The sequence below is a fragment of the Chlorocebus sabaeus genome, chromosome 11 (genome assembly GCF_047675955.1).
Source record: "Chlorocebus sabaeus isolate Y175 chromosome 11, mChlSab1.0.hap1, whole genome shotgun sequence".
Classification (NCBI taxonomy): Eukaryota; Metazoa; Chordata; class Mammalia; order Primates; family Cercopithecidae; genus Chlorocebus; species Chlorocebus sabaeus.
In genome coordinates, this window is record NC_132914.1 from 9544225 (window position 1) to 9667141 (window position 122917).

General features: G+C 36.9%; 3 protein-coding genes across 6 annotated transcripts; 1 reads left to right on the forward strand and 2 right to left on the reverse strand.

Moving 5' to 3' along the window:
- Positions 1-9820: 9820 nt before the first annotated feature.
- On the reverse strand, positions 9821-22628 carry KLRF2 (killer cell lectin like receptor F2). The gene is made up of 6 exons (XM_007967571.3): positions 22455-22628; positions 18924-19022; positions 14878-14925; positions 13206-13354; positions 12835-12947; positions 9821-10588 (listed from the first exon to the last, which is right to left on the reverse strand). The coding sequence occupies exons 1-6, from the start codon at positions 22519-22521 to the stop codon at positions 10444-10446; spliced, it is 621 nt and encodes a 206-aa protein (XP_007965762.3). The 5' UTR covers positions 22522-22628; the 3' UTR covers positions 9821-10443.
- A 10263-nt stretch (positions 22629-32891) lies between these two features.
- Positions 32892-49280, forward strand: CLEC2B (C-type lectin domain family 2 member B). 2 transcript variants are annotated; one of them, XM_073020468.1, is made up of 7 exons: positions 32892-33627; positions 33796-33987; positions 39612-39697; positions 39901-39981; positions 44847-45010; positions 47998-48101; positions 49079-49280. In XM_073020468.1, the coding sequence occupies exons 3-7, from the start codon at positions 39619-39621 to the stop codon at positions 49185-49187; spliced, it is 537 nt and encodes a 178-aa protein (XP_072876569.1). In that variant the 5' UTR covers positions 32892-33627; positions 33796-33987; positions 39612-39618; the 3' UTR covers positions 49188-49280. The 2 variants fall into 2 exon arrangements, with proteins under 2 accessions (XP_072876569.1, XP_007965768.1); XM_007967577.3 differs by lacking the exons at positions 32892-33627; positions 39612-39697 and having other exon boundaries at positions 33714-33987.
- Positions 49281-53599: 4319 nt separating this feature from the next.
- Positions 53600-73646, reverse strand: KLRF1 (killer cell lectin like receptor F1). 3 transcript variants are annotated; one of them, XM_007967570.3, is made up of 6 exons: positions 73241-73646; positions 68158-68256; positions 67158-67307; positions 61250-61389; positions 60769-60881; positions 53600-58796 (listed from the first exon to the last, which is right to left on the reverse strand). In XM_007967570.3, the coding sequence occupies exons 1-6, from the start codon at positions 73323-73325 to the stop codon at positions 58688-58690; spliced, it is 696 nt and encodes a 231-aa protein (XP_007965761.2). In that variant the 5' UTR covers positions 73326-73646; the 3' UTR covers positions 53600-58687. The 3 variants fall into 3 exon arrangements, with proteins under 3 accessions (XP_007965761.2, XP_072876570.1, XP_037851042.2); XM_073020469.1 differs by lacking the exon at positions 60769-60881; XM_037995114.2 differs by lacking the exons at positions 60769-60881; positions 61250-61389 and having other exon boundaries at positions 73241-73644.
- Between the last annotated feature and the right edge of the window lie 49271 nt (positions 73647-122917).

Below are 122917 nucleotides of genomic sequence, written 5' to 3' on the forward strand. Positions count from 1 at the left end.
TTGCCTAGGTTTTTTTCTAGGGGTTTTATGGTTTTGGGTTTTACATTTAAGTCTTTAATCCATCTTGAGTTAATTTTTGTATAAGGTGTAAGGAAGGGGTCCAGTTTTAGTTTTCTGTGTATGGATAGCCAGTTTTCCCAGCACCCTTTATTAAATAGGGAATCCTTTCCCCATTGCTTGTTTTTGTCAGGTTTGTCAAAGTACAGATGGCTGTAGATGTGTGGTGTTATTTCTGAGGTCTCTGTTCCGTTCCATTGGTCTATATGTCTGTTTTGGTATCAGTATCATGTTGTTTTGGTTACTATAGCCTTGCAGCATGGTTTGAAGTCAGGTAGCATGATGCCTCCAGTTTTGTTCTTTTTGTTGAGGATTGTCTTGGCTATACAGGCTCTTTTTTGGTCTCATATAAAATTTAAAGTAGTTTTTTTCTAATTCTGTGGAGAATGTCACAGGTAGTTTGATGGGAATTGCATTGAATCTATAAATTACTTTGGGCAGTATGGCCATTTTCACAATATTGATTCTTTCTATCCATGAGGATGAAATGTAAAAAACAATATTGTCAGCAGTCTCTTAGGTTTCTATTGCAGTATGTTTCAAAAGTACCAAGCAAATATAAATCTTATTTTTACTCTTTGAAAAAGTACATTTACTAAAATTATGCCAGAAAACTGATATCTTAAATTTCAGGAATCTTTGAATTTGGCAAACGCTCTCTTTCTTTGCATATAGATAGAAAGAAGAAAGGAAGAAAGGAAGGAAGAACAGAAGCAAGCAAGGAAGGAAGAATAGAAGGAAAGAAGGGTCTTACCCCGTCTTTGTGTATCTATATGTGTCTATCTGCCTGTCGACAAGTTGTTCTAAGTAGGGTTACAGATTTTAACTCCAACAAACACTTATGTTCAGTCTTATTTCCCTTAATATGCCAGATATTTTAATGTAGCATATGGTGATGGGTGGGTATATTTTCTGGGAGCTCAGTATTTGGTATAATATATTTAAAATCACTCTATTCTTAATTGTCTTTTTGATTACAACTGTAAGTGGTTCCCAGACTGATTTAGAGTGTTCTTTTTCAGGTTTGAAATCATAGGGAACGGCTCCTTTGCTTTCTTGAGTGCTGATGGAGTCCACAGTTCCAGAGGATTTATTGATATCAAGTGGATTTGCAGCAAACCTCGATATTCTTTATAGAGCGGAAAAAACTTGAAAATGACTATCACACTTCAAGATTGAAAGAAGAGCTAACTATGCAAAAGTGGTTTTCTCACTCACTGTATTATAGAATACAGAACCTTGTGAGTAATAAAGAACCAAACGTGACTGAATACATGAAGGATTATAGACAGAACTTTATAAATTCAAGATACATATCTGCTCCAATATGTGCAAAAATCACAAAAATCCTGATTCTACGAAGAATTCAGAGCAAATAAAATAACAATAAACAATTAGGTGACCTGTGGCTACAATGATGGTTTTAATAAGTCAGATTAAAGGGATCTATATTGATAGTCCAGCCAAGAAGTATAGCTTAGAAGTTAAAAGAAGTATGTGTTCTATACATGTAAATATTAAAAAAATACTAACTACCGTGACTTTGACGTAAAGAAATGTTGCAAGAGAATCACATACAAATGAACATTTACTTCAACAGTATCTTTAAGACAAGGAAATACCCCCCTCAAAAAGAACATTGATTTTATTGTCCTAGACCATTTAGCCTGCTATAACAAAATGCCTTAGACTGGGTGACTTATAAACAAGAGAAATTTATTTCTTACAGTGTTACCGAAATGACAGAGGTCTGGTCTAGGTCCCATAGCTTGCTACACAGAAAGCCAATCATTTTGGCTTCTGTGAGACAAGTGTTGGCAGGGAAGAAAGCTTAATTAGGGTCCTCCAGCTGAGGAGAACAGATCAGTCTCAAATCTGGATTCCCAGATGACTAAAATTGGGGGTTTATATACTGGGGAAAGAATAACTACATGCAGGAAAACAGGAATTAGGGAGGAGTAAAGAAGAGGAATTGGCCATAGGAAGTAAGAGGTTGGTTAGGAAAACAGGAATTAAGAGGTAAGGAGGAGAAGTTTCAATTCCTTGACACTATATGGTAAGCCTGAGGGTCAATTTCCTGAGGAAGGACCTCAACCTTTAAGATAAGATAAATACAGTTTCAACCTTTAAGACGGGGAGGGTCAATTTCTATATTTATCAAAAACATATTACATGGGGCAGTTAAGCCAGTTTCAACAATTCTGGAGGCTGGAAGTCCAGGCATCAATGGATTTAGTGTCTGGTGAGGGCCCATTTTCTAGTTTATAAATGGAAGCTTCTTGCTGTGGGCTCCCATGGATGAAGAGACAAGGCAGTTCTCTGGAGCCTTTTATAAGGGCACAATCCCATTCACTATGGCTCCATCCTCATGAACTAATCACCTCCTCATGAATGGCTCCATCCCATAATACCTTCAAGTTGGTGATTAGCTTTCAACTTACGAGTTTTAGGAGGACCCAAATACTCAGAACATAGCATCTACAAATAATAAACACTGATAAATTATAAGAGTTATACATAAAAATTATAACATACTATATAGACTAGGGTAATAAATATAAAAGTGAACAAATAATAGGTTAGTGGAAAAAAATGCAATCTCCCAAGTAAGAAAAAGGAAAGAAAATGAATTTGGGGCACATCTTTGGATGCTTCATAAAATTGAAATTCTGTAGGGCATTCAAAAGGTTGTATCAAAGCTGCCTTGTTGCATTAGTGCAGATTTAATTACCTGCCTGGGTAACTGTGATCTTTCAGAACAAGTACAAATGTGAGTATAGATGAATAGATAGTAAGAAAAGCGAGACAAAAAAAAAAGTATCTTGATTACAGTGTGAAAATGAGACAGGCAGGTGGGAAGTAGTTCCCTGGAGAAACTCCCACCAGTCTGCCCACTGAGGTGGAGCCTTGGGAAGTTCACAACTTTTGCATCAAAGAGGAGCCTGGACCTTCCTCTTCCTGTGTGGAACCTGAGATTCGAATGGTCGGCGGGAAGTGCTCTAGCAGAGGACTCTGACTTTGTGGAGGATCTTGTTTTCCCTTTTTTTTTTTTTTTGCTTTTCACCCAATAAAACCCTGATTTCACCCAATAAAACTCATCCTCTAAACCATCCGTGAGCCTAAATTTTTATGGACATGGGTGGGATAAGAACACGATCTTTAGCTGAACTAACGAAGAGTCCTGCAACAATTTTGGCACACAATACGGGGGCTCAAGAAGAGGTGAATAAAATGGGGACTCAAAACCTCTCACTGTTGCTCCTAAGGATTTTCATCCTCCAACTTCTAAGGGTGGGGAAAACATGCCTCCAAACCCTGTCACTCTAAGGGTCAGGGAAAAGGGCCTTTTCCTCCTATTTTAAGAGGGACAGGCAAATGGAGTCTCCTCACTCTGCCTCCCCTCCGTGCAGGGGTGGGACTCATGGCTTAAGGGTCCTGCACAGCCAGCTAGCTGGCTGGCTCCTAGCCACAAGCCACCGCGGCCTTCCCCTTTCCCACCCAAGGGCTTCAGCTTTATTGGATGAAAATTAAGCTTTTCACCTGGTGGAGCATCCACTTTCATAAGAATAAAAGGTTTTTTTCCCCAGGCATTTTAAACCGATTTTTTTTAACCCCTTCTCTACCCCATCGGCAGTTAACCTTTAAATTTTTTTTTTTCCTTTTAGAGGACACTTTTACAAGGTCAGGCCCCCCAACTATAACTGTACTCTCTAAAGTTTTTGTTGTGAAAAAGGATTTGTGGGGCTAGTCTTGGACTATAGCCAATCTGGTGTGCTTTGCATGTCTGTATGGTTTGTGCTGCAGGCCTCCATCTTGCTTTATATACTGGGGGCATGGCCAGTAATTGCATTACAAGGCTGTTAGGCAGGAATCTAGACCCAACATGGCGGTATCACCGGGCATGGCAGGCCCTTTTTTAGGACTTCCTGCCCTTCACTTCCTAAGACTCTCAGCGCGTGAAAAAAGCCCGGCCCCCCCACCCCCCCACCAAAAACACCCCGCTCTGCGCAAACTCCTGGACACGTTATTCCTCAGAAATGGAAACCTAACTCAGGAAAACCGAAACCTACAAATCCCGCCTACCTCGCCCTACAAAAGGCCCCTTGATACCTGCCCCAAGCCCGACTTCCTTGGCCTTCGTCCTCGGGGGCCGGTGAACCTCTCCGGCGAGCCCAATAAAGGCTACCTCTGTTCTCATCTGCCTCCTGTCTTCCTGCTCGGCTCCCCATTACATTACAAAGGCTTTGTTTAGAAGCCCTGCCTTAGGTGATGAGCCCTATTATGTTAGATATCTACATGCTCTCCTAGCCCTGTCTCTTAAAAGAACCCACCCAGGGACTGGGTGTCCTTCTACCTGTCTGTGTGTATACTGTGTGTGATGTCTGTAAAAAGAGCTTTAATTAATTTATCCTAAAGATAAGTGCTTGGATCAAGTAATTTTTTAAGGGAAAGATAAAAGCTGTGGTACTTTCAGTTCACAGGACTTTAAACTTTGTGAAATAAAAACAGCCTTAAAAATTACCAGTAAAATGCAGGTGTCACTAAGAAGTAAATAGGTGAGCTAAATTATGCAGGTTGGAGTTAAGATTTGCTAAAAGTTTTAAGGTTATAAACTACTTTTGGGGTTTTGAGAATTCTTGGACTTGCTGGCTTCACAATTGGTAAGGTCTGGCAATATATGGAACTAACCACACCATTAATTAATGCCAGAGATTATAAATTCCTCTTCAAAAGGTTTAATTGTGTAATGTCCTTGTTCTTTGTTCAGAGGCCCAACCTTCTTGTACTCCCTTGTTTCTAGCCTGCAAACAGCAGCCCTCCTGCTATTGCTGTGCCCTGACATGCCTAGACATGTCTTAGCCTCATTCTACATTCTTTTCCTTATTCGGAAAAAGGTTAGCTTTCTCCTATCCACAGGCAGCCCTCTTCCCTTCCCTCCTTCTCCCCCATCACACATCTACCTGACATAGAAGGTTTAAGTGTTTAGCCAACCGGGACTAGTTTGGGTTGTGTAGTCTGACTCCAGCCAATAGGGAATGACACAGAAGCAGGGACTGTGTTAGGAATAAACACCCTTACTCTCCTTTGTTCAGTACAGAAACCGCAGGCAGCCTGTAGCCTTCCTGTCAAAGGTTTTAGACCCAGTATGTGTGGGTGGCCCGAATGCATTCAATCTATCATGGCAACCATGTTATTGACTGAAGAAAGCAGGAAGTTAACCTTTGGGGGAAAATTAGTGGTAAGCATGCCCCATCAAGTTACAACTATCTTAAACCAAAAGGCAGGGAGGTAGCTCACTGACTCAAGCATCTTAAAATACGAAGCTGTTCTATTACAAAGAAATGATTTAACACTAACCACTGATAACTCACTCAACCCAGCAGGTTTCTTAACAGGGTATCCAAACCTAAAAAGAGATCACACATGTTTAGAGTTAATTAACTACCACACAAAAGTCAGACCAGATTTAGGAAACACCCCTTTCAAAACGGGGTGGCATTTATTTATAGATGGCTCCTCCCAGGTAATTGAGGGGAAAAGACATAATGGATATTCAATAATAGATTGAGAAGCTTTAGTAGAAATAGGGTCAGGAAGACTGGCTAATAATTGGTCTGCCCAAACTTGTGAACTGTTTGCATTAAACCAAGCTTTAAAATGCTTGCAAAACCAGGAAGGGACAATTTATACCGACTCTAAGTATACCTTTGAGGTAGCTTATACCTTCGAGAAGACTTGGACTGAACAAGGTCTTATTAACAGCAAAGGCCAAGATCTCATCCGCAAAGAGTTAATCACCGAAGTGTTAAATACTCTCTAGTTACCCAAAGAGATAGCGATTTTCCATGTTCCAGGACACCAAAAAGGCTTTTCCTTTGAAAGTCAGAAAAATAACCTTGCAGATCAGGTAGCCAAACAGGCTGTATTTCCTCTGAAGCGCTTGTTTTTCATTTAACTCCTTGTCTTCCTCCCCTGTGGCTTCTGTGTTCCTGGGTAAGTACCCCTAAAGCCACCCCATTATTAATGTTAACAAAAAGGTGGAATGGTTTTTCTAGGGATGGTAAGGCTAGAACAGGGGCAGTTATAAGCATATGTTTTAATTCTTCAATTTGATGAATTTCTTCAGAAGTCCACAGAATATGATCAGGTTTCCACTGGGTAAATTTTCTGTATAGAAGTTTAGTTTTTAGAGCATATGAGTGAATCCATAAGCGGCAATATCCAACTAATCTTAAAAATTTTCTGCTTCTGCTTAGTTTGAGGCAAAGGTAAGGATCTGATTCCTTTTACTTGTTCAGGTCCCATCCTTCATTTGCCTTTACTTATTAAGTGTCCTTACTATGTAACTTCAAGCTCTACAAACTTGAGTTTTCCTTTTGAAACTCATAATCCTTCCCCTTGTAAATGGTTAAGAAAGTGTGTAGAGAAGGCAGCTACTTTCTCTGCATTTTCACCAGATATGAGAAGATCATCTACATATTGGAGCAGACATATTTGTTTTGGGGTATGAATTTATTCTGAAACCTGTTCTAAAATTTGGTCATAAAGGTTAGGGGAATCTGTGAACCCTTGGGGCAAAACTGTCCATCAGTACTGTTGTTTCTATCCAGAATAAGGATCTTCCCATTCGAAAGCAAATATGTGCCGACTGTCCTCAGCCAAGGGACAGGCCCAAAAGGCAGCTTTTAAGTCTATGACTGTAAACCACTGATGGTCATAGGGGATTTTGCTGAGGATGGTGTAAGGGTTAGGGACAACAGGATAAGTAGTTTGGACTCACTGGTTGATAGCTACGAGGTCTTGTGCTAGTTCGTATGACCTGTCTAATTTCTTTACAGGCAGTATTTGGGTGTTAAAAGGGGACATGCAGGGTTCAAGAAGCCCATCTTGAATGACATTTTAAATTATGGGCTTCAAGCCTATTCTGCCTTCTAGGGGAATGGGATATTGTTTTCTTCTTACTACTTCCCCAGCCGTTTTTAGCTTTTTGTGTTTTGGAAGGACTTGAGGTCTTCCTTGATTTTCTTCTCTTGACCAGACATCAGGGTGGATGTATCTTTCATCCACAGTGGTGAATAGGTTTAGTGAGGTGAGGAATCCCTCCGGGCCAACATGTAAGCTGGTGGCCTACATGTTGGCCCAGAGTTCTAGAACATGATGCCTAGTTCTAGCATTAAGTCCCTTCCTAATAGGTTAATTTCTGCTTCAGGTATTAAAAGAAGCTTTATGTGAGTTGATCAGTTTTTATACTGACTTCTGTTTCTTCTAAGATTTTTACTTTAAATCCTTCTCCCTTTACCCTGAGACAGAAAGTTCTGAGGAGCAAGTGATATCAGATGGAGGGAAACACACAGAGGAACCAGGTGCTCCTGAATCTACTAAAAAGGTTGTGAGTCCATATTTGGGTCCCACCTCTAAGTTTATCAAAGATTTTTGGTGGGACTTGAGATAAAAGAGACAGAGCCTTCTATTGATGGTCATAGGGGATTTTGCTGAGGATGGTGTAAATTTGTAAAGGGTTATAAAACGTTTTTGCTTCTTTAAAATTTCTGAGTCATCATTTTTGCAAAATAAATAGTGGACGTAGCTGTTGCATTTATTATGAAATCTTTTAAATAAGTTCTTACCAACATGCTAGGGGTTTGGTCTAGGTGCTGCTGCTCACCACACAGAAAGCCAATCACTGACATGAGTTTTGCCAGGAAAGAAGGCAATTGGGTGCTGTAGTCAAGGAGAATGGGAGGTAAAGTTTCAAACCTGTCTCCTTAACAAACTAAAATTGGGGTTTACATACCAGGGAAGGCAGGAAAAAAATAGTAGGAAGAAGTAAGAAAGCAATGGATGAGGGGTCTGGCATATGATTAGATGTGGTGATCTGATGATTTTCTGTTCCTCACTTGAGGGTCAGTTTCCCGAGGAAGGATTTCAGGTAAGACAAGTGTGAGTTTCACTTTTGAGGACCAGGAGGGTCAATTTCTATGTTTATTCCAAAAAGTCATAAATATCAATTCTATGAGGAAATTGAGCGGGTTTCCAAATGAGAGGAAAAGTAAACTTTATATAGAATTTCATTTAGAAAACTAAAGTAGTTAGATTAAATATGTTTGATAAAAGGGGAATAAACTATGGCATCATACTAAAAACAAGCCACATGGCATATTCCTTCAAATAGTCATTTTATGCTTACAGAATTTTAGTACTTTATTGCCAGCTGTAAGTTTGATTTCTTTTTAATGAAACTTGAGAACACTTAACTTGGAGGAAATGCCAGTGACAGAAATGGCATAACTATAGTCATGTGCCTGATCTATTTTCCCCCAAATACTTAGAAGGAGTTAAAATCCAAGGAATAGAAAACACATATGATAGATGCAGTAGGTTGATAAGGGCGGATTCCCAGAGAATCTCTGATCCACCCCAAAAGTGTTTACATCAGATGCTTTTGTGCAGATGAGGGAACCTACCCAGGTCCTTGTCCGGTCATGCCCACAATGGACTGGGGACCTGCTTGCACACTGGGAGAATGTGGTAGAGCCCCTGAGAATTCAAAGCTTATGCAGGCAGGAGGAGCCTGGACTCTTCAGCTTGTGTGTGTGATCGCGTGGTATTCAATCTGTGAGGTGGCACTGTTGGCAGGATGCCTCCCCCTGCTTTTATTATTATTTTTTTTAACACTGAGTGCTTTCTTTTGATAAATTCTGCTCTCCTCGCTTTTCAACGTGTCCACGTGCCTAATTTTTCCTGGTCGTGTGACAAGAACTTGGATTTTAACTGAACTAAGGAGCAAAAGATCCTGCATCACATACACAGAAAAAGAGGCAGAATTAGATTAAATTTAATTTTTTAATATACTGAAAAAATAAGGCTTTGTGTTTTCCTGTTAAAAATAAAACCCAGAGAAACAGAGAATAGCATGCTAGTTTCCAGGGGATAGATGGAAAGGGAAATGGGAAATTGCTGCTCGAAGCACAGAAAGTTTCACTTATGCACGATGAGTAAGTTCTAGAGATTTCCTCTACAACATAGTACCTACTATTAACAATTTAGTAATGTGCACTTTAAAATAATCGAGAGGCTGGACGTGGTGGCTCATGCCTGTAATCCCAGCACTTTGGGAAGCCGAGGCGGGCAGATCATTTGAGGTCAGGAGTTGGAGACCAGCCTGGCCAACATGGTGAAATATAGTCTTTACTAAAAATACAAAATTTAGCTGGGCATCGTGGTGCATGCCCGTAATCCCAGCTACTCAGGAGGCTGAGGCACAAGTATCGCTTAAAGCTGCGACGCAGAGGTTGCAGTGAGCCAAGATTGCGCCACTGCACTCCAGCCTGGGCAACAAAGCGAGACTCCATCGCGAAAAAAAAAAAAAATTAAGAGACTATATCTCATGTTGTGTTCTTATAAAAATAAAAGCAGATAGACAGAAAAGAACATAAGGACGTATTTGGAGGTGATGGATACGTTTAGTACCTTAGCTGTGGTGATGGCATCTCAGGTATATACAAACTCACCAGAAAGTATACATTAAGTATGTGCAATATTTTGTATATCAATTTGACCTCAATAAAGCTTTAAAGAATAAAGAAGTGTATTAAAAATAAAAACAAGTTATTGTAGTTTTTTCATTTAGAAGCATTACATTAAAATTTTATATTTGGATAGAAAAAGAAATAAATTTGTATTTCACTAAAGAAAAAGAATAGACACTGTTAACATCCATACACATTTCTTTCAATTCTTAATTTACATGCACGGATTTGCTTTTATTCTTTTTGTTTTGAATATTTGGCCACATGACTTTTTTTTTATTTGTATACATTTAAACGGTACAAGTATAATTTTGTTACATGAATTAGAGTGGAGAAGTCTGAGCTTTTAGTTTATCTATCACCTAAATATTGTATATTATACCCATTAGGTAATTTCTCATTACCCACTCCCCACCAAACACTTCAGGCTATGATACACAAATGAAAAATTCAGAATTCCATGCTTCAAATATTATATTTGTACATATACTGCTTCTTTCCTTCCAATCTACCACATAGTACATAAAGCTAAATAACATTCCTTTAAAGTTGTTTTATTCTATGCTATCTTAAATGCAAAAAATATCAAACTATTAAATAACTATTAAAAGAATTACTAACTTTTTATTTAGCTTTTATTGTCAATGCCATGGAAAAGACAAACTGGAAATCCAAGTATGGAGTGAAAGTTCTGTTCAGAAGTTGTCTTTATGATCAATTTAGGATAAAATACTTTTCTCCTATTTAGATGATGTCTGTTAGAAACTTTCTGTTAGAAACTTTACCTAAAAAACCCAAGTCTTTAAAATCTGGCTCTGCTTTAACATGCAAAGTATTTCTACATTTTGTTGTACATTTACACAACACTGGTTCTATTGCGCGTGAAGATCGCATCTCTCTGGCAAATTCCCTTAAATGTGGAACTACAGTCTTCAGAATACACCCGCTTCCCTGTGATAACGGCACAGCTCCTGTCATCAGTTGGTCCAATCACGGAAAACCTGAGATAAAGGACAGATTTTTGAGCATCTATCTTAAAATGATGGTAGTATCTCTTGAAGTTTTATCCAGCCAAACTTTTATAGATAATTCTTCAGCAGCCAAAGTTTTACAGAGGTTCTAGAATGGAATTTTCATTGTTAATACAGCCTCTTCTCCTCTTTCCTATGTTAGTAACAACACCATGCAAGCTCAAGCTAGACTAGAAGACATCCCAGCTTCTTCCTTACCTCTCAAACCTCTCATTATATATACCTGCAAGACCTGAGTATTCTATTTCCAGATTATCTCTTCTATCCATTCACTTCTCCCAGCATCTCAATTTAGACTCAAGTTACCATTATCTCTCCCTTATCTCTAGCCATAGCCTTCAAACTGACCTCCATAATTTCAATTTTGTTTCCCATCTATTAATTTTCCACATAGCAGCATAAATAATTTTTTATAAGGTAAGTAGATGCCAAAATGAAAGTTTTTAATAGAAACTATGTAGTGATAGGTATGCTATAACAATGTGAGTTGGAAGGCAGTTACCCAGGATTTTGTTTAAGTCAGAGTAAAAACTATTAAATGACTCTTAAATTCCTCATATAACTTCCACAGTATAAGGTTAGGACGATGCACAATGTATAAATGGAATGCCTTTGAAGAGAGCTATTTCATAAACTATTCTTTCTAGTTACTAATGATTATTTAAGAAAATACAGGCTGAACACTGTTATAACCACCTGCATGTGTGTCATTTTCCTTAAATGATAACGTAAAAGCTTTTAAGAGGGATAAGGGATATTTTACCTTTATAGTAATGCTAGTTTCCAAAAAAGTAAAAAATAATTATAATAAAAATTAGTAAGAAATCTTACTTCTTTTTTTTTTTTCAAAGATTGCATTAAAAGCAGGTCCAGGAAATGGACACTACTTCATCCTTTAGTTTTATGTTCATGAAGGATGATAATAAATGTAGAATAGATGTATCCAGGTGTAGATAAATATCTAAACTGAAATGAACTATCACTCCATGGTCTTTGCTCCAAACTTAACCACATCTCCAGTGTTTTCGTAGTATGACTAGTAACTGAAAGCACAGAAGAAAATATCAAATGTGAACTTCAGAATTTTAAAGCACTCTTACATGCAATACCTCATGTTGTTCACATAAGAACAATGTGAAGAAAGTATCATGGATCTTTTTATACAGATAAAGAAGCAGGTGTCAGGCTGGGAGTGGTGGCTCACACCTGTAATCTCAGCACTTTGGGAGGCTGAGGTGGCTGATAGTTTGAGCTCAGGAGTCGGAGACAAGCCTGGGCAACATGGCAAAACTCTGTCTCTACAAAGCATACAAAAAATCAGACACCTGTAGTCCTAGCTAGTCTGAGGCTGAAGTGGGAGAGCTGCTTGAGCCTGGAAGGTAAAATCTGCAGTGAGCCATGATCATGCCACTGCACTCTCGCCTGAGCCACAGAGCAAGGCTCTGCTGAAGAAAAGAAAGAAGAGAGAGAGAGAGAGAGAGAGAGAGAGAGAGAGAGAGAGAGAGAGAAAGAAAGAAAGAGAAAGAAAGAAAGAAAGAAAGAAAGAAAAAAGAAAGAAAGAAAGAAAGAAAGAAAGAAAGAAAGAAAGAAAGAAAGAAAGAAAGAAAGAAAGAAAGAGAGGGAGAAAGGGAGAAAGGGAAAAAGAGGAAGGGAGGGAGGAAGGAAGGAAGGAAGGAAAGGAAGAAAAGGAATGGAGAGAGAAAGAGAGGGAAGGAGGGAGGAATGGAGGGAAACAGATATCAACAAGTTTAGTTGAATTTCTGAAGGGCAAAATTTTTAGAATCATGTTTTCTGATTTCAACTCCAGACCTTTCTACATATTCCAGCTTTTATTTATAGGTGAATTTTGTCTTTGCTTTTACTACATGAAAAGTATTTGCATAAAATTATTTTCAAACGAGATTTAAATCAGATTAGAAATTTAAAAATTATTATGAATTTTGGACAATTAAAATGCCAGGTGACAAAATGAATACTTTCCATCCCATTTTTCAAAATTAGTGAATGTTAAAGAAGAGAGGAAGCAAAGAAAAAAAAGGGAAGGGGAGGAAGGAAAGAAAGAAAAGAGAGAGCTAGAAAGGAAAAAGGAGAAAAAAATTAAAGATAAGGGAAAACAGAGAAAGAAGGAAAAAAAAGAATAGAAAGTGAGGAAGCTTAATATAAAAATAATTCTATAAATAAACATTATCACCCCTTTCTTACAAATAACTACTCACAATTCTGGAACTAAAAAGTGTTCATCTATCCACATCCATAGGTTTCCTGGGAATGTAACATATAGTCCAATCCAACCAAAATGTCCAGGTTTTAAACTGCTCTGTATGAACTCCTGCAGAGGAAATAGTATATTTATTCATTCATTTGTTTAAACAAATTTTGATGCCTTCTATAGTGTAAGTCTCTGTGCTGGCATTAATAAAATATATTTTTTCATATACATTAGCATTTTTTCATGAACAACAGTAACTACATTATGACTAACACATGTTCAAAAGCAAGGACAATAAACCTCCTATGCTTCTTAGGCAGTGAACTTGCACCTAGCCATTTTTCCTTGTGCAGTTAGATCCTGTTTTTGATTTCTCACCAGCTCATCCACATTTTGAATCACCAGTAAATGTGCCTGTAGCTCTGTACAATCACGTTGACTCTCTTTCCACGTTTTAAAAGAAGTTGAAAACCAGTAACATTTCCCTTGGTTCAACAGCCAGTCATTTGGGCACAAATAATTGTGTCCTAAAGGAAAATATAGGGGAAAGTTAATTAAACTTTACAGCCAACAGGGAAGATATAAATATTATCAAATGTGACTACTTGGAAAATAGATTTTTCCAAGTCTTTTTTTGTCATTAAAAAGCAGTTATATAAAATGAGAATAATTTGCTAACCTGTATATTTCCAGGAGTCGGGCAGGGTTTTGGATGATGGAGTAGGGGAGAACAAAGCTTGTGAATTCCAATCCCCATAATCAAAGGAAGCAAATTATAACATTTTTGACAGTTAATTATAAACTGAAAAAGTAAAAGCTTATTATTTAATTTCCTCCACTATCTAGTTTTAATTCCTTTGACATTTCAATATTGTCTTTACATCCTTCACTTCATGTCTGTGAGATTACTTACTGTTACTGATGCATTGGGTACTTATTCTCCTGTGCTTTTCATTCATACTGTTACCTTAGTCTTGAATAGCCTCCTCTTCCTTCTTTACCTGCTAACTTTTTCCTTAATGTACAATTGTATGTCCACCTCAGAAAGGAAGCCTTGAACCAGTCAATTTCTGCTATCTATAGGACTCAACACATAGGTATCGTAATTGATACCTTTGCTAAAGCAAAGGACAAATCGTTTATGTCCTGGTCATTTGTAAACATCTCCGTATCTTCCACCTAATTGGAAGGTTTGTGAGGTGGGACTGTCATATTCATCTTTGACTGTCTTATCATTTAGTACTTTGTATGTAATAAATGCTTATTGTTGAATGTTGACTGGTTGGATTAAATATTTCTAAGTTAAAGCATGTCATATTTTCACTGTTAATATTTTAGTCTGTCAACTATGACCCTAAAATTTTATTTACAAATTATTTTTAGAAATTAAACTATATGTCCAGCTAAGATTAAAAAAGTAACCTGAGCAAGTATAACTTGAAAAAGGTTATTAGGACCTAAATTTAGATTTATGAAACATCATATATAGTCTTAACTCATTAATACATGCTGTCATCTTGCTATCTAATATAATCCTAGTGTGGGCTTGGGATAGACCTGTGTTTGATTAATCTACATGAAATATTCTATGATATAGTTATTATAATATCCTCATTTGAAAGTTTAAAAAATTATGTTTAATTTGCCTAAATTCATGTGAACAGTTGGCTGAAATCTCTTGATTCAAACACAGGTCTATCCCAAACCCACACTCTTCCCACTACAGCCTACATCCATTACATGTTACACCTATCAGTGGACGCTCGATAAATACTTGGCAAGTTAGGTATGGCAGGAAATCTGCTATCATCCTGTTGTTGACTCACTAAAACCCTATTTTTTTCCTCCTAGATATCACTACAAGTGTCCTTCCTTTCAACCATTTGATATGCAGCAGCGGCACTGAGGAAGAGGATGTCCTTTTCAGTCTCATACCTTTCTCCACCAGCGCTGTTGGCTTACTGTGTAACATGGGTGAATGCCAGGAAGAGAGAAGTCAAAACTAAATTTACCCCTAAGAGTAGCACACAACAAACGAAAAGAGTATTACCTGACAGACTGCTGATATTTACATTCTGGGAGAAATCCATTTTTTTATCTGTACTCAGTGCAAAGAAAAGATATGAGAAACATTTAAAAATTAATAGCAATCTGGGTACATGAGAAAAAGTACCAGCAGTAAATGAAGGCATACTAATAAAAATTGTGAGTTTCTTTTCTCCTATGCACCCACTCCTCTTCTTCCCCAGATTTAACTACGTTTCACCATATCTGCTTTTACTTGTTTAAGTGCAAATCACAACTCTATTTTTTTATTTTTATTATTTATTTTTATTATTTATTTATTTATTTTGAAACGGAGTCTCGCGCAGTCTCGACTCACTGCAAGCTCTGCCTCTCAGGTTCACACCATTCTCCTGCCTCAGCCTCCCAAGTAGCTGGGACTACAGGCACGCACCACCACATCCAGCTAATTTTTTGTATTTTTAGTAGAGACAGGGTTTCACCATATTAGCCAGGATGGTCTCAATCTCCTGACCTCGTGAAGCACCCACCTTGGCCTCCCAAAGTGCTGGGATTACAGGCGTGAGCCACTGCATTCGGCCTACAATTCTAAATATTATGTACAATCTTAGACTTCATATATGATGTTATATTTTTGTATATTATTTTATTTTTTTCACTGGACTTTTTAATTGATGTTCTTTTTTCTTTTTTTTATTTTTATTACTCTTAACTTTTTAAAATTTTATATACATACAGAATCTGGCTTTTGTCACCTGAGTTGAAGTGCAGTGGGCCATCACGGCTCACTGCAACATCTGGCTCCGGAGCTCAAGCCATCCTCTTGCCTCAGCTTCCCAAGTAGCTGAGAGTACAGGCGCCCACCGCCACACCCAGCTAATTTTTGTACATTTTTTTTTTATTAGGGACGGGGTTTTTCTATGTTGCCCAAACTGGTCTGTGGAACTCCTGGGCTCAAGCGCTCTGCCGGCCTCGCCTCGGAAAGTGCTGGGATTACAGGCATGAGCTCCAACGCCTAGTCTTGATCTTACTTTCCTTTGTTGCAGACCAAAAAAAAAAAAAAAATCTTTTGACCATATCATCAAGTTCCTTCAGCTTCCTAGTTGCATCGTTTAGAGTTTGTTTTCATGTAGACAGAATTAATTGCTAGCTAGGAAAACAGAACAGTTGTTAATTTGAAAAGTCTTTTAATTATATTCTGGGGCTAGCTTGATTCTATCTTAAGTTAGCCACTCACCTCCCACATTCTTTTTTGCTGTTGTTATTCCAAAAGAATGAATGGAAAAAATATTTACTTCATTACTCTTGTTTTAAATTTAAGTTAAAATCAAGATTGCTTGTACTTTTGAAGACATTGCTCCAGTAGAGTCTTTTTAGGTGCATTTAAAAATCTGATGCTAATTTGCTTTGGGGGGAAAACTATTTATGTAAACCCTTTAGGATTATATTTTTACTCATGGTGTTCTGAAATTATCTATCCATCTGATTTATCGTCTCTTTCTATGTATTATCTATTTTTGTATTCTGTTCTGAACTTAGTGGGTTCTTGTAAGCTGAAAAACTCATACTTTTTGGTTTTGCTTTTACTCTTGAAAAATGGTTTATATTACTTTTTTCATCCTTTTTTTTTTTTTTTTTTTTTTTTTTTTGAGATGGAGTCTCGCTCTGAGGCCCAGGCTGAAGTGCAGTGGCCAGATCTCAGCTCACTGCAAGCTCCGCCAACCGGGTTCACGCCATTCTCCTGCCTCAGCCTCCCGAGTAGCTGGGACTACAGGCGCCCGCCACCTCGCCCAGCTAGTTTTTTTTTTGTATTTTTTAGTAGAGACGGGGTTTCACCGTGTCAGCCAGGATGGTCTCGATCTCCTGACCTCGTGATCCACCCGTCTCGGCCTCCCAAAGTGCTGGGATTACAGGCTTGAGCCACCGCGCCCGGCCTCATCATTTTATATGTACTTTTTTTCACCTATTTTCATCATTTTATATGTACTTTTTTTCACCTATTTTCTTCTTCTGGAAGCTTGTTAAAAGAGCTATTGACCTTCCTGGATAAACAGGTATTTTTTGATTTTTTTTTTGTCTCAGATATCCTCTTATATTTATTTTTTTTTTTCTGACATTTTTCTTTATGCTCTGGGATATTTGGTTAGCTATCATGACTTTTCAGAAGACGGCACAAGAAGCAGCAAGCTATGTGGTAGACCTATACACTACTCCCCTCTCTCACTCCAAAACCAAAAAGAGGGGGTATACACCTTATTGCACGGACCACCAGTCCATAAATCAGGAGCTCTACCTAGCTCTATCTATATATCTCACTGTTTTAGAGAGTTCTTTTTTTTTTTTTTTGCATGCTATGGGGCAAAATCCACTGTGTAAATAGACCAACAGATTGATAAGACACCAATCGAAAAGAGCCTGGCTTAGAAAGTCTTTCACTTAGTTAGTTTTCTTCATTTTTTAGGCTTTCAAAAGTTATTTTATTTTTAAATTTAATGGGTAATAAGCATTGTATGTATTAAAGAATTACCTTGTTTTAGACCTCCATTTACCCTCTGACTCTCCTCTCTGAAGTGGAGCCCTGCCTTAGCTTAGCCGTGATGAACAGCTTTCATCTACATAGAAGCTGTCTTTTACGCTTTCTTCGAACTAAGTTTCTCCCCATTGATTTATCCAATAGCATTATACTGTCCACTTTTCATTTGTTTTTAAATTTTCTCCCCTTTCCATTCTATGTGCTTTGATTAATTTCCTCTATTTTGTTATCTTTTCTTGTTCTACAGATAGATTCTTGGAAAAGAGGAGATATAAATATTTATGGTCAATACTCCATTTTGACTGGAAGCCATGAAGAATATTTTAAAGTGGTCAAAATCCAAGGACAAATTTTATAGAAACACACGTATTGTAATTGTTATTAATTTATTAGAATAAAAATATGGCTAGAAAAAAATATTTTTCCTACTAGTAATTCATCAACATATCAAGTTTTATTGATTTCTTCTTCTCAATAGCGGTTGTCTTTAAAAGAATAATTATTGTATTATTTATGTCATTTTACCATTTATATTTTATTGAAGAGAAAACTGATTTACAAGAGAGCAGACTGGCCTGTAAAAATCATACTCAGTGTCTAACAAGAAATTATCTACTCCTGAATTTTAGGAACATTTTTAAAGCCGTAGTAATTACTACAGTGGATTCAACTTCTTAGAATTACTGGTTAATAGAAAGCAATACCTACTTACATAGATTCATAATAACTAAAAACAGTCGTTTAACATTGAATGTTAAATAAGTGGACCTTTTTGGGTGATTAGTAATTGATTTCAGTATAGCACTGAACACATTTGAGGTATATGATTGATATTTAGAGAAAAAATACATTAAGTAGAATATCTATTTGGTCTGAGAAAAGTCTGACATTTTCCCTTGTTGTATTGGGAAAAACACAAAATCGCCCAGTTGCCCAATACAAAAATAGATCCTTTATTAAGAAGTAAAGGATCTTCTATGCTACAGAAGTTGCTTTAGGACTCACCTATTTTTAGAAATCTTATCTCAAAAGCCCCCAAAATCTATTTCCTGTCATGTTATATGTAAAACACTATTCATTTTAGCTCACAGTCTTAAAAGCAAGACAGAAAAATCAAAGAAACTATGAATTTCTTTGGGTCAAATAGAGTAGCTACAGTATACACATATACCACTTCAGGAAGAAAAAAGTCTGGAGGTCTAAAATGGTTTTCAGAGGGGTCTTAAAAATATATATATACTTAAATAATGATCTCACAAAGTGATACCAATGAGCACATGCTCTTTAGTAAAAATACATTCCTTTTTTATTATAAGATAATACAGTCAACCTCTATTGGGGGTTCTTTATAAGAAAAGATGCAGAATAAATACCAAGTTTGCATTTGAGCATTTAATTTTTTAAATTTAACATAATTTTATAATATGACATATACCAGTTTGGGGCCACAATGTATAGCTTATCTTGGCATTCAGAGGAATGAAGGATCAACATTTATCTTCCGAAAATGTTCAAATAAATAAAAATTTACTACTCACGCCAGAACTTCAGGCCAATCACTGTCATAATGAAAATAAGGATCCCAAGGCATCCAAATATGAGCAGAAGACAATAATATTGTGGATATACGGAGAAATCTGAAATGTTGAATTTTACTTCGTGAATTTTAGAATTCTTGTGATTATTCACTTTATAAATATTTTTGTTTCATTTTTATTACAGAAACAATTCATGTTCATTTTAGATATGTCATTAGAATTTATGATTAAATGAAAATTTAAAATAAAAAGTCTATAATCCCAAACCAAGGAGATACTACTGTTATTAAATGTTTTGGATTGTACTGACATGGATTTGTTAATTATTTGGTGGTGGTTTTGAGGACCTAAAAATGATGTCTTAAATTCCATATATATTATACATACAAATAAATATGTACATTATTTATATAAATTATATATGATATAAATATTTGTTATACATATTATATAAAATATAAAAATATAGAATGTAAACATATATATTTTTCTATACATGTAAATTATATAGAAAGAATAATATATAAAATATATATATCTATGTCAGGCACAATTACGTGTTTTATTCAATTTAGTGAGTCGCTGTTAAGAAATAAAAGAGGGAAAGAAATATTTATTAAAATTCTATTATATACCAGTCACTGTACTGGAAATATCCACATTTTATTTCACCTTATACCTGTAGTATATTATATTTTCTGGGTTTGACTCTTTAGACAGGAATCAGTTTCACCCCAGGTAGAATTAGATCTCCAATTCATGATGCTTATATGGCATCTATGCTATAGTATTTCATCACGTTAGAGTTGGCAAGAACAGTTTCCTTACAGAGGAATAAACAAATAATCTCTAGAGAGTTTAAATAGGGACATGTATATTATAATCCTCTTTCAATTTTATCTACTTTTTTCCACATATTAGCACTTTTGAATACATTGGATTTATACACTTTTTTCACAAAATTGTAACAGGTTCCTTTTATATGCAGACATCATATAATTAATATCTCAATCTAGAATCATTATAGCCAACTTACCAGGCTAGTGGCCAAAGAGAAAGCAAAGTAATTTGAGATACTCTGATAATTATTCCCTAGTTTTTATTATTTTATCTATACACAAGCATTTAATTTCATCACCTTGGTTGTATATTTCACAAATAATTTGCCTTCTACGTCATAATAAAAGTGCTGTTTCTCAAATCTAATTTCCGTGTGGATGCCTTACTTCAGTAAGTTTTATGGGTTTACTGCATCTGATTAGATCTACAGTATATACTTAGAGAATTTACTACATGTAGTATATCTTTTGAAATTTACTACTCAATTGTCCGTATTACTGAGTAAGTCCAAAATAATTTTCTTTCTTTTTCTTCCCTGTAGATATTTCTGCTGTTCAAGCAAACATGGAAAGACTTCTACTTAATTGAAAATCGTCAAAATACATTTCTGCAATTTTATGAGAAAATACCAATCACAGGTATATGGATCTGTAGTTAATTGTTAATAAAGAACAAGTGCTCTTTCCATACATGCCAGGGAGGGAGAGTTTAAATTTCTTGCCAAATAAGATTTATAAAAAACTTAACAATAGATCAAAAATTAATATTTTAATGTAAGCCATGATTTACATACTATATCACGCCAGGTGAACAGAGAGCTGAGTACCTGAAGTGCAGTATGCTGACCTATCTTAGCAATGCTTGACTAGATGCCATTGGCTTACATGGGGCTATATGAAGAAATTACCCTGCAAAATCTGCTAGTGCTACTATTGCAAGAACACTAATTGTATTATTTTATGTGCTTCATGAGAACTCAGGAAAATACTTTTTCTGATTTAGGACCAAGATTATTTATATCTATCTTAAGCAATAGGTGTAACTTTATCTTATACACAAGGTGAATTGAACAACTACCCTTAGGTCAATAATAACAAGGAAGCTTGGAAGCAAATGTATGGCAAGCACAAACATGCCTACAGTAATTTTTCTGGCCCAATTTATTTTCCCAGCCCTATCCCTCTTTCTTTCATAATTTAAATGGATATTATCTTATATTTTATGTATCAATACTCAGATTTTAAGTCTCTGTACACATTTGTATATTAAAAAGTAGTTTATAGATTAAAAAGTAGTAAATTTAATTTAACATTCACGTAAAAGCATCATTAGGTAGATTTTTCTTATTATAAATCAAAGTATTGAGATTTAAGAAGGCTAAAAGCTTCTGCCCAGAACCATACATTTAGTCTATGGGCTTTAGGGTCTAACTAAATTTTTTTTTTTTTTTTTTTTTTGTGGAGTCTTGCTCTGTCACTCAGGCTGGAGTGCAGTGGCACGATCTCAGCTGACTGCAACCTCTGCCTCCCGGGTTCAAGTGATTCTCCTGTCTAAGCCTCCCAAGTAGTTGGGATTACAGGCACATGCCGACATACCCTGCTAATTTTTTTTGTATTTTTAGTAGAGACAGGGTTTCATGGTATTGGCCAGGCTGGTCTCGAATTCCTGACCTCAGGTGACCCACCCACCTCTGCCTCCCAAAGTTCTAGGATTACAGGCATGAGCCATCATGCCTGGCCTGCCTCAGTCAATTTAACACCAAGCGTACTAGTTTTTGCTGCATGGAAGTAAGTTACTATGGAAAAAGTAAACATTTGCTTCATGACATTGAAACACAAAAAAGATCCTGAGTCTTCAGATAATGAGAAAAGTGTCACTTTTGGGGGGGTGAAGGGAAAGTTTGCATTCGCTAGATATAAAATGAGATAGTACACGAGAACGTTCAATATATATGGCAGAACTGCCACTGTGACTGGTAATTCTCAATTTCTGGCCTATGTCATCTTAACTGAGGTCTTGGCTATTTCAACAAGATTCTTTTCAAAATTCCTGAATAAACAAAGCCAACCACAGAGCAGCCCTAAGGAGCAAGGATTACCGTTTTTTTGTTTTTTCCTCTCTTCTCGCATTCCTGGTGGATTGTTCTACCAATCCTATAGAGATGTTATGAAGATTAAAAATATTATATATGTATAAGCATATATAAAAGCATATATCTATATAAGCTTATATATATGCTTTTTAAGCTGTAAAACACTACAGGACCACTGGTACTCCCACAACCACCACTAGATCTTGCCTTCCAACTATAATTGGCAACTTCACGAAACATGTTTTCATACATGTCATACCAACATTAGTGTTTCCATTAACTTTAAGTTTTGTAGGAGGAAGTTTCTGTAAAAACACGATTTTTCAGCCTTTTCTTCGAAACTTATGTTCTTATGCTACAACACACAGGATTACACATCGTCATATTAGCATTTCTCTTACCTCATGACTCTGAAAATGCAGCCTTTTTATCGTTGATGCTTTCATGAATCTAAATAACCTAACAGACAATTTATGACCATTTTTATATTCCTTATTATTATCAATTTTAAGATGTTAAAAATATTCTAAGATAATTCTCTTGCTAGAAGAATAATGAAATTTTAAACTAAATGCGGTGATGGGGAGTAATATTCCTACCTTTAGATTTCTGCTTTGATTTACGATTCTTGAAATTCAACATCATATACCCATCTTCAGTCTCCATCTCTTCAAATGTTTGATGTGTTATTATCCAGAAAATAGTACAAAGAAAATGGAAACTAATCTCAACCTTGGATATGTCTCTTAGGCACAAAGTACCAAAAGAAAACTAAAAGGAAGGCCAAAAATAGTCAAAATTTATTCAGACACAGATGTCTAAAACCACACAGGATGTGTTGGTAAATGAAAATGGATATAAGCTTGTTAATATCTGGCTACAATTCTGTGAATTTCAAGGTAAAAGTAGCTAATGTGTTCTACTGTTTTCAACAAATGGACTTTGTTCCTGCCACTTGTGTGCGGTATATTAGAAACATAATAGAGAACAAGATAGACCTACTTCCTTTCTTCATGTCTTTTATAATAAAGTAAGAGAAAAAATAAAATAAAACAAATAATCTCTAAATAAACAAAACAAATGTCTAGGTAAATGAAAATTCAAATTAAAAAAGTTAAAATAGCCATTTTGCTATTTAGGACATAGATTAAAAAGTAGTAAATTTAATTTAACAGTCACGTAAAAGCATCATTAGGTAGATTTTTCTTTTTATAAATCAAAGTATTGAGATTTAAGAAGGCTAAAAGCTTCTGCCCAGAGCCATACATTAATCTGTGGGCTTTAGGGTCTGACTAATTTTTGACTAGTAGGGTCCAAATAACGATGGTTAGATGGGACAAAATAGGAAAATAGAAGATCAGCAAGTCTCAAGTCAGTGACAATAGGAATCACTTGGAAAGAATTTAACTTTTCAAACTTTTGTGTTTGTTTGTTTGTTTTTCAGAAAATGCCTGACAGATTTTCCTTCAGTAGGTGTGGCCGTTTATTTTCTGTCAACTTGGCTGAGTCACAGAGAGTCCAGATACTTGATCAAACATCACTCTGCTTATTTTTGTGAGGGTGTTTTTGGACGGGATTCATATTTAAATCAGCGACCTTTGAGTAAGACAGATTTGCCTCCTCTGTAATGTGACTGAGCCTTATTGAGTCAGTTGGAGCCTTGAATAGAACAAAAAGACTTATCTTCCCTGAGTGAGAGAGAATTCTCCAGCAATGGCCTTCAGACTTTATCTGTGACACTGGCTCCTCCTGATTCTACAGACAGTGGACTTTGCACTTGAGTTGAGCCTTCCTAGGTACCCAGTCTGTCCATGGCCACTTGCAGAATTTTGACTTACCAGCCTCCATAATCACATTCCTTATTTTATATATATTTTACTTAACACACACACACTCACACACACACATGCTAATGGTTCTGTTTCTGCTACATGGCCACTCAATAGCAATCCATTCATTAAACACCAGAGTATCCGGGGAAAGAGGCTGTTTCCCACGGCACATGTTGTGTTCACCTGATTATTGAGGCTCAACACTGGACGTCACTTGTGAGTATTTACATGGGAATGCATATTTACACACTCCATGTCCATTCTGCGTGATTTCTATATGTACCTCTTAGCTTCTCATTAGTTTTTCTATTTTGTTCTTTTTGAGTTTCTGACAAGCCATCTCACCTATTAGTTTCTGATGAGACAATTTAGATGTATTTCTCTGAGTGCTTATTCCTCCTGTCAGGTGCACAACCAGACATATCGTCCAAACTTCTGTTCAGTAGGAACACTTACCTTCATTTCTGTCTTTCACAGTCTTCTCCTGAATGGGACTGTAGTGTGGCATCTATTCCAGCTGCCGTATTTTACGTATCCACTGATAAACCTACTTTTTTCAACTACTTCAGTGTAAGATTGTACAGAACCCTCTTTTCCATCCCCAACCTGGGCCATAGGTGTGGTTGAGGTGGAGATGGCAAAGGAATGCGAACATGTGCCATTGGAGTCTGAGCCACCTGCTCATGCAGTTTACTGTGCTTCTTTGGAACTGTTCAGGCCTTGCCTCCAAAATGCCACAACTATGTTTGTGATAAAATGCTTCTGTGCACTTCTAAATCTAGGGTTCATTGGGTCAAAGTGGTCAAGTTGGATCAAGTTCATGGTGGTGAACATATATCTTATAAAAATATGTAGTATGTTTACTGCTTACTTTTCACCAGGAACAGTTAGCATGATAGCATCAATGTAAATGAATCTATTGCGTGCAACCAGTTCTGAGGTATAACATGTTGGGAGCTTTATCAAGATGATTTAGTTCCCTCTGGGCCATCTTATAACAGAGATCAGGAGAGCTGACACACACCTGGGCAAGGCAACAAAGAAATACTTGTTATTTCTGTTTGTAAATACAAGCCAGTAACCATCACAGGTTCTCAGCTTTTTCCCAGTATATAGTCATTCAAGAAAATGGCTGAAGTTTCCTCCTGTCTAGGTGTTGGGGAATAAATATCATAATTACACCTGTGGCCACGTTACAGTGGCCTTCACCAAGAGACCCAGGCTATCTCCTCCCCAGCTGAGTGGTTCCTGGTCTGGGAAGAGCTTTGCCTACTAACTACATTGAAGTCTGGGGATTGGGTGAGACACAATGAATCTCCTCTCTGAAAATACGGGTTAAGTTTCTGGCCAACATACATGGAATTTTCCTTAGCATATCAAGCAGCTCCTTAGTGAAATATCCTTTCTTTTTGCTTTGCTTTTCTTCTCTTTTTTCATTTCCCAAAACTTCAAAATCAGCTAATCGTTGTCACAGATTTCTGTGGATGAAAACTCTGATTACTAATCATTCCCTTTGGCTTACTGTGGCAACTGCAACCCCTTGACCTCTAGAATCAAATTATTGCCATTGATATCAGAAAGCCTGATTCCACTGTAGCATCTCTCAATACATCTGTAGTCAACAGAGAACAGTTGCCACAGCAGGTTGTCACCAGGTTCCTTCACAAAAGCATTCTCCATCCCCCCATCCTCCCAAAAAATCAGTTCACAAAACTGACCTTGAAGAGAGGAAATCAAAGTCTAGAGGAGGCTGTAGAAAGGAGAGAGAAGGTGGTCAATGACTGCCCAGCCTCCTCACTGTATAAAAGGTGGCAACCTTAAAACTGTTCCCCCACCCCCATCCAGGGCTCCAGACCCCTCAGTTCTACCCAAGAGCCATCAAGTAGCTTCAGAAACTTCTCTTTCCTTTACCTTCTATGTCTGGGCTAATTCTTTCAGTATGGGTCTAACAGATTTGGTGGGATCGAATGCTGAAATATTTTAGAGTATCAGAACTTGAAGATGTATAAAATTTGTATCTGAATGTTTTTCCCAAACTATAGATTCATTCAGTGTTTTCTATATAATTAGTAATTAAGTTCTGCCAGTTTAACCCTTTGCATATTTCCCTAGTAAATTCATTACTTCCTATTTTAAAGGACATCATCTTGGCTCAACCTCTGTGTAGGCTGACGTTATTCCTTCGTGGCATTTAGTCTCCTTTTGCCCTCTCCCCTTGGCCCATGAACAAAAAAAGAGTATCTTTAAGGGTTGAGATACTCAATAAATGTGATGCTCCACAAATCCAAAATAGATGTAGAAAATGTGCATCTTTTACAAAATTCATATCCTCATGTATGAATTAGTTAATAAAAGGAAGTCTTCATTCTCTCCAGAAACATTACAACTTTACACTTCCGAAATTTAGAATTTCCCACACCCATAGCAGATTATCGTTTTAATCTTAGGTGGGCATTTTTTTTTTTTTTTTTTTTTTTTAAGACAGAGTCTGTTCTGTTACCCAGGCCGGATGTAGAGGTGTGATCATAACTCACTGTAACCTCAAACTCCTGAGTTCAAGTGATTAGAGACACAGTGTTAATCTGATAGGCTGTTGCATTGTTTCACTTTAGATTTCTTGGATTTTCATTGTGTTTAGACAACTTTGGATACACTGACTATACATGCCTTGTCATGGGTTAACTATTTGTGCCTTTGTTCATTTTCTGTTACTAATATATTTATGACTATTCCTCCATGTATGTTCATTCATGTATTGATTCATTCTATAAGACTGTTTGAATATATGTTATGCTATAGCCACAGTTCTAACCACTGAGAATACATCGTCTAGTAAAACAGATAAACGCCTCTGAGTTCATGGCTTCATGGAGCTTTCATTCCAGTGGCAGAGACAGAGACACATGTTACCCACTGCCCAGGAGTTCATATATGTTTTAAATGTGGGTTACTTTTATTGTCTTATGAAGCTCAGTTAGTGGTGCTGTAGCGTAACCATCGTCCAATTAGAGCTTTCATCTACATCCAAAACAGACCTTTCTAAGAACCAACTAAACTTTATTCCTCGTTTATCAGCAGGTACTATGAAATATCTTAAACAGCCATAGACATGAGCCGAGGGAGAGGTGCCAGTGAAACAGCTGGATAGTATCATTAGTATCATTTCTGAAGCTTGCCTGTGCTCTCTGGTTGGCATAGGGGTCTTCAGCTTGCCTTTTCACTGAGAATCTGCCTGTGCTGATTCTGGATATACCAATCTCATCTTATAATGAATTGCTACTGGGAGTGCCTGAGCTTATATTTAGTGAATCTTACCGGTTTCTTTTTCTTTTTCTTTTCTTTTCTTTTTCTTTTTTTCTTTTTTCTTGAGATGGAATCCCGCTCTTTATATTTGGTGAGTCTTACAGGTTTCCTTTTCTTTTCTTTCTTTCTTTTTTTTTTTTCTTGAGATGGAGTCTTGCTCTGTCACCCAGGCTGGAGTGCCATGGCGGGATCCTGGCTCACTGCAACCTCTGCCTCTCAGGTTCAAGTGATTCTCCTGCCTCGGCCTCCTGAGTAGCTGGGATTACATGCATCCGCTACCACGCCTGGCTATTTTTTTGTATTTTTAGTAGAGACGGGGTTTCACCAGGCTGGCCAGGCTGGCCTTGAACTCCTGACCTCAAGTGATCCGTGTGTCTTGGCCTCCCAGAGTGCTGGGATTACAGGCATGAGCCACCATGCCAGGCTGGGTTTCATTTTATTAATGGCAGTTCAGAACGTATGGAGGCCTGATGACTCACATCCGAGTAATCTATTTCTGCAAGGTCCAGGGGCATTCCAGGAGCTATTTCACAAAAGCTCTGTAAATGCTTAGCTATAATTGACCTGGTATTGCTCTAGGACTCAAAGGATCAGTAGAAATTATGTTTCACCTGTTACGACTTGGCCATAAATTCCACACATTTTTTTTCTCACCATTGATACCTTTGGTATTACAGTGTGCCACAGGTTACATGGCTTCAGTGGTAGAGATGCTTCTGCCGCAGCCAGATTTACTGAGGAGTCCATGTTTACCCTCTGGGCCATGATGGGAGCCTTGCAGCCTTTTGTGTCCCCTAATATATATGTCAAAACTCTATTTCCAGGTATGAACACTGGCCCTTCAGTATCCAATGAGACCTACCAGACATTGAGTCCTCTACTTTTTTAAAGAGATGCCCCGGCGTGCACCAAACCCATGTAAACATAAAAGTTTCACTGATGCACTTTGGGAGGCCGAGGTGGGTGGATCACGAGGTCAGGAGATCGAGACCATCCTGGCTAACACTGTGAAACTCCGTCTCTACCAAAAATATAAAAAATTTGGCGGGCGCCTGTAATGCCAGCTACTCGGGAGGCTGAGGCAGGAGAATGGTGTGAACCCGGGGGGCGGAGCTTGCAGTGAGCCGAGATCGCGCCACTGCACTTCAGCCTGGGCGACAGAGTGAGACTCCGTCTTAAAAAACAATTTTATTTTTCTCTGATGTGATGCAGTGGCCATTCAATCTTTGTTGTATTCACAACTCACTGAAGTGTATGCATCTTACCAGAGTTTCCAACGTGCTTGCTCCTTCTTTCTCATCTAGTTCAATTTGTACAATGTCATTAGCATAGTGAACAAGAGTTAAATTTTGTAGGCTGTCCAAGCAGTCCAGGTCTCTTCACTATATTATGATAAAGAGTGGGAGAGTTAACAGACCTGGGGTAAGAATGTAAGTGTTTACTCATGTCAGCCCTAAATAAATACCGAACATTTTTGGTACTCATTTGTTAAAAGAGATAAAAAATAATTCTTTTGCCAAATTAGTGGCCATATTTTCTGTACCTGAGGGTGGGGTAATTTGCTTTAACGAGTATACCACATTTAAATCAGCAGTTACACTTGGAATTATTGTTTGGTTGAGCTTGCAATAATCAATTGTCATCATCCAGAATCCATATAGTTTTTGTCAGAGCAGCACTGGTGAATAAAACAGAGATAAATGGATACTCGCATTCTTGCGTCTTTGAGGTATTTATGGGTGGCAATAACCTTTGTCATTCACTCTATCATGCAAAATTATTTTGGGTTTACTATCGTGTCCAGTGGAGAGGAGGAGAGCAGTTTCAGGAGCCTTGGTCTTTCTCACCACAGTACATACCAAGCTGGCCAAGGAATCAGTGTGAACTTTGTACCAATTCTTAAGTATGTGATGTCCAATTATGTATTCAAAGACCAAAGAATGTCTACTGGGTGAGTCCTTGGGCCTGCTGTGAACCAGACATAAACAAGTACTCTATTACTGGGACTCCATAGGCTTCTACTCTGACAGGAGAGTCATGATCCTTTCCTGGGAATCAATGTCAATTTACACCTGCATTCTGCAACCCTAGAAATGTATGTCCTGGATTTTTTCCCAGTTATTCAAATAAATGGGCATGAATCCTGTTGTGAACTGATTTGTGCTCCCATCCAAACACATATGCTGAAGACCTAACCCCCAGTGGGACTATATTTTAAGAGAGTGTCTTTAGGAGGAACCTAAGGTTAAATAAGTTCATAAGGGTAAGACCTTAATCTCGTAAGACTGGTATACATATAAAAAAAGGGAAAGGTACCATCTCTGCACATACACAGAGAAAATGTCATGTGAGGACACAGTGAGAAGGCAGTAGCCAGCTCCAGGAAGAGAGACCTTATTGAACATTAAGCTGGCTAGCACCTTGATCTTAGGTTTTGAGCCTCCAGAATGATGAAAAATAAATTTCTGTGGTTTAAGCCACCCAGTCTATGTTATTTCATTATGGCAGCTTGAGAATACTAATATAAGTCGCACTGGGTATGGACTGGAGAAATATTTACCATTTACTCTAGTCTTGGTGTTGAAGAAGGCTTCCTTTTAGGGATGAGTTCTCCCATTATTGGGTCCTCTGTCAGAAAACTGGCTTGGGCCAAACTAGATTGGGGTAATAGTTTATACCTTTTGAGTACATGGTTGCCCTTAGCTTACTAGTAATCCACCCTCGATTTCTTTCCTATTGTACATGTGCAGCAAAGTCAGTGGTATACAACTGACTGTTAAATTTTCAAAGGTTCTCAAACCAATTGTTAAACATAGTTAATTGTAAAAATTGTTATCTAAACTTCAAATTAATAATATTAAATTAATAAAATAACATTAAAGCAAAGGTATTCGTTGGTGCAAAAGTAACTTTTGTACCAACTATAAGGTGCATGAATGTGCTTTGGTCAAGTAGGCTGAGACAGACATCCAGGCCATGGTGACTTAGCGCGTTTGGAGCGCAGGCATATAACTCCACTTGTTATCTAACCTATTTGTATAAGATCATACTTGGCTCAAATCCACTATTGTTTGGAAAAGGTATAACTGCCCTGCTGATGCTGTACAGGAGCTCTTGGGCTTGCCTTGGCTCAGCATGGCATGGCTCACACTGGTACCCAGAAAGAGAGTAGCACGATTGACCCTTGTAAGGGAGAGCCAGTCGCCTTGAAGGCAGGCAGAGGGGAACCAGGAACGAGTTTGTGCCCAGAGGGGAAGAGTTAAGCTGCTGATCCTGACAGAGCTGACCTTGCAGGCCAGGGCGTGCTGCTGCAAGCGCGGCGTTGGCAGGAGTCACAGAGCCAGAGCACATCGCAGAGATAAAGGCAGACAGTGTGAGAGCGTCGCTGATGGTAAATAAAACTACATTTCACCTGCCTAGGGCCCCCAAGTGTTCTTTCAGCTATCGCCCATCCACCCACTCCCCTCAGACCTCAGCAGGGGCTGGAACCTAACCCGGGTCATGACATTTGGAGTAGTTGTGGCCTTAATACCAACCTAATAAAATAAATACTTAGAACTCATCAATTCGTGATGGTTTTTAGAACATTTTGCTATTATCAATGCATGAAATTATTAACATCTGTTACACCTATATAGTGAAAATAATATGTAATGCTGTATTACTGCATATTTATTTCCAACTCTGTGTGTTCAGTGATGTCACCTGGGTACCTTGAAATCAGCAATGTTGAGAATAATTACATCGCGGAAATCAGCTGGTGTTACAAACCAGAGCTTGTTGTATGTGAGTTTTTCTGTGTTCCACCAGTTGTTAAAGGACAGCACAGAAGTGGAAGCACCCTTTTTGGCTCTCTGTATTACTTCTGCGAACATTGAGCTCTATCTGACTCTGCTATAGCTGTATATGTCAGTAATCCCGGCTGCTATTGCAATCCAACCCTCATTACCATAATTGGCCCCACCTTGTTCCAGAGTGGCGCTCTGACACTTGGCATTTCGTACGTTAAACTCTGTGCCAATACTCTCTCTGAATTCAGTTCTGTGGGAACATCTCCTACTGTGATCTTTGGCATGCGGAGAAGAGCTATGCTAAGCTTCTCAGCGATGTTTATGTAGGACTTGTTCTTCCACCAGTGCTTTCCTTATTGCTTTGGGAAATAAGGTGCCCATTATACCATCCCATAGAACATAGTCAATTGGTGGATTTCCTGTCCTTATCTAGTTTACCCACTATAGCACGCCCACTTCTCTAAGCCTGCCATGGAAATTCTGGAATGTTACTCTACTTAGTATGAGCCATTGCTTTCTCCAGTCTTCTGTGAGTTATTTCAGCAGTGTGTCAGCACTGTTCACAGCATTTCCCCAAGTTATTAAATTCTATATTGCAACTGAATGCCCCAATGCTGATAAAATCTCCCTTATCCAGTTTTATGTTTCTGTCATGATCCAGCACCCTCAGAATCCAATCCCACTGTGTACACTCCAAGCTGTTGTTATTATATATTGGTTAAGTCCAAATTCATTCTGAGTACAGCCTTTTCTCTCCCTTATAAGCTTAGCACATAACCTTAGTTATTGGCCTTATGACCAATAACTTCTTAGAAAGGGAAGTAAGGGAGGGTTGTAAGGAGGGTGTGAAGGACTCAATATTTTCTTTAAGTAAGGAAAAAGGCATGACCTCAACAAGGGAGAATACGTAACTTTGTTAGGATTAGAGAGTCCAACATTTAGAAGCTTCTAGATTTTTAAAATTTTTGAGAAAAAAATTGTGGAAAGTCACTATATAAAAGATAGAAAGTATTTTTAATACTTTAATACTTTCATAAATGATGAAAGTATTAACATACTTAGAAAATACTTAAAATAAATAATATAGAAAATGGGATTTTTCTATATTATTTTGCAACCCATTTTACTTATTTATATACACACTTTTATGTGTATGTTTCTCTCTCTACACATATATTTACATATATATATAATATCTTAAAAGTCATCATAAGGAAACAAATAAATCCATAAAAATGGGAAAAATATTTAAATAGGTCATTGAAAAAAGATATATGAGTTACCAATCCGCACATGAATAAATGCTCAATATATCATCAGAGATGTACAAATTAAAATCACATTTAGATTCTACTACACACCTACTAGAATGGTTACATTGAAAAACATTGGGCATATCTAATGTGGCTATTGATGTGCAGCAAATAGAACCATCCAATAGTACTGTTGGGAATGGCACAACTTTTTGGAAAAATATACATTTATAAAATAAAACATACATTTTCTATCTAACCTAGCAGTTTCACCTCCAGGTATTTCTTCAAAAGATTAAAAAACATGTGTCAATAGAAAAACTTTTGCATAAATGTTTATTTTGACCTTACTTATGATATCCAAGAAGTGGAAAAAGCTCAAAGTAGTAATGGATACATTTTATTGTAAAATGGATAAAAAAATTTTTTGTGTTGATACAATGAAATAGTACTCAGTAATAAAAAGAAATGAACTGCTGATCTATGCAACATGGATAAAACTCAAAAACATGCTCAGTGAAAGACATCAGACTTACAAGAATTACCGACTGTGTCATTCTGTTTACAGGAATTTCTAAAACCAGCAAAGCTCATGTTTATTGATAGTAAGTTGACTGCTGCCTGGTTTCAGGGGTGAGGATGAACCGCAAAGCAATGGCAGGGAACATTTTGCTGTGTTGAAAATCTTTTCTATCTTAACTGTTATATCTTTACTGTTTTCCTTTTTGGAACAAAACTAAATTTCACTCAACCATAATTGAGTAATCTCTATATTTTTCTAACCATTTCTAATAGTTCTTTGGATAAAATCTTTTGTTAACAACAAAGGTGGAATATATTCATTTCCTCATGAATTTTCTGTCTTTTTTTCTGTCCAAAAATGAGAAGAGCAATTTTGTTATCTGTCCTTTCCTTCTGCCCAGAAATGATTAAACCTGTATTTCTTATTCTCTTCATATTTTCTTTCTTTTAATTCCTTTGTACTACGGTTTCTTCTCTATTCTCATTTGCTTTTCCTCTTAAAGTTTCTCTCTCAGAACAAATGCAGTGTTAATCCCGAAGCCACTTGTGGGACACTGGCTGCTTCTCCTCAGTTTCCACCCTAATATATTTGTTGAGGGGTAATTCAAAATCACTGGGAAACTGATTAGAGCAGATTTGAAAATAAAACTGTGGCTTGGTAACTTAGCAAAAGCATAATGGCAATGGTGTCATCTTGTATGCTGATGATAACATTCTGGGCCCTTGGTTACTTTCGTTTTCTGTTTTCCCTCTGTGTGTGTTTGTGTGTGCTCACACCCATAAGTGTGACTGTGCACACATTTGTCTTTGAGAGAGAGATAATAGTTTTTGTTTTTCTTTCAGTAGCCAAAGTTTAAACCATTGCTTTTTCTTTGATTCTATCGCTTTTAAGGTGATCTTTCTTAACACAGGATAATAAAGCAGTAATGTCCTAAAGAATGCTGTTTAATTAATTAGTATCAGCCTCTCCTACAGCTCTGGAAGGATACCAGTTCTGTACTACTCCTGGATGAATCAGCCACTTGAGCAATTTTGTGTTCTGTAGTTCAGATGAGAATCCCCGTTGAGAACGTAAGAAAATATGTGTTTATTCTTCAGCTTTAAATTTTTATTTCACAACTTCCTTCCTCCTTGGCAAGCTTTTTTTTTTTTTTTTTTTTTTTTTTTTTTTTTTTTTTGAGAAGAAAATTGTAATAAAACAACAGTATAACTAATAGATAGTCCCTTGGTCACTTCCAGTTTGCAAAATGCTATTTAGACTTTGAGTTACTCTTCAAAAGTGGTATACCTCTAGTTTGGAGCTGTGTTGTAAAGACAAGAGCAACATTTTCATATTAAAGTTAAATAAAGTTATAACTTTGAAGAGAGGTTCTGGAAGACGTGACAGAAAGCTGCTAGCAGAAAATCAAAAAACTGATTAAAAGAAGCAAGGTAAGAACATTTCTGTTTGTTTAGATTGACCGTTATTTATTGAAATTGTGACGCATAACGTGAAAGCCTTTGAGAAAAGAAATATATTTTGTGGTTTCTTTTGTGAAGCTAGAAAATTCCTTGTTATAACACCAAGATTGAGATTTGTATGTGACTGTTTTGTCCTAATAAATTCAGACTTACTTCACATTATTTGAATTACAATGGAGAAGGTTTAACCATGACTTAAAACTGCTCAAGATTTAGTTTCACTTTTACTAAGTATTTTATAAAACAAATACTTAAGAAGATGTTAGCTATGATCCAGATACTCATACAGTTCTCAGAATGCATACATAATATGAAAAATTTAGCTAATATTTCTAATATTTTTAAAGATTGCTTTATTGGATGGTGTAAAGATACTCTGGGCTTTAGGAGTACTTAACGGAAAGAATATATCCCTTTCCTACACTTACTAAGGAATTGCTAGTATTCCGATATCCATGGAGACGTCTTTACCAACCCTAAGAAGGATAAGAGAGAAAATATTCTAAAAAATACACTGTGAAACAATGTGGTAGCACTGGATTTATTAAATAGCAAGTTCAGAATATGTAAGATCCAAACTACATCGCTGGGATTTCAACAGGGTTTATTTATGTCAAAATATGTGAAAGAGAAGAGGCTGAAACTAAATGCATTCAATACAACAATCTATGATTTAGGGATTTAGGGACTGTGATGAGCTTTAAGCATTTCCCATTTAACTAAGTGTCAACCTACCAGTGCATGCTACTGTCAAAAAAATTATTACTGTGGTACAATTGAATGCATACTTTATCCTTCCTCCCTTATTTTAACCAGTTTTATAATTCTACCTAAAGTTAGATAAAAGAAGTTTAGGGGGAATGAGATCAATATTTGATGGTAGCATACAATATCATCTTAATCAAAAGTTTTAAGAATGCCTTCCAGCCACTAGTAAAACCAGTGTTATTTTCGGTTGTATAAATTTATACATTTGTATATAAATACATTATATAATACAATAATATATATCATATTACATATGAATATATTTTAAAAGTTACTGAATAATATATTCAGTATAAGATTATATATATTATATATACATATATATCTGAAATTATGAACATTGCTTTAATAGCAGTAATTTAGGGCAGTGTGATATAATTCAGTTAGTTTTTATATACATTTTAACAAATATTTTATTTGCTCCACTTATTAATATTTTATGGTTTTTTTCTATAGCTATCAGCTAAGAAAAATAATATTCTGTTTGATTTTAAATGCACTGGTCACTCTGTATCTTTCTTATCTTTCCTTAGAGAGCAGAATCAAACACAAAATGGTTGAGTCAGTGAAACTTTGCTATGGGGAAAACAATTGCAGTCCTTAGCTGTTTAGATTACAAATTTGAATAGATTATAAATTTAGATTATAAATTTGATTATAAATTTTAGTTACACTGTTAATTAAATCCATTGTTCTCGAACTGTCTGGGGAAGTGTTCTTTGATGCATAGCCTCATCAAACGTTAAGAAGGCTCAGCAACTTTGAAAATCAGTTTCAATATCAGCTTCATCGTGGGAGATCACAATTTTTTAACTTTTTGAAAGGCAGCTATGCTAACCACATTCTACCAATGCCACTATTTTTTTTTTAACTCATGTAAATAATTACAGCCTCCTAAATAAGTATTGAGAATTCAGTAACAATGAAAAGATTCTGGGAAATAAAAAATAAAAAGTGAAAACAACTTACAGTGAGTGTAAAAAGCTAGATTTCAGGGCTCAGGAAGTAGAGTAAGTAGAGAATGAACACATAGTAGATTTAAATTTGTACCTACATATTCAGAAGTGCAATAAATGTTGAATTCATTAGTTATTTAAATAAAATTAAATGTTACTTCAAGTCTCTATCCCACTGAATGGACAGGACGGGTTACTTACTTTCTGTCATTTGGTGGTATTGAGAGTGAGAGATTTCTTCCAAGGTTATATGAAGTTTCCCAGGTTTTATAAGACATCGAAGTGTTATAATGGTCTCCATTCATCAGTTTCCACTGATTACGTCTGAGAGGACCACGTTCCAATATAAATTATCTCTTCGTGTCTAGTTCTACTATTTTGTGCTGCACTCATAACAAAAGCCACACTGTTTTCTTTTTGTTTGTTTTTTTGTTTTTTGCCACATTTAAAGTACAATCATCTTTTTTGAAGCTGGGGTCATCTGTACATAAGATCTACCATCTCTGTATACACCACCAAGTCCTTATACTCTAATACCTTGGCAACTTTGCAATTGAAAGGCCTCCTATTTTCCCTGCATCTGCAAATTGTCATTTCTCATATTGTCAGGATGTGCATTGCCCTTCTACTTACCTGTTAGCTCGGAGTTATTTCCTCTGTTTTAAATCCCTTCGCAATTCTCAGAAACATTACTTCAATAAGCTACATTTTTTTAAATTGAAAAGGCCGTTGATTTAAGTAGCTTAGGGTTTTCTTTTCAATAGTCATTCTGGAAGAAAGAATATCAAAATGGTCTGACTACCTCCTTCAAATAACGGATATGAAACTGACTCAAAAAATACTTCTACTTGCTGCAAATGTAAATAAACTTTACACTCTTAACACACACAAAATTATTAAAATATTTAAAAATAGTACAACTATAACACAAGAAAAAAAAATAGCAAAAGTTACCTTTTATTTACTTCCTGTTGTAACTATACTTTCTAAAAACACAACATACATATGCTCTTTAATTTAAAAAAAATAGAAGTGATACTAGTTAATGGATGAAGAGATATAGGATCAAATGGGGGTAAGAAAATACAATTACATGGCACAAAGGTTTGATCAAGATTTTGAAATCATGATATCTCTAACTCTATCTTTTTACATTATGCCAATTCACGGGGAGAAAAACGGAATGACATACTGACATATTTACTTGATTCATGGCATGGAAAAGGGAGAAAGAACTTCCTGTCTTTTTGATACCTGAGGTTTAAAGAAAATTAATAAATAATTCACGATATTAATAAGGTTATATATGAAAGATAAGAAACCTCATCAGAAAGAGCTTGGACTGACGTTCTGAACTGAGGCATGTACAATCCCAAAAAGGATGACCGTCATCCTGACATGACAGTCATATATATATACATATATATATACACACACACACATATATACAATCTTATATATATAAATCATATATATACACATCTAAATTACTGCTATTAAAATGATGTTCATAAATTCAGATATATATGTATGTATAATATACATATGCTGTAATCCCAGCACTTTGGGAGGCTGAGGCAGGCAGATCACGAGGGCAGGAGATCGAGACCATCCTGGCTAACACAGTGAAACCCCGTCTCTACCAAAAATATAAAAAATTTGGTGGGCGCCTGTAATCCCAGCTACTCGGGAGGCTGAGGCACGAGAACGACGTGAACCCGGGGGGCGGAGCTTGCAGTGAGCCGAGATCGCGCCCCTGCACTCCAGCGACAGAGCGAGACTCCATCTCAAAAAAAAAAAAAAAGAGATAACAACTTACATTACAAAGAAAAGAACAGCAACAAAGGACAAAAACACTTTTACTCCACCCTCACACATTTTTAATTTAGTTGTCCCAATTTACATATTTTTTTGCCTACCTCTTAACTGGTTTCTGTAGCTGTCATTGTTTTTGATAGATTTGTTTTCTGGGCTTCATACTAGAGATGTGAGAAGATTGTGCAACACAATTACAGTATTAGAGTATTCTGGGTTTGTCCATACATTTAATTTTATCAACTGTTTTCTATTCATGTGTTTTTTTACCTTTAGGCTGAAAAACTCCCTTTAACATCTCTTAATAGACATGTCTGGTGGTGGTGAATTCTCTCAGTATTTTGTTTGTCTGGGAAACACTCTCTTCTTCATATTTGAAGGTTAGCTTTGCAGGATACAGTATTCTTAGATGGCAGAGGTTTTTGTTTTGTTTTGTTTTCTGTTTGTTTGTTTTTCAGCACTTAAAAAATGTCATCTCTATTCCTACCGGCCTGTATGGTTTCCACTGAGGCATCTGTTGTCAGATAAATTGGAACTCCTTTAAATGTTATTTTCTTGTCTTCTGTTGCTGATTTTAGGATCCTCTCTTTTTCCTTGACCTTTGAGAGTTTGATTATTCTATGCCTAGAGATAGTCTTGTTAGAGTCGGAATCTGTTTGGTGTTCTCCGACCTTTATCTACCTGAATCTTTATCTCTTTATCAAGCTTTGTAATGCTTTCTGTTGTTATTTCTTTGAATAGGCTTTATACCCTTTGCTCTAGCTTAACTCTCTCTTGAACACCAACAATTCTTAGATGTGGTCTTTTGTATGATTTGCTATAACATGTAAGCATTCTTCATTCATTTTTATTCTTTTTTCTCCTTTCCTTTTGTATTTTCGAAAGCCCATCTTCATGCTCACTGATTGTTTCTTCTTCTTGATCCATTCTCTTTTGAGAGCCTCTAGTAAAATTTTCAGTTCAGGAAATGTATGTTTCAGTTCCAATACCAGTTTTGGATCTTCAAAAATTATTTCAATCCCTTTGTTAAATTTCTCTGATAAATCTCTGAATTGTTTTTTGTGTTATTTTAGAGACCAGTGAGTTTTCTTAAAACTACTATTTTCAATGCTTTGTACAAGTGCTCTCATATTGCCATTTCATTAAGGTCTGTCTCTGGTTCCAACTTTGTCCATTTGGGGATATCACAGTTCCCTGTTTGCTCTTGCTTCTTATGGATATTCATCTATGTCTTTGTGTTGAACGATTTTATATGGCTTGTTTTGGTTTATATTGAATATGTTTGTTTAAATATTCTTTGTAATTTGCCTGTTGATTTTTTTGGAGAGGAGCTAGGTTTCTGCCTCCTTGTTAAGACTACATGGTGCCTTAACCCAGGTTTGCCTTGGTTCTAGTAAACAATTAGAGTGCCACCCATACCAAATGGGGGAGCTTCCAAAAGGGATAACCCAGTAGTGTGGGAAAACTGACTAGGAGTTCCAGCCCAAGGGACCTATGCAACGAATCTCCTATAGCATGATGCTTCTCGACGGCCACTCTAAGTTGGCATCTCCTTTGGCCAAGTAACAGAGCAGAGTTTCTGGTACTGGGGATGGTAGTCCCGCCTCCCCACTTTGTCTCTGCCTGTCCTCATTCAGGCACCCCTGATGCTTCCCAAATTTTTTTTTTTTTTTTTTTTTTTGAGACAGTCTCACTCTGTCGCCCAGGCTGGAGTGCAGTGGCCGGATCTCAGCTCACTGCAAGCTCCACCTCCCGGGTTTACGCCATTCTCCTGCCTCAGCCTCCCGAGTAGCTGGGACTACAGGCGCCCGCCACCTCGCTGGGCTAGTTTTTCGTATTTTTTAGTAGAGACGGCGTTTCACCGTGTTAGCCAGGATGGTCTCGATCTCCTGACCTCGTGATCCGCCCATCTCGGCCTCCCAAAGTGCTGGGATTATAGGCTTGAGCCACCACGCCCGGCCTGCTTCCCAAATGTTAAGGCAGGGGCAAGTTTCCTGCCGGGGAATTCAAGCTGGTGGGGAAGCTGGTTATCCACCTTGATCTCACTTTTTCCAGTATAGAAATGATGTTTCCATGCCCTTGGGTACCAGGAAGATTGCCGGGAGAGGCCTCATGGATGTGGAACTCTAATTCTATTATCGGTATGGAGTTTTTTGTTGATTTTTCACTTTTCTGTGGCTGCAGGAATTGTCTCCTCACATTTGAGTTCTGGGGCATTGCTGGTGATAATCACAGCACTAATGTTTTGTTGTTGTTTTCTGTGGGGGACATTAAAGCCAGCTTACTTTTATGCTATCATTTTGGAACCAGAAGTCTCCTAAATGTCTTTATTTTTATTTTTCAGGTATGATGACCAAACATAAAAAGTGTTTTGTAGTTGGTACTGCTTTAATAATAATAACTAATATTATTACTGTATATCTAGGTAAGTTACATCCTTTATTTTATTTTTCATGACTTTCTATGTATGATCCTATTCCTTTCTGTCTCAGTCATGATCTTTTCTCAGTATCTCATTATCTTCCCATTATACATGATAACATTTATTTGGTACAAATGAATAAATTTTATTAATTACATGACCTATGTAAGGCATCAGAGATACCAAAATTATTGTAGTAAAATTATTCACCCTGATAATCTCACTTCTATTCAACACTTTCTTGCCTATGTTAATCACTATGTTGACTTCTATTGTTATAGGTTAGTTTCGTCTATTAAAAAATTTTATACAAATACAATCAAATGTAAATACATATAAAATACAATATGCAATTTGCATGTATCATAAATACAATCATGCAATTTGTATGTATCTTTGTATCTTTTTCCTTTTATTCAACATTATGCTTGTGTGATTTTTCAATGTCATAATAGGTAGCAGAAGTTCATTAACTCACTATTATAGAAAAAGGTTGAATTTTTTTTATGAAAAGACCCAGATAGTAAATATTTTATGCTTTTTTGGCCATACGGTCTCTGCTGCAGCTACTTAATTCTTCATAGAAACACAGCCATAGAAAATGCATAGACATTGACCATGACTGTGTGTCAATAAAATTGAACATGGAAATGTAAATATTATAAAATTTTATATGTCACAAAATAGTGTTCCTTTTTAATTATTTTGATTACTTTCTTTCTTTTTAAAATGTAAAAGTTATTTTTACCTGGTGGTTGTACAAAAACAGAAGGTGAACTGAGTTGGCCTCAGGCTGTATTAGCAGATGTTTCGTGTAGTGCATTCACTGCTATGTATCACTTTTGATGAACATTTGGATTGTGTTACATTTTGACTATTGCAAATTGGGTGGTTTTGAACAACTGTATAATTTTACATTTTTTGTCTTTTAATGAATACTGGAAATAACTTGAGATATACTTATAAGAAGAATTATTAAGCACAAAATATGCATAGATTAACTTAAGTGTATTTTACCAAAAATAGTAGATAATCTCAGCAGAAGTTGCCAGTTGCTCCATGCCATGTCAATGCTTTATTGTTGGTTTTATCAATTTTTACCATTCCAGTGAGTGCATGTTGTTACTCGATTTTGGCTTTAATTGACGTCTTTCTGATGATCAATACTGTTCAGTACCTTCATAACTGCTGTTTATTTAGGTGTAATATTTTGTGACTGGAATGTTTCAATACTTTCCCTATATTGTGGTGAGTTAGCTGTCTTTTTCTTCTTGGTTCATAAGAGTTGTTCAATATTCTAGATGAGACTCTGTAGTTTATAGGTATTGCAAATATCTTCTTTAACTATGAAGCTGAAGTTTACCCTGTGTATCATGTCTTTCAATCAATAGAGGTTCTGAATTTTAAAGTAGTGTAATTATGTTTTTCCCTATTGTCACTACATTTTTCATCCTATGAAATTCACTTTACTTCAAAGACATAAAAATATTTTTGTAGGGTTTCTATTTTCCTTTCACTTTCCAAAACATAATCCTCTTGAAATTTATTTTTATAAATATTAGAAGATAGATATTAGGATGCATTATTTCCCATTTAGTTAAACTTTCAACCTGAAACAACTTACAGTCTTTTTAGACTATACTTTCCCTATTTAACTGCAATTGATCTTTGTCATCAATCAGCTGTGTAGGTGAAGGTCATTTTTGCTAAAATTTTATTATATTAACTTACTCTATTTTATCTATCTTTGTGTCTATATCATTCTGTCTTAACACTGTCAGTTTATAATAAGTCTTGATGTTTGGTTGTTTAAATGTTTGAAAGTTTTATTTTTATTCTTCAAGTTTACCTGGAGCATTTTAGATCCTTTAAGCTGCCATATAAATTATCTATAATTTTGATTGAGATTGCATTAAACCATAGTCAGTTTTCATGGAGCCATTATCTTAATATTGAGCCATACATTTAAAATATTAATTTGGTGTTCCATAATTTCTGCCAGCAATTTTTATAGCTTTCATAATAGATTTCACACACATCCTTTTAATTTATTTTTTAAAGACTCGATGCTCTATAATGCAATTGTAAGTAACATAGAAGTATTTTCATCAACCTTATTTTCCTATTTAGTCTGTTGCTGGCCTATAAAAATTATTGCTATATATTTAATATATACCTATATAAGCCTCACATAGCAAATTTGCTATAGTTAACTATTCATTTTCATAAATTGTCTTCAGTTTCTTTTGTGAGTTCTATGTAAAAATTTACATTATCTGAAAATAATAATTGTTTTACCTATTCTGTTGGAAACCTTATGCCTTTTTTATTCATTGTATTCTCTTATTTTACTGGTTATAACTTCAAGTACAAGGTTGAGTGTAAGTAGTGACAGCTTACATGTTTGTCTCATTCTTAAATCAATAAAGAGGTTTTTAATATTTCCCAATTAAGTAGTAGCATTTGCAGATATTCTTAATCAGAGTAAAGGTGTTGTATTTACTTCCCTTTAATTTAATTTGAAATGTCAAATGCTTTATCTTGATCTATTGAGATACTTTCTTTTCTCTGCTAGTATGTAGAACTACACAGATTTTGTAATATTAAGATAATCTTCAATTTCTGTGATAGATTCAACTTGATCATAACCTATTAACCTTTTAACAGTCTTCAATTAAACTGAATAGTATTTTCTTTAAGATGTATGCACATATATCTTATGTCTTCATAAGAGATCGACCTATAATTTCTCTTTCTTTCAATACTATTGTCAGGTATTGATGTGATTGTGATGGCTTCTAAAATTTGATTGGAAAGTATTCCCTCCTATCCTATTTTCTGAAAGAGTGTGTATAACGTTGCTGTTATGCCTTTCCTAAATGATTAGAAGTATTTCTAACTGAAGCCATCTGGACAGGGAGATTTCTTTTTGTGCAATTTTTAAAAATTAAAGATGCAATTTTTAACTAGATATAGTATTATTTAGAAGTACTGCTTTTATCTTGTCAGTTGTGTTAAATTTTGTTCTTCTAGAAATTTCTCTACTTTTTCATTCTTTGTGTTGCTAATTTGTGTTTTTATCTCTCACTTTTACATTTTTTAAAATCAGTTTTCCTAGTGGTCAATCTTGTTTTAGAGTATTCAACAAAAGTCATCTTATGACTTTAAACTTTTCTTCTATTTGGCATTAATTTTTTATTCAATTGATTTCTGTTCTTTTTGTTTTTTAAATTGTGTCTTTCTACTTTGGTTTTAATTTATCAGTATTATTAACTTTGTAAGGTAAGATAATTATCTTTTCAAAAAGTCTTTCATCATTTCTAAAACATAATCTGAAGCCAATGAATTTTCCTGTAAGCTTTAAGGGAGTTGCTGTGTCCCACAAGTTTAGTTGAATCCCAGAAGTTTGGATGCTACTGTGTTTTGAGATCATTGAAGACACACAGGATTTTGATGTAAAAGATTATAGTCACAGCAAAATTTGTATATCTAATATATAACAGGTTGAAAAAATTTTATGTCTTGTCATGTTAGGTCAAATGACAGTAGTTTAGGACTTATTAGGACATTTATATTCCTTTCAACTTCAACTTCAGTTATATATCTTCCTGGAAGCACCAGAATTATTCTACATGTAAAGGTCATCCCTACTATTTCTGGGTAAAGGAAATATAATGAAATCATAGCATGATCTAAGAGTAACACAATCACTAATTTATATTAGTATATGAGAGAGATATATACACATATGTGTATATGTATATATATACCCTTATATGTACACATACCTATATACATATATATACACACTGTGTATGTATATAAAATTTTATCTTCTATAGACTCTTGCCACCAGATGACTATAGGTGATAATTTAATTATTTTGCCACTGTGCTCCACTGCCATCAGCATTCTATTTATAACTGGTAGTTGGATCGATGCCTTTAAAGTGAATTATATTTAAAAAGTAACACCATATCTCATCCTTAAGGTTCTGTTTCCTTAGAATTATGTTTGGTACCAAAAACTGATTCAGTCTGGGTGTGCTCCAAAATACAAACACGTATTATGAGAATAAGGCTTTACTATAGAAATTACTATAGAAATTGTGAATGTGGGAACATCTGGAAGTGATGCATAGCTGAAGGCTGGGGCTGTGCTACAAGCTGGATGAGAAATGGTCACTAAGAATTGTGGCATAACACACTAACACATTTGGAGGAACATCTAAGAAGCTAAGATATCTAGCTGCCGAGACTGCAACAGGGGAACACATGGAAAGACCTGTGAAGTTCCTATGCTCATGGTCTCCGGGAATTATACCTTCTGCTTTACTTTCACCTTCCAAATCCCCTGTGAGTTCCATTCATTGGCTAACCCAGAGCTATACAGTGATGGTGATTCTTAGCTGACAACGAGCGGTCCAACTTATTTTGTATTTTGCTTTATTATTTTTGTTGCTTCTTTGTATATTAAATCACGTATTTAGATTCATTGGTGACTAATATAAATTGTTACTTGGATTACTCTTAGTTAATACTTGGACTTCCTTTTATTTCATTTACCCAGAAATGGTAAGGGTAAGTTACACAAGTAGAATAATTCTGGTGGCTCCTGGAAGACCTGTATATCACTGAAGTTGAAGTTGAAAGAAATATAAATGCCCTGATAAATCTTAAACTACTGTCATTTGACTTAACATGACAAAGATATAAATTTTTTTCCAACCTATCATATAATAGATATACAAATTTCATACTGACCATAATCTTTTACATCAAAAACCTGTGTGCAGTGATCTCAAAACATATTTTCAGTAGCATATTATTCTATATGGCCCGTAAGATATATATTTGTCTCATTTCCAGTTAAACTAACTCAAGATTCTCAGAGTTTTTGCCCATATGGCTGGATTGGTTTCCAAAACAAATGCTATTATTTTTCTAAAGAAGAAGGAGACTGGAATTCAAGTAAATACAACTGTTCCACTCAACATGCTGACCTAACTATAATTGACAACACAGAAGAAATGGTAAGTAATTTAATATACATTCTTTGTGAATTTTCTTGAGTCAGAACATTAGAAATATTCAAATACCATCATAGTCTTGAAGTCTTTTCACTCATGCCTATCTATGCAGAATATTGAAGGTGTTCAGAATATGCCATGTGACACAAAGGTGAGATACCTAGTGATGCTTTGTTTGAAGAATGTAAGACTAACATCAAGTAGTAGACTTAATATCTATCTTTATATTTTAAAGAGTGTACACAGAAGAGCTTGATAATGTTTGAAAACATTTTAAGAGCCAGTACTCCCCCAAGAAAGGAGAATTGTCAGAGAAAGGAGGGGATTCTCCATTCTACCTCCTGAGAGAAACTTTCCTCTGACTTCTCCATTTTGTTTTGCTGCCTGTCTCTGAGGTCCCATGGCAGCTCCCATTAGAACACTCTCTACCAGTAATGCAATAGAGAGGAAAACCAAAATTTCTGCCTAGACCAGAGTATAAGTTTTCAGTGAGCAGATACCATGTCTTCTCTGAAATTTTATCCTTAGCATTATTGTGCAAAGCAGGTACAAATGAGAAGTCTAATGGATCCTTGTTGAATAAATTTTGATTTACATGACAAAATCTCTATGAGTAAAGAGGCTCTCCAAGAACTTTAACAAGGGATTGAAAAACTGCACCTCTGCATTCGTGAAATTTGTTCTTTCCCCTAGTCATCTATATTGTAAACATACATGTTTACTTACCTTTGTTTGGTCTCTTTAAGAATGAAAAGAAAATATAAGAGGTAATATGACTTGATTAAAAATATTTTTTGCAAATAATTTGCTATTGAGAAGTGTTTCAGTGAAAAGCAGAATAGCACAACAGTCGACATTGTTAAAAGACAATTGTGGTGAACCCTCTGTGGTGAAGAAAGTTTATGCAATCTGCCTGAAGATTGGTTCAAATGTAAATGCATGCAAATCAGGCAGAGCCAATTGATAGGTCAGTGAAAGGAAACAGAACTATTTTGCAAGAAACAAAAGGTAATAAAATGTTGAAAGCTAGATGAATGAGGAGTAGATATTGCAAATCAAGAATTAAGGTGCAAGTTTAACATCATAGGAAGGGCTTCTGTAGTCAATAATGTCGCTGCTGAATTTTGCAAGAGTATTGAGAAATACTCTGTTCCTTACAGTTCCTCTTGGTGGAAAGAAAGCTAAACTAGCAGTGAGATGGAAAAATAATGAGTGTTAATAAAATGAAAGATGAAGAAATGGAAAGACAATCAATATTAAAGTAAATATATCCACTGTAGGAATATTGTCTGCAAAGATTGACTAAATAAATAGTGAGGATCATGGAATGTGAAGACCAGAAGTATATAAAAATAATTAGTTTTGAACTTAAGAGAAATCTTCAAATCTATCAAGGAAGAATGCTTGTACTGTCTGGATGAAGAAAAAACACTGATCATAACATATCCTGATATATTTTGAAGATCATGGATGACCATATGTACTACATACACTGGCAAAATTTAAGTGACAAACAGAATGAAGTAAAGCTGTCTGTGGAGTGGAGAAGAAATTTGCATAAGAATTTTAATAGATGATTTAAAATAGTTTAATTTAAATGTGAACTTTAATTACAAAATAATATGAGATAAAGTTTGTCTTACAAAATATTTTTATATCTATTTCCACCTATTTAGAATTATTGCACTTCTAACAAGGGGCTAAAACGGGGCAAGCTTTTATTGAGCAAATAATGTTAACACATTTCATAGAGCAGGACTAGGAAACACATCTCCCAGTTCTCTGTCACCAAGACCAGTCAAGCTCTCGCCTGAAGCCTTTCCCGAAGTTCTTTCCTGAGTCTAGGCTATGAATTACCCTCTTCTCCTTGGCCATCTGCATTTACACGGAATATTCTACTCTTGCCTTAGAGCACATCCTGTGTCAAAGTTTCCCTTAAAAACTCATATTTTTTTCTGTAAGTTCCAATTCCACATTGTATTTATCACACTCATAACTTCTCCATATCTAGTAGAATATTTTCTAACATTATGTTTACGTTACTTTCCTGTAAATGAAGGCTTTTGAATGTAGGACGGCGTTTTTATTAATCTGTTTATTTGTAAAGCCAAAACTTAGCCCAACTAATTTGTTTTCCAGTTTACACAATGCTGTGAAGATAGTGTATTAAAATGTCAAAAGTTACAGGTGTAACTTTTGTAAAGTTGGGGTAGATAGGATTTGACCATAGCGTTGTGATCTGGCCTAACTCCTTTATATTTATCTTAAATTGAAAAGTAGAGTGATGCAGTGTGAAGCTTATAGTTTCCAAGCTGTTTAGTAGCAGAGTAGCCTCCAGGACTTTAATATAACTCTATGATTAAAGAAAAAGGTCGAGGGTTAAGCAAAGGCGAGGTAAGTTAAACAATGCATCAGCAGGAGAAATGTCAGGAAAAAAGCATTGTATTTATTTCTGAATTACGTATTTGGAAATTTAAATGTTTAGCAGAAAAATAAAATTTGATAATTAGGTTCTAAAGAAACTGGATATATGAGGATGTGTATGTGTGTGTATTTATGTGTGTAGTTTGGGGAGATAAACTGAAGTAAAACATAACACTAAAATGAAGCTACTACTATTTACTGGGAAGTGGACAAATAGTATAATAAATATCTGGTAATTGGAAACGCTGTGCAAGAGCTCAATTTCAAACTTGGCTTTCTAGGAGCTTATAGTTTGAAAACTGTGAAGGAATAGATTTTCAAATTGAACATTTATCAATTTGGAATCATATCTAAAGAAAATGTATCTAACATACTTGTTTCACAAAGAAAACTGAAGGCCAGAGGAAAAATAAAGTACTTTTTAAAAACTCCATGGCTATTTTCTAGTGAAGCCAGAAGTTGAATAATTGTTGCCTTGCACTTCACAACCTACAGAACAAGAGGTACACAGTAGGTCGTCGTAAAAAATGGCATGTATGATTTTGAAATTAACTTTGTCTCTAAAGAATTTTCTTAGGCGATACAAATGCAGTTCTGATCACTGGATTGGTCTGAAGATGGCAAAAAATCGAACAGGACAATGGGTAGATGGAGCTATATTTACCAAATCGTGAGTTTATTTTTTTCTGGGATCACTTAAATTTAGATAGTGCAGCCTTCTCTAGGACTTATGCTTTAGCTAAAATTCTCCAGAGCCCAAGATTTTTGCACATGTTAGAAAGATGGAGGGGAGATTGAATATATATTGAGATTCATTCAAGGAGGCAACCATGAAGGTTGGAAATTAAGATATAAGGGAACAGATCTCCTAGTTGGCTATTTTGGAAATAAAGACCTGAGATTCATACACACAACTCCCCCCACCCCAATTGAAACTTTCATCTGATAATAAACTATCTTGTCCAATTATATGACTCTTCTTTAAACTTTTTGTTGCCTATTTTCTGATGTCTTTTACAGTTCAATTTCAATTTGATGTTCATTTTAATCTGATTTTATTTGCAATTTCGCTATTATGCAATTTGTCATGGGCTTCATATCTTTAGCATTATAATTTAGAAAATGTGTGTACACATCCCAAATGGTGACTCTCAGTCACTTAGCCACTTAGTTTATGTTAGAGTTTCTCAATAGAAACACTACTGATATTTTGTACTGAATACTTCTCTGTCGTGGAAAGGGGGCACTTTTCTTTGTGCGTTGTAGGGCATTGGCAGCATCCCTGGATATACTGTCCACCCTGCTTGACTTCTACCTCTGCTTGTGACAATAAAAAACATCTCCAAATATTGTCAAGTGTCCCTTGGTTTGGAACCAAAATCACCCCTAATTGAAAACCATCGGTTTATGTGAACTGGTAGCTCCACTGATTACATGTAACCAACCTAATGCCAGTTTAACATGTACAAATTCTTGGAAAACAAACGCTTTTGATCCAAATTAGTATAGGTATTTCAACACTAGCAAGAGAGAACTGTGTGACAGCATACCTTTCAGCACTTTAGATAAGTAGAACTTTTGTTTAAAGGTGTGGGTGGGCAAGGAAGAAATCACATGACTCCATAATGGTTAACCCTTTTGTTGCAGGTTTGGCATGAGAGGGAGTGAAGGATGTGCCTACCTCAGTGATGATGGTGCAGCAACAGCTAGATGTTACACAGAAAGGAAATGGATTTGCAGGAAAAAAATACACTAAGTTAATGTCTCTGATAATGTGAAGAACAGAAAATAACATTATTAAGTGTAAACCAAACAAAGCATTTTTTTTAATTAAAGGTGAAGTTTTGTACCTGTCTGGTTAATTCATGCTTATGCATCATGCTACACATAAAAGCCACTCCAAAGATTGGCAAAAAATGGTTACAGGTATTCTGCTGAGTTTCTTTCTTTCTTTCTTTCTCTTTCTTTCTCTTTCTTTCCCTCTCTTTCTTTCTTTCTTTCTTTCTTTCTTTCTTTCTTTCTTTCTTTCTTTCTTTCTTTCTTTCTTTCTTTCTTTCTTTCTTTCGTTCTTTCTTTCTCTTTCTTTCCTTCCTTCCTTCCTTCCTTCCTTCCTTCCTTCCTTCCTTCCTTCCTTCCTTCCTTCCTTTTCTTTCCTTCCTTCCTTTCTCTCCCTTTCTTTCTTTCTCTTTCTTTCTTTCTTTCTTTCTTTCTTTCTTTCTTTCTTTCTTTCTTTCTTTCTTTCTTTCTTTTTCTTTTTTTTTTTTTTTTTAACTGTAAACCAGAAAACAATTGTAGGGATCAAGGATAGACATGACACTTAGATAGGACTTTCATGACCCAATTTGGAACAATTTGAGTACCAGAATAGGAGATTATAGCCTATTGAACAAAATGTGAAACTGGGAGTCCACAAAGATGTAAATGGAAAGATGAAGTACCTCCTGACAGAGCAAGAATGGCACTGAACAATGTTACATGGATAATGGCGATTTTATTCAAGACTATTACAATAGGGAAAAGAGACTAGGACTCAGTCTGAACTAAAATCTGTCAAAACAAAGCGGGTGGGGGCTTTAAGAGTGAAGGTGAGGAGGAGATCATACACCGTATGTGTTTGCTAATTGGCTTTACCCAAAAGAAAATTAAACTTTCTTTGATCTGTACAAGTTGATCAAACAAATGGGGTCATTCTTGTCATATGCAACTAAAACAGGGTAGACAATCCAGGGGGAAAAGGCACTCAGGGCACATAGCATTGCTTCAAAAATATAATTCTCTACAAACCTAGTTGCTAAAACTACCTGTTGTCACCTAAAACCAATTTTATCTGACAGCTATTAAAACAACCTACTGTGACTGCAAGACTGGTTTTACCCACCACCGTCACACACCAGTCAGAACATGCCAGCTCCTCAAAACTTTACTAGAGCCAATCAACTTTCTTTCAAACCAATACGTAACTTTTTTTTTTTTTTTAATAACACCTCCAACCTTCGTTTTGTTCTTTAGACAAACCAAACACCCCTGGTCCTCGCATTTAGGCCAAATCACAATTCTTACCTCTCTAATAAAATATTTTCAATGTAGAGATCTGTCCCTATATTTTATTTTGATTTTGACCTACTTAGTGTCAAGCTGGGTTCCAAAGCTGACTCAGCTTTGGGAGAAACACTGGCCCACAGGCTAGGGCATGATGTACTCACACTGGGGCTTATTGACTCCTGTGACCCCACTGTTGCTGCAGGTTGCCCCATTTCTCCCTGGTGAGTCTCTTGGACTGAGCTCCCAATTTTAGTTTGCTTCTGTTTTATTTGGATTTTAGATGAGGAGGGGTCTTTCCTCTTCTTGTTTCAGAGACCTCTTTCTCCCTTTGGTTGAAAGGTCTTCTGTTAGGGAGAACTACTTTCTTCCTGGCAGACCTCAGCTGTGACGTCTGGGTGACGGGATTTCTCTTTTCAGGCTGAAGCCTCGCCAAAAGCATTTTTAATTTTTTCCTTCAATTGAAGAAGGCAGCTGATCTTCCTTCTTGGGTTTATTTGGCCTTTTCATAATCAGTGCTTGCATTTAACTGGCTTTTGTGTATTTGGCATTAAACAAAATCACCTAGATAAATTTAGTTATGAATGGATTCTCAAAGTTTAAAGGCATGCCAAGGTATTTTTTGTGACTCTAACTGGTAACATGTTCAAATATTACAGAGATCATTCAACACTCTGTTCTTAAATCTAAACTAAACGATCACGGCTATAAAATTGTTCACTCCAAATAAGCCTCATATCGCAATTGATTGCGTCACTACAAAATGGTATCTCAAAGCTAGCTGAGACTCTTTCCTCTCCAGTTCTTTCTTCTTCTCTTATAATTCTTCCTCTTCATCTTTCTCTAAGCTAAACTCTTTCCAAACTCCTCGAATATTCTGGCATACTGATTATTTAAGTAAAAACACTTGAAAGTCAGAAAATATAAAAGAAAATCATTTTTACTTTTATGCTGTTTCTTAAAAGCAAAAGGTGAAATTCCCATGTAAAAGACACTTTTCCCATACTAAAAGGAATGGCAATATTATTATGACCAAAGACAAGCAATTGAGACCAAGAAAACACTGTATGAACCTTGTTAAACTCTTCTGGGGGCCTCCTCACTTAATTGAGTCACATTCTCAAAGTTAACTATTCCTTATCCCATCCAGTATGTTGGTAACTGACTCAACCGTCTTTCCCCAAAAGTTAGTTCATGGCCTTTGTACAATTGTTTATTGACAAAGTCAAAGTAAAAGAAAACAAAACTTAAGGTTTAGCCTTATCCCATTTTGTCAAAAAAAGAAAAAAAGATTGAGATACGATTGTTTTTAATCAACTGATGAGTTAATATGCTTTACTATTTTATGACTAAATTCGAAAATCTAAGCTATAAGGTCTCTAGACATATATATGTATATGTTTAGAAGTGTTTCTACAAACGTACATATGTTACATTATATATTAAGTCTAAATGATAAAATAAGCTGTTGCTGGACAGAAATTTCGTTAAAATTTTTATTTAGATAAATGGGCACTCATATAAAATGTATTTTAATTATGCAAATGTTTTCTTTAGTTTACATAAACTTAATCTCAAAGTTTGAGATTGATTTAAATCTCAAATAAATAGATTGCTTTTAATTTGTTAATAAAATAGCGTTAGAAATGGTTTCAAAATTGCCAGCATACATTTTTGCCTGAGTTAACTGGTCAGTTTTATATTTGCCCCTACTAGATATTTTAAAGTCATAAACCTATAAACCCAACTTAAAACAAAATAATATTTGATATATTATTTTGATAAATAATTTTTAATAAATAAGATTAATTTAAAATCTATATTAAATTAATAATTTAATCAATAAATTATTAATAATTTATCAGATTATTAATTTATATTTTTAAAATTAAATTATTAAATAATGGTTTGCTGTCAATTATTAAATTAATAATATATTTAATTAAAAGTTAATTGTGATTTAATATAAATATATTTTCTGGGTTAACGATGAGATGTACATGCATTTAACTTCAGGCTTCTTAGATTAACATCTGATATTAACCAGCTGCAAATTGGTCAGTAAAAAATACTTAAAATGAGTAGCTCTAATATCTGAATTTTCATAAGTAATTCAGATATAAATTGTTAATAAATAAATTAGATAATTATTGATAAAATAAACGTTTATAAATGAAGTTTTCATACAACTTAAAATCTTAAAGTTACCTTACATTAAGTTAAATATTAGGTACTCATTAAATGTCTGGTTAATACTCAAGTTGAAAAATTAAATTGTTAAATAAGTTCCTTCTAGCATCTTAAATCTTATAAAAAGACTAATAATATATAGGTTTTCAATCAAAATATAAATTTTAAAAGGTAATTGTGTGTAAAAAAAATCTTACGTAATACTTTTCTGTCCTAAGATAAAATGGTTGGTTTTCCCAAAAGAAAAAATAAAACCAAAAATTATAAGACTAAGACCGGAGGTTTTAAAAAAATTATAGAAGGTCTAAGCAAGTTAAAGAAGAGTTATAAAAAATGGGTCTTGGCCGGGCGCAGTGGCTCACGCCTATGATCCTAGCACTTTGGGAGGCTGAGGCGGACGGATCACAAGGTCAGGAGTTCGAGACCAGCCTGGCCAATATGGTGAAACCCCGTCTCTACTAAAAATACAAAAATTAGCTGGGGGTGGTGGCGGACGCCTGTAGTCCCAGCTACTCAGGAGGCTGAGGCAGGAGAATCGCTTGAACCCGGGAGGCTGAGGTTGTAGTGAGCCGAGATCAGGCCACTGCACTCCAGCCTGGGAGACAGAGCGAGACTCTGTCTCAAAAAAAAAAAAAAAAAAAAAGATGGGTCTTATAAAAGAGGTTTTATGTGGTGAGATTGAGAAAAATATACTTATGTGTTTTTCTAAAAAGTAAATATTGGTATCAAGGGTGCACTGATACTTGACCAGAATCTGATCCTCAATATTTGAAACTACAAGGTTTTCTTAAAACATATATATGCTCTTCATAAAATTGCAAGAGGTTTGATTTATATTCACAAAATCTGTGTCTTTACCAGCCTTATTCTAAACCACAGTGTCTGTTTCGGCCATTTTTTTCTTGGAGGTCTATTTAATTTCCCTAGTTACAGGCTAAACATGCTCTCCTATTCATTTACATAATAATTTCACTTCTTGAAATAAAGTTTTCATTTCCAAATTTCTCAGATTCATATCTCAGTGGTTCACCTTTTGCTGTATCTCACTGCACGTGATTTGCAGGCATACATCACTAACTTGGGTTTTAATGCCATCGAGAACCTTGAGAAGGCCTTTTTGTTTTATTGTCCACTCCAGTAACTCTTTTCCTCTGGTTCTAACTCTGCTGTTATGTCCTAACAGTAAAATACTTACCATGAAGGCCTAGAAAAGCAATGTTTTCCTTCAATATAATTTGATTTTGTACTCTTTGCTTTTCTTGATATATCTAATTGTTGCACTTATAATGTTAGACACATTGTTCCTGTGTCTGATTAAATTCAAGTGTCCTTTTCATCAGGTTCAACTTCCAAATTATCTAAATGAACATTCTATAAGGAGAAACAATTACACTGTAAGCAGCATCTAAAGTGTCTGTGGTTTCCTCATTGACTTAGGGTGTGATTGTTAGTGGAGGTTGTGGTGAGGTTTTTTTGGGGACAAGGATGCCAGGTGGGCCAGTCCTCAGACCCCAGTGGTGGCAGCAGTGGGCCAATCATGTCTGTCTTTGGGTCCCAGGTCACCATCTGGTGTTAGCCGGATGAATTAGGCCAATTTTTGGTCCTCCGGCTGGTTCTGTTGAATTCCTGAAGTGGTAGCTGTGAGCCAGGTGGGGGGCAAGTCTTTGATCCTTAGGCAGTGTGCATGGCATGGGCAATTATGAGATCATTCCAGCAGTGTGGAATAATCCTCTGGCCTCCAAGTGGCCTTTGTTGGGTTATAAATGGCTGCAAAATGCCGGGCGCAGTGGCTTACGCCTGTAATCCCCGCACTTTGGGAGTTTGAGGCAGGCGGATCACTTGAGATCGGGCATTTGAGACCAGCCTGACCAACACGGAGAAACCCCGTCTCTACTAAAAATACACAATTAGCCAGGCTTGGTGTCACATGCCTGTAATCCCAGCTACTCAGGAAACTGAGGCAGGAGAACTGCTTGAACCCAGGAGGCAGAGGTTGCAGTGACCCGAGATCAAATCATTGCACTCCAGCCTGGGCAACAAGTGCTAAACTCTGTCTCAAAAAAATAATAATAATTTAAAAAAATAAATGGCTGCAATAAGCTGGTGGGCCATTCCCCAGGACCCCAAGAAGTACATGTGAGTGGGTGCCAGCTATGGTGGTAGTGGCAGGCTGGGCAGTTCCATCCTCGGGCTGCCAGGGGAGTGTACAGGAACCAGGAATGAATGATGACCAGGTTGTAATGATTCACAGGCCCCTGAATGGCACGCTCAGGCACTGAGCAGGGCAATGCCAGGCCAGGCAGCCCGTTCCTCAGGCCTCCTGTTGCAGTGCATGGATACAGGCTATTGTTAGTAGGGACAAGGTTATTCCCAGGTCCCTGGCTAAGTACTTGGTTGATGGCAACAGTGGCAGAGGTTGGAGGAGGAACTTTGCCCTCAGGACACATATAAGTGCATTTCAGCCCTATTGCTGGGGGGTTCAGGGTTGCTGTCAGTGGTAGCAGCTGGAGACAAGAGGCTGGGCAGTGTATGCTTCAGATCCCTCGTAGTGGAAGCAACAAGAGCAGGAATGGGGAGATCCAGTCTTCAGGGCAAATGCGAAGCAGCAGCCCTGCTGCTTAGCAGGACAGGGTGAGTGTTATGGCAGTAACCTTAGCCAGGAGAGAATCAGGCTCTGGTGAGATGCATTTTGGCTCCCTTTGTCTTAGGGCAGCCACCCCAGTGCACTGTGCCACCAATTCCTTGGTGCGTAGGACACTGTGTGCTAGAGTGTTGAGGACCTGCCGTGTTGCGGGGCACCCAGTGTTGTGCCACTGCAGCCCTTCAGCTGGATGTAGGGAGGCAGTGTCAGTGGGGTTTCAGGGATGTGGAGATTGAGGGGCTGTTAGGCCCATGGGTGAGATGCAGTCTGGTGGAGTTGAGCTCTCATAATTATGCTACACTGCAGCTGCTTAGGTCTCTATTAATATGCGGGACCTAGACTGGGGTCTGTCTCTGGAGCAATATCTGAAGCTCCAGAGAGCTCTGTATATTAGTCTCAGGGTCGGCAACCATCACTGGGTTCTCCCATGGCAAGGATTCCAGGAGTCTAATGTTGGGAATGTGGCTCACTGGGGATCTCTCACTTACTCTTTCTCTGCACTGGAGAGTCTCTCTGGTTTCCTAGCCAGCCTTGGCCAGGAAGACTGCCTCTTCTTCATTACCTTAGGTGTTTCCCATCAATTTGCCATTGAACTACAGTGTTCTCTCTCAGGTGCTCTCTTCAAAGTGTGATTATCTATTTGACATTTTGCTTCTTTGTGGAGCTGGCGGGTGCCAGATGCCTGTACTCAGCCATCTTGAAGCCCCACTCTCTGATCAAGTGTTTTGAGCCTTTTAACATCTTTAATAAACTTCCTCAAAATGAAATCATAAATTAAATCTTTTTCACCTAAAATCACGTTTGGGATTCTCCAGGTGGGTCTCCGAAAAGCCTTAAAAGATATAACTCTCATCGTGTAGAAATGTTAAGTAATTTTGCTTATTAGATAAATCATGTAGAAAACATTGTCAAACAATAAGTAATAGTAGATCATCTTTTAGTTACATTTATAAATATATTATTGTTATAAATATTTTTCAAAATGTGTGTAAATTCATAAATACCTAATATTCTAGCAGTCATAATTCTGGCTGTTATTTTTAAATGCCATCTATAATACAAGGAACTTAATTTTCTTATCAATTATAAACTTTCCTCAGGTTTTTAACCATGACTATTCTAATTGTTTTCTTCTACGGTTTTAAATTCTTCTCTAAAAACATTCATAATCAGATTCATAAAAGACCCCAACAAGTACTCATAGATACAGGTTTCTGATACATTTAAGATTAATAGACTAAATAAAAATGTCCAAAACTCTAATAAAATAAATAGTAGATTTATAAAATTACTAATGAAGATCAAGCAGAAATAAAATTGATTACATAAAATTAAATAACTGATAATGTTTTTATGACGTCTATTTAAAATGTTGTTGGTCTTTTACTCAAATGTTTTGTCTTTCAGGTGTAAAGAAATTTTCTCTCTTGAGCGATCTATAATTTATGGTAATTTGATAAAATATACTTTTGTGAAAAAAGATAAAATCATTTGGTATTTTTCCTCCTTACTTGATTCTTTCAAAATTTCAAATGTACTTTTTAGTATTCTTATGACAATATGGTTATTTACGTAAAGTTATTTCCATAAGTCCAATAAAATTCTGCTCTCTCTTAATAGCAGCATACAATTTAAAAAACATTGGTTACATTACTAAGGCTTTGACTAAAATGTCATATTTAACAATATACATAACATGCTTAACTTTGAAGGTTCGCAGCCTTACAATGACTAAATAAAAACTATTACTTCCTAGAAGTTTCAAAGACCTTAATACTATAGATAAAATCTAAAGTTTGTCTTGGTTTGGCTTTCCAGCCTCAAGAGGCTTTAAAGTCTGATATTTCTGTATAATGAATGTAGAAAAGAAGTTAACTTTCTGGGGAAAAAAGCTAGAATACACCTGTTATTAGATCATAACTCTGTACATTATTTCTGAGTTCTTGTTATCCGGAGGGATAGCATTAGGAGAAATAACTAACGTAGATGACAGGTTGATGGGTGCAGCAAACCACCATGGCACGTGTATACCTGTGTAGCAAACCTGCACATTCTGCACATGTATCCCAGAACTGAAAGTATAAAAAAAAAGAAGAATTTACCCCCAAGCTGAAGGGGATATTAAGGCCATCTCAGTCACTTCCCCAAAATATGCATTAATTACAATGAGAAAATAATAACTTTACAGTGAATTCAAGTAGAAATTACATCAATCATGTGAGTGAAATAAATATAATCAATAATGGAACAAATAAAACTGTGTACCACCTGAAAGAATTCAGAGACCAAGCTTCACTACATCACTTCTATGCCATTTCTGCCAAGAAGATAAAACTTGAATCTAACCATGAGAAACAATCAGAATATTTCAGTTGAAGAACATTTTACGAAATAATCAACGTGTAGTATTCAAAAGTGTCAAGGTCATGAACATCAAGGAACGCACTCTTCCATATTGAAGGAGGCTAAAGAGATATAGTCACCAGATGTAGACATTGATTCTGAGCTGGATGCTTTTACTCTAAAAACATTATTTTGACAAATAGCAAACCTTGAAGGAAATTTGGGAATTAGATGATAGTTCTATGTCAGTGTAAATTTGCTGAATTTCATAATTTTATTGTGGTTATGTGGGAGAAAGTCCCTTTTTTGGAAGGAAATACACAAAAAGTATCCAATAACAAATGAAATGTTTTAATAAAATGCATCAATTTGGCAAGTAGTTCTCAAGAGGTTCAAGAAAAGCAGTATGTTCTTTTTCTGCACCTATTATCTTCTTATAAGTTTGAAAACTTCCAAATTTGGAAACAAAAGTGCAACATATAAAAATTGTACAAAATATAAAACAACACATTTAACACTTTTACCTAGAAATTCTACTTTTAGGGCTTGTATCATAGAAATAAAGGTGTTACTATTTAAGAAAACATTCAGGATGTTTATTGTAGCTGAGTGCAGAGTATCAAAAGCCTGGAAACAAAGTTAATTCTCTTTGATAAAAGGGTAAAAAATGTATAAATCCACATTATATTTCAACACTTAGAAATAAGAAATTTTGCTTAGGACATTATTAAGAATTTAAAACGCAAGATACAGAAAAGCAGGCATAATTTGATCACATTTGGCATAAAATAAACAATGAATAAAAATCCTGGATATGATCACATGAAGTCACATTGGTTTATACTATCAGGTAAAAATCTTGAAGGGTACATTTTAGTTTGTTAACGGGTTACTCTGAGCTAGACCAGTGTCAATGACGGAGGGAGAAGGGAGATTTTGGCATTTAATTGCACTTTAAAATCCTACAACTGGAGATTAATATTAGAAACTAACAGGCCAAATATAGTGATCACTGATTATTTCACTGTGAATTTTGTCAAACTCTAATGCTGACAAATCCATTTGAAAACACTGCTGCAGGTTTCAGAGTAAATTTTGCTTTCCTTAATGGCAGCGCAGCTGTTTTCTTTAGCTGGTCCCTTTATGAAGAATCTGGGGAAGAGAGAATGAATACTTTGTTAAGCACTGTTGCTGAAGACATCCATTTGTGCCTTCTGCTAATATCCTCTTTTAAATAAAAAAGTAATTCAAAATTTCAAACTATTTTTACATACTTGAGTTCACTAACGATTACAATAACTCTGTAACTTAGCCTTGTTAGCTGTGGTTGGTCAAGAGTTGCCAGAGAGTCTGCAACTAACAGAGATGAGAATAAATTTCCCTCCACATTCCCATTCTAGTATTCCTTCTCTTGCCCCATGTAGTTCAGTTACATTAAAAATAAGATTAACTCCATTTGGACAGCTCACTTAACCTCTCTTTCCTTCTTATATCTAATTGTATAAGGATGATAATAATACTTCATGATATTGTTTAGCATTTATATGAACTGATGTTTGTAAAGAACTCGATACACAAAGCGACCTATGTATGACCTAAATAAAAAATTCCATACTTATAGCATTATTTACTTATAATGTAACAGATTAAAAATATTAACAAATTTATATATAAAACAATGTAGTGTTAGTGATACATTCTGATAAATTTGTTTGACCTGTGGAAAAAGTTCAAGAAAGAATCTTGGAAAAGGTGCACGTGATCTTCAACGCTTCCAAATTGATAAGGGCAAGTAAGTACTGAATTTTCATATTAGAAAATACACTTTGTCCAAGCTTAGATTTAAATTTTGTATTAAATATATTATGGACAAAAATCTCCAAGCATGATCTAGAGTTAAAACTCAACCCTAAAGGGTAGTGTTGAATGGATGTGGCAAGAGGACAAAACAAAGTTTGGCAACTTCATGTCATGTTCAGTGACACAACTCTGCTCTCAGATGACACACATCCATAATTTTATCCTTCAATCTAAATAATGTTTTTATTCACTTTTTATATTGATTTAGTGCAGTCAGATAGAAAATATTTAATATTTAATGATGAAATAGAAATAAGGGGAAAATAATAGCACCATTAAGTTGGTTACTATAATGTACTATTTTTCTATCACTACCATGACAAATTACCACAAACTTAGTGGCCTACAACAAGGTTAATTTGTTATCTTACACTTATGAGTATCAGAAGCCCAAGATTGCCCTACAGGACTAAGATCAAAATGTCTCCAGAGTCACCTTCTGGATGTACTAGGGAGGAATCTGAGGCCACTTGCGTGCCTTGGCCCACAGAGGTGCTTTCACATCATGTGAATCTCTGGGTTCCACTTCATATCTCCCAATATGACTCTAATTCTGCTTCCTCCCTCTTCTAAGGGATTTAATTAGGACCACCCAGATAATCCAGCATGACATTCCTATCTCAAGATTCCTCATTTAATCATACCTGCAAAGGTTCTTTTGCCATATAAAATAACATATTCACAGCATTTTGGGATTAGAATGTGGACATCTCTGGGGACCATTATCACACATACTAACATAGGAATACGATTTTGAATTTACCTGTTTTACTAATTATATTTTTAATTAAATATTTTATTATAAAATAATGCACACAAAAATATTGACAGAACTTTTAAAATCAATAATTCCATGCATTTGTTCAGAGACTTTTGGATAATCTTGTTCTATGTTGTATATATTGTTTATATTTTAACATTGTGATAATCACATAACACAAAAAATGCACATTGGTTTTATTTTATTACTGAAGATGGCTAAAGAAAGCATTGAGAACTTTCAAAACAGGAGACCGCGTTGATGCAAGCTACTTTTCTATATAAAGTGTAAGAAATTTTAAAATCATAAACTACCTTTTTCAAATCCTTTTTCTTTAAAAATCAAATCAAAATATCCATCATTACTCCTGTAAATACTAAATTAATTTTCATTCTTTTGAATTCTGTAGTGCCAGTAACTATTTCAGAGTTGAATTTGGTGAACCTGGAGGAGACATATTCTACGAGAGACAATAAATCAGATTGCCTTTTAAGACTGACTCACATCTTTGGATCTAGTGGAGAACCATCCACCCAAGTCCATGTCATTTTCAAGGAGGTAAAGTTAAGCCCCATCCATACGTAGTTTGATTGTCTTAGGTTTTTCTGTATAAAAGCCTAAAATGTGGACAATGAGGGACTAAATGAACGAAATATTTTAGCAATTCAGACACACTGAAGATTTTAAATTTTATTGCAAAAGAGCACTCTGCATGGGGATTCTTATGATAATCAATTCATATGTTACTTATACACACGTTATATCATATATATGTTACACACACACGCAATTGCAAGTTGAATATACGAATTTGGGCCAGATCCAGCATGAGAAGTGAGGCCCTTGCTTGGAATACAAAATTTAAGACAGTGCCCAAAACTTCGTAATCAAAGTAAATGATGATTTAATGCAAAGATGGAAAGATATTTAAGGAAAGCCATTTTCAACTGCAAAGACGCCATAACCCTGATACTAGACCAATTACCATTTCAAGTTCGTCCTGTATGATTAGTAGATGAGATTTTCTTTCCAAACAATACACATAACTGTCATTCCAACTTTTCATCTCATTAGAGAACCAATAACACTTCCCTTGGTATTGGAGCCATTCTGATTGGCATAGTACTACAGAGAAACGTAGAAAACAAAATGAAATTAAAGTACATATGCGTCTCTGAAAATTGGCGGTAAGAACAACACTTATATATTGCATAAATAAGAGTTGAGCTACAATAAAATCACTCAGAGCAAATTGTCCAGACATAAAAGATGGCCAAAACACAAACGATGGTCCTGGGAAATTAAGACAACTAATTTAATGAGATGAAGCAAAACCTAGACATAATGGGAATTCTGATGCCAAGATCTATTATATTGACAAAAATAGCATAAACAAAATAAAATAGCTATTTGAGACATTAGATAAAATATAATTTGTGTCACTTAGAATTTATCCACACAAAGGTTTTTTTAACTTTTAAGTTCAGGGGCACACGTGCCGGTTTGTTACACAGGTACATTTGTGTCATAGGGGTTTGATGTATAGATTATTTCAACATCCAGGTAGCACCCAGTACCCATTAGTTATTTGTTCTGATCCTCTCCCTCCTCCCACCCTTCACCTTCAAGTAGGCCCCAGTGTGTGTGTGTTTTCCCTCCATGTGTCCATGTGTTCTCATCATTTAGCTCCCACTTATAAGTGAGAACATGCGATGTTTGGCTTTCTGTTCCTGCATTAGTTTGCTAAGGATAATAGCCTCCAGCCCCATCCATGTCTCTGCAAAGAACATGATCTCATTCTTTTTTATGGCTGCATAGTATTCCATGGTGTATATGTACATTTTCTTTATCCAATCTACTATTGATGTGCATTTAGGTTGATTCCATGTTTTTCTATAGTGAATAGTGCTGCAATGAGCATACACATACATGTGTCTTTACAATAGAATGATTTACATTCCTTTGGGTATATACCCAGTAATGGGATTGCTGGGTTGAATTTGAATGGTATTTCTGTCTTTAGATCTTTGAGGAATTGCCACACAGTCTGAACAAATTTACACTTCCGCCACCAGTGTATAAGCATTCCTTTTTTGCCACACCCTCACCAGCTTGTTATGTTTTGACTTTCTAGTAATAGCCATTCTGACTGATGTGAGTTAGTACCTCATCGTGGTTCACATCACTGATCATTAGAGGAAATGCAAATAAAAACCACACAAAGTTTTCAAATCACTCTCCTTGTAGTTTTGTATGTGTATCCCCTTCTCTCTCTTAATATTAAATAATTAATAATTAAATGATTAAATTATGCCAAGAATGATAACACTTTATTTTCAACTTCTTTATTTTCAATCTCTTGATAACTGCAATATTATGTAGTTCTTTGATCTTCCTAAGTTAATATTAAGGAAAATTAAATTAAATGCAAAATATTGAGATTTTTGGCATAGTATTGAGAAAAAGTGAGATATATACAAAAATATAAATAAAGGCCAATATAACTATTTTAACTTATGACCCATTACAATCTCTCTCTTTTTATTTATTTTTTACCGTGATTATTTTTCTTCACGTAACATAAAATTCACCATTTTGGCCACCTTAAAGTGCAAATGCAGTGGCTTTTAATACACTCACAATGTTGTACAACTGTCACTACTATCTCATTCCAGAGCATTTGCATTACATATAAACACCAAGTAGTCACTACTCATTTTCTACTCCCGCAGCCCTGGCAACCACTAGCCCGCTTTATGTCACTATGGGGTTGACTATGATGGACCCTTCATGTAAATGGAATCATACAATATGTGGCCTTTTGCATCTGCTTGTTCATTCATTCAGCACCATGTTTTCAAGGCTTGTAAAAGTTGTAGCATGTATCAGTACTACATTCTATTTTATGGTTGTAAGAATATTTCATAACACGTATGTACTGCGTTTTGTTTATCTCTTTATCAGCTGATGGACAGATATCTGAGCCGCTTCCATTCTTTGGCTCTTATGAATATTGTTACTACGAACATTCATGTACAAATTTTTGTAAGGACATATGTCTTCCATTTTATTGGATATATACCTAAAAGTTGAATGTCGGGTCATGTGATGATTTGAGGAACTGTCAAACTGTTTTCCGCAGTACTATAAAATTTTACATTTCTACCAGCAATATGTGAGCGATTTCTCCACATCCTCACCAACACTTGCTCTTTTTGTGTGATTGTAGCCATCCTGGTGGGTGTACAGCGGCTTTCCACCCTGGTTTTGATTCCACATTTCCCTAATGAATAATCATATTAAACATCTTTGCAAGCGCTTATTGGCCTTTTGTATAGCGTTTTTTGGAGAAATGTCTATTCATGTCCTTTGTTTATTTTTAAATTGGGTTGTGTTTTTGAGTTATAAGTGTTCTTTATATGTTCTGAATATTATACCCCTATCTGACACATGATTTGCAAATATATCTTTCTCTTTTGGTGTGTTGTCTTTTCTATTTGACATGTTAGAAGGACATGAATTTTGAGAATTCAGAGGTAAAACTTTATGAACTGAATGTTTGCATACCCCAAAATTCATATGCTGAAATCCTACCTCCCAATATGATGGTATTAGGAGGTGGACATTTGGGAGCTAAAAACAGATGAAGATCAGAATGGGATTAGTACTTGTAAGAGTCCTGAGATAACTTGAGTCATTCTGCTATCTGCCATGAGAGATTTCAATGAGAAGTTTGCAGTCTGCAACAGAGAAGAGGGCCCTCACCAGAACCCAACCATGCTGGCATTGTAATCTCAGACTTCCAGTCTTTAGAACTGTCAGGAATAAATATCTGTTGTTTATAAGCAACCTAGTTTATGGTAATTTGCTGTGGCACCCCAAACTAAGTAAGACATATCCACATGACCTCATCTAAATCTAATTACTTCCTAAAGACCGCATCTCCAAATCCCATCACATCGGGGGTTAGAGTTTCAATATATGAATTAAAGGGAGGGTACAATTCAGTCCACAGCAACCAAGTAAATGTGAAGGCAAATTGTGATTGATTCTCCTGAAAAATTTTTACTAAATAGAACATGTTAGCTAAGTCTGTTCCCAAACCATTTACCTATGTTTTGAAGGTCATTCATTAAAGCAATTATCCAATAAATGTGCTCTAATAAAAGGAATAATTTTTCTTAACTCTCTGTAGTCTATAGTTAGCCTTCACTCTCTAGTAGTGGCTTTACACATAGGCCATACCAGGAAGTTAAAAGGCAACATGGTAAAGAATAGAATTCGTTTGACAAAGTCAGCTATAACAGACCACAATCCTGCAGTGCTTTGCCTTGCTTGGTATCTTGGAGTATTTACCACTCACACTGGTGGGGAAGATTAACTGTTTTCCACTATGTGGTGCCCGCCAATAGTGTAAAAGTTTTCCATGAGATCATGTGCTGACTGAGAAGGTCCATTTCAAGGATGATCAAAGGAACAGTCTTGAGGGACAACCAGGATGAAAGCATCTTTCAGCAAAATGGGACCAAATTTAATATTTGAGCAGGGAATTGCCTCTTTAATTTACCCTTCCTCAAAGCTATTCACCTCCCAGAAAAATCACTTTAATTTATGAGTGCTTCCTGGAATAAGAGGAATTGGGGCATTCATGTCTAAAAGTCAATCAGAGCCAGTCAAAGTTGATTATTTTTTGGAGACTCAACCTCAATTAATTTGGTAAAAGAGTGAATATCTACTAGAAGACGCCTGCTTTCATGCCCACCATATCCCTATGTGGGAGTGGGATCCTGCTACTCATGGATACAGAAGGAGGTGCAGAAGGAAAGATTGCCTCCAGAAGCTAGAGAGAAGCCTGGCACTGTTGTCATCCAACCCTAGTAAGTATTGCAATTGTTTCATCATTCTACCAGAGATTATCCAACCCGGGACCCACCTGTCTTTTGGGGTCCAATATAAACTCTCTTTTTCTCAGGGCTCACCCTGGACCAGCGGCCTGGCTGTAAGTTGTGTGTTTGGCCTAGCAAAGAGATGGCCTTGCTATCAGTGGTGATTTTGATTCAAGTCAGGTGAGGTGTTATTTGTAGAATTAGCAGACAACAGTAACTGAGTTTGTCTTTCATGAGTTTCCATGAAATCCAGAGCATCTATGGACTCTTGAATTGTTTTAGCAGTAGATATCACTGCCAGTAAAGAAGACTTAGATATCTGCCATGAGGCTACCAAAGGATATTTGTAAAAATTAAGTTAAATATGTTAGCTTTTGTCACATGAGGCAACGTACAATAGTTGGAACAAACAACAGGACTAACTGAAAAGCTTGAGAGGAAAAGCTGGGGGATGAGCTGTTTCAGGAATAAGGACTTTGAAAAGCTCCCACACAATCCTGAAAATCTGGAAGGCCAGGCACAAGCCCTGGGCTGGGTACATGCTCAGAAATTACCTGAAAAGGTCCTAAGATCTCACATCCGACTGACCTTTAAGCTCTGCACACACAAACATTGTGCATATCTATATTTACAGATTATACGTATGACTATCAATATTTATAGATACAGAGATACATATAAATATGTATGTTCCTATATTTACAGATATACACACACAATGGACTATTATTCACCCATAAAAAGGAATAAAATGTGGGTGAACTTTAAAAACATTATGCTAAGTGAAAGAAGCCCAAGGCCAAATATTGTGTGATTCTTTTACATGAAAATCCAGAATAGGTAAATCCGTATAGACTGAAAGAAGATTTGTAGTTGTCAAAGGCTAAATGGGGGAAGAATGGAGAGTGATTTGCTTATTGGGTATGTAAGGGATTTATTTTTGGGAAAAGTTTTTCAACTAGATAAACATGGTAGTTGCACAATGTTTGAAGGTTCTAAACATCATGAAATTGTTTACTTTTAAAGGTTCAAGTTTTTGAATTGTACCTCAGTTAAAAAAAGGAATAGGAAATAAATATATTATAGCTCAATATACAGTATTTATACCCTACTTTAATTAATGTTTAATGACATGTATGGGATTCCATGTTTACCTACCAAAGCCGCCTTAACTTTTCTAAGGTGTTATTGCAATGATACCCAACACAATGACAGACATTAGAGATAGGGAGACAATAAAATATGAGACAAAGCTACAATATCTCTATTGGTTTGGGACATATACCTGTGAAACAGACACATAAGCCAAATGAAGAGAGTATCAATCAGTAGAACATAAAATGTGTAAAATGTTCACGTATGATAAAGGAGGCAATATGAACTAGCAGATTAGAAAAAATCCTTTTATAATAATTATGCATTTATCTGGAAAGTCATAATATATCATCTCATACAATAAAATAAATGTCAAAATTATCAGTTAAGTATTTAAAAGTTCAACTTAAACATTTAAAAATAGAAGGTAATGTTATCAAAATTCTGTATGACTGAAATTTCTAAGCTTAAAAGTCTAAGCTTAAAATCATAACGAATAACTTTTAAAATATTGACTTTTATCCAGTCTGTATTTCAGAAAAAGAAGAATAAATAAGTGACAAGCAAGAATGGCTATTTACATACTGCTTTTTAATAACAACTAACTTTCCGTATTTGTATGTATCAACTTGATTTTAAATTCCTGGAGGGAAGAGCCTATTTCTTATGTTGTTTTACAATTTTTCTCCCACTGCAACAAGTTTAAAGATATCCGGGTGACAGAGCGATACTCTGTCTCAAAAAAGAAAAAGAAAAAGAAAAAAAAAATCTAAATCAAGTTTTAAATAAAAAGTAGATTTATACCAAACCTTTACATGTTAGTTTAATCTATTGCATACCTGTTCAAAAATGCTCAACATTTAGAGAGTCCAAAAGATTAAAACAAGGATAAGCCAAAGCCTTGAGACATACCTGTCTGGTCTGCAGATCTCAAAACACAAAGGTCCTTATTACTTGTATTTCTTCTTGTGCCGTTATTCATTTTCAGGTCTCCAATATCTTCATGCTCTGTGGTATTTGAATGACTTCCTTTTTGGCATTTTAGCAATACTCCCTGAGAAACTTGGATATTTTAAGGTTAGGTAAATATCTTCTCTGTGGAATGTCTCAGAGACACATTCATTGGGATAATTCTGATGATTGGAACAAGAAATAATTGAAGGGATCACTAGGATCTTTTTAAAATTTTCATGTCTACGGATGGAAAGAATTCAAAATCTTACGCAATCAATTCATGTATACAACACATACTTGGTGAGAATTTATTCTATGCCAGACATCCCTATGAACCGGTAATACAATAGTAAATAAAGTCAAGTTTCTGCTCTGGAAAGTGTATAGGCTCTTTTCATCCTTTCTTAATGTTTTGCTGCAACCTCCAATACTGTATTCAGCACATTGTAACATAACTACTTAATACCTGCTTCTCCCACTAGAATATAACATTCCTCACCCTGACTATTCTTTTCTTAAAAGTTTTGGGCAATTTGTAATATTTGGAGTATTGTAGTTGCTCAGTGAATATTTGTTGGACAAAAGGAAAAGCAAACTAAATACAACCTTAGATAAAATGCATTAAAATGTTTAAGCAAAACAGTAAAATTGTATCTATTACCAGTATTTAAGAAACACAGAAAAATGGTTTCAAATACCACATACACACACACACACTCTACACATACACTCCTTTCTCCGTATTAGACTGTATGCCACTCGAGGACAAGAGACTTACCTGATTTGATTGCATATTAAATATAGCACCGTGTAGTGTACTAATAAAGCTTTACATGCAGTAGCTTCTAATTCAGTTTTGGTTAATGTTGTGAAGAATGAATGAATAATTATAAAAAGATTTATAAGAAACAAGTAAACATCTTTCATACTTTTATTTAATTAAGATCTTCTAACTTACCCAATAGGATCAGGGAGATCAAAGCCAAAGCCAGAATACCATTCAGGGTTCCAGATATTCCCAGTAAGATTTTATACCAGTGCAACACCACTGAATAATCTGAGACATTAATCCATGAATTAGTTTAGAAAAGTATGTTTCCAGGGAGTAATATAAGAGCAATTGTAATAATAGGATTGTATAATACATAAGGTTGGGTTTCAAAGGATATTAGGCAAACAAAAGCATGAAGGCTAAGTAAATAGAAAAATACATACATTTATTTAATAATGATAACACTCTGGATGGTCAGAAGCTATGATTCATGTCATATCAAATCCTAAGAAATTGCTAATATTTAACATTATTAACTTGTAGAAAGAATTTTACTCTATATACTGAATAATTTTCCAACCATTACAGAGACACATGTACTCACGCACATGCACATGCATTTACAGACAATACATGTATATCCACATAAACACCTTCTAATTCATCATTAATATAACATTTGCAAGTCCTCTGAGCCTTTTTTATTTCCTAAGGATGAATCAGAACTAAATATGGCTTTAGGTATCCTGCTATTCTAATCAAAAAAACCCTAAAATCCTTCGTAAGTCATGAATAATATTTCATCTTCTTATTACATGGTAAACTTTTAAAAACTGTTTTATTTTTCATATATTTACACTGCCAAGTTTAAAAATAAGAGTCCTAGCCGGGCGTGGTGGCTCAAGCCTGTAATCCCAGCACTTTGGGAGGCCGAGGTGGGCGGATCACAAGGTCAGGAGATCGAGACCATCCTGGTTAACACGGTGAAACCCCGTCTCTACTAAAAAATACAAAAAACTAGCCGGGCGAGGTGGCAGGCGCCTGTAGTCCCAGCTACTGGGGAGGCTGAGGCAGGAGAATGGCGTGAACCCGGGAGGCGGAGCTTGCAGTGAGCTGAGATCCGGCCACTGCACTCCAGCCTGGGCGCCAGAGCGAGACTCCGTCTCAAAAAAAAAAAAAAGAAGAGTCCTTGTTCAATGATTATTATTCAAGAAACTGCTATCATTGGACAGACATTAGAGAGTCTCATCAGAGGATTTAGGTCTTCTGGGCACTGACTTATGAAATTACATGAATAATTATGTTATACTGAATAACTGAATAGCTATACTTTGTGAAACACTTTGTCCTTATCAAAGATAATTTAAGTAAATCTATCATAATAATTGATAAGAATCCTCTGTTGTAGCTGAAATAATTCTTATTGTTCAGTCAATAAATCGAATTACTAATGCTGAAATGTATTTTCTACATACACTTTAAACCTGGATAAAATAGAGAAACTACATTTGAAGCTGTCAAGCCCTGTCAGAAAAGCACATGATGAACCCTATAGAATTATATTTTACATAAGTAGTTTGCAGGTTTTCTCTTATTATAACATTGTCAAAGATACTAAAATAATTTTATCAGAATTCATTTAATGCATACTACACATTTCTCAGATTGTTTTTGAATTTTTGATATGTTAATGTTGATAAGCAATAAATTCCAAGAAATCAAGCATGGTGTATTAAAAATGTCATATATTTATTTTAAAACTTAAAAAATAATTATCAGAAAACATTAGGAAAAAAAAAGTTGTGGAAGGCAGTTGAAATTCAATCCAGACTCAATTATTTCTCCCAAGCACTACAGGTTGCAGTGAGCCAAGATTGCGCCACTGCACTCCAACCTGGGCGACACAGCGAGACTCTGTCTCAAAAAATAATAATAATAAAATAAAAATAAAAGTAAAACATTTTTTAAGAGATGCTGAATAATGGAGAAAGTAACACTTTCATTATCTTGTATTTTCTCCTGTAAGGAAGTGGTTTAATTTAACTTATAATGGTCAAAACACAAGCCTTTTTACCACTCAAAACCAGAAATAATAAAATAAAAAGCCAAAATCAGTCTTATGAATGTCTATACAAAAATGTTAAATACATTATCAGCAACCAAAATATATTATAACCATGTTTGGTTTATTCTAGGAATGTAAAGATTATTCAATAGTAGACAATCCATGTTAATATTATATTAATAAAGTTAGGGAAAAATCTGTCATCATCTCAATAGATGTAAAAAATGAAATTGATAAAATCTTATACCTTTACGTTAAAAAACAGGAATTAATGGATATGTGTTCAACATAATAATTTTATGTCTAATGAAGCTAACATCTTATTGAATTGAGAAAACTGAAAGAAGCTTTTCTGCTTAAGTCCAGAAAAAGAAAGATATCTCAAATCTCCACTATTTTTTAATATGAAGAGGTAACATATAATGCAATGAAGAAAAAATATTCTAATTACAGGTAGAAATATTAGAAAAAGAAGGTAAAATTATTTGAAGGTAATGTGAGTACAATCAATTGAAAAAAATACCATAATTCCAGGAACAAAAAATAGTAGCTGCATTTATAAAAATAACATACTAAAATCAGTGCCCTGTATAATCCAGTAACCACTATGAAAACATAGATGAAAAAAATTCATTACTCATGGAGAGTTAACCAAAAAAAACAAACAAACAAAAAGAAAACTAGACAGAAACTCGACAAGTGCCCCAACCCAATACAAACAAAACTAAACTAAACTAACTGAAAACTGAATAATATTAATTTGATCATGTTCTTGGAAAAGAAAACTATGTGTCATAAGTATAAATTCTCCCTAAGTTGAATGACAAACTAGGAAGTAATTTAGATGTAAAAGCTACATCGGGTTGTTTTATTTTTTGTTGTTTGTGGTGACTGAGCCTGAATAATTTTTTTATAAAGTTATTTGGAAGAACAAAAGAGTGAGAATAGCTAAGTAAACACTGAAAATATAGAAATACAAAATGGTACAATTTTATGAAGGGTGCTGGATTTATGCAAGGTGGATTTCTCTGAAAGTAATTTTTTTAATTTTTTAACATTGTATTTATTTATTTGAGACAGGGTCTCACTCTGTTGCTCAGGTTGGAGTGCAGTGTGGCACCATTATAGCTCATTGTAACCTTGAGCTCCTGGCCTAGAGATCCTCCCGCTTGAGCACCGTGTGTAGCTAGGACTACAGGCATGTGCCACCATGACTGACTAATGTTTTTGTCTCTATTGTTTGTAGAGATGGGAGTCTTCATTTGTTGCCCAGGCAGGCCTTGAACTTCTGGCTTCAAGTGATCATCTTGCCTCAGCCTTCCAAAGTGCTGGGATTAATGGCATGAGTTGCCACACTTGGCCTTTTATTATATAAGTTTGACTGAAAATATGTAAATGTTTTACATTACTATAAAATAAGTTAAACAAAAATTTAAAAAATCATAAAAAATGAAGAACAGGAATCTAGGTATTGCTAGTGTCTTCACTATAGAGGAATCACTTAAAGTGATTTTAAAACATTTAATGGTGCATGCTTAATGAAATATATCTTAAGGATTTTTTAAACCTGCAAAACATTTTAATCTGTTTTAACTAACTACCTTATTATAATATTATTTCTATAGTGATTCTGAAACTACTATATATGCATAGTGGGATAAAGTAACTATGTAATTTCTTACTATCCCTGGCAACAAAGATTTTTCAATATATGAGAAAAGATTTACAAATATGTCATCACAAAATTAAGTCATATGAATGAACATCATAACCCCAAGGCTCAAATTGTCAATCTAATTCACATAAGATATGTCTTACCTCAAGCTTTAATAAATATTAGCTAAAGGTACAAGACATAAATATTAGTATGTGTCGCTTAAATATCTGGGAGCTGAAAATCTGCACATTTTTGCCTCAGAAAGACATTTATGAACAGAGTGTGGAAAAAAGTCTGCAGAGAAGTCACTACATTTTGTAGTCTTTCAGGTGTAATATCTCTAGTTTCCAAAAACGAAATAAAAACTGAGCATAGGAAGTAAAGACTTGAAAATATGGGAATCTGTAAAAATTGACATGAAAGAAGCAATAAATTTTTTACACATAGCAGGTGTGTAACTCTAAGATGAATCCGTGATGGATGATACTTGCGGAAGGAGTCAAGAGATAAGTAACATTTTCATGGGTGAAGTTATTAAAGGAGAAATATTTAGAAAGCAATAGAACAGAACAGACAGTCTCTATAACTGTGGTTATTTGTGTCTTTAAGTTCTGCTCATCTCTTTTGCCACATCACATTCAGGTGGCATGATGGAATTGCACTATGTATGGAGGGTATGCTTGAAGTAGAAATTAAATTGTTGATTGCTGGTGCATAAACTTTATTTTGAGTCAACCTGGTGAAGAGCATATATTAAAGTTTTAGAGAAGTTGAATTAAAAATTAGTATTAAAGGCCAGGCGCGTTGGCTCACGCCTGTAATCCCAACACTTTGGAAGACTAAGGCAGGTGGATCACCTGAGCTCAGAAGTTCAAGACCAGCCTGGCCAACATGGTAAAACCCTGTCTCTACTAAAAATAAAAAAAATTAGCCAGGCGTGGTGGTGGGCACTTGTAATCTCAGCTACTCAGAAGGCTGAGGCAGGAGAATCGCTTGAACCCGGGAGGCAGAGATTGCAGTGAGCCGAGATCGTGCCATTGCACTCCAGCCTGAGCAACAATAGTGAAATCCCGTCTCAGAAAAAAAAAAAAAAAAAAAAGCATTAAAACACCATATTCTATGAATGATAAGGAGGTGAATGGCACCAAATATTCACTAATTTGAAATTACTAATTTTAATTAAGTGTGCATATTTCCTCAGAGAATGTCCTTAAGAAATTACATCAGACAAGATATTAAAAGTAAGCGTTAGCTCCACATTGATAAATGGGAGAGAGAGTATCTCACGGGAAATTTCTAAGATTAAATGAAGGAACATAGATAAAACACTCTGTATAGTGCCTGCAACTGGTGTTTCTTAAATGGTAAGAGTGGTTGTTATTTTTAAATCATTATTAATATTGAAAGAGAGGGAAGGGAAGAAAGATACAGAGACAAAGAAAGAAAAGCACCCAAATAATGAAACAGTCCAATAACACAATAGAAGAGAATATGGAAAACTACTACGTTAATTCACACCAATTGAAAAACGAAATTAAATTCTATACCTTTAAATGTAAGTTGAGCTGTTTGGGTAGAACTCCTTTTCTTTGACTGTACATTCAATGTCATGTATCTTTCTTCATCTTGCATCTTCAGTGTGAGTGAATGTGTGTATATACAAGTATGGTTTGTTTCACTAAGTATAACATGAAATGAGTACAGAATAATAAACCTGCTGCTAATCAGAGATGCTCCTCAAATCGTCCTTTCACAGTACGTACGAGGGTTCACAGTTTCATTTATTTGTGAAAACCTCAGAGGAAATGTTTTCTTTTTACAAGTTGCTTTTCCATGACGTAGATAACACATAATTTCTCAACTGTCCACCACATATTGAATTGAATATTCTTTTGAGTGCTTTACAAATTTATCTTAATTTACCTTAAAGTCAAGGGATTGGAAATGATACCCTTTTTTGAGGTCAGGTAAATAATATATGGCTGCCTTTTGTTAGAGCCTAAATATTTACATCATTTGAATTACATTCCCTAACATATTGATATTTAATTTAATAATTTGCAATTGTCGAACAATTAAATTGTTTATCCTAAAACAACACTGTTTATAAATCATGCTAATAATGTAACAATATAGTTTGATTTTTTTTAACGTTTAGGTTCAGGACTACATGTGCAGTTTGTTACACAGGTAAAATCATGTCACAGGGGTTTGCTGTATGGGTTATTTCATCACCCAGGTATTCAGACTGGTACTAAATAGTTATGTTTTTCTGATCCTGCCCTCCTTCCACACTTCACCCTCAAGTAGGCCCCAGTGTCTGTCATTCTCTTCTATGTGTACATGTGTTCTCATCATTTAGATCCCAATTATAAATGAGAACATGTGGTATTTGGTTTTCTGTTCCTCCATTAGTTTGTTAAGGATAACAGCCTCTAGCTTCATCTATGTTCCTGCAATGGACATCATCTCATTCTTTTTTATAGCTGCATAGTATTCCATGGTGTATTTGTATCCCATTTTCTTTATCCAGTCTACCACTGATGGACATTTAGGTTGATTCCATGTCTTTGCTATTGTGAACAGTGCTGCCGTGAACAGATGCATGCATGTGTCTTCATGATAGAAAGATTTATATTCCTTTGGGTACATACCTGGTAATGGGATTGCTGGATCGAATGGTATTTCTGGTTTTAGGTCTTTAAGGAATCACCATACTATCTTTCACAATGGTCGAACTAATTTACACTTGTGTCAACAGTGTATAAGTGATCCCTTTTTTCCACTACCTCATCAGCATCTGTTATTTTTTGACTTTTTAGTAATAGCCATTCTGACTGGTATGAGATGATATCTTACTGTAGTTTTAATTTACATTTCTCTAATGATTAGTGCCTATCGGAGGATGGAGGGTGGGAAGAGGGAAAGGATCAGGAAAAATAACTAATGGGCACAAGGGTTAATACCTGAGTGAAGAAATAATCTTTACAGCAAACCCACATTACACAAGTTTACCTATGTAACAAACCTGCATGTGTACTCCTGAATTTAAAATAAAATTTTAAAAAACATAATATACCCTTTTAAATAAGATAAACTATTAATTCAAAGAGAAAATATTTGACAAATTATCAGAAATATATTTGTTGCTTAATGACAAAAGTAAAAGAATAATACATTTTTGTGTTATTTTCATTTACTTTTCCTTGCTAAATTGTGTTCTTTAATTTATAATTACAATTTCTTTGGCCGTTATTTGCCATTCCAAATGGATAAGAAGTAAATCAAGATTGATAAATAAAATAAGAAAAGTGTCTGTTCATGTCCGTTGCCCACTTTTTAATGGGGTTGTTTTTTGCTTGTTAATTGGCTTAAGTTTCCTACAGATGCTGAATATTAGACCTTTGTCAAATGCATGGTCTGCAAAAGTGTTCTCCCATTCTGTAGATTATCTGTTTACTCTGTTGATCATTTCTCTTACTGTGCAAAAGCTCTTATGTTTAATTAGGTTTTTGTTTGTTTGTTTTGTTTTGTTTTACTTTTTTTGCAATTGCTTTTGGCATCTTTGTCATGAAATATTTGCCCATTCCTATGTCCAGGATGGTAATTCCTAGGTTATCTTCCATGGTTTTTTATATTTTGGGGTTTTAAATGTAAATATTTTATCCATCTTGAATTGAGTTTTGTGTATGGTATAAGGAAGGGGTCCACTTTCAATCTTCAGCATGTGGCTAGCCAGTTATCTCAGCACCATTTATTAAATAGAGAGTCCTTTTCCCATGGCTTGTTTTTGTCAGCTTTGTTGAAGATCAGATGGGTGTAGTTGTGCAGCACTGCTTCTGGGCTTTCTGTCCAGTGGTCTATGTGTCTGCATTGGACCATTCTGTTCCAATTGTCTATGTGTCTGCCTTTTTTTTTTTTTTTTTTTTTTAACAGTACCTTGTTATTTTGGATATTGAAGTACTGTAGTATAATTTGAAGTTGGGTAATATGATGCTTCCAGTGTTGCTCTTTTTACTTTTTACTTAGGATTGTCTTGGCTATTTGGGCTAATTTTTTGGTTCCAGATGAATTTTAAAATAGTTTTCTTCTAGTTCTGTGAAGAATGTCATTGGTAGTATGATGGGAATAGTATTAAATCCATAAATTTCTTTGGGCAATATGACCATTTTAATGATATCTATTATTCTGATCCGTGAGCATGGAATGTTTTTCATTTGTTTGTGTCATCTCTGATTTCTTTAAGCAATGTTTTGCGATTATCTTTGTAGAGATCTTTCACCTCCCTGGTTGACTGTATTCCTGTGTATTTTGTGGCTATCATAAATGGAATTGCATTCCTGACTTGGCTCTCAGCTTGGGTGTTGTGTATAGGTGTATAGGAATGCTGGTGATTTTTGTATGTTGATTTTGTATCCTGAAACTTCACTGATGTTGTTTATCAGTTGAAGGAGTTTTTGGGCCAAGAGTGTGGGGTTTTCTAGATATAGAATCATGTTGTCTGACAACAGGAATAGTTTTACTTCCTCTCTTCCTATTTGGATGCCCTTCATTTCTTTCTCTTACCTGATTGCTCTGGCAAGGATTTCCAAAACTATGTTGAATAGAAATGTTGAGAGTGGGCATTCTTGTCTTGTGCTGTTTTTCAAGGGGAATGCTTCCAGCTTTTGCCTGTTCGGTATAATGTTGGCTGTGGGTTTATTATAGCTGGTTCTTATTATTTTCAGGGGTTTCTGCAATACATGGTTTATTGAGTGATTTTTAACATGAAGGGATATTGATTTTATTTAAAGCCTGTACTGTTTCTATTGAGATAATCGTGTGATTTTGTGTTTAGTTCTGTTTATGAAATGAGTCATATTTATTGATTTGTGTATGTTGAACCAACCTTGCATCCCAGAGATAACATCCACTTGATCCTGGTGAATTAGCTCTTTGAGTGGTGCTGAATTCAGTTTGTCAGTATTTTGTTGAGAATTTTTGCATCTATGTTTTTCAAGGATGCCGGCCTCGAGTTTTCTTTTTTGTTGTGCTTCTGCCAGTTTTGGTATCAGGATGATGTTGGCCTCATAGAATGAGTTAGGGAGGCGTCCTTTCAACTCAGATTTTTGGAATGGTTTCTGTGGGACTGGTACCAGCTCTGTACATCTGGTAGAATTTGGCTGTGAATCCATCTGAGCTTTTTTTTGGTTGGTAGGCTATTTATTACTAATTCAATTCCAGAGCTCATTATTGGTCTGTTAAGGAAATCAATTTCCTCCTGGTTCAGTGTTGGGAGGCTGTATGTGTCCAGAAATTTATCTATATCTTCGAAGTTTTCTAGTTTGGTGTACATAGAGGTGTTTGTAGTAATCTCTGATGGTTATTTATATTTCGTGGAGGTCAATGGTACCATCCCCATTGTCATTTCTAATTGTGTTTATTTGAGTCTTCTCTCTTGTCTTCATTATTAGTCCAGTGAGAGACCTTTTTTTTTTCTTTCAAAAAACCAACCCCTAGATTTGTTGATCTTTTTGATGTTTCTTTTGTATCTCAATCTCTTTCCATTCAGCTTGATTTTGGTTATATTTTGTCTTCTGCTACCTTTGAGGTTGGTTGGCTCTTGCTTCTCCAGTTCTTTTAGTTGTGATGTTAGATTGTTAAATTCCAGATCTTTCTAACTTTTTTTGTGTAGGTGTTTAGTGCTATAAGTTTTTCTCTTAATACTGCCTTAGCTGTGTCTCAGAGATTCTGGTATGTCGTATCTTTGTTCTCATGAGTTTCAAAGAACATCTTGATGTCTGCCTTAATTTCATTATTTACCCCCAAAGTCATTCAGGAACATGTTGTTTAATCTCCATGTAATTGCATAGTTTTGAGTGATTTGTCTTAATTTCTATTTTTATTGCATTGTGGTCCAAGAGTGTGTTTGGCATGATTTTTTTTTTTTTTTTTTTTTTTTGCATTTGCTGAGAATTGTTTTACGTTAGATTGTGTGGTCAATTTTAGATTATGTGCCATGTGGCAATAAGAAGAATGTATATACTAGTTTTCTGGGTTCAGAGTTCTGTAAAGGTCTATCAAATCCATTTGGTTCAATGTTAAGTTCAGATTCTGAATATCTTTGTTAATTTGCTCCCTCGATGATCTGTCTGGAATGTTGAAGTCTCCCACTATTATTGTGTAAACATTTAAGGCTCTTTGTAGATCTCTAAGAATTTGTTTTACGAATTTGGGTGCTCCTGTGCTAAGTGCATATATATTTAGGACAGTTAAGTCTTCTCGTTGAATTGAATTTATTATGTAATGTCCTTCTTTGTCTTTTTTCATCTTTGTTTGTTTAAAGTCTGTTTTGTCTGAAATTAGGATTGCAAACCCTGTTTTTTCACTAATTTTCATTTGCTTGGTAGATTTTCCTCCATCCCTTTATTTAAAACCTGTGTATCATTGTGTGTGAGATGGTTTTACTGCAGATAGCATACCATTGGGCTTTGCTTTTTTTATCCAGCTTGCCACAATGCACCTTTTAAATGGGACATCTAGTCTGTTTACATTCAAGGTTAGTATTGATATGTGTGGATTTGATCCTGTCATTGTGTTGTTAGTTGGTTACTATGCCAGCTTGTATCTCCCCATCCCTTTCAGGGATGTCGATGATTTGTAGATTTGGCCTCTTTGCATAATCCTATATTTCTTGAAGATGTTGTTTGTTCCTTTTTCATTCTTTTTTCTTTGTTTATGTCTGACTGTCTTATTTTAGAGGGCTAATCTTCAAGTTCCAAGGTACTTTCTTCAGCTTGGTCAATTCTGCTGTTAGTACTTGCATTCGTAGTGTGAAATTCTTATAGTGTGTTTTCCAGCTCTAGTAGATCAGTTAGGTTCTTTTCTATAGTGGTTATTCTGTCTGTCAGTTGTTGTATTGTTTTAGTGTGATTCTTAGTTTTCTTGGATTGGGTTTTACCATTTTCCTGAACCCTGATGATCTTCATTTCTGTTCATATTCTGAATTCTATTTCTGTCATTTCAGCCAGCTCTGCTAGTTAAAAACCCTTGTTGGATAACTAGTGCAGTCATTTGGAGGACATAAGAAACTCTGGCCATTTGAGTTGCTGGAATTCTTGTGTTGCTTCTTTCTCTTCTCTGCATGTGAGTGTTTCTTTAGCCATGATGTAGATTGCATACAGTCAGTAGGCTTCTTTTCTGGATGTATTCACAGGGTTGAGGCTTTGTGCAGGGTCTTTACTTGCAGCTGACTTGTCTTTGGTCTCATGGTGGAGTGGGGGGTATGTTAGTGAAGTAGTTTGGCATTAAAGCTTTGGGATGTGATCTAGTAGGTTGTGCTTAGGCAGAGTGTTGAGTTGGTTGGTTCTTGATCAGTTGTGCGGCTCCCCCATATTTCTTCACAGCTACAGCCATGCTGCCTCTCAATGCTCTGAGTTTGGGCTCCTCTCCCACTTGAGTGTTGGCTGTAGATCATGGCTTGTCATTCCTGGGCTTTCCCCCACAGATCTGGGGTGATCTCAGTGTTTACATTTCCTCTCCAACTTGGAGGCAGCAGCAGAGGGGACCTTAGGAGTGGTTGTGGCTGACAGGCTTTTACTTACTTCCTAGGGGCTCTGCCCCAGAGAGATGTAGGTCAGCAATTGCTCAGTGCAGTTTGCCCAGGATGGGGGTATCTGTGCTGTGGGCCCAAGCCAGGGGGTTTCCCTGCTTGGTGATGAGTAGACAGAGTGTGCAGGACCTGTGGGAGATGAACTTTGCTCCTCTCCTTGGGTCGACTGTTGCTTGTTAGGGGTATGGATAAGGTACTTAGGGTCTTTGCTCCTTCGTTAGTCTGAGGGTAGCAGGAGTAGTTCCGCTGCAGAGGCAGTGGCAGATGGGCTTTTGGTTTTCCTGGGGGTCTCATGTCTGAGGAGTGCAGAGCTGCTATTACTGGGAGTGTTCAGCCAGGTGGGTGGGGTGGCTGCATTGCTGGCATGAACTTGGGACTCCACTTCCTGGGAAGCAGAGGATTAAGAGTCACCAGGAGGACAGAATGGTCTCCTCTCCCTATGGTGTCTGTGGCATGCTGTAAGCTTGGGTGTAGCCCTCAGGACCTTTGTTTCTTCCCCAGATTGAGGGCATTGTTTCTATCCCTGTGGCAGAGGAGCTGTTGGATGCCTCTGGGAGCCTCTCCCCGGGGGAACTCTGGGCCACTACCAGTGGGTATGGTCAGCCATGTACGGGGCAACCATTCTAGGGTCATGAGCCAGGGGCCCTGCCTGGTGAAGAGTTGGGGAGCGGAAGTTCCCAGGGAAAAGGGGCTGGACTCTTCTCCGTATGGTGACTGTGGTGTGCTGGAGGGGCCAGTGTGGTCACTAGGCCCTTTGTTCTTTTCCAGCCTAACGGCTGTGAGGCAGCACCACTGCAACTGCAGTGGAGGGGTTGTGGTTGACTCTGTGATTTCCTCCTCAGAGAAATTCTGGGCTGCCTTTGATTGAAGTGGTAAGGTGGGGGCAGGGTGGTTGTGCTGCAGTACCAGGTCCAGCGGCTGTGCCCAGGGAGGAGAAGTGAGGTCCAGGATGTGTGTGGAGAACAGTCCAGCCACTGATCCATGAGGTGGGGGCTCTGTGCTGAGTGTCAGATCCAGCCCCTGGTCCCTGCAGACTCTCCAGAGCCTGGAAACAGAGCGAGGGATGCAAGACAGCAAAGACGGCAACCTGCCCCTCCCACTGGGAACTCTGTCCAGGAAGTTGCAGAGCTGCTACTGACTCGATAGCCACAGCAGGGGTGGCCGGAGGCCCAGGCTGAGAAGACCCGCCCAGTGAGAAGATATAGGATCAAGGTAACAATCTGGTCATGTAACAATCTGGTCACCATTCTTGTAGGGCTGTTGCAGTATGCTGGGAGTCCACTCCAGTCCCTAGTTACCTTGGATTTTCTAGTACCTGAAGGTATCAAGAGTGAAGGCTTTGAAACAGCAAAGATGGTGGCCTGCCGCTCCCTCTGGGAGCTCCATCACAGGGAGGTTCCGACCTGTTGCTGGCCCAAACATACTGGTGAGGATGGCTGGTGATCCCAGTTGGGTGGCCATACCCGGTGAGGAGAAATGGGATCAGTGACTGCTATAAAAAAGCACTCTGGCCACGTTCTTGTAAAGCAGCTGTGCTGTGTTGAGGATCCCACCAGCCCCCTGGTAACCTCAGATTCTCCAGTGCCCAAAGGTGACAACAGTGAAGGCTGTGAAACAGCACAAATGGCAGCCTGCCTTTCCCTCTGGGAGCTCCATCCTAGGGAGGTACAGACCTGTTGTCAACTGGAAAACGTCTGGTGGTTGTAGATCTCAGTTGTGAGATTCCAACCAGTAAAGAGAAACAGGGTCTGGGATTCACATGGAGAGGCAATCTGGCCACTTTTCTGTAGAGCTGCTGTGCTCTGCCAGGGGACCACTCTAGTCCCTAGTCGCCTCAGACTCCCTGAAGGCAACAATGGCTAAGACTGTAAGACAGCAAGGATGGTGGCCTATCCTCGCCTCTGGAAACTCCATCCCAGAGGGGTATGGACCTGTTGCCAGCTCAAAAACACTTGTGGAGATGGTTGTGGACCTCAGTCAGGAGAGTCTTCTAAGTGAAGAGAAATGGGATCCAAGACCCATATGAAAAAGAACAGTCTGGCAGCCTCTCTGTACAGCAGCTGTGCTGCTTTGGGGGATTCTCCAGTCCTTAGTCACCTTGGATTTTGGCAACAATGGCTAAGGCTGCAAAACAGCAAAAATGGTGTCCAGCCCCTCCTTCTGAGAGATTCATCTGAGGGGAGGTATAACCCCGCTACCAGTGGCTGGCTGGAGTTCCAAGCCAGTGGGTCTTATCTTGTGAGGCACCATGGAAGCAGGGCCTGCAGACAATCCCTGCTCAACCCCTTGGATTCAGCCCCTTTCCTAGGGATGTAGAGATGTCTAACTTCCCAGCATCTCAAAAAGCAAACAAAAAAAAGAAGTTACTTGCCCATAAGTAACTGGCTAACCAGGGTATTGAAATGACTTCCTGAAAGCACACTAATGATACCAGTTGGAATAAAACAGCTTGCAAGTGTGGGATTCAGTTTTATAAGAGGGGGTATTGGACTTACCAATATATGTTGCTGTCTCTGCCATAGCAAGAATGTACAGGTTTGTGAACCAAAGCATAGAGTTAGGATTCAGATTTGGAGTAACCTTGTACTAGTACACCTAATAATTCACTTAAAAATTGTCTCCTTTTCCCAAGATCTTGTTTGTGCTGGGTTTAGAGGTTCTAATGCCTAAGGCAAGGTTATTCTAATAAGGAATATGATCATTATCCTGATGAACAGGAAGATGAGACTTCCTTGTTGCATGTTCGGTTCCTCACTCACTGAAGCAGCTGGCAAAGAAGAAGATTGCTGTGGCGGGGCGCGGTGGCTCACACTTTAATCTCAGCACTTTGGGAGGCCAAGGCGGGCAGACCATCTGAGATCAGGAGTTCGAGACCAGCCTGACCAACCCAGAGAAACCCCATCTCTACTAAAAATACAAAATTAGCTGGGCGTGGTGGCACATGCCTGTAATCCCAGCTATTCAGGAGGCTGAGGCAGGAGAATCACTTGAACCGGGAGGTGGAGGTTTCAATGAGCCAAGATCATGCCATTGCACCACAGCCTGGGCAACAAGAGTGAAACTCCATCTAAGAAGAAGAAGAAGAAGGAAGAGGAGGAGGAGGAGGAGGAGGAGGAGGAGGAGGAGAAGGAGGAGGAGAAGGAGAAGCAGCAGCCGCTGTACAGGCAGAAATTCGGTTGCTCTTATACACTGTGGTAAGGACTATGCCTGGAAGCCAGGAGATTTACAGGAGCATATTTTAGCATCACTTTCTTCATAATCTTGGTAAATGCAATGCTAGGCCAACCCAGTAAACACACCAATAACTTGGATCCAATATAATGATAATCTAGGTCATCGATTGAGCCAAACACTTTGTACAATTAGCTGGACAGAGTCAAAGAAAAGGAAGATGGAGTGCCTAGCAAGCTATATCTTGTTTCCCGCTACTCAAGTGGTATCTGCTGACAGAGAAACAGACCTTAGCCACACAAAAAGATCACGGAAGTCCATCTGTGGCTCAGATAGAATCATCCAAGAGTCGTCTTGTCGAATCTTCTCTGAGAAGTAGAGTAGAAATGATAAATCAAACCATAGCATGTTGAGATATTTCTGTTACTTCCACAAAAAAATTTTGAATTCATTGAAATAACTGGCATTTTACATTTAAGCTAGAAACTAGTATATTAGAATATAGGTAGGATTTGCCTTGTCAAGTTAATTTCAAAGTGCAATTTCTATAGTTCTTGTTATCATCATGATTTATAAGAAAAGTATTCTTGTTTCATTTTATTTCTTTTTTATATTCTTATTGGTACATAATATTTTCATGTATCTCTAAGGTACATAGGATATTTTGATACATGCATTGGATGTGTAATTATCAAGTCAGGGCGTTTAGGATATCCATCACCTCAAGCATTTATTATTCCTTTGTGTTGGGAACATTTCAAATCTTCTCTTATAACTATTTTGAAATATAAAATACATCGTTGTTAACTATAGTCACTCTACTGTCGTGTTGAACACTAGAACTTATTCCTTCTAACTGTATGTTTGTATACCTCCTCCACACACACAAACACACACACACACACCCTTCACAGCTGCTGGTAACTATCATTCTACTCTTTACCTCCATTAGAATAACCTTTTATGGTGGCAGCAAAGGGTGGGCTGGGCGGGCAGCCTTCTGGCCCCCAAAGGAGTGCAGATGTCAGCGGTGGTGAAAGGCGGTCCCCAGGCCACTGAATGATGCACTTGGGCACTTGTGGGCGGTGCCAGGCTTTGCGGGTCCAACCCCAGGCCTCCTGATGGTGCACACAGGCTATGGTAGGTGAGGTGGGGCGATTCCCAGGCCTCCGTGGGGCTTGCTGGCAGCCAGGCTGGGTCTTTAGGCCTCCTGATGGTGCAGGAGCATACGCGGAGCTACAGGTGGGACTGGGTCATGGATCCCCAGGTCCCTGGGCAGTGTGCTCAAGGCACTGGGAGAGGCTGCGCTTGGTGGTGTGGTCCTATCCTCAGACAACCCAATCCCCTATGTTGTGAGCAAGGCTCAGGCTGTGGTTGGCAGAGTGGGCAATCCCCAGGCTCCCTCAGCGGCGTGATTAGATGGTGGCAGCCCAGGCTGTGGAGACAGCAGTGGGTGGAGAAAGCCTGTCAGTGCGCAGCGGCTTCGCTATTGGGAGTCGGGGTAGCTGTCAGTGGCAGTGACCTCACTCAAGTGGCTGTCAGGCTCTGGGGAGCTTGTGTTTTGACACCCTTTGACTGGAGGCAGCCTCCCCAGTGCACTGCGGTGCCGATTCCCGGGGTGTAGAACACCTTTGGGGCTACAGCGCCAGGAGCCCAGCCACACGGCGGCACCAATCAGCCTTGTGCCCCTACAGCCCTCCAGCTGTGTGGGGTGTTATGAGGGAAGTGAAGGATGTCTGCGGGGTTCCAGGGATGTGGAGATGCGGAAGCTGTTGAGACCCAAGGCAGGATGAAGTCTTGTGGGGGCTGGGCTCCAAATGGCCTGGTCCAGGAGGTGTGTGGGAGCTAGCCTGAGCTCCGTCCTGGAACAGTGCTGTTGTGCAGGCTCCAGGCAGCTCTCCATCCTCATCTCGGGGCCCCCAGGGCTCTCCCATGACTAGGACTGCAGGAGCCTGCGGTGGGAATGTGGACACACTTTCTCTGCAATAGAAGGTTCTGGGCTCCCAGACGATTTGCGCTGGGCTACTTGCCTCCCTTTTGTCTCTTTCCTGCCTCAGAGCTTTCCTATCGCTTCTCTGCTTAATTCCAGTGTGTTCTTTTAGATGCTATATTCCAAGTGTGATTTTCTACTGGCTGTTTTGGTTATTCTTTGTGGAGGGAAGTACTGAGGGCCTCTAGTCAGCCATCCCGGAGCCTCTCTCGGAAACAATGTTTTCTTCCTTGGTACCATGAAATGTGTAAAAAGAGTCGAAATTGCCACGTTGCAAATTTGTTACTCTATTTTTTTAAATCCCGGCTGGGCGTGGGGGCCTGCGCTGGCTGCAGTCCCAGCTACTGGGGAGGCTGAGGTGGGAGGATCACCTGCACGCAGGAGTTAGAAGTTGCAGTGAGCCCTGATCACGCCACTGCACTCCAGCCTGGCTACAGAGTCCCTGTCTCTAAAAGAATTAATTTTAAAATCCTACAGAGTTTTCAGGAAGGAATTTTTGGTTAGATGTATATGTCAGTTAAGACATAAAAGAGGGAATGCCATGACACTGGCAGCAGGTTTCCACAGTGCACTTTGCTGCCAGGACATTCCCCCAAGCCAGGTGGGCAACCCAGTGGCTGACCACCCGTTCTGTGATCAGCCCATCCGCCATGGAAGTTTTACCCCTTGATGGTGAATGCTCTCATAGCCTTCAAGTGTACAGGCATTTGAATTGCTTAAACAACACTACAAAATTAAATGAATAGGTAACTAATTGATTCGACAAGTAGGTCAAACTGCATTAAAAGAGAAAGCAGCAACAATATTCTGTCTCAAAACCGCCCCTGCTTATTAGGAAGTCAGACTGATTTCTTCCCACATCACAGGCAATGCCCATAAATTTTCCATTCTCTCTAAGGTAATAAATATTATCCTCTCTTTTTGGGTGATAAAATATACCCCCAAGGAACATGAAACAGACTCCCTGTGGGGAAAATAATAGAAACAGACAAACAAATGAGAAACCAGAATCTCATAGCTAGCAGGATGAAGGACTAGTCAGGTATCCCAGGGTTAGGAACTGCCATAAGGTTTCCTTCCCATCATTAAACAGGAAGGAAATGCTGAAAAGCATTGCCAAAACAACTACAGCTGGGAAATTTCCAAAATATCTTGATAGATTGCCTGATGCCAGCGGACAGCCTTCTTCCCCAGCGTTGCTGTCCTGCCATAAGTCAGACTGTCCTACCATAACTCAGATTGGAAAAAGGACCCAATCTTATAAACAATCTTTACTGATAAATGGCCACAGCCCTTAAGCCAGTTACAGACAACTGGTGGAGATTATGCATAAGCTATTTTTGTGCCCTATAGTTCACCTTTTAAGGTAAAGAGCCAAATTCCACCCGATTTAATGTTAAAACACCATCCCAAAGTGACCATGGGGTGCATGTTACATCTGTTTACCCAATGCACAAGTGCTTGACTTCCTTCATGAACATTCATAAATATTCACAGAATTTTCCCAACCCTGCTCAGTATGTATGTAAAACTGACTGTATGAGACATGTATCCCAGCCTCCTCCCACTTCTTCAGAGAGTGTACTTTTGGATTTTCCCAAAAACTGCATTTCCCTAATTCTAGGGTTGTTTTTCCCTCTGACAATAAAGTCTTCTCCTTTCCTTTCTTTGTGGATCTCATGGTCTTTTGATAATGAAGATAATAAAAGATCCAATTACACCTCATATCTTAAGTCCAACTTTTATCTAACTTAACAGTTTTCCTCTCTCTCAGCTTGGATTGGATATGCTTAGTTTGGGACCAGTAAGGGAGCAAGTGAGCACAATGGGCTGTATATGAGCTCCTTCCCTCTCTAGTATCTCTTTCCATTCCCCAACCCTGATCCCCAGAATGAGTGAAGGTGAAACAAAGGAAATAGAAATAAACACGGAAGAAAGATGTTACCAGCCTGGACAGTTTTCATCTGTATGCTGACACTCCAAATGTTTTCTCTCTCTTTCTTTTTTTTTTGGACTGCTTCTATTGGTTTTTCAGAAACTCTGCTCCTGGGGTACTCTGCGGCTGTCTGATGTGTGATGTCTCCTTAGGCAATCCTGCTTACAAATCGCTGTGCCTCACCCCACACAACTCCCAAGGTACTTTTTTTTTTTTTTTTTTTTTTTTTTTTTTTTTTTTTGCTTTCTACTCTATACTTTCAGCTTCCTTTCACTGAGGTTGACTTGCCTGTGGTAGGAAGCACTCCTAGGTGAAGTTTATTTTAGGATGGTGCCCAACTGGCTGCTTTGTATGAGATCCACTTTCAGCCCATAGGAACCACTCCTTTCAGCCTCACCATTGCTGGAAGTGTGGTTTAATCTACACATCCACTTTTACTCTGTGGTTATGTGTAGTTCTAACAACCTCACATACTGGAAGTGTTCACCTCTGCAACCCCCAACCCCCAGAGGACACTTGCCGATATATGTCAGCATCTGAACTTGGCTTAAGGTAAAAGAGAAGTTATTTTGCTTATTCACACAGAAAGATGTTGGGAAATGGGAAGTTCACTGGCGAGTCACTTCATTAGAAAAATTCTCACTTCCTAATCTCTAAAAACTCATAAGCTCTTAATGTGCTCTGAAAGCAGTTGATAGATCAAAATTTGAAAAAAACACTTTTGCAAGCTTGTTAACATGTCCTGTTAGGAGGTCTAGCACCTATAGAATTGTTCTTGACCTTTGTGCCCTCAGATAAAAGTAAACAGCAGGAATTACCACATTTTAATATTGTACTAGTCATTCAATACTTATGAATTATTTTCTGAGGACTTAATACATATCAGACACTGTTCTGGGAGTCTATTTTAGACTTCAAAAATCTTTTAAAACAAACCTTTCATTAAACTATAGGTGAAAATTTGAGCATATAGTCATTAAGTTTGTGAATCAGACCTGTTTTGGAGAGGAATTTAATTTGTTTAAACTTATCAAAGGACATACAAAAGATAAGCCCTAGTTATTCTAACCACTTATTAACACAGCTACCTGTGATTTCTGGGAGCTTAACTTCTGCTCAGGCTCAGAAACTCTGATTTTGGGAATATACTTGGACCACATTGTTAATTAGGGAGGATTCAGATAAAGTGTGAGAAATGCATTCACATTTGACTATGAGAACATCAAGTTATATTGTATAATTCCAAAAATAATTGTCCCTTGAATATATCAAGGATGACCTACAAACAGAATTGTTCCTAGATAAAAACCCTCATGCCTGTAGAAAATCTATGTGGACACTCACTATTCAGATGTTGTCATTCACAACTCTGCGTTTCAGTGATTTAATGATGAAATTTAGGACTGAGAAGCTTGTTTCTTGCTGATTTATCAACCTTGCTAATTGATCTTTATGTCATTCTCCTTTCGTATACTTCAAGTAAATAAATATTTGATTTATTCATAGGGTAATTTTGTTCGATACTTACATTAATCCATAGGTACAGTCAATATTTTCAAAACAGTACTTTTACATCAAATAAAGCAGCATTTTTTTTTTTTTTTTTTGCATCAGAGAAATGCAAATCAAAACCACAATGAGATACCATCTCACACCAGTTAGAATGGTGATCATTAAAAAGTCAGGCGAAGTGGCGGGCGCCTGTAGTCCCAGCTACTCGGGAGGCTGAGGCAGGAGAATGGCGTGAACCCGGGAGGCGGAGCTTGCAGTGAGCTGAGATCCGGCCACTGCACTCCAGCCTGGGCGACAGATTGAGACTCCGTCTCAAAAAAAAAAAAAAAAAAAGTCAGGAAACAACAGGTGCTGGAGAGAATGTGGAGAAATAGGAACACTTTTACACTGTTGGTGGGACTGTAAACTAGTTCAACCATTGTGGAAGACAGTGTGGTGATTCCTCAAGGATCTAGACCTAGAAATACCATTTGATCCAACCATCCCATTACTGGGTATACACCCCTAGGATTATAAATCATGCTGCTATAAAGACATGTGCACACATATGTTTATTGCAGCACTATTCACAATAGCAAAGACTTGGAACTAACCCAAATGTCCATCTATGATAGACTGGATTAAGAAAATGTGGCACATATACACCATGGAATACTATGCAGCCATAAAAAAGGATGAGTTCATATCTTTTGTAGGGACATGCATGAAGCTGGAAACCATCATTCTCAGCAAACTATCACAAGGACAAAAAACCAAACAGCACATGTTCTCACTCATAGGTGGGAACTGAATAATGAGATCACTTGGACACAGGTTGGTGAACATCACACACCAGGGCCTGCTGTGGGGTGGGGGCAGGGGGAGGGATAGCATTAGGAGATATACCTAATGTAAATGACAAGTTAATGGGTGCAGCACACCAACATGGCACATGTATACCTATGGAACAAACCTGCACATTATGCACATGTACCCTAGAACTTAAAGTATAATTTTAAAAAAAATTAAAAGTAAAAAAAATAAAAAAAAAAACAGATTTATCAATAGAATAACAACTTTTGAAAGTGGAACTTATTTTTTAAATCAATTTTCTTAACCTAAGTTTAAATCCAAGTAACCAGTTTTTTCAAACAATAATAACAATTTATCTTTGAATACTACACAAAATCTCATGACATAATCAAGATTAACTGGGGTATATGGATGGTTCTTTCAAGAATTTGTATCAATTCTGCCTTCTGGAGCCGGTAAACCAAGTGTACCATCTTAATATGACAGCTGTTGGAACAATTTAAGTTAACAAACTTATTCCCAGCAGCCCTTTTCCTGATTCTGGCTAAGTAGCTTTAGTTCCTGGAAATAGTACTTAAACTACGGTTTCAACTCATTCAACTGCCTGTTTTTTCTCTTCTGGACTCTTAAAAATAGGCATTTACATATGTGCATGCATGCAGGGGAAAACAAAGAGAAAGTTAAGATGGTTTGAAACAATCACATAAAGATTACTTCAAAGAACTGGGCCAGGAATGGAGGAAAAAAAATTTCACCCTTTCTTTTTAGATATACTTGTATTGACTTTACCTAAGATTCATTACTTCACACAATCTTGTCTTATATTGAGCTTGTTGGTCACTGAATTTCCTCTAGTGCTCTTGTATACATCTACAAATAAAGGCAATTCTCCCCATCCTGTTAACTTCTTCAGTTTAAATTTTAATACACTTAAAATATTCATCTTGCTAAACTCTCAGTTTTCTCCAAAATGCAGAATGTTTGGAGTTTATGATTCTATTACTCAGTGTATTAGATATCCAAGTTGTATATTGTCTATACATTGAATATATTAACCGAAGCATTTATAAAATGTGGAGTAAGAGGGAATGAAATGTAAAACATTCTGGCATATAGAAAATTATCTCTCTCCTAATTAATGGCACCCAACCTGAGGTAGCACTGCTTTCATGTAGACATTATAGCATTCTGTGGCATACATCACAGTGAAAATCATATACATGATATCTTCATGGTTTTCCAAAACCATTAATGTGATGACTCTTTTAACACCAAGAATATGAGGTCTTTCTAGCATCACTTGTCTACTTACTCATATTATACATATGGAGAGTTACTAAGACTTAGCTAACTATATTTTGAATACTGCACTCTGCCAACTCTTGCCTAAAGCTCTTTGATTCCAAAGTCTACCAAACCAAGGCTGCATGATTGCAGCATTCTGTGGTACATGGAGAAACTGCTGGTGTTTCCTTAAGGCCTCACACCACCACTAGAGGGCAACAGTTCCTAAGCAAACTGAAGGTCTACGCACAAGCGCCCTTGCAGGAACGCAGAACAGGAAGACTGCGAGGTGGAGGCCTTGTGTCAGAAATTGGCCCGAGAAGCTCATTTACTCCTACGCAGTTATTTGAAACACCAAATCAAGGGTTGTGCTTTAATTCGCTGGCCCAGTGCCCTCTATTATTTAACGTGATTCTTTTTTCGAGTCACACAAAACAATTACTCTAATTATGTTTAAAAAATATTTCTAAGCATCTGTCCTGATCTGGTCATCGTGCTTAGTATTGCCACACTACCTATTATTATCTGCCTGCATTCACCGTCTGTTATACAGCAGGAATAATGAACAGTTTCATCTTTTAAAATTTAGGTTTTAGGATTGTCTCCCCCTCCAAAAACATTGAAATGATTAGAATTATATAAATTAAAGTAAGTTTGATTTAGGATATCCTCCATTAAATACCAAATAAGACAATTGAATAGGCATTTCAAGTTTATGAATGCAAATAAACATATATGTTAATGATTAGAAACCCTCTTGTATTAGAGTCAATTGCCCTCAAGCTGGTAAATAAATTAGAGTTTCTTTTTTCAGCTTTATTATATAAAAAGTTTATATGCCACAAATAGGCTAATTTGATTGCTTTATAAACATATTGCCTCTTTAAAATACAAAGTAAAATAACTTGCAAAAGGAACTTGAAAACTGTCAGTGTCAATCTGTTCTAGCACACTCTATCCCAAATCTTCAATAGTCTTGAAAACTCCAACATTACTGTAAATTCATTTCTTTTCTTTGTTTCTTTAAGGAATAAAAAACAGAGTCAGTAACTTAGTCTGTTAGGCATTGTGCCAAAGTAAATTCCACTAAGATTTATGTAAACATTCAATGTGATGTTTATTTTTTTTTCTGAGAGTTCTTTGTCCTCAATGATGCTTACCTCCTGTTTAACATTTACTAAGAAAACAATATGCAACACATCCTTTAGCTCAAGTTATAACGGAGTTATCATTACAGCTCATTACAGCCAGTCCTTGTTACCCAAGATTAGATGCATAAAAGGCTGATCACTGGCCCCTGTCTTTTGAAAGCTACCTAATTGTAAACGAAAGCATGTATTAGATTGGTGCAAAAGTCATTGCGGTTTTTGCCATAATTTCAATGGCAAAATGAATATGTCTGCTCCCCCAAAAAATGTGGTTGGAATACTCGTAAAAGAAAGAAGAAAGAAAATTATTCACAGAGATCTAAAATCTTGAAACCAGCTCAAAGAATATCTGAATGTTTTATATTGTTTTGAATTGAATAAAATGAGCAATGAAAATAAACAAACCAAAAAAAGTATGTCTATTTTCAATTTATTCTGTGTCCTGGATATAAATTTTTTCTCATTTTTTCTTTAAAATGAAATTCTCACACACACACACACACACACACACACACACACACTTATGGGAAGAAATTAACAAAAGATCTCTAACCAGAGAGTATGAAATTTCAATGTAGTCTCATGAAAATAATTCATCATAAATCCTCCACTGTCAAATCAGATTACATGGGAAACTAAATATTATAGTTACAATTGTGACTACTTTAAAGAAAACACCTAAGAAAGTTAATATGAAACAAAGAACAACCCTTATGCATAATTCACAGGAAGAGACTGATAGTGGTAGTCAGCAGAAGCATTAGAAGTGGTAAAGATGGTGATGTTGATATCAATGGTATTATTGATACTACTTCTCTAGCAACCAAAAGAAGGAAGTAGATAAAGGAAAAGTAAAGATCAATTATGTCAAATTTTTCTGAGAAGCCCAGTAAGAAGAAAACTGAAAATTAAATATATAATATAGCAACATATCAGTAATTATTTAATACCTTGACAAAATCAGAAAAAAATGATTCTGAGACTTATCCAGAAGAACAATTACAGCAGAAAAGCCAAGATTTTTTTTCCTCCTAAAGGAGAAAATGGTGGGGTCTTTAAATGTCAGATATTAAATAATGACAACTAAAACAACAATGGTAGTGTCTTCCCAGACAAATTCAATCACCATTCAGATCTCAGCTCAATTTTTAATTTGTGGATAATCAAAAGGGATGTGGACTGACACTGTCAATCATGTGGTTCTTCCTAAAATCCATGTAAAAGCCAATGTGTTCATCTTCACAGTATTCTAGTAGTTGACATACTACTGCTCCTTGATTTCCACTATTGTCCTATAGAAAAGATATGAAAAGTGTTGATGATGTAAACTTAAATCATGATAAATGTTTGGTGGTTAACTGATGCAACAAGAGGAATCAATACAATACACAATTTGAAAAAGTTCTATTTCTCAGCCTAGACCTCCTGGCCAGGCTGCTACCAATATTACCTGCCCAGAAAAAAAAAAAGAGCTGGAGATTTTTCAGCAAGCTGAAGCTGAGTATATATTGGACCATTGGAAATGAAATTTTGAGAGGTACAGAGTCATGGTATCTTTCAAAGCAGGGTAAAACTAACGGGAATATATGGTACCCCAAGGTAAGAAGGCTTCTGCTTCTGACTTCTTGGACTTGGTATCTGCATGTCACTTCTGCAGTGCCTTATTCTCTCAGGAGCACTACTATACTTACAAATGAGAAATCTAGAAGACATCTGGATTATTCAGAGAAGTCCTCTCTGACCACATCTTTTAATATAACCGCCCTCGCTCAACCCACTCTCACTCACTATCATATGTACACATTGATGTCTGTATTAATTAAACAAATAATTATTGAACATCTGCTATCACTTGGCAATGTTCTAGGCACTAGGGATATAGAAATTAGTACAACAAAACTGATGCCCTTATGCTGCTCACATTCAAATGAAGAGAGAGAGGCAGTAAACAGAATAATCTTATTCTAATAACTTGGTTGATAGAAAAGTGCCTTGAAGTAACAAAGCAGGGTCCAGGCATAAATAGGGCTGGGGAGTTGTTTACAATTGCTTCAAGACAGAAGCAGAAAGATCACAATTAAAACACTGTTAACAATACCAGGCAATTGTTGGTGTTAGTGCAAAATGTGAAATACAGTGGTCGCAGTGGATGTATGATTCTGTGTGCATTGCTCCCTGAGGGTTAGATGCTGTGTTTAGGAGAGAGAGGACAAAGTTGACTCAAGAGTTTTTGATATGTGTGAATGTGATAAAACTACCATTGAGATATGAAAAGCTGGAGAATAAGCTGGTATGAAAGGCAAAATGAGAAGATGAGTTTTTAACATTTTAAAATCAAAATGTCAATTTGACACTGAAGTAGAGAGGGTGACTAAGCAGTTGCCAGACAAATATGGAGTGTGAAAAGGAGGTGAAAGCTGAAAAACAGGTTGTAAGAATATGGAAGGCGTTAATGCTGTGGACTAGATGAGATAATCTAGGAAGCTTGTGTAGAGTAAGTAGAAGAAAACAAAGGGGTGAAAAAGGATTCTTCAGAGAAATGACTAGTGACATAGAAGAAGTTTCATGCGAGCTAAACTGAAAGAGAGAGAGAGAAAGAGAAAGAGAAAGAAATGGAAATCAAGATGAAAACAAGAGAAACAGTCATTTATTTTGTAAAATGAAGGTCATTGGTGGTCTTGACAGGAATAATTTAAGGTGGAGTTCTAACTACAAAAGCCTGTTTCAAGTGGATATATTTTTTAAATGAGACATTTCAGCATGATTTTGTTGTTTTCCCACCTTAACAGACCTATTCAGATGCAGGTATAGTGTAATCAAGACAGTGGATTTAATTGCTGGGGAATTATATAAGCCAAATGATATTGGTCAAATCACACAGCTGTGACAAGAGACAGTAATTTCATCGTTGTCATCATACAAAGGTGATTCGACTGTTACTAACAGGATTTTACAATCCCAGCCCACTTAGTCCTCATATAGACACAGATATTTTAAGAAAAACAATTTGTTGCTTCACTGAAATTTAAGGTAGATTGGGTTCTATATGTATTCTTCTTATTAATGTTCTCATTTTATCTTCTTTTAAATTAATTCATTTATTTGCTAGTTTGACATATTTTGTATTAGGCTTTTCTTATGCTAATAAGTGTAACAAACTATGACGATAACCTTGAATGAAATTGTAAACCGCCAATACCTCCAAAAATACCCTTGAAATTTGTAACTTCTTGTTTCTAAGAAAAGAAGTTAAATTGACTTCCTATAAATTACACAGTTCTGTGGTGAAATGAAGAGAAACGTGTATAGGAAACAGATGCGTCGGAGTTACATCCTTATTTGGTTGCAAATGAATTCTGAAGTTTTGAAGAAAGGTAGAAGGTGAGTTTTCCTAAAACCAGGACACTTAAAAACCGTTCCAACATCCAAAGCAAGATTGAGAAGTATATTTCCTACAACTGGCTTATCATACGGCTCCTTAGCCACCTTATTAGAATTTTTCCTTTTATCACCTTGTGTAATTATTGTGTAATCGTATTATTTTACAATCACTTTGTTTGCAGGTAAAACATTTTATTTATAAGGCTTATATATATAAAATTCAACTGCAGACACACAGGTCAGAGACTATGGTATTCATTTTTTATCTCCCATGGTTCTTACTTTCCGGATATTCATCGTGAAGCATGGGGCAACAGTACTTTTTGGTATTAACATCTGGATAAACAAAGATATTTCCTATTTTAAGCATCAGTTTAGTATTTGATATGTTCTGCTGTACTTCTGGATACAAAGTGCTCCTTGATTTTATCATTCAATTGCATTTGACTCAGTACACCTATGACTCAAACCAACCATGTGGTCAATGTAGAAAACATAGATACACAGCCTTAGCCACTATAGTCAGAGTTATACATTTTGTCTTTACAGCACTTTCCTTTCTATGTCTTTGGAAAAAATCATCTGCCTATACAATATGGTCCTGGGAGGTTTTCAGTCAGAATATGCCATTCTGCCGGTTGAAACGATTACTGTAAAAATGGCAGATGAAGCTTCCAATGCAATAAAATATCAACCTACATACTCTGACGACAGTAAATAGAACTAGTTTGCTTTTTATTTGTATGACTCATGTTTACGGTTTCCTACAAAATGTTCATTTCCGTATGTTTATCAGAGAGTCAAAACATTCCTTATGATTTTTCACGCCATGTCCTTGTGAAGAGACCACCAAACAGGCTTTGTGTGAGCAATAAAGCTTTTTAATCACCTGGGTGCAGGCGGGTTGAGTCTGAAAAGAGTCAGCGAAGGGAGACAGTGGTGGGGTTGTTTTATAGGATTTGGGTAGGTAAAGAAAAATTACAGTCAAAGGGGTTGTCCTCTGGCGGGCAGGGGTGGGGGGGTGCTCAGAGGAGGCATAAAGTGTTTAGAAGTCCCCAAAAATTATTCTCAGAGTCCTGTCATTATTTAAACTATCCAACATTATCTCGGACATAAAGGGTTTAGAAGTCCCCAAAAATTATTCTCAGAGTCCTGTCATTATTTAAACTATCCAACATTATCTTGGAAATTCCTACCTACGACTTTATTTGATCTGAAACAGAGCTTGCTCAGTGCAAATGGCTTTTTCCCTAGGGGTATTTGACAAAAACAATCAGCTCAGCACCTATTGTACATTGTAGCTGCTTAATATGGAATAACAGCTGGGACAAAGGAAAAGCTGACCAAAAAACTTAAGAGGGAAACTTGAGGGATGGGCTGCCTATAGTAGTGCATTGAAATGATACAAAATATTGACGTGGCTCCAATGAATGGAGGAACACCAGAGTCCTTTGTCTCACGCCAATTTAGGTAAAACAACATGGACACATGTGGAGTGGTTTTAAGGAGGAGAGAATTTAACAGGCAAGAAAGAAAGAAGCAGCTCCCAGGTACAGAGATAGGGAGTCAGGGAGGGGTGGGGGTGGCTCCAAGCAGAGAGAGGAAACCCCAAGTGTGGTGGAAAACAGTCTGTTTTATTAGGAGGCTGGAGGAGGAGGTGTCTGATTTGTATAGGGCCCAGGGGATTGGTCTGACTTGGTATGTCATTCACGTAGCCTGCAAAAAAACTGGCTCTCTCACCCTAGTCTTTCAATATGCAAATGCAGGCCGCCATGATTTTCTGCACAGTGGAGACCTCTGGGGTTGGCCATGATGATTGGCACATGTGGTGACAAGGAGAAGAAGGTGGGACTTGCCATATTGGATGGATCCAGCTTCTAATAGCCAGTATTTGCATATCAAAGCTTGCTGGCCTGACCCTTCAAGCCGTTTTTTTGCTAAACGAGAAACGTTTCTGGAGCTGCTTTTATTTAAAGAAAAAAACCTTGCCAAGGACCACTTATCCTATCTGCCTAAAATAATTTCTTAATAATTCCTATAATAATATGATCATCAATATCATGAAAATGACCACACTGCCCAAAGCAATCTACTGATTCAGTGCAATTCCCATGAAAATACTAACATCATTTTTCACAGAATTACAGAAAACAATTCTAAAATTCATATGGAACCAAAAAAAGAGCCTGAATAGCCAAAGCAATCCTAAGTAAAAAGAACAAATATGGAGGTATCACATTACTTGACTTCAAATTATACTACTAAGGCTATCATAGACAAAACAGCATGATACTGGTATAAAATTAAATACATAAACCAACGGAACAGGATAGATAGATAACCCAGAAATTAAGCCAAATACTTATAACCAACTGACCTTCGACAAAATATAAATAGATTGGGAAAATAATTCAATAAATGGTGCTGGAAAAACTGGACAGTCACTTGTAGAAGAAAGAAACTGTATCCCTATGCCTCACTATATACAAAAATCAACTCAAGATGGATTAAAGACTTAAATCTGAGACTCAATGCTATAAAAATTCTAGAAGAAAACCTAAAAAAAAAAAAAAAAAAAAAAACTCTTCTGAACTTTGGGTTAGGCAAAGAACTTATGATTAATACTCCAAAAGAAAAGGCAACAAAAACAAAAATAAATAAATGGGACCTAATTAAATGAAAAAGCTTTGGCACAGCGAAAGAAATAATCATCAGAGTAAACAGATAACCCACAAAATTGGGGAAAATATTTGCAAACTATTCATCTAACAAAAGACTAATATCCAGAGTCTACAAAGAACTCAAACAAATCAGCAAGAAGAAATAAACAATCCCATCAAAAAGTGATCAAATTGTATAAATAGACACTTTTCAAAAGAAGATATACAAATGGCCAACAAACATGAAAAATGCTCAATATCGCTAATAGTGAGGGAAATGCAAATTAAAACCACAAAGCAAGAATGGCCATAATTACAAAATTGAAAAACTCTAGATGCTGACATGGATGTGCTACAAAGGAAACACTTATACACTCCTGGTAAAAATGTAAATACAAACTCTATGGAGAATAGTACAGAGATTTCTCAAAGAATTAAAGTAGACCTGCCAATTGATCTAGCAATCCCGCTACCAGGATTAACAATCCAAGTTAAATATAAACCAAAAGGATTCGTTATTAGCAGATTTGTCTTACAATAAATGCTATAGAGAGTCCTCCAGACTGAAATAAAAGGACAACTAGGCAGTAACTTGAATCCACATGAAAACATAGAGATCATTGGTAAAGGTAACTATATGAATAAATACAAAAGACAGTATTCATATATTTTTGTTTAATAACTATTTTTCTGCTAACTTAAACTGAAATTGCATGAAGCAATAATTATAAATGTGTACAGATGCACACTTTATAGACTTGTATAGATATCTAATATATACAGCTATAATTTGTATGGCAACAATAAAGAAAGACGGAGGGTCCAGAGCTATCCAAGAGTAAAGTTTGGAGATACTATTAAAATTAAGATTGTATTAATCTCACCTAGATTGTTATGAATTAGAATGTTAATTGTAATCCCCTAGAAAAACCACTAAAGAAATAGCTGAGAAAATGTATTAAAATGAAACAATATAGTTAACTTGGAGAAAATATCTATTTAACACAAAAGAATATAGTAATGGAACGATAAAGAAATAAGAAGACATAAGACATACAGAAAACAACAAAAGTCAGATTCAAACTCTAACAAATCAGTTACTACATTAAATTTAGATGGATTCAACACCGTGATCTAAAGGTAGATATTGGTTGAGGTTGGGAGCACTGGCTCATGCCTGTAATCTTAGCACTTCGGAGGTTGAGGTGAAAGAATCACATGAGGCCAGGAGACCAGTCTGGACAACATGGTGAAATCCATCTCTACAAAAACCTTTGTTTAAAAATTAGCCAGGGGTGGTGGTGCACATCTGTAGAATTAGACAGGAGGATCACTTGAGCCCAGGAGTTCAAGGCCACAGTGAGCTATGATCATGCCACTGCACCCCAGCATGGGAGATAAAGTGAAACAGTGCTTCTGGGGGGGAAAAAAAAAGCAGATATTAGAAAAACGGACACAAAACAGGATCCAACTAAGTGCTGTATACAAGAGACACATCAAGGTTTAAAATACACAAATAGTTAGAAAATAAAAGAATAAAAAAGGTAGACCATGAATACAGTTATGGAAAGATAAAATAGGCTTCAAGATAAAAATTATTTCTAGAAATTGTTTTGCAATGATGAAAAGGCTAATCTGTCATAAAAACATGACTATCTTAAACCTATGTACATCTAAAAATACACCCCAAAATGTATAAAGCAAAAACAGAATTAAAGGGGAAAATAGTTGGAGATTTTTGTATCTACTTTGAATAATGAGCTGAACTAAACAGAAGATTGTAAATTGTAAACCAAAACCAAAAATGACTGAGAAAATTCTCAATCGTTTTAGGGTTTATTTTGCCAAGGTTGAGGATGCACACAAGGGGAAAAAAAAAAAAAGCAAGTTACAGTCTGAGATTTGCACTTTTTCCAAAGAATGTTTTGAGGACTTCAATATTTAAAGACAAGAGAGTGAGCAGGAAGAGAAAGAGGAAAGAAAAGAAAAGCTCTGCTCACTCTTTTGTCTTTAAATATTAATATTTTCAAAACCTTCTTTGGAAAGTGGTTACATTCTTGTGTAACCACAAGGCAAGTGGTTCTTGAGGCTTTGATTCTTATGAGGCTTTGATTCACACTCACTGAATCTACATTTTACATGTAAAAAGAAGGAGTGGAGAAACAGTCAATTATGCATTCGGATTGTACTCTGTAAATTTACATTTTACATAATATAAAGTAAGCATGTGAAATTGCATCTCTTTGGTCACAAAAAGAAATCAGTTTTTGCATGACCTTGTTACCAACCCTAACTTTCCCTTTTGCATAGTGGGTTTGGGGTTCTGAGATTTTATTTTTCTTTTACATATCCCCCCTATTGCTCAAAATATTTTGGGGAAAGTATTGTAAAAGAAAATGAGTTTCTGGTCACAGACTTGATCTGATCCCTTGTCAATATGATGCTTTATTCCTAGAAGTATAGGTCCCACATTTTTAGGAAGGCTCATTCTAGGAGGTCATGGAGTAAAAGGAGGGAAAAAGAGGGGGACCAAAGCCAGATTATCGCAATAAAAGGGAAAGCAATCTTGGTTAACTGATGCAGGCTACAGTACCGAGATGTCCATACATCAGGAAGCAGGCATGAATATGGGGGGTGTGTGTGTATATATGTGTTTGTGCATTTATACATATAAATAAGTTGTCTAGCTTCAGTTTACAGGGCTTTCATCCTGGCTAACACGGTGAAACCCCGTCTCTACTAAAAAATACAAAAAACTAGCCGGGCGAGGTGGCGAGCCCCTGTAGTCCCAGCTACTCGGGAGGCTGAGGCAGGAGAATGGCGTGAACCCGGGAGGCGGAGCTTGCAGTGGGCTGAGAACCGGCCACTGCACTCCAGCTTGGGCGACAGAACGAGACTCCGTCTCAAAAAAAAAAAAAAAGAAAAAAAAGAAAAGAAAAGCAGTTATAATTTCTAGTGATTCCAAGTCAGAAAAAGGGAGAAAATAAATTTTTGGAAACATTACTTTGCAGACTTGTAGATAGTATTCAGGATCCAGTCTAGTTAAACTGTAGACAAATAATAAAAACTGAAAAACAAGGGACAATGCTAGAATCTAGTAACAGGTGTACTATAGTTTCTTTTGAAACATATTTTTTTCTCTCTCCAGTCCCCCATTGTTATCAAAGACAACATCATATAAGACCAATTTATTTGCAAAATACATTTTAGCCTCATTTTACTTTGCCTGATTATTTGCATAAGGTGCTCCAAGAATAATTATTTATCCTATAGGATCCTTTTAAAATGGCTTTGCTGAAACCTTTTTTATCATAAGAAATCTCAGGTTATAAAGCCTTTTGAGCCTAGCCAAGGATTCCTATGTCTGCAAGATCCCTGTAGGGATTGAGTGAATTTCTCTCTTCATGAAGTCTCAAGATAACGTGGGGTTCCTGGGCCTGTCAGAAAGCAACATTTTTTCACTTATCACAGATGAGGAATCCTGTGAAGGAATTGTGTAGACAAGGTACAAGGCTCCAGAGTTCTTATTCTGCTTGATATTAGGATAGCAATTCTCATGAACACCATCAGCCTTTTACAATCTTGGAAGATATTTTTTGTTTGTGTGTTTGTTTGTTTGTTCATTTGTGTAGTCCAATGGTATGATTTCCAAAGTTATCAGAAACCTGCGTTCAGGACTACTTGTCAACATCCTTTCAATTAATTTTATTAAGGAAGGAAATTTTGGACTATAGCAGATTGTAAACTGTTTTTTGAGAAAAATCAAAATAAAACAATATCTGTGGATGACAGTCTTAGGAGAGTAACAGTTAAAGACATAACTGATTAATTTTTTTATTTCTGTGGCATACAATAATTTAACGTAATAATTATTACTTATAACATGTATTAAGACATGTCAGAATTATAGAAGCTTCATACAATAATAAAACACATATTAATAACATTTCTATAAATAGAACCCAAAGAAAGAAAAACATTGCTGCACATTTGACAATGCTTTCTTTATGATTTTTAACATAGCAAATAATCCGAATATGTCCTTTTTTCAGACTTCAGGGAACCTAATATCTAAAAAAGTTAATAAAGTCAAAAAGACTGAATTTAGAACTTGAAATTTTGATTTTGGAAAGTTTGTCAAATAGCAAACATTAAAATGCTTGATATGACAAAATAAGATCACAGATCTCTGTAAAGTAAGTCATCCATTTAGCCGAAATGATAATTCAAAGATTTTAAAAAGCAAAAACCCTTACTCTATAATAGAAGTATATCTTTCCCAAACAATAAAGGCTAATAAAGATGGCATGAAGTCAACTGAATCTGTCTTCTCTCCCTTTACTGTTTTTTTTTTTCAGTTTACTCAAAAGGTAAACAAAAATATTTTATTTTCTCTGAATATTACACACAAATCTTGTTTAAAAGTGTCAGGCCTCTGAGCCCAAGCTAAGCCATCATATCCCCTGTGACCTGCACGTATACATGGAGATGACCTGAAGCTACTAAGAATCACAGAAGAAGTGAAAATGGTCGGTTCCTGCCTTAACTGATGACTTTCCACCATTGTGATTTGTTCCTGCCCCATCTTAACTGAGCGATTAACCTTGTGAAATTCCTTATCCTAACTCAGAAGCTTCCCCACTGAGTACCTTGTGACCCCCACCACTGCCCGCAAAGAACAACCCCTTTTGACTGTAATTTTCCATTACCCACCCAAATCCTGTAAAACAGCCCCACCCCATCTCCCTTCCCTGACTCTTTTAGGACTCAGCCCACCTGCACCCAGGTGGAATAAATAGCCTTATTGCTCACACAAAGCCTGTTTGGTGGTCTCGTCACACGGACGCGCGTGACAAAAAGAGAAAACCAAATTTTACCCATGTATAGTGTATTATTAACACTAAAGCTAATTTTAATAAACTCTTATAAAGAAATCCAACCTTAAAACTTCTAAACTAGACAAAATTACTTTCCCTTTAGCAAAAACTCTATTTCCATGCCTTCTCATAACCCTTCTGTTTACCAAACACATCTTGCTTTCCTTATACACTTTGTATACAGAAATGTTTTACATCCATTAGCTTTATGTACGTATATTATAAAGTTAACTCATAGTAATTCTTATTTTTAGTGAAAAACCTAGAAGTTTAGACATTTTAATTATGTATGAGGAGCAAAGCTCAGGACAAAAGACAATGCCTGAAGGGAAGCTTCCTCATGGCCCACAGTGGCTTATATGTAAACACCTAAATGTATAGGGAAACAGAAGCAAAGTTTGATACCTTAAAGCATCTAGCAGAGACAATATCTGATCTGCTGGAATAATTCAAATGAAAGGTCTAAATTCAATGGAAGACATTCTGTTTATTTTATCAAAAATTTGCAAATTATCTATTTACTAAAGTTTAGTAAAGTCGTATAAACTAAAAGTCATTTGAGTTAAAATTTTTATTTTTCTGTTACAATATTTAATTTAAGTGCTTATTATTTTAAAGCCAATTAGTTAGAGTTATTTTATATATTTTGGCAGTAAAACATCATATTCAAATGATATGTATAAACACATAGACATATAGACATAGAAGCAGATCTTATAAATTTATAAGTTCATTAGTCGCCAGTGTTTTAAGTTCTTCTCTCCCATTTTAGACTATCAATTTCTTTCAATTACCTGCCTCATTGCCCTAGGCAATTGTTGGCTAGGCAACCTTAAATTGGCATTTCTAAAGGGACAACTTTGGTAAAACAAGATAGAGAATTTGTATTTGAAAATCACAGGGCTGGCCGGACGCGGGGGCTCAAGCCTGTAATCCCAGCACTTTGGGAGGCCGAGACTGGCGGATCACGAGGTCAGGAGATCGAGACCATCCTGGCGAACACGGTGAAACCCCGTCTCTACTAAAAAATACAAAACACAAGCCAGGTGAGGTGGCGGGCACCTGTGGTCCCAGCTACTTGGGAGGCTGAGGCAGGAGAATGGCGTAAGCCCGGGAGGCGGAGCTTGCAGTGAGTCGAGATCGCGCCACCGCACTCCAGCCTGGGCGACAGAGCGAGACTCCGTCTCAAAAAAAAAAAAAAAAAAAAAAAGGAAACCCCGTCTCTACCAAAAATACAAAAATTAGCCGGGCATGGTGGCGGGCGACTGTAGTCCCAGCTACTCGGGAAGCTGAGACAGGAGATTAGTGTGAACCTGGGAGGCAGAGCTTGCAGTGAGCTGAGATAGCGCCACTGCACTCCAGTCTGGGCAACAGGGCGAGACTTCGTTTCCAAAAAAAAAAAGAAAATCACAGGGCTTAGAAATTAAACCTAAGTACTGCGTCATCATTTGTTCAAACCAAGGGGAAAAAAATGCTGTAAGTAAAAGTTCGATCAAGACAACGAAAAAAAGTGTCATGTGCGTCCATGTGAACAGACCACCAAACAGGCTTTGTGTGAACAATAAATCTTTTTAATCACCTGGGTGCAGGTGGGCTGAGTCTGAAAAGAGAGTCAGCAAAGGAAGATAGGGGTGGGGCTGTTTCATAAGATTTGGGTAGGTAAAGGAAAATTACAGTCAAAGGGAGGTTGTTCTCTGGCGGGCAGGAGTTGGGGTCACAAGGTGCTCAGTGGGGGAGCTTTTTGAGCCAGGATGAGCCAGGAAAAGGAATTTCACAAGGTAATGTCATCACTTTAGGCAAGGACCGGCCATTTTCAGTTCTTTAGTGGTGGAATGTCATCAGTTAAGGCAGGAACAGTCCATTTTCACTTCTTATGTGATTCTTCCGTTACTTCAGGCCATCGGGGCATATATGTGCAGGTCACAGGGGATGCAATGACTTAGCTTGGGCTCAGAGGCCTGACAAAAATTACCTTGAACAAAAGCATATTTGTAAATTTAAAACAATGGTAAGAGTTCCTAATGTACACAGGTAAACACCCTTATAAGAGGAGATTTCCTTAAAGACATAAATTTCTCTTTAGGGTAGCCAGCTAATGCTACAACGTTGTATTTTGGCTTTTTAACTTAGTCTTGTTTCTTAATTAGATTCTTGGTTTCAGGGTGGAGCCCTTCAGTAAATGTGGGAAAGACAGCATGCAGTCTTTAGGACCTAATATTTAAATATGTGAGGCCAGGCATGATGGCTCAAGCCTGTAATCCCAGTTTGGGAGGCCAAGCCGGGTGGATCACGAGGTCAGGAGTTAGAGACCATCCTGGCTAACATGGTGAAACCCTGTCTCTACTAAGAAATACACAAAATTAGCCAGGCATGGTGGCGCGCATCTGTAATCCCAGCTACTCAGGAGGCTGAGGCAGGAGAATCACTTGAACTGGGAGGCAGAGGTTGCAGTGAGCCAAGATCACGCCACTGCACTCCATCCTGGCAACAGAGCATCCTGTCTCAGAAAAAAAAAAAGAAAGAAAAGCAGAAGCAGCCATAGCTGGGAGGCAAAACACAGACCCAGCAAAATTAAAAAATCTCATTTTTACATTGAACCCTGGGACCAGAAAAAGAAGGAAACATTAAGGGGTGAGACTGTAATGCCTCCAATGTACCTAATTATAAGGATATTTCCCCAGGGCTGTGGAGTAACCCAAAGCCAATCAGCCTGCTCTGTAATCAGCCCATTTCTTAGTCATTATAAATACCAAAGGTCAAATTCTCTTATAATGGAAAGTTATTTCTGGTGCCTCCAAAAGCTGAAAAGATCAAGTACCACAATGCAAAAAAAATGCAGAGTTTTGTCTACCTATTGTGTTAGGAGTTACTAAGAAATGATTGTAAGCAGATAGAGAGAAAAAGGGGTCCTTGGAAAGTTTTCATTTCTTATAAAGCAGCTCCAGAAACGTTTCTTGTGGAGCAGGAAAGCCCACTCTTAGAGCCCTGCTGCAAACTTTGACATGCAAATGCAGGCCATTAGAAACTGGGTCCACCCAAACATGGAGATTCCCACCACCTTCTTCTTGCTCTTGTCCCACATGTTCCTGGCAACCTGGCCGCCCCCCACATATTCCCCATGTGAGTAGAACATCATGGTGCCCTGTATTTGCATATTAAAAGGCTAGGGTGGGGGGGTCCAGTTTTTTCGTGGGCTACATGAGTGACATGCTGAGTCAAACCAATCCCTTTAGCCCTATGCAAATCAGAAAATCAGACACCACCTCCTGCAACCTCCTTATATAAGCAGCCAAGTTTCCACCACATATGAGAGTCTCCTCTCTCGGCTTTGGAGCCCCCTCCCTCTGTCTCTGTAAAAGGGAGGTTCTTCTTTCTTTCTTCTACCTTCTTTCTTGCCTCTTAAACACTCTGCTCCTTAAAACCACTCCATGTGTGTCCATGTCACATGAGACAAGAGTCGTGGTTTTCCTCCACTCATTGGAGTCATATCACCATGACTCTTGAAACTTCACAAAGAAACCAGAAGACTCCAGAAAAGGGGTAAGTGGCATCTTTATTCTGAGTTCTTTAAGGGGTCTGAGTCATTAGAAGCCTTGTGTACATCTTTTCACTTGGTGTTTATTATAGCAAGGGGAAGGAGGGGAATACTGTGGAATGAAAGTAAATGAAAGAACAATTTTTAAGAAAAGAAAGTGAACGGAGAAACCATGCACAAAAATTTATTTTGAAAGGTTTCAGTCAACTAAAAAAAAAAAAAAATCCCCAAACAGGATTCAAAAAGAGAAAAAACATAAAATAATTTTAAATATATATATAGCTCATATATATTTAAAATAATATGTGTATGTGTATGTGTGTGTATGTATATGTGTGTGTGTATATACGTATATATATATATGCCCACCAGTGTCCCACCCTGGGGCCAACACCACCACAGGTACGAATGCACAGAAGAAGGCTGGAGTCCCCACCTGCCCACCCTAAACCAACACTGCTGCTGTTGCCAATGCCTGCATGGAGGATGGCAGCCCTGGGCCTGCCAGCACTCCTACCCAGCCACCAAATTATGCACCATGCTGCGATGCCATTGCTTCTGGCATGAGTGAACAAGCATGGATCCTGCTGCCACTACCTGACAAAGTTCATTGGCTGGGGCCACACTTTGAAGTTTTGTTGCCAGTGGTCTGAGAACACCTCATCCCCTTCAGTGAAGCAGGTTCCCAACCCTGATGGTCCAGAGAACAAAGCTGGGAGCCCTATACCAGCGTCCCAGAGTGCACAGCCCAGGAGTGCCAAGCTGAATCTTGGCCCCCCAAAATCTATCAGAAACAAAGTCAGTCAACTGCACCCATTTTATACCATAGCAAACCCCCAATGACAACAAACAAGATCAAAACAAAAAATAAAAACCCATCCAAAGGACAGTAACTTCAAATATCAAAGGAACTTCAGCCCATACAGATGAGAAAGAGCCAGTGCAAGAACTCTAACAACTCAAAAAGCCAGAGCGTCTTCCTACCTCCTAATGACTATACTAGTTCCCCAGCAATGGTTCTTAACTAGGCTGAAATGGCTAAAATGACAGACATATAATTTAGAATATGGATACGAACAAATATCATCGACGATCAAGAGAAAGTCAAAACCCAATCCAAAGATTCAAAAGAACACAATAAAATAATACAAGAGATGAAAGATGAAATGACCATCGTAAGAAAGCGTCAAACTGAGCTAATAGTGCTGAAAAACTCACTTCAAGAATTTTAAAATAAAATTGCAAGTATTAATAGCAAAATTGACCAATGAGGAAAGAATCTCAGAGCTTGAGGACCAGCTGTCTGGAATAACTTAGTCAGACAAAATACAGGAAAAACAATAAAGACAGTAAACAATGCCTCCAAGAAATCTGGGATTGTGTAAAAAGACCAGATCTACAACTCACTGGTGACCCAGAGAGACAGAGAGAGAAAGCAAGTAACTTGGAAAACATATTTCAGGATATCACCCATGAAAATTTTCAGAACCCTGCTAAAGAGCCCAACATTCAAATTCAGGAAATGTAGAGAACCCCTGTAAAATAATATACAAGAATTCCATCCCCTCAACGCATAGTCATTATTTTCTCCAAGGCTGAAATGAAAGAAAAAATATTAAAGCCAGCTAGAGAGAAGGGGCAGGTCACCTACAAAGGGAACCCCATAAGCCTAACAGTGGATCTTTCAGCATAAACCCTACAAGTCAGAAGAGAATGGGAGACTATATTCAGCAATCTTGAAGAAAAGAAATTCCAACCAAGATTTTCATATCTAACCAAGCCTCAAAAGCAAAGAAGTAAGAGTCTTTTCAGACAAGCATATGCTAAGGGATTTCATTACCACCAGACCTGTCTTACAAGAGGTCCTGAAAGGAGTGCTAAACATAGGAAGGAAAGACTTTTACCAGCCATTAAAAAAACACACTTATGGACATAGACTAGTGACACTATAAAGCAATCGCATAAACAGGTCTGCATAACAACCAGCTAGCAACATGATGACAGGAACAAATCTGAACAAATCAATACTAACTGTAAGTGTAAATGGGCTAAATGCTCCAATTAAAAAGGCACAGCATGGCAAGTTGGATAAAGCAGCATGACCCAACAGTATACTGTCTTCAAGAAATGCAATTAATAAGCAATGACATCCATAGTCAAAGTAAAGGCATGGAGAAAAATCTACCAAGCAACTGGAAATTAGCAAAAAGAAAGGACTGCTATTCTAATTTCAGACAAAATAGACTTTAAATCAGAATTTTTGTTAAAAATCTTTTAACAAAGATTTTTGTTAAAAAGCACAAAAACAAAGAAGTGCATTAAACAATATTAACGGGCTTGATTCAATGAGAAGTCTTAAGTATCCTAAATATATACACGCATAAATGAGTTCCAAAATTGATTGGGTAATAAAAAGCCTATCAATGACAAAAAGCCCAGGACCATATGGATTCACAGCTGAAGTCTATCAGATATATGAAGAAGAGCTGCTACCATTCCTACTGAAAGTATTCCAAAAAATTTAAAAAGAGGGACTCCTCCCTAACTCATTTTATGAGACCAGTATCACCCTGATACCAAAATCTGGTAGAGACACAAGGGAAAACTTCAGGCCAACAAAGGCTCAGCAATGGCCAGGTGTGGTGGCTCATGCCTGTAATCCCAGCATTTTTGGAGGCCCAGGTGGGTGGAGTCTCAAAACCTCAAAAGTAGGGAAGCTGACAGTGCAGCCTTCAGTCTGTGACTGAAGGCCTGAGAGCACCTGGAAAACCACTGGTGTAAGTCCAAGAGTGCAAAAGCTGAAGAACTTGGAGTCTGATGTTCGAGGGCAGGAAGCAGCCAGCACAGGAGGAAGATGAAGGCCAGAAGACTCAGCAAGTCAAGTCCTTCCATCTTCTTCTGCCTGCTTTATTTTAGCTGTGCTGGCAGTGGATTAGATGGTGCCCGCCCGGATTGAAAGTGGGTCTGCCTCACCCAGTCCACTGACTCAAATGTTAATCTCATTTGGCAACACCTTCACAGACACACCCAGTAACAATACTTTGCATCCTTCAATCCAATCAAGTTGACACTCAATATTAGCCATCACACTGGCTACATAACCAAAGGAATATAAATCATTCTATCATAGAGACACATGCACACATATGTTCATCACAGCACAATTCACAATAGCAAAGACATGGAATCAACCTAAATGCCCATCAATGGTAGACTGAATAAATAAAATGTGGTACATATACACCATGGAATACTACACAGCCATAAAAGAGAATGAGATCATGTTCTTTGCAGCAACATGGATGGAACTGGAGGCCATTATCCTGTGCAAATTAACTCAAAAACAGAAAACCAAATACTGCTTATTCTCAATTATAAACGGGAGCTAAAATATCAATTATACATGGACAACACAAAGGAGGAAATGATAGATATCAGGGCTACTTGAGGGTGGAGGGTGGAAAGGGGTGAGGATCAAAAAACTACCTATTGGGTATTATACTAATTACCTGGGTGACAACATAATCTGAACACTCAACCCCCATGACATACAATTTACCTATTTTACCTATATAAAAAAACTTGCACATGTACTGCTGAACCTAAACTAAAATTTTTCTAAAAAAGAAATTACAAAAGTCACCCATGTATCAAACCAAAGGAGACTCATACTCTGACTGGGAATTGAAGCCAAGCCACTGTGGTGAAAGGACAGAGCCTTAGCTGTTGGATTATAGCATGGGGTGGTCTCTGTTGTTCTTCCCAGAAGAATACTAGAGCAAGCAGAGTTTTGAGCTTGCAAAGGATTTTAATTTTTAGGTCACAGAAGTCTCAAGGCTAGCCATGACGTTACTATGTATCCTAATTTTAATTCAACCTTTTTATTAATTGTTTAGAATAAGAGATCTCTGAAATAATTTTTTATTGTCGGTGGCATACTCAGATTCAATAGGGACTCAATCCAAACGCCTTTTTAAGGTTCAGATGCTACACAAAGTACCAAAAGTGCACCAGAGTCACTACAATCCAAGAGTCATCACACAAATCCTTTTTTCTCGTTAACCAAAACCTTCCAGAGGAGACAGTGATTTTTACCATCCGCTCACCAGAGTGCACAGAGTCCAGGTGCCTGGTGGGTACTTTATCCTTTTGCCAACAGATCAGGTTCCTGGGTTCTCCTCTCAGCAGCATCCAGAAATGAAGAACAGCTTTGAGTCCTTTTTACTGTACTATCATGGGGGCCATGGCCATTGACCCACTAAAGTTTTGCTTAAAAATCACAGGTATGAGGCAGATTAATTGATAGGAGAAAAGGCATACAAATTTATTTAATCTGTACACACAGGAGACTTCAGAATGAAGACCTTCCCAACAATAAGATTAAGAAGCTGCAGTAAAGAATGCAGAATCAGACCGTGGCCAAAACCAGGTTATGTTGCTAAGTCAGATTTAGTGACAACAAAGGTGATGAGGGAAAGAAAGGCAGAAGCTTGGCTAGCAAGCTTTGAGAGACTTTGTCATGCAGATGAAATTCTCAGGTACTCAAATTTTTTATCTTTCTTAACCAATCAGGTTTTTTAGAGGTGGAAATTTGACTTTCTGCAGCTGTGGGAGTTTCAGTCAACATTAGAGACGGCCAGGAGTTGGTCAGATCTAACAGAAGATGAATCAACACTCCCCCCCCATAAAAAAAGGTCCAGAGAAATTTTTGTAAAAATCACACAACTTACATATACTCAATATCTCTCAGCATAAGGAAAAGTTACCACTAGCTGACAACAGAGCTTGTCCTTCAGTTACCACATCCCAAAACGAAACCCTAAACCATCTCTTTACCTGCAGATGGAATCCATGCTGAAGACCGCTTTCTGTCACCACAGAAGCAGAAAAAAATCCCAAAAAAGGAGTCCTACAGCAAAAAAAAACCTCAGATTGCAACAAAAATCTTTGGGAGACCAGGGATCTCTGGAGGGAGAAGACCCCAGACCTCAGCATATTTTCGTATCAAACCAATAAAGATAGCCCACCCCAGTACCAGGCACCAATGAAAGAGTTGCCACAGGTCGAGGGCCAAACTCCACTCAGAATCCCCTCATGTTTACGAAAATGTAAACCAAAAAAAAATTTTTTAAATGACTAAGGCACGTCTCAATCAGTTTTGAGGTTTATTTTGCTAAGGTCGAGGATGCTTCTGGGAAAAAGAAACACAAGTTACGGTAAGATCTGTGACATGTGCTTTTTCCAAAGAGGGTTTGGAGGACTTCAATATTTAAAGGAGGAAAAGAGAACAGGAGGAGAAAGAGGAGAGATTTTTGAAAAAAGGCTGGGCACAGTGGGTCATGCCTGTAATCCCAGCACTTTGGGAGGCCGAGGCAGGCGAATCACGAGGTCAGGAGATGGAGACCATCTTGGCTAACAGGGTGAAATCCCATCTCTACTAAAAATAGAAAAACTTAGCCAGACGTGGTGGTGGGCGCCTGTAGTCCCAGCTACTTGGGAGGCTGAGGCAGGAGAATGGCCTGAACCCGGGAGGCGGAGCTTGCAGTGAGCTGAGATCAGGCCATTGCACTCCAGCCTGGGCGACAGAGCGAGACTCCATCTCAAAAAAAAAAAAAAAAAAAAAAAAAAAAAAAAGCAGGCTAGGGTAAGCAACCAAGCAAGCGGTTACATTCTTGTGAGGCCTTGGTTAGCATTCATTCGATCCACATTTTATATGTGAGAGAGGTAACAGGAACAATCAGTTATGCATTCCTTTTACACAGTAAATCTACATTTCACATAAGATAAAGTAAGCATGGGAAATTACAGCTATTGGTTTGGTAACAAAAGGAAGGCAGTTTTTGCATGACTCAGTTCCTGTACTTAATTTTCCCTTTGGCATAGTGGGTTTGGAGTCTTGAGATTTTCTTTTCACAAGATCAACAAGGAAATAGAAGACCTGAACAACGCTACAAATCAATTAGACTTAACAGACATCTATAGGACACTTAACAACAGGCAAAAACACATTTCTTTTAAGTGGATATGGAAAATCTTCCAAGTTGACCATATGTTAGCTCAAAGCAAGTTTAAAAATGCCTCCGGCCACTGCACTCCAGCCTGGGCGATAGAGACTCCGTCTCAAAAATAATAATAATAATTAAAAATGTCTTAATTTAAAATGACAGAGATCATGCTGAGTATGTTCTTTGACCACAATGAAAATGAAAATAGAAATCAGTAAGAGAAAGAAATTTGGCAAATTCATATATACGTGAAAATTAAACGGCAAACTTCTAAATAACCAAAGGGTCACAGAAGGAATCACATGGGAAATTAGACTTTGGATTGTATGACAATAAACGCACAATATACCAAAATTTATAGGATGCAGTGAAAACAGTGTTCAGAAGAAAATATAATGCAATAAACACCTATATTTAAAGAAAGATAGATCTCAAATTGTTACAGTAGGTGTTCAGGCAGACATGAGAAGGGTGGGAGAGGTCCTCCGCTCGACCAGGAATGTCAGGCGATGGTCAGGCAGTTGTTACACTGTCCCTCCAAAAATAATTGGTTGCAGCTGGCGCTAGGGAAAGGCAGTCTCCCAATAGAAAAACCTGAAACTGCTGATTAGCTTCCCAATAAGATCTCAGGACTTGGACGAGTGGGCTCAAGCATGCACACTAAGTGGTAAAAGGGCAGAGTTCAGCTGGTATATGGCCTTCTAGGGGCATTCAACTGGTAAGGGAAGAATGCCTCAAGTTGCATGCATACGACTCCAGTAAATACACTGTGTATGCTCCCCTCCCAAGTGCTAGCAGGCCACTGCACATGCGGACAGGCCAGCCCAAGGGAAGAATCAGGGGAGGAGGGACACAAGACCCTGGAAGTATACCAGTGTATAAAACCCTAAGTCAAAGCTCAAACAGTTCATTTGATCTCTCAAGTAGCCTGCTGGGCCGTTTTCCAAGTGTACTTTACTTCTTTTCATTCCTGTCCTAAAACTTTTTATTAAACTTTCACTCTTGCTCTAAAATTTGCCTTGGTCTCTCCTTCTGCCTTATGCCCCTTGGTCAATTTCTTTCTTCTGAGGAGGCAAAAATTGAGGTTGCTGCAAACCTGTACAGATTCACCACCAGTAACAAAATCAATAACCTGAACTTCCACCTTAAGAAAACTGAAAAAAGAGGAGCAAACTAAACCAAAAGCAAGAGGAAAGAAAGTAATGAAAACTTAAGAGAAAATAGGCAAACTACAGAATAGAAAAGCAATGAAGAGAATCAGTGATACCAAAAGTTACTGTTTTTAAAGATTAACAAAACTGTTAAAACTTTGACTAGACTGACCAAGAAAAAAAGGAGAGAAGACTTAATTACTCATTGTGTGTCCTATTTGCTAGACTGCTCACTCCCTAAAAGAATAGCTTCATTGTTTTGCTCAATACTGGAGCTTTAATACATATTTATTTCAGTGTTTGGAACAATGTAAGTGTGCATTAAATATTGGTTGAATATCAAATGAATTAGTGCAATTCAGTGAAATGCAATTACTTATCTAATTTTATGCATTAGTAGCACTCAATTTTCAAATCACATTCCTTTATGATTTCTAGCCTGAGTCTCTACAATTTGCAACCAGAACGTATCTCTTAGGCCTTCTCCCTTTGAAGCTGTTACTACTGATGTGCACTGGTTCCATTTTGTTTCCTCTTTATCTGATTCTGCTATTCCCCACCCACTTCTCTAAACTTTACTTCATAGAAAACCTCTCTATGGTGTTTGGACAATAGCACTTTTTTCTTTTAAGTTTCAAGTCATCTGATGTGGTTTTAAAATTTCCTGTTAGGAGATTAAGACAAATGTGAGTTAGGGACATAAAGTTCCAGAGCTTGAATATGAAGATCGGTAACAAAGATTTCTTTTTGGCAAATATTTTTCAATAATTGTTAGAGACTGGGTTGATTTCATAGCCAGCATGCTATTATTTCTTTCACCTTTCCTACTGGAAATTGGAATCTATTTAGATGCTCGCCATTTTTCATGTGGTCCTGGTGTTTCAAGAGCAGTAGTTTCCATCCTGTAACTCAGAAGACGAATCCTAACTGGTCCAGATAACCATGGTGATATCAATTCTATGCTAGCAACTGGGTTATAAAAAGCCAGTAAGGCTAGCATTTGTAGCTAACATTGGTTGAGCACCAACTTTCAACTACACATTATATTAAGTGTTTTTGAAGTATGAGCTCATTAAGCTTTTGCAACTATTTTATGTGATAAGTATACATGTTATCTCATTTTAAGGTTAAAAAAATTGAACAGTTAAGATAATTTGAACTTGATTATTCTATACTTGATAGCCCCTGATAAAGAGGATTTGGACAGATTCTCCAAGAATAAACTTTCTTGGAATTATGCCGTATCTAGACTAGAACATTGAGATTGCTAAAAGTTCTGGTTCACGTGTGAAGAACCTGAAGGAAAATACTCTAACAATTAGAATATGAGTTATATACAGTTATTTATGTCTTCCTTACTGGTTGTTCTTGTGTCTGCCTGTGATTCTTGGAACAGACACAGTCATTTTGTAATCATTAGCAAAAATGATGCCAACTAATAAGAATAGCAAAATAGAAAGACAACTCCTGGGTTCTTGAAGTGCTGAAATCACCACCTCTCAACCTACAATGAGATAATAATGTTTAAATCATGTTGAGTCAATTATCGGGTATGTACATCCACATACATCATAATTGTAGAGATCCCTTACTTCTGACTTTCTTGTTTTAAGTGATTGTGATTCTTTATTGTTTTGGTCAACTGACACAGAAGTTTTTATTTGCAGTTGAAGTCATTCGTATTATTCAAATGCAAAGAAAAGTAAAGATATTAAAGATGATGAGTGAAAAGATATGGAACCAGCCTAAAGAGGAATCTTAGTGTGTAAGAAGTAACAAGTTGAACATTAAGAAACGATGAATAAATTTCTGCCTCTATATGGTAGTGTTACCAATATTTCCCCTTTGCCCCAACAGACACACACACAGACCCACACACTTATTGATTAGAAATATGTCATATAGGCCGGGCGCTGTGGCTCACACCTGTAATCCCAGCACTTTGGGAGGCTGAGACGGGTGACTCAGGAGGTTAGGAGATTGAGACCATCCTGGTTAATATGGTGAAACCCTGTCTCTACTAAAAATACAAAAAATTAGCCGGGCGTGTTGGCGGGTGTTTGTAGTCCCGGCTACTTGGGAGGCTGAGGCAGGAGAATGGCATGAACCCAGGAGGAAGAGTTTGCCTCAAAAAAAAAAAAAAAGAAGTCATCTAGACAAAATACAAAAAACAAAAACAAAAACAAAACAAACAAAAACAACCAAAAATCCAAGTAATCTAAAGACCTATAAGAGCAATTAAAATAGTTGTATGTGGAAAATAATCACAACTTGGAGAAATTATCAGCATGAAGATGAGTTTCCCAGTGACATTACAGCTCTGCCTCCAGGCATACTGCAGGATGAGTGATAAATTTCCGATAAAAACTCTACAATTTTTCTAACTATACAAACCAGACAAAGTGTGTTACTTTGGGTCCCCTGAGAAGAAGACTTCAATAAAGAATTAGACATGCAACATATTTATTAGAGAAAATACAGCCGAGAAAAATGAGAAGACTCCAGAAAAGGATGGTAGAGCTTTCATATTATACCATGTGAGGAAAAGAAGGAAGGAAAATAGGTTGAGTGTACAAGCCTTAGAATGTAGTGCAGTTCTAAAAATGTTTGTCAAGATTGATAGGGAATCATCAAATCAAAGTTGCCTGCCTGAGGAATTCCACATCTAGGAATATGCCTACCTCAGTGTCCTACCAAGCGAATTCACTGCCTGGGAGATACATGTGAAAAGACTGGCTTTAGTATAAATGTGGTAAGGAAGGTCAATGGGCAAAATCTGGGATGAAGTGTTGAAAAAACCATTTTCACAAATGATAACACAAAAGAATAAAGAAAATGATAGTGTGATGGTTAATTTTATGTGTCATGAAAGATAAATATAAGTCTATCTATCTATCTATCTATCTATCTATCTATCTATCTATCTATCTATCCTATTAGGTCTGTTTCTTTGGAGAACCCTGACTAATACAGTAGTTACCAGAGAAAGAGATAAGAATCCCAGAAAGGGCCAGGCGTGGTGACTCACACCTGTAATTCCAGCACTTTGAGAGGCCGAAGTGGGCGGATCACGATGTCGGGAGATGGAGACCATCCAGGCTAACACAGTGAAACCCCAACTCTACTAAAAATACAAAATATTAGCCGGGCGTGGTGGTGGGCGCCTGTAGTCCCAGCTACTTGGGAGGCTGAGGCAGGAGAATGGCACGAACCCAGGAGGCAGAGCTTGCAGTGAGCAGAGATCACACCACTGCATTCCAGCCAGGGCAACAGAGCAAGACTCTGTCTCAAAAACAAAAAAAACAAAAACAAAAACAAAAAAACCCCAAGAATCCCAGAAAGAAAAGAGCCAGAGAATGGGTTCAAATGTTATAAAATACCCAGGCTGGCCCCTGAAACAGGCATGTGCAGGACAGGGGACAGTCTCACTGCAACACAACAAAAGCTAAAAAAAAAAAAAAGAAATTAGATATGTACCACTGTATTGGTCAGGGTTCACTATATATTGCATATATATACAAACTGTGGCCTGTGGGCCAAATTCCTCCTGTCACCTCTTTTAGTAAATGAAGTTATATGTATGTGATAAAACTTCATTTACTAAAATATATACATGTATCCTATATATATATATATCTCAGATAGATAGATAATCTTATTGGTTCTGTTCTGTACAGTTATTTACTGCTCCCTCCCTTTTGGCTCTTGTGTCTGCATGTGATTCTTGGAACAGACACACCCGTTTTCTGACCATTAGTGGAAATAATGCAAACTAAAAAATATATATTTACATGCCATTTTCTGAAGACCCAGGAAAGCCAGTGGTGTAATTCAGTTCAAATCTGAAGGCTGAAGAACCAGGGAAGCTACGGTAAGCAGAAGATTAATATTCTGGTTCAAGCAGTGAGTCAGGAAGACGTGAAATCTGCCTTCCTTAACCTTTTTTTTTTTTTTTCTATTCAGGCCCTCAGTAGATTAAATAATGCCCGTTCACACTGGGGAGGCAAACAGCTTTATCAAGTCCAGATTTACAGGTTAATTTCATCTAGAAACAGCCTCACAGATGCACCCACAAATAATGTTTAGCCAAATATCTGGGCACCCCATGATCCAGTCATGTTGACACAGAATATTAACCATCACAACTACCATCCACAGAAGTTAAGAGAGTTCTAGTCTGAGTCTAATGGGCCATTGGGAACTAAAACAAAAACATTAATATGTTTTTAAATATATATTCAGAAAATATTGCAGAATCTAAAAGGGTAATGCATCAGAGTCAGAAACATTTTAAATATGAATATGTTTAACAACATAGCCTTAAAATCTGTTAAAGAATTTTTGACAGATTTTAACGAAGAAATAGACAATTCTGTGATATAGAGGGTATTTTAACATTCCTTTATGAATAATTGATAGAATAACCAGACCAAAATATCAGTAAAGACATAGAAGGTTTGAACAACACCATCAATCACTTTGGTCTAATTTATGTTTACAGAGCAATACACCTAACAACTTCAAATTGCCCTTTTTTTCGAATGGGCATACCACATGCATTTAAGATAAACCATGTACTTTAGCTATACATAAATCTCAGTGTGTTCTTTGACCAAAATCGAAAAAACACATATTTGCAAATTAAGTAACTCTTTTCTAGATAATGCATGTGTCAAATCATAAGGAAATTAGAAAATATTCTCAATTGAACAGTAATAAAAACATAACAACGAAAATTGGGGGAAGAGGTTTAAAACAGTTTTTGGAGTGATGTTCTGGCTTTAAATCAGCCAGCCACACATTTTTGCGTGTGTGTGGTAAACAGTCGGAGAGTAAATATTTTAGGTGTTGCAGGACATATAACCTTTATCACAAAACTCCTTTTTGATCTTCTAGCCCCAAAACAGCAATAGACAATATGTAAACAAGTGGGCATGGCTGTATTCCAATAAAACTTTATTTACTAAAAGAAGTAACAGGAGGAATTTGGCCCATAGGCCATAGTTTGCTAATCTCTGTTTTGCATATAATTATAAAAGAAAATAATTCTATAATCAATAATCTAAAGTTACCCTTAAAAACTAAAAAAATACAAACTCAATCCTAAGAAAGTAGAAAGAAGCTAATAATAAAGATAAGAGCGCAAAAAAGAAAAAACTGAAAGCACAGAGAAAAGAAACAAATTAAAAGACTATCTCTTTAAAAATACTGTACAATTTCCTAGCTAGGCTAATAAAAGACAGAGATTGAAATAGAGAGACTACAAATTCTCAGTATCAGAAATGAAAGAGGAACTGTTACTACTTATTGTGTAGACATTAAAACGATAATGAAAGCAGACAATAAACCAATAAATTTAACAGCTTCCAAACACTTGGAAGTACTACTTAGTAATACTGTCACAACGAGAAACAGAAAACAGCCTCATATCTATTAAAAAACCGAAGTTGCCATTAAAAAAACAAAAATACTTTTTCAAAAAAGCAAAATAAACAACAAAAAGTACCTCCAGGTCCAGATTATTTCACAAGTCAACTCTTTTAAAAATTCAAAGCAATAATAACAACAAACATATACAAACTTTTTCAGAAAAGTAGTAGGTATGGAAACACTGACAAACTCATTTTATAAGACCAGTCAAACACTTCATTATTTTTCAATGAAGATTTCTGATGAATATTAGTAAGAGAGATTGTGAGGAACACATAAGTAGACTTTTTAATAGAAACAAATAAGAATTTAATTAACATGTGCAACAGATGGGGCCGTATTTTGACAGCTGATCAGAAAAGAATATATGGTGTTGGCATGGAAAATAAAATAACAGGTGCATAAATTGTATACCTGTTAAAGGATGATGAAGACGTGCTTGCATCTATGCTTGGGAATGATTTGTATATCACATTAGGAAAAACTGGAAAGCATAAATTTATTTCGGTTAATACAACCTATGAAAATACTGGCTAGTTAAGGAACACTTTTTTTTTTTTTTACTCTGAGTAGTTCAGTCATCTTTAGCTATTTCCTCTTCATCACCTTCACATTTTCTGTTATCAGAATCATTTCACTATCTCTTTTCAGTGTTTTGCACATACCCGTTCTTCTTTATATTCAATTAATTGTCTCACATTTAGAATACTGCAATGATATAATGTATTAGCTTATTTCTGTCTTCAGTTTCTACCCATTTCCTCTTACTCTCCTGAGAAATGTCTCCTACCACTGCAGCCTGAATAAATTTATTTTCTTCCTATGGAATTTTTAACCTAAACCTTTCATTTGGCAAACAATCCAGTATGACAATATAGTATATCAGATTTTTCAGAGTCCAAGTTTATGTGTACACAAGCACTATATTTTACCTTCACCATCTCAAGCCAAAAAGAAGAAAATGCCAGCTCACACTTTCCAAGGTCATTTTTTGTATTTCAGACGTTCCATTGAAGAGGAAAATTAGAAAGTTCAAAGACTTGAAGAGGAGAGAAGGTTGGAAAGTGTTTAAAACTGGAAATCCCCCATTTACTCATGGTTACCTTCATTGACCCTTTACGGTAAACAATTCAAAAACACACAGGCACCTGCAGGTTAAAAATAAGTTTTACCAATTTGCGTAATTTGTATTAATTTGAAAGAGGATGATGTATTCTAAATTGAAGTTTTGATTCACAACAAGATTAAAGCCATTCAGAAACCTAATTCACCCATTGAAAGGAAAGAAAAAAAAAACCAAAAAGATGAGCAGGTTGTCTCCGGAAATTGTCTAAGGTCGGAAGTCTGTGGTCCCTTTTCACATGTACCCAAAAGCATCCTGCTGGTGCAGCTGTCTGATAAGCACAGTGTACCCCACCTTCTCTGCACACTTTGCATCTAGCTCATATTACCTCATCTTTATTTCCTGTCTGACGTCTCACCCCGGATTCTACATGTAAGGTCACACCGGAAGGAAAGCTGCATTGAGTGCTGGTGCTCTGAATGACTTTTGCCAACTTTGTCCCCACACTAATTTCTGTAAGCCTCAGTTTTCTCAGCTACACTATGAAATGTGAATGATAATCTCTGCCCTAAAAAATATCACCTACTTTTTTAACATATCATTTATGAAAGACGACACATAAAATGTCTCCCTAAAAATGGAAAGTTACGTATTATTGCCATCTGTTTTATAAAGAAGTTGAAAAGGGTTTGTTTGCACAAGATTTGTTTCATGTGTTTCTTTCTTTCTTTCTTTCTTTTTTAAAGAACTAAACCCATCAGGGCTAACCACAAGAACTTTGCTTCCGTGTTTTGATAAATAAGGGGTACTGAAGAACCCCTCTGACCCCCAAATCTCTCCCACACTGCATCTTGACCCTCTACACTTTGCTTTGTTTTTCTCTGGAATTTCACATGTAGAGATACGTTCCTTTGGCTTAACAAGTATTGATTACTACCATGGGCATATAGTTTATTGCACCTAAGAGGACATTCTCACAAGTGAAATAGTATACTCTTCATAATTACTGAAATAGCATGGTGTCAATAATTACATGTTAAAAATTAACAACAGGTGTTAGCTAGGACAATGCCAAGCAACCACTATTCACTGTGAGTTTAAATTGATTGTTTTCTCAAATTAAAAGAGATTTCTTATACTTAAGAAAAATAGAAAGAATTGTGGGAGGGAGGGAAGATAAATGAAGAAAAAGTTAATTTTTCAACAAATTCAGGCTCTTGCAGAAGACCTTGATCAGCATGGGGCCCAGTGGATATCCAGGAGGCCACTGACAACTATATGCTTGGTACATTGGCTACTTTTTTCTTGCAGTGGCTGCCTCCTCCCATGCACCCAAGTACTGATTTCAACAAAATAATTGGGCTGTCCCCATTAAAAAAAAGCAGAGAAGGGCTGGGAGCGGTGGCTCATGCCTGTAATCCCAGCACTTTGGGAGGCGGAGGCAAGAGGATCATCTGAAGTCAGGAGTTCGAGACCAGCCTGGCCAACATGGTGAAACCCTGTCTCTACTAAAAAAAAATACAAAAATTAGCCAGGCATAGTGGTGGACACCTGTAATCCCAGATCCTCAGGAGATTGAGGCAGGAGAATCGCTTGAACCCGGGAGGCAGAGGTTGCAGTGAGCAGAGATCACACCACTGCATTCCAGCCTGGGTAACAAGAGTAAAACTCCATCATAAAAAAAAAAAAGCAGAGAAAAATGACTGCAAAATAAAGTTAATAGATTTTGATCAACATCATAATGTTTAAAAATATTTTCTCAAAATAAGATTTCTAGGTATCGTTTTTCTGTGGCTTAGGGCATATATGCAAAATATATATTATATGTAACATATATATAAAAAGGTGTGCATGTATGTGTGTGTGTATGTGTGTGTATTTGTGTGTGTACACGCATCCATTAACTTGATTATGGTTGAAGAAGCAAGAAACCTTGAGCCCATGAGTCTTAGTACCATGAAACCTGTTAGAGGTGGTTGTAGGAGACTGCAATTTCCTCTGTCTCTTTCTCAGATGGAGAAGAGACACATTACATCAGCAGTTATGCTGTGACTTCTCAGTTACTATCTCTGAATGCCTTACATCGAATGAGGAGCTTTCTCTTTTCATGACGTGTACCAAACTGTCACTCCCTTACATATCATTGAATGCATAATGTGTACCAAATACTATGTTTAAAAAATTTAGAATTCATAATTTTTCTTCATAGAAACCTTATAAATTGGATATTATATTTTTAGTTTACAGGTACCAAAGCCAAAACTCAGTGGACTTGTATGGTAAATTTCCCGAGGCACTACTGGCTTACTGCACAGACCTTCATTCTTTTCCTTAAGGAAGCTAAACTTCTTTTTGTTTTATAGAGTGTGTTCTAGCTCTTGTTCTTTCTGTTTTCAAATTTTCAATGGTTAAATCCTTCCTCTCATTTTTATTTAATTCCACATATGACCTCCTCAACAAGACCATGCCTGATGACCTATATAAATGACCTCACATCTGTCCCTATGTATTACCTTGTTCTTTGCATGTAGCAGTCTAAGGTCATACACTTCTCAACCAAACAATCCTAAAAATCCCGAATAAATAGTACTCCATATTTTAGAACTTTTAGAGTTTATACATATTTTTCATTTATTCACTCATTCAGTAAGGGCATGGAATACATACTAGATTCCAGTTACTACGGCAGGCGTTAGAGGCACAGAGACAAGTCAAAGCCCTTGCCCTCAAGCAGCTTACAGTCTAGTAAGGGAAACAGATAATAAACCATGATACAGTATCAGATATTTACAGTGATCTGTAGAGGCAGAGTGTGAGGTTCTATTTTACATATAATAGCAACTGACAATTTCTCTGAGCAGGTGGCAGCTGAAGAGTGAGTCTGTTAAAGGCAGAGCGAGACATGCAGGGAGATGGAAAAAGAATCTTTTAGAGAAAATGTAAAAGCCTTGTAGTGGTAGGATGCTTGGCATTTTTAAGGAGGAGGTTTCTGTCAGAGAGGATACTGAATAACAGGAAAAATGGTAGGAGAGGTAACCAGGGGCCATATTATGTATAAAGCATTCTCAACTATTAGGTCTTTGGATTTTACGGTACGTTTGATAGGAAGCCTTTCAAAGTGCAGTGGGGGGAGGAGTTAAATGCTTCACCAAAATGATATGACTTAATTATAAAGCAATGGTTCTAGCTGCTATGTGGAAAAGGGACTAAGAAATTGACTAGAAAATAGAATGGAAGCAAAGGGAGCCTTTAGGGTCAACGTGTACCTCTTTGTGTCTTAGGTAGACAAATGCATCTAATGGTCCACCTAACTTCTCTAGATGATAACTTCCAACCCACCTATACATAACATTTCAGCAAGGCTTTACTCTGAAAGCAGAATGTCTTTATTCTAAATCAGTGATATTAATAATAAAATTTTGGGCACCAAGATTGTTAATCAGAGTGATATTTTGATTTCCCTCCTTAAATACCCACACATAGCTTTTTGCATTCATCTTGTGTTGACCGTCATTACTTCTCTGAATGAGACTGATACCACAGCAATGTTTTAAATAATAATCATACTTCAAATGATTGAAGTCTCAGAGGTATCTGAAGAGACTAACCTAGAGCACAGGGGGAGAATTGAAGAAGATGTTTCTGAGGTGACATAAAAGCAGTCTAAATGACAGTAAAATGTGACAAGAAAATTAGCA

What these genes read in the sequence shown, in the direction of transcription:
- KLRF1 (XM_007967570.3), bottom strand. Translation starts at nt 73,325, where the DNA reads ATGCAAGATGAAGAAAGATACATGACATTGAATGTACAGTCAAAGAAA. An exon ending in AGCTCAACTTACATTTAAAG is followed by an intron (nt 68,257 to 73,240) that starts GTATAGAATTTA and finishes TTAATGTCTCAG; the next exon opens with ATTATTCAGTGGTGTTGCAC. An exon ending in TACAGGACGAACTTGAAATG is followed by an intron (nt 60,882 to 61,249) that starts GTAATTGGTCTA and finishes TCCACATTTTAG; the next exon opens with GCTTTTATACAGAAAAACCT.
- KLRF2 (XM_007967571.3), bottom strand. Translation starts at nt 22,521, where the DNA reads ATGGAGACTGAAGATGGGTATATGATGTTGAATTTCAAGAATCGTAAA. An exon ending in ATCAAAGCAGAAATCTAAAG is followed by an intron (nt 19,023 to 22,454) that starts GTAGGAATATTA and finishes TCAACATTTCAG; the next exon opens with ATTTCTCCGTATATCCACAA. An exon ending in AAATATCAGCAGTCTGTCAG is followed by an intron (nt 13,355 to 14,877) that starts GTAATACTCTTT and finishes ATTTTCCTTTAG; the next exon opens with GACACAATTATTTGTGCCCA.
- CLEC2B (XM_073020468.1), top strand. Translation starts at nt 39,619, where the DNA reads ATGATGTTTCCATGCCCTTGGGTACCAGGAAGATTGCCGGGAGAGGCC. An exon ending in GAACTCTAATTCTATTATCG is followed by an intron (nt 39,698 to 39,900) that starts GTATGGAGTTTT and finishes TTTATTTTTCAG; the next exon opens with GTATGATGACCAAACATAAA. An exon ending in TATTATTACTGTATATCTAG is followed by an intron (nt 39,982 to 44,846) that starts GTAAGTTACATC and finishes TCTCATTTCCAG; the next exon opens with TTAAACTAACTCAAGATTCT.